This window comes from Musca autumnalis, unplaced genomic scaffold (assembly GCF_047663935.1).
Source record: "Musca autumnalis isolate F117 unplaced genomic scaffold, ASM4766393v1 scaffold_3, whole genome shotgun sequence".
NCBI lineage: Eukaryota > Metazoa > Arthropoda > Insecta > Diptera > Muscidae > Musca > Musca autumnalis.
In genome coordinates, this window is record NW_027411866.1 from 71,441,962 (window position 1) to 71,586,140 (window position 144,179).

Below are 144,179 nucleotides of genomic sequence, written 5' to 3' on the forward strand. Positions count from 1 at the left end.
CAAAGTTAATTCAGATGAAACTGATGATGATGATATTATGTATCCTTCTAAAGTTTGGTGGATTACAGTAACAAATTTAATAAAAATTGCAGATTTTCATATTATTGTATAATACTATGCCATTTTAATTTAAATATATGTTCAAAAACTGCCTAAAAGCATTGCCTCCATTATCCGGAAAAATCGATTATCCGTAATGCCTCTGGTCCCGACCACCACGGATAATCGAGGTCCGACTGTACTTGAACAAATAGGAACTCTAAATGCCAGATTACAGCTATTTTGGTCTAATTCGGCCAGGAAATGTAGGTGAAATCCGGCGGTACCGTTATATGAGGGCTATAACAAAACGTTTACCTATGTTCTTCATTTTTGGTGCAGAAGTTTCTATATTACTGGGAATGCTGAATACCAATTCGGTCTGAAAATGTAGTTAAAAGGTCAAAATACCTGGAATCAGGCAGTACCGTTACATGAGGACTATACTGAAACGTGTACCGATGCATCCCATCTTCGAACGTGATCTAAGCACAGACCCAATACACATGTTACAAAATGTCAGCCCTTTATCTCAAATCATTCGGAAAATAACGTGATTACAACAAAGGGACGGACATAGCTAAATCTGCTTTTATTGTCGCAAATGCGTTTCAAACGGAAGAACAAGCTATGGTGGAGGGTATAAAAAATTAGACACTCAAACTCAAAACAACGCAACATCGAAAATCGAACGACGCATAGTGAAAATAGGTATTAACTAAGCAACGGCGCAACTTCGAAAACAACGCAAAGTGAAACGACGCAAAGCGAGGTCTTGGTGTATTGGCAATTCCATTTGAAACTGAATTTAGTTAAAGTAGTGTTCATTATTTTAGCAAAGTGGGTGCTCATGGCTTGGTTTAAAGACATTTTATGTACCGAAGGTTCATATATTGTAAAAAATTCAGCGAAACTTATGAAAATAAAACATATCTTGAGGCAACATTTTATGAAGAATGTATGTGCACAAAGTTAAATGTTTTTGCAAGAAACGACCCAGACGAGCTTTTTCTACAAAACAAGAATTTTGTTCAAATAATATCGAATTTTAATTAGTTTTCTTTCGTTCTTGAATTTCTTTGTGTCCCTTCAATAAAACTACTCTTTAAATTTTCCGAACTGAAGAAGAAGAACTATATGTGATGTGATTTTAATAAACCTTAAAATATGAAAAACGATAGAACTCGACCAGATTATTCAATCGATCAACACCAACACATAAATTTCTGAAGGTGAAATTTCAAAATTATACTATTGAAAGAAGCGAATCAAAACAGCGAAGTATAGAAACCCATTCGCTTATCACAACTAAAATGTAATTTAACAAATAAATTACAGTGTTTTATCTATAAATACATTTTTGGAAGACGGAGAACCACATAACCAAATTACAGCCAATTCAGGCCAAAAATGTAGATAAAAAAAACTCAATATACCTCAAATCGGTTGCTACCGTGATATGGGGCATGTACCAAAACCTGGACCTATGTTCAAAATTTTTGATGTGGAGGTTTCCTTACCAAATTACATGTTACAGCCAATTCAGGCTACACGTGAATATAAAATCTTCAAAATACCTGAAATTGGGAGGTACCGCTATATAGGGGCTATAGGAAAAAATGGACCCATATTGGTTTTGGTTTCCTATTCATGTAATGCCATCCAAATATGAAAAGTGTGAAAGTGTAAGTTCGATTGGTCAACTGCAATTGTGTAAAAACTTAATTACTACATTTGAACTAAACAGACAGGCAACAATGCAAGTTATATAAAAACCAGTAAGGAAAGGATCAAAGTCGGGCGGGGCCGACTATATAATACCCTAAAGCAATGTGAACATGTAAAATATATATTGGAGCTAAATCCAAATCAGAACAGATTTTGATATAATTTTTCACATTTATTTGTAGACCAAATTCCGTCACATAGTCCAAATTTCATCAAAATTGGACATATATAGCGTGTTTCGTGCATCAAATACCTCAAATAGGTCGAAAATATATATGAGAGCTATATCCACATCCGAACCGATTTCGAGATAATTTGGCACACTTATTTCTAGGCCAAATCTCGGCAAACATTCCAAATTTCATTGAAATCGGACATATATAGCGTGTTTCGTGCACCAAATGCCTTAAATCGGGCGAAAATATATATGGGGGCTATATCCAAATCTGAGCCGATTTCTATATAACTTGGCAAACTTATGTCTAGACTAAATTCCGTGGCACATTCCAAATTTTATTGAAATCGGACATATATAGCGTGTTTCGTGCACCAAATGCCTTAAATCGAGCGAAGATATATATGGGGGCTATATCCATATCTGAGCCGATTTCTATATAATTTGGCACTCTTATTTCTAGACTAAATACCGTCGCACATTCCAAATTTAATTGACATCGGACATATATAGCGTGTTTCGTGCACCAAATTCCTTAAATCGGGCGAAAAAATATATGGGGGCTATATCCAAATCTGAACCGATTTCTATATAATTTGGCAAACTTATTTCTAGACTAAATTCCGTGGCACATTCCAAATTTCATTGAAATCAGACATATATAGCGTGTTTCATGCATATATATGGTCGCTATATCCAAATCTGAACCGATTTTTACCAAAATAAATACCGTTCGCCATTTGGCCAAAAAAACTATCTTCCCCAATTTTCATGCGAATCGGACAATAAATGCGACCTGTACTTTGTTTACAAAACAACATGGACAGACGGACATGCGTAAATCGACTCAGAAAGTGATTCTATGTACATCCCTTAAAGGAACTATGGGTCTATCTCGTTTCCTTTTGCATGTTACAAACTAATGCACAAAGACATAATACCCCTTACCACAAGGTGGTGTAGGGTATAAACACTGTAAAAAGGGGAGGAATTTGGAACTTTCTTGAACGAAACAGTCAATGACAAAAAAAGTTTTCAAAAAACAAACAAAAAAATCGCCGGTTTCAAGTTGACATTTTTAGGGGTTTTTTGGTTTTCACGATTTTGCTTGGAAACAGCAAGTTCTATCGCAATGGGACTAGGTATGAAAATGTTCTACAAGATTGCCCATTGTGATATTTTCGTAGGTCTTACCGTTATTGAGAAATTGAAGATCAAATTAGGACAATGCATTGACAGTATCGTCTACTTATAAAACAATGTCATGACTGCAATTTCACAACTTAAACATATATATCTCAAAAATGGTATAACCTAGGAAATAATTACAAAAGCCAATCTTGTAGAAATTTTCCCAGCTATAAGATTTCTGGTCATATTTCGATAAGACTAACCGTTTTCAACCAAATCGTGGAAACCTAACAAAAAACTTACAAGTGTGACCTGAACTTCTATATCTCAAAAATGGTAAATCCTGGAAACAAATCATAACGGCCAGTCTTCTAGAGAATTTTCACAGCTACAAAATAAACCTAACAAGTAAGAACGGCGTTAAGTTCGGCCGGGCCGAACTTGTTATACCCTCCACCACAAGTTGTATTGAAGTAAAATGGAATAATTAGTTTCCTTTCGTGTATGAAAATTTCAGCAATTTCGGTAAAACAATGTGAGGCACCATTCTATGGGGGCTATTTCAAAACGTCGATATATACCGACAAATTTCTGACGGACAGTTTTTAGGCTCAAAGAAGACTAAATACCAAATTTCCTATATTTGGGTAAGAGAATGTGGCTAATCGAAACGTGGACCTATACCGACGAATTTTAGTCAGAAATGGGGCAATATTAAAGCGTGGACCTGTACAGACATATTTCTGGCGAACAGTTTTATATCATATTGAAGACTAAATACCAAATTTCAGCCATTTTGGTAGGATAATGAGGCTAAAACCTTAAAAATACCGAAAATCGGGAGGTACCGTTCTATGGGGGATATATGAAGGTGTGGACCGATACCGACAAAATTCTGGAAGAAAGTTTTATACCCCTAAAGAAGACTACGTACCAAATTTCAGCCATTTTGGTATGATAATGAAGCTAAAACCTTAAACATACCGAAAATCGGGAGGTACCGTTCTATGGGGGCTATATGAAGGTGTGGACCGATAGCGACAAAATTCTGGGGGAAAGTTTAATACCCCTAAAGAAGACTACGTGGGGCCACCGTGGTGCAATGGTTAGCACGTCCGCCTTGTACTCAGAAGGTCTGCGGTTCGAATCCCAGGCCAAGCAACATCAAATTTTCAACGGTGGCAAAAATTCCCCCTCTGTAATGCCGGCGACATTTCCTGAGTATTTAAGCCATGAAAAACTTCTCTACAAGTGGTGTCGTAAGACACGCCGTTCGGACTCGGCAATAAAAAGTAGGTCCCATATCATTGAGCCAATATGAATCGGCGTGCACTCATTGATATGAGATAAGTCTCCCTTGTCCCTTCAGGGATGTTGTGGGAACATATGTATGTATGTATGTAAAGAAGACTACGTACCAAATTTCAGCCATTTCGGTGGAATATTGAGGCCACAACGTTCAAAATACCGAAAATCGGGAGGTACCGTTCTATGGGGGCTATATATGAAGGCATGGACCGATACCGACAAAGTTCTGGGGGAAAGTTTTATACCACCAACGTAGACTAAGTACCATTTAGGTGTGATAATGAATCTAAAACCTTCAAAATACCGAAAATCGGGAGGTACCGTTCTATGGGGGCAATATGAAGGTGTGAACCGATACCGACAAAATTCTGGGGCAAATTTGTATACCCCTAAAGAAGACTACGTACCAAATTTCAGCCATTTTGATAGGATAAAGAAGCTAAAACCTTCAAAATACCGAAAATCGGGAGGTACCGTTCTATGGGGGCTATATGAAGGTGTGAACCGATACCGACAAAATGCTGGGGGAAAGTTTTATACCCCTAAAGAAGACTACGTACCAAATTTCAGCCATTTTGGTAGGATAATGAAGCTAAAACCTTAAAAATACCGAAAATTGGGAGGTACCGTTCTATGGGGGCTATATCAAAACGTAGACCGATATATCCCATTTTCAATACCAACCAACCTGCAAGTAATAAAAACTTCTGTACCAAATTTTGACTCTCTATCTTTAAAATTGCGAGCTGTATCTTGATTTCAACAGACAGACAGACGGACGGACATGGACATGGTCAAATCGACATAGAATTTTATGCTGATCAATAATATATATACGTTATAGGGTCTCCGACGAATATTTCGATGTGTTACAAACGGAATGACAAATTTAATTATACCCTCCATATGGTGGAAGGTATAAAAATGTGAATTTTTACCGCGATTTATTTAAAAATCCTCCACCGATTTTTTCTTGTTTTTTGGATTTTTTCATCTACGAACATTACTGTTTTCAAATCCTCAAAAACTTCCCAGGTGTAAGCGGGTTTCCCATAAAGTTTTTATATAAGGAAGCGATACAGTCAATGGATTGTTCCGATTTGAACTTCTATATCTCAATAACGGTAAAACCTACGAAAATGTCATAAAGGGCAATCTTGTAGAGAATTTTCATAGCTACAACATTGTTTTTGTCCCATTTCGATAGGTCGGTGGTTTCCAAGCATAATCGTGAAGACCTAAAAACCCCTAAAAATGTCAACTTGAATCACAATTTATTTAAAAAGCGCTCTGGCGATTTTTTTGATTTTTTTTTTATTTTTCTCATCTATGAACATTATAGTTTCAGAATCCGCAAAAACTTCCTAGGTGTAAGCACCTTCCATTTAAAATTGGTTCAAGAGCTCAGTGAATATGGGGGTATAATTAAACTTGTCATTCTGTTTGTAACACATCTAAATATTTGTCGGAGTCCCTATTAGGTATATATGTATATACATATATAAACATGTCGGGCCGTCCGTCTGCTTGTTAAAATCAATATAGAACTCGCAATATTTAAGATAGAGCTTTATAATTTAATACAGAAGTTTTTATTAATTGTAGGTTGTTTGGAATTGAATATAATGGTTCACGTTTTGATATAGTCCCCATATTTGAAGGTTGTGGCCTCAATATCCAATCAAAAAACTGAAAATTGGCATTAAGTCTTCGGCGGGGGTATAAAACTTTCCACCAGAAATATGTCGGCATAGGTCCATGCCTTCGGAATTTTGAAAGATTTAGCCACATTAATTTACCGAAGTGACTGAAATTTGGCATTTAGTCTTCGTTGGAGTTACAAAACTCTCTTACTTCCTATTTTCGCTATTTTGAAAGTTTTATCCACATTAATTAACAAAATAACTGGAATTTGTTACTGGGGAAATAGAAATGTTCACGGCGTAGGCAATACGCTGTGTTGCTAGACGCCGTTTGACATTTTTTTGGAAAGTTTGATAGTTATTGCCTAAATGTACTCAGGACAGTTTGGCATACGATCATGTGTTGTGTCGTTTACAGTGACTTAAAAACTACTTTGCAAAAAATGACGTACAGAAATTTAAAAACAAAAAATTAACTTAAAATTTGCAAGGGCTAAAAAACAGCTAAAACATAAAAAGGCTCATTACTCAAATATCTCCGGTACAATCGTCAAATGGAAGCTGGGCAAAAACAAACTCTGAAAGGCTGATTTATTCTCTTGTCATCTTGGAAAAAACTAAATGGGTTAATTGGATGAAAATCTAAATTGTCAGTTGAAAATAAACTTGCAATATACATTCAAATGCTAAAACCTATATGGACTTTTGGTTCACAATTGTGGGGATGCACAAGCAAGAAAAATTTAAATGTTATACAACGCTTTCAAAATAAAGCACTCACCACATACCGACTGGTCGAATACCCAATTTCCCAGCAGACGCGACTGGACTAGACAAATTAGCGTGATGAGCTTTGCCATATGAATTCTGAAGACACAAGAGTAGGTTAAATGTATACGTAGCTGTCTAAGTTCCGTTATTCTATTATATGAAATTATCCGACGCAAGATCCCTTGCCTCGCCAAATGGACGGATAAAATGGGGCTTGCTCTGAATATATTGATCGATGGTGTCCTCGTTCCGACCACAAAATATCCGAAAAGATTGAGTGTAACGTTCGTTTGAAGTGTCCGCACAAGCCACCGCTATTTGTTATAAGACCAGAAGTAGGAATAAGATCCTCAAGTCGGTGAAAGGCAGCACTTGGGGTGCGGACAAAGAAACCTTGTTGACCGGACTCACTGTAGGTATGCAAATATGAGCTTTAGGCAGTGAACGAATATTGCATACTGCCAAAATTCCACCTTGAGGACTGGAACAGGGTGCCTTCCCATGACGCCATTCGAACATCTTCATGAGGAGACGAAGATTTTACGGGTGCATCAGAACAAAAAGGTGTTGTCGATGCAGTACTTGCTTGGGTGTTATCTTGTTAGGCTTCCCCATCCAATCACATCAGGAGAGATCTTTATGATCAAGAAGAAGAGACATAAGCAAGAACTTTTAAATAAAAGAACCTATCAGCCAGGCTTGAATAGCACACACACTGGTGTAGTTGCGCTGGCAGTACAAATTTACAGTGTGAATGCCGTACTCGGAGACCACTCCCATCCATCGCATCAGAAAACGGCAGCATTTATGGCAAAAACGGGTTTTTTTTTAGCTCAGTTGGAATTCGAACGATGCAGCCGCCTCAATTCGTGTTTGGATCGAATTGATGGCATGATACCTAAAACATGCCCTGCATATGGATTTTGAACGCACGGCATTTGTTTATCTTCCAAGCTAACCACACTCATCTGTCTTCTGGTTTCTTATGGACTTAGCCAGTCCAAGTCGCAATTTTTTTTTAATTTGGATGGTCAACATAAACCTGCGGACAAAAATCCAATTTGGAAACTTTGCATACATCGGAAAACCTTCTGGCACCTCCCTCATAATACACTGTGCGCCCGAACTAACTTTAAATGAAAGGAGCTTACACCTGGGAAGTTTTTGCGGATTCTGAGACTAAAATGTTCATCGGTGAGGAAAATAAAAAACAAATTCCGGCCTGCGAGTAGGATCCAAGTTGATTAGTTTCTAACGAAATATAATTTTTGGGATCGTTGGGGCCCTTTAAAAATGGGGCCTTTTAAAAATGTCAAACCTACTTTGAGGGAGTACGTGAGGGAGATGTACGATATGCGATGTTTGGACAGAATTAGGTATCCACTTTGATATATCTCGTGCTCACCAAAATTTATGGACTTACAGCGAAGGAATTATATGTATATTTGCGATTAGGACCACAAGAACTGCCCTCCGCCTCCAAACTGTACTATCCGAAAACATTTGAACTTCCAAAACAAAAACATTACGATGTCCTAGGTTTCATTTCGTTTATTTCACAGCGTATTTCTTTCGACTGGATATGGTAAAATCTTCTAAAACAGATTCGGTCTTAAAATATATCAAGCGCAGTATAATCAGTCGAACCAGATTCCAGATTCTCTTCGATGGATGAAAGGCTGGAACCAATTTGGATTAGAGGTAGATTCTTCAATTCCAGTCTTATCTGCTCTAACACCCCTACCGAAGACAAGGACGAGAAAACCAAAAAATATATTTCATAGTCAGGAGTGTCGTGCTGATGCTAAAGAATTGGGCTACTCCACAGTCAATAGCAACAAAAGAGGTATTGTTGGAAGAGGATGAAGTGAAAAACCAAATATTGAGAAATCATAATCTTGAAATATTACTATAATTTCAAACACAACTGTACGGTGATTGCCTACATAAAGATCTCATCATTAAGATCAGCATCATCGATCATTCGAATGAAATCCCTTTCAATGAAATGCAAGTATTTTGACCAAGTTAAGCATTTATTAATGCGTAACGTAGTGATTGTCTGTTTTGTGCTTGGACTTTATGTTAAAAGTTGCATTTACGTGTATGTTGATTTCTTATTCTTCTATGCCTTGGCAACGTTTATGATCTTCTTTAAAGGTCCATTTACAATGGTAACAAACAGAAACGACGAAACCATACACTACCGCAGCAGCAGCGATAACTTCAGACAATGACCGACTGAATGAAAATTGAGTCATGAATATTTTTGTCTTTTGTTATATCATGGAAGATTTTTTATTGGAAATGGAATGGTTTTGAATACCATGGATGAGAAATTTTCGAAATGAATTTATACTTTTAATTGTAATTTAAATACTTGTGGAGATTTATTCTCAGGATTGCTTGGGAATTGCTTGTTGGTTTTGTTTGAGACATTTTTCAATTAAATAGACGATCAATATTTTGCTTGAGTTTTTTCTGAGCTATTTTAGAAAACGTGAAATGGGTGTTGTTTTCGCAAAATTGTATGCCGCCTTTTTTTTACTCTGAATCGATATAGCCATGTCCGTCTGTTGTAATCACTCTAACGCCCGCAATAATTGAGCTAGGAAGCTATATTTTTGCACCCGGTATTTTTGATATTTTGGAGATTTTTGCTACATTTTTGGACCGAACTACTTGCAGTTAAACATTTGGGTTCTAAGTGGTCACGAAACATTTTCACCAAAAATTTTTAACATATTTCCATGTTTTGGTGTAGCCCCCATATAACGATACCTCCGATATTCCGTATTTTGACGATTTTAGCTACATTTTTGACCGAACAACCTGTAATTTCACGTTTGAGGTTCCCATTGGTCACAAAACATTTTCACCAAAAATTCTTAACGTAGGTCCATGCTTTGGTATAGCCCCTATATAACGGTACCTCCCGATTTTCATTATTTTGAAGATTTTAGCTACCTTTTTTGACCGAACTTCCCGAAATTTGACGTTTGAAGTTTGAGGTTCCCAATTGTCAACAAATATATCCACCAACAACTGTCGACATAGGTCCATGTTTTGGTTTAGCCCCCATATTAGGGTACCTCCCGATTTTCGGTATTTTGAGTGCTTTAGCAACATTTTTGACAGAATTACCTGTAATTTGACGTTTGAGGTTCCCAGAGGTCAGAAAATATTTCCATCAGCAATTATCAACGTAGGTCCCTGTTTCGATATTGTCCCCATATACCGGAACCTCCCGATTTTCGGTATTTTGAGGGTTTAAGCAACATTTTCTGACCGAACTACCTGTAATTTGACGTTTTAGATTCCAGATGTCACACAATATCTCCACCAATTATTGTCAACATATGTAGGTCCATGCTTGGTTGCCACTCTGGTGCAATGGTGTGCAGCCTTGCACGCAGAAGATCGTGGGTTCGATTCCCCGGCTAGGCAACATCAAATTTTCAGCGGTGAAAAAAAAACCCTCAGTAATGTTGGCGATATTTCCTGAGTATTTTAGTCATGCAAAACTTCTCTACAAGGGGTGTCTTAGAACACGCCGTTCGGACACGGCGATCAACTGTAAGGCCCATATCATTGAGCTAATATTAAATGGAGTGCATTTATTGATATGAGAGAAGTCTCTCTTGGACCGCCAGTGGTGTGTGTGTAACAATTAGTATTTTAGGTTCATGTTTTGGTATACCCCCATATAACGGTACCTCCCAATTTTCGGTATGTTGACCGAACTACCTGAAATTTGAAGTTTGAGGTTACCAGTTGTCACAAAACTATTTAAAAAAAGTTCAGCATAGGCACACGTTTTGTTATAGCCCCCATATAACGGTACCCCCGATTTCGGTATTTTGAGGGTTTTAGCAACATTTTTGGACGAACTACCTGTGGTTTAACATTTGATGTTCCCAGATGTCCAAAAATATCTCCACCAAAAATTGTTGACATAGGTCCATTTTTTGGCATAGCCCCCATATTAGGGTACCTTTCGATTTTCGGTATTTTAGGGTTTTAGCAACATTTTTTGACCGAACTACCTGTTATTTGACGTTTGAGGTTCCCAGATGTCAGAAAATATATCCACCAAAAATTGTCGACATAGGTCCATGTTTTGGTATATCCCCTATATTAGGGTACCACCCGATGTTCGGTATTTTGAGGGCTTTAGCAACATTTTTGACCGAAATACCTGTAATTTGACATTTGAGGTTCTTAGAGGTCAGATAATATCTCCATCAGCATTTATCAGCATAGGCCCATGTTTTGATATATATAACGGTACCTCCCGATTTTCGGTATTTTGAGGATTTTAGCTAAATTTTTAGACCGAACTACCTGTAGTTTGAGGTTCCCAGAGGTCACGAAATATCTCTTAAAATATTGCCAACATAGGCCCATGTCACGTTATAGTCCACATATACCGGAATCTCCTGATTTTCGGTATTTTGAGAGTTTTAGCAACATTTTCTAACCAAACTACCTGTAAATTGACGTTTTTGGTCCCCGGATGTCACACAAAAACCTCCACCAAAAATGGTCAGGGCCATGTTTGGGTGCCACCGTGGAGCAATGGTGTGCAGCGGGGTGCGCAGCCTTACACGCAACATCAAATTTTCAACGGTGGCAAAATACCCTCAGTAATGCTGGCGAAATTTTCTGAGTATTTCAGCCAGGTAAAACTTCTCTACAAGTAGGCGATAAATAGTAGGTCCCATATCATTGAGCTAATATGAATCGGGGTGCACTGATTGATATGAGAGAAGTCTCCCTTGTCCCGCCTGGGATGTTTGTCGAACAATTATTATCATTTTCACAAAATCACTCTACAGACCACATTTATTGTCCAATCAATGAAAACAGTTTACCAGTTCTTTGTAGTGGCTAAACAAGTAATCCTACAAAAAAATTTGAAAATCGGGTCATATTTTAATATTAGCTATATAAACGGCCCATGGAAACTTTGAGGCCCCAGTGGCACATGTAAACATATTGCGATTGAGCTCAAACTTTGGCAATCTTAATTTTTAACAAAACTTAACATTTTAGGCGGGTGCCGCATAAAAAAAATCCGACATTGATTTTTTAAAGCAACTCTATTGAACATAGATAGGTCCAGGTTTTTGTATAGCCGCCGATTTTCGGTATTTTTGAGGATATTAGCTACATTTTTGATTCGATCAAAAACTGTTAACATAGGTCTATGTGTCGGTATAGCCACCATATAACGGTACCTCCCGATTTTCGGTATTTTAAGGATTTTAGCTACATTTTGGGACCTCTGGAAACCTCAAAAATGAAATTACTGGTAGCTCGGTCAACCTGTAATTTGATTTTTGAGGTTTCCAGAGGTCCCAAAATATCTCAACCTAAAATTGTCAACATAGGTCCGTGGTTTGGTATATCCACGATATAACGGTACCTCCCGATTGTTGGTATTTTTTAGGTTTATATCTACATTCTTTGGCCGAGCTACCTGTAATTTAACATTTGTGGTTCAAAGCGGTCAAAAAATATAACCACCAAACCTCGTTAACATAGGTCCATATTTCTGTATAGTCCCAATATAACGGAACCTCCGGAATTTCGGTATTTTGAGAATTTATCTAAATTTTTTGTCCGAATTCTCTGTTATTTGACGTTTGAGGTGTCCAAAGGTCAAAAAATATCTCCATCAAAAATTTTCAGCCTAGATCCATGTTTTGGTGTAGGCCCCATATAACAGTACCTCCATATTTTCGGTATTTTGACGATTTTAGCTACAGTTTTTGACCGAACTTCCAGTAGTTTGACGTTTGAAGTTCCTGGTGGTCACAAAACATCTCCAAACAAAAATTGTAAAGATAGGTCTATGTTTTTGTATAGCCACACATACCTACCGATTTTCGGTATTGTGGGGATTTTAGCTACTTTTTTGACAGAAGTAACTGCAATTTGACGTTTGAGGCTACCAGTTGTCACAAAACTACTCTACCAATAATGTTCAACATAGCTCCACGTTTAGCCCCCATATAACGGTACCTCCCGATTTTCGGTATTTTGAAGCTTTTAGCTGCATTTTTGGCCGAACTACCTGTAATTTAACATTTCAGGTTTCCAAAGGTCACAATATATCTCGACCAAAAATGTTTAACATAGGTTTAAAGATTTCTCCTCTTCTCTCCTTAGAAATAATCTTACTAAGAAGAACAACAAGAATGCAAATTCCATTTCTATATTCATGCCCCACATAAAGTATAAAGTGCGAAATCGAAGCTAAATTTAAACATTCTATAAAAAAAAATCAAAATTATAGGTATTCATCTATTGATGCCAAACATCGTTGGTGGCTTCTTTTATAACATTCTCTTCGAAAGCAACCGCCTACAGCAATTTAAAAGCAAATCATTTGTCACAGCTAGACAAAAGTCAAAAGCCACCGTCCACAGCTAATAATATTATGGTCCATAGGCAAATGGACAACATATAAAACAAATATAAACACACACACTCTCATAGGTATTTACCTTTGGCTCGGTATGAATCTTTTTGTATAGCAATATTTTATTTATTCTATATATACATTCTTTATTTGTGGGGGTGCTGGCCCAAATGGCTACCGAAAGAATTTCACTTCAATATTTGAAAAGTAGCCATAAATTGTTGGTTTGCCTAAATCGAATAAAGGGTAATACTTTAATTATTGACGCCTGAAAATTCTTTCCACTGAATTGATACAACATGTTTGCACTTTGAAAAATACAATATTGAGACTAAATGTTTTATAGAAGTTTTTATATAGAATCCAAACTAAACGCAGAAAATATCTTCAAACCCTTGCATTTTTCAATTTTACAAAAATATATATTCTTTCTTCCCTTAATAGGTACAGATTATTTTTCATAGCGTAATTACATTCCATATTCAAAATTCCAAGCATCATAATAGATTACACTCTCATGATTGCCAGACGTCATCCCTTTCATCATCACCACCACCACAACTACCTATCACCCAATATCCGTCACAACTTCATCGTCATTCATTAATGAAATTTAATCGATTTCATTCATTAATCATTGACGCCATATTAAAACGTAATTATTTGTCGGTTAGACTTCCGTTTAACTCTTTTTCCCATCCAACAACAGTAGTCATTGATGACGATCATGGTCTAATTCTATACATATTACGTTATTTCAGGATGAGTGCTTACTTACACAACAGTTGCCGTTTATGATGTCTTTTCAAATTTTTGATTGTGTGAATTCTTTTGGCTGTTGCCTCTTACAGTTAGTTGAAAAAAAACCGCTCAAACTCAAGTTTCTTCATTAAAGAACATTTGTTCTGGTCTATTACCTTTTCAATCGATTATAGAAATAGTCCATTATGTGGCGGTAGTACTTCAAACCCCTTTCCTTTTTCTTAAATATGGCTAATCAATTTTGTCGATGCCAAGTGTGAATTTTTGTGTTACAAGAGAATTGTATTTGCGGCCAACTTGAATAAAATTATGAAAATAGTTGATCTAAAGTTACTTTCTCAATTAGGGTTAGGTATTAGACTTTGTTTAAATAAGAGCATAAGGTGTAATTTGGTTAGGTGTTTGTGGAAGTCTAATTACGGGCGAAAGTAATGAATGTCTTCTCCGGTCGCTATTTCAATCGTAATAAGAACGGTGTTAAGTTCAGCCGAACCGAACTTGTTATACCCTCCACCACAAGTTGTATTGAAGTAAAAAGGTACAATTAGTTGGCTTTTGTTTTGAAGAAGACTAAACACCAAATTTCTGCACCTTCGGTAAAACAATGTGGCTAACCTTCAAAATACCGAAAATCAGGAGGTACGCTTCCATGGGGGATAAAAGTAGACGTGGACATATACTGATAATTCTCTTCTGGAATATTCAATAACCCAATGGAAGACAAAGCAAAAAAGTTCAGCCACTTCGGAGGAATATTGAGAGCCACAATCTTCAAAATACCGAAAATCGGGAAGTACCGTTCTTTGGGGTCTATATAAAGGCTTGGACTTGTACCTACAAATTTCACATGTAAAGTTTTACACACCAAATGAAGACAAAATACCAAATTTCAGCCCTTTCGGTGGAATATTGAGGCCACAACCTTCAAAATACCGGAAATCGGGAGGTGCCGTTCTATGGGGTTTAAATGAAGGAAAGGACCTATACCGACAAATTTCATATGAAATTTTTTATACCACAAATGAAGGTTAAATACCAAATTTCAGCCATTTCGGTAGATTATTGTGGTCACAAACTTCAAAATATGGAAATTCGGGAGGTACCGTTCTATGGGGGCTATATAAAGTCATAGACCTATACCGACCAAATTATGGGGAAAAGTTTAATACCTTCAAAGAAGACTAAGTACCAAATTTCAACAATTTTGGAGTGATAATGAAGCTAAAACCTTCAAAATACCTAAAATCGGGTGATACCGTTCTATGGGGGCTGTATCAAAACGGGGACCGATATAGCCCATGTGCAATACTAAACATCCCAGGAGTAATAGAAACTTCTATACCAACTTACAAAGCTCTACCTTAAAAATTGCGAGCTGTATCTTGATTTCAAGAGACGGACGGACAGACTGACATGGCTATATTGACCTAGAATTTTACCCTGATCAATAATATTGTTTTCTCAAAATAGTCTGGCTTAATCCCATTGTTGTTGATTTTAAAATTTTAAAACAACTAGTTTATTAGTGGAAAAGATTTGGCATTGTTCGCCAAGGGGTAATGCAGGGAATACTATAGTTTCGATTCTCGCCACAGAATCTCATCAGTTCCCTTGTTTTTAGTTTGTGGATATTCTCCACCGAAGTTATTTTTCAATAACTTCTTCAACAAAAAAACTTCTTATACCCAAACATCAATCGTCTTATACCCAAACAACTCCGACGAAAGTGTCTGCGAAAACAATTCAAACCTTTTCCATTAGTATGTGTCGTCGAATTTCGACGAATGCACACACCAAAATTTGGTTGGTCTGCTTTACAGCAAAAACAACACACGTCGTGCCAGTGTCTTCAATTAGAAACATTGTGGCGTTTTTTGGGATAGCGTTTGCAATTCTGTTTTTCAACATAGTCTGGCTTAATCCCATTGTTGTTGTTTTAATATTTAAAAAAAAAAAAAACAAGTATTAGTGGAAAAGATTTGGCATTGTTCGCCAAGGGGTAATGCAGGGAATACTATAGTTTCGATTCTCGCCACAGAATCTCATCAGTTCCCTTGTTTTTTGTTTGTGGATATTCTCCACCGAAGTTATTCTTTAATAACTTCTTCAACAAAAAAAAACTTCTTATACCCAAACATCAATCGTCAGCTCGAAGTATAAAGGTAAGCAAAGAAAAAAGTTCAATGAGAAATTTTTCCTTGGCAACCTCTCACAACTCCGACGAAAGTGTCTGCGAAAACAATTCAAACCTTTTCCATTAGTATGTGTCGTCGAATTTCGACGAATGCACACACCAAAATTTGGTTGGTCTGCTTTACAGCAAAAACAACACACGTCGTGCCAGTGTCTTCAATTAGAAACATTGTGGCATTTTTTTGGGATAGCGTTTGCAATTTTGTTTTTTCTAAATAGTCTGGCTTAATCCCATTGTTGTTGTTTTAATATTTTAAAACAACTAGTTTATTAGTGGAAAAGATTTGGCATTGTTCGCCAAGGGGTAAGGCAGGGAATACTATAGTTTCGATTCTCGCCACAGAATCTCATCAGGTCCTTGTTTTTTGTTTGTGGATATTCTCCACCGAAGTTATTTTTCAATAACTTCTTCAACAAAAAAAAAACTTCTTATACCCAAACATCAATCGTCAGCTCGAAGTATAAAGGTAAGCAAAGAAAAAAGTTCAATGAGAAGTTTTTCCTTGGCAACCTCACACAACTCCTAATAAACTAGTTGTTTTAAAATATTAAAAGAACAACAATGGGATTAAGCCAGACTATTTTGAAAAAACAAAATTGCAAACGCTATCCCAAAAAAACGCCACAATGTTTCTAACTGATCAATAATATATATACAAACTTTATAGGGTCTCCGATGAATATTTCGATGTGACAAAATTAATTATACCCTCCATATACATATATGTATATACAAAAAACAAAACAAAACCCTCGGTTGCGGTCTGCCAACTCTTCCGAGACTGACCACGTAACATGTGCAGTCAGCAATCGAAACAGTTCTGACACTTTTTATCAGCAAATTACTGAAACAGCAACGACTCTGCTTTGTTTGTTTACCCAGAATAGAATGCGATGGCCCAATGTTGCTAAAAGGTGTGGCGAAGATGAACCAGGATGTTCCAAAGGGCGAGTGGTTCGTAATCGCCACAAAGCCACTCAATAACAACAGCATAGGCTGAGGGTATATCTCTGTCGGCAAAGCCGGCTAATACTTTTCTACTTGTTCTTTCCTTAGAATAAAACGGAGTTTTAACAACAAACTGTTGTTTTATGAACGCAAGACCCCGCAGGCTTGTTCTTACTTGGATACCAGGTGATGAGGGTACTGTTGGTAACGAAAAAAGCAGACGAACTAGCCATTGTAGGATCAGCCTCAGTCACCAGTGGAAGTAGTTAAAGAGGTACATATTTTAGATAGAACTTTGTAATTTGGTTCAGAAGTCTCTATTACACCTAGAATGTTTGGTACTAAGAAAGGGCCATATTTTCGGTATTTTTAATCTTTTATCCTCATTATCCTACCAAAATGACTAAATTTGGTCTTCATTTGGGGCGTGAAACGTTCCCGTTGTGAGGGAGGGAGGTACCCATAAGGTGCTGTTCGAAAGGACCTTCTTGGTACTTGGTGTATGTTTGGAGGACATTTTACGATGTTTAAAGTTTTTGTCAAATTGGATACTCCATTCGCAAGTAATGTTGCTCACTAGTGAGTTGAGATGGTGTCAGCAAGGTTTGAGTGGTATCGGAATAGTGACCCATCTTCGAACTTGATTCAAGTTTGGACAAAATCATATGACGACGAAATTTTGGATCGGATACTCCGGTTGAGAGTTATCGTGCGCTCCAGGAAGCCAGACAGACGGACGCACGCCTAAATGTGTGGGGTCTAAAACATATTTTCGGTGAGGCACATTTTTGATCCTATCAAAGTTTATTTATCTTCGCTAGCCTAAAGGCTGAATGACTTTCTTAATATTTGTGACCTAATTTTTATTCTTTTTCACAACATGCTCTAAAATTTAACATAATTAGTGGAAAATGTATAATTTTCTCATAAATGAAATCTGATGTCATTCCCACTAATAAACTCTCTACTTAAGCGCTTCCTTAAAGAATCAGCTTGCATGGGGAACTAATTAAAAACAATATATGAAATTTGTGAATTTTAACGCCTCAGTCACCGGTGGATCAGCCTCAGTCACCAGTGGAAGTAGTTAAAGAGGTACATATTTTAGATAGAGCTTTGTAATTTGGTTCAAAAGTCTCTATTACACCTAGAATATTTGGTACTAAGAAAGGGCCATATTTTCGGTATTTTTAATCTTTTATCCTCATTATCCTACCAAAATGACTAAATTTGGTCTTCATTTGGGACATGAAACGTTCCCGTTGTGAGGGAGGGAGGTACCCATAAGGTGCTCTTCGAAAGGACCTTCTTGGTACTTGGTGTATGTTTGGAGGAAATTTTACGATGTTTAAAGTTTTTGTCAAATTGGATACTCCATTCGCAAGTAATGTTGCTCACTAGTGAGTTGAGATGGTGTCAGCAAGCTTTGAGTGGTATCGGAATAGTGACCCATCTTCGAACTTGATTTAAGTTTGGACAAAATCTTATGACGACGAAATTTTGGACCAAATCGGATACTCCGGTTGAGAGTTATCGTGCGCTCCAGGAAGCCAGACAGACGGACGCACGTCTACATGTGTGGGGTCTAAAACATTTTTTCGGTGAGGCACATTTTTGATCGTATCAAAGTTTATTTATCCTCGCTAGCCTAAAGGCTGAATGACTTTCTTAATATTTGTGACCTAATTTTTATTCTTTTTCACAACATGCTCTAAAATTTAACATAATTAGTGGAAAAATGTATAGTTTTCTCGTAAATGAAATCTAATGTCATTCCCACTAATAAACTCTCTACCTTAGCGCTTCCTTAAAGAATCACCTTTCATGGGGAACTAATTAAAAACAATATATGAAATTTGTGAATTTTAACGCCTTCTTGAGCAGCCAAATGGAAAACAGCCATCATAACCTAAGTCAATAACAAAAACATAAATATGCCATAAATAAGGAGAGAAAAACATAAAACTGTAAAAAGTGACATGTGTATTTTGGAACAATAAAAATACAAAAACACGATCTTTTGGATTCAAACTACAACACCAATAGCTAGCCATTCCTTGTCGTTAAATGTAATATTAAGGTCAAGTGTTTAAGCATGACTTGACAACAAAAGTGTCCGCCACTATTACTGCCACTAGTACTCGGGACACAAGGTGAGGACAAATGTGAACAAGTGCACAAACATTGTCAGTTAGGGGTTTGCCACAAAATGAATAACAGTGGGAAAACACCTTTCCAAGTATATTTTGAGAAATGAAGAAATATTGAATGTCCTCCCAGTACAATATATGGAGGGTGGAAGTCTTTGTGTTAAGAATGATGTTCACACAATAATTCACAAAAAAATTATAGTTAAACAAGCGAAGGGTGACACAATAACAACGTTGACTTGCTATAAAGCTTTATGTAGAGCATATGCTGTATGAGATTGAGGTAAGCCGGAAAGGACATTTTCACTGAAAGAATCAATAAACAATAAGTGAAACAATAATTGCTTTTCCAATAGAAATACGCCTTTCCCAAAAATAAATATTTGAGATTAGGTTTAGGTAAATCGACTTTAAGATATAAGTCAACTTTTTGCGTTGCAAAGTTTAAAATTCGAAGGTGATCTTGTCTTTCGTGGCCATGATCTTCAAATTGTTATAGACTTTTAGAGTGATTATAGTGACCATAATGGGAAGGAGAGAATATCCGAATGTTGGAGATATTGCACCAAAATGACATATCTGCTAAGGATACGCAAGTCGATTTTCAAGTAATCGATTCCTCGATTCTGACTTGACTTGACTTCATAGAGAATCGAAGGATCGATTTTCTATTATGATTCTTCGATTCTTGCAGAGGGAATCGAAAGATCAATTCTGTTTTGACTTTTTGATGTACCACGAAAATGAAATATACAGATTACATTGGTAAGAGCAAGACAACAATATTACATTATGTGTTGTACTGATGAACAAAGTTAATCTATCGGTACGGCAGTGTTAAACGCGAAGCATTGTACACTTAAACGTTCACATTTTCAACTAAGGAGTCATCTCGACCGAACGATTCTTTTATCCAAGTGAGTTCTAAGTAAGAATCAAAGGATCGAAAGATCGATTTTTGATTTCTACGTAAGAATCGAAAAATCGATTTTTGAGTTCTAATTAAGAATCAAAAGATCGAAAGATCGATTCTTGAGTTCTAAGTAAGAATCAAAAGATCGATTTTTGCTTCGTAATACGTATCCCTAATATCTGCCTGTCAGCAATTACGACAGATCGCTACATTATACTCAACTCAATTGACAGTATATCAACAGTTTTTCAACAATAAACTGAAGAAATTTATACGCGATTCGATTGTGAATTGAAGAAATACACTATATACAGAAAAACGTATGTAATTTGTTAAATATGACGATGACATTAATTAGAATTTGTGGAATTAATTGGACAATAATATGACAGTTCTGACACTATTCATCAGAAAAATACAAAAAAGCAATGACTCTGTTCGTCCCGAATGGTAGGCATCATATGGATGGCAAAAGCAAAGCAAAGTCCGAACGAAATTTCGGAAGCCCTGTATCAAAAGGCAAAGTTCATCATTGGAAAAATCGCCAAGAATGCTGCAAATGGTACAGTGCACGACAGGATGAGGGGGTCAAGCTCACTTGTACTAAAATTGTCGATGATTACGCGGCGTAAAATATATCAACACGACGATCGTCCACCTGGCTCCAAGCGTGTACATTCCCGGAAAGTGGACATAAAGCCCACTAGGAGGAAGAAACTAAAGCACAACTCAACTGCCACAACAAATAAGAAAGTAACGTCAGCTGTGCTGACGGAGATACACTCTCAGCCTCTGACAAAAAAGAAACAAACACAATAATTGTAGTATATAAAATATATTCATTTTGTATCATGAGTTTGCTTCAAAATACTTGGAGTCTGTATATACCAAATCCTTCACATATACCAAGAATTTTTAGTAGACATACTTCTGATTCATAGAGAACTCGAAATATTAACTCGAGTTAAACTATGTTTGGAACACATTTTAGTAAAAGATTGAGAGCTATTTTGCACACTAGCCATTTTAGTATGTGCCAGCTGTGTTCTTTGGAGCTTCTAGGCCATTATCTCAGTAAAATTGTACCGTTGTAAAGAGGGTCTCTACGACAACATACTGAAACAAGTAAGAACGGCGTTAAGTTCGGCCGCGCCGAACTTTTTATACCCTCCACCACGAACTGTACTGAAGTGGTAGGAAAGTTTACGAAAGTATTAAACTCTTCCTCTTATTGCAGGAGTAGTACAATATCCCAACTGATAATACATACTCCCTTCAAAACAGGTCATATGGGGAGTCATCGTTGTTCTCCCAAAACATGGACCAATATTTACAAGTTAACGAATTTAGCGAAATACATAAAATTGGGTAATATGGACTAGACCAAAACCTGGATATTCTGGATTTGGATAAAACGGTGATATGCACCGATAAATTTCTGGAGGAAAGTTTTGTAACTCCAGCGAAGACTAAAGCTTTAAAATACCGAAAATTGGTAGGGGCAATACTGTAAATTTTCAGGTGGAATTTTTATACCACCAACGGAGACTAAATATTAAATTTCAGCCGGTTCGATGGTATATTGATGGCACAACTTTCAAAATACCGGAAATCGGAAAGTACGCTTCTATGGGGGCTATTTGAAGACATGGACTTATACTGATAATTCTTTTCTGCAATATTTTATACCCCCATGGAAGTCTAAATACCAAATTTCAGTCATATCGGTGAAATATTAAGGCCACAATTTTTAAAATATCGAAAACCGGTAGGTACGGTTCTATGGGGGCTATGTGAGGCTACAACTTTCAAAATACCGAAAATCGGGAGGTACCGTTCTATGTGGGCTATATGAGAACGTCGACCTATACAGACAAATTTCAGATGGAAAGTTGTAAACCCCCAGATTTAATTTTCTATGGAAAGTTTTATACCCTCATTGAAGACTAAGCACTAAATTTCAGCCTTTTCGGTAGAATATTAAGTGGGCAACCTTCAAAATACGAAAATCGGGAGGTACTGTACTATGGTAGCTATATGAAGGCGAGTAACTATACCGACAAATTTAAAGTCGAAAATCGGGAGCTGCCGTTTTATGGGGGCTGTATGAAGGCGTAGTAGACCTATATCAACAAATTTCAGGTGGAAAGTTTTATACCCTCATTGAAGACTAAGCTCTAAATTTCAGCCATTTCGGTAGAATATTAAGGGGACAACCTTCAAAATACGAAAATCGGGAGGTACTGTACTATGGTAGCTATATGAAGGCGAGGAACTATACCGACAAATTTAAAGTGGAAAGTTTTGTAACCCAACGAAGACTAACTACCAAATGTCAGTCATTTCGATGGGATATTGAGGACACAACATACAGAAAATCTGGTAAAGGCCTTGACCTATACTGACCAATTTCAGGTGAAAAGTTTTAAAAATTCAACGAAGACTAAGTACCAAATTTCAGTCATTTCGGTGTTATAATGAGGCTAAAACTTCAAAATACCGAAAATTCGGATGTCCCGTTCTATGGGAGACACATCAAAAGGTGGACCGATACCGCTAAATTTCTGGGAGAAGGTTTTATATCCCAAAGGAGGGATAAATACCAAATGTCTGTCCGTCCGTCCGCCCGTCTGTTGAAATCAAGATACAGCTACAATTTTTAAGATAGAGCTTTGTAAATTGGTATAGAAGTTTTAATTACTCCTAGGATGTTTTGTATTGCAAATGGGTTATATCGGTACACGTTTTAATAAAGCCCCCATAGAACGGTACCTACCATTTAGTCTTCGTTGGGGGTATAAAACATTCCCACAGAAATTTGTCGGTCAATATTCCACCGAAATGTCTGAAATTTGGTATTTAGTCTTCATTTGGGGTATAAAAGTTTAAATATGAAATTTGTCGGTTTAGTACCGCGTCTTCATATAGGACCATAGAACGGTACCTCCCGATTTTCAGTATTTTGAAGGTTATGGCCAAATAATGCATCGAAATGGCTGAAATTTGGTATTAAGTCTTCGTTGGAGTATTCAACTTTCTCCCCTAAATTTGTTGATATAGGTCCATGCCTTCATATAGCCCCAATAAAACGGTACAACCCTGTTTCCACCGAAATGGCTGAAATTTGAAATTTGGTATCACCAAACCGAATTCAGTCACACATTCCAAATTTCATCGTAATCTGTCATATATGTACATATCATCGTAATCGGCATGTTTGAAATCGCCCAAAAATATATATTGGAACTACATATATCCAAATCTGAATTGATTTTCACCGAAAGCAAAACCGTTTTTCCATGGCTAAACAAACGATATTCCCACAGTCAGAGTTTAAAACATCGCCTTATAAAGAAATGTGATATCGGTCCACTACAGTCTCAATATAGGGTTACCACCCACTAGGATTTAACCAACTTTTTCAGCAAAATCGACTGTAATATTGTTCGTTCTCAGTGTAGGATACTCCTCCTTAAATTGTTCAATACAGATCCAAGTTTCAGCGAGGTCTAACAAGAGGGTGTCCCAAAAAATACTATTTATTAAAGTAAATATTTATGATTTGTAGATTGGCCTAGTTACCACGACCAACGAGATCGCTAGTAATATCAATAATAGTCTTATATCAACGTATAAGCACTGAAAAAACATTTATTGAACATACCTATAAGAAAAGATAACAATACTTTAAAATATTACAAAAAATATAAATTCAGCACCTAAAAACCGAGTTAAACTTTTGGCCATAACTTCTAAAACCGTAAATGCCCGCAAAAAGTCTAAACAGTTTTAAAATCTACCGAACCTTAGCTTTAATTTGGTACTGGCTTTAAGAAAATCCATACATCTATATAAAATATTTAAATTTTGCCCAATATTATAACCAACATATTTGGCAACCCTTCCCATTTAGAGGAATTGTTATAAGTAGAAAAAAGCTCAGGAAATATACTACAAGATTCAACTTAAGTTAAGGCGTGAATAATAGTCTTTTGTTTCAGAAACACGCTTTAAAAATATCATTTTTTTATACCCTACACCACTATGTGGTAAGGGGTATTATGTGTTAGTGCATTTGTATGTAACATACAAAAGGAAGCGAGATAGACCCATAGTCCCTTCTAGGGATATACATAGAATCACTTTCTGAGTCGATTTATGCATGTCCGTCCGTCCGTCCGTTCGCAACGTACAGGTCGCATTTGTTGACCGATTTCGCTGAAAATTGGGGAATACCATTTTTTTAGCCGTCGGAAGATCAAGTTCGAAGATGGGATATATTGGTCCACGTTTTGGTATAGCCCCCATATAACGGTACCCCCCGATTTACGGTATTTTGACGTTTTCAGCTACATTTTCAGACCGATTTGGCTATAATTTGACATTTAGGGTTCTTAAGTGTCAATAAACATATATAACAAAACTTGTGGACATAGGTCCACGTTTTGGTATAGCCCCCATATAACGGTACCCCCCGATTTGCGGTATTTTGACGGTTTTAGCTACATTTTCAGACCGATTTAGCTATAACTTGACATTTAGGGTTCTTATGTATCAATAAACTTATATAACAAAAGTTGTGGACATAGGTCCCCGTTTTGGTATAGCCCCCATATAACGGTGCCCCCCGATTTACGGTGTTTTGATGTTTTTAGCTACATTTTCAGACCGATATAGCTATAATTTGACATTTAGGGTTCCTAAGTGTCAATAAACATATATAACAAAAGTTGTGGACATAGGTCTACGTTTTGGTATAGCCCCCATATAACGGTACCCTCCGATTTGCGGTATTTTGACGTTTTTAGCTAAATTTTCAGACCGATGTAGCTATAATTTGACATTTAGGGTTCTTAAATGTCAATAAACTTATATAACAAAAGTTGTGGACATAGGTCCACGTTTCGGTATAGCTCCCATATAACGGTACCCCCCGATTTACGGTACTTTGACAGTTTTAGCTACATTTTCAGAGCGATTTAGCTATAATTTGACATTTAAAGTTCTCAAATGTCAATAAACTTATATGACAAAACTTGTGGACATAGGTCCAAGTTTTGGTATAGCCCCCATATAACGGTTCATTTAAGTTCATATTTTCGTATAGCCCAGATACCTCCGAACTAGCTGTTAATGACATTTGAAGTTCCCACGTTATGTACCGATTTTCGACATTTTGAAGATTCTAGCTAAATTTTTTAACCGAATTAGGTGTTATTTGACATTAAAGGCTCCCATCAAAAACTGTCAGTATAGGCCCATGTTTTATTATAACCCCTATATAACAGTACCTCCCAATTTCTAGCCCACCAAAAATTGTCAACATACATAGTTAGATATAGGCACCATCTGACATTTTAACGTACCCACTTAAAGTTGGGGACAGGAATGAAAAGTAATTATTCCATTTTAGTTCAGAATATTTTATGGTGGAGGGTATGAAAAGTTCGGCCCGGCCGAACTTAATGCTTTTTTACTTGTTTTTACCTATTTTTGTACAAAACTGTTTTCTAAAACTGTGTACACGATAGTAACTTTGCACATCATAAAATTTCTACTATACATAGATGAGGTTCGAATATAGACTACAACAGTCCACTCCTTCGGGTACCTCCCACCCAAAGTATCGGAAAAGTGCATTTTAAGACCTACTCTCCAATCTTATTTATTCTGTTTGCAACGACTTGTATTCGCTGTCCATATTACAGTACACGTTTTTTTCAGGGGCAATTCCATACTTCCTGAGAAAATGACCCGGAAGTTGTACAAAACCCATAGGTGCAATGTGTAGTGGCTGGAGAGCACGACAACTCTTCGTATTATTTTGTCCATATGTAGTTTAACTTCGAAAACGGTCCATACAGGTCTTCTCCTTAGTAGGATCCGTTCGAAGATTCTTTGGAAAATTATACCGGATGACGAAACGTTGGAACACTACCTCTGTCATTGCCAGGCATTCACGAATCTGAAACCTTACTATTAGGGAACCCAATAATACAAGGACTTAATCTAACCTAACCATTATAATTAATATTCGGATGGCGCTCGATTATCTGGATTTGAAAAATTTGACATTCTGCATTCCCATGAAACTTGTTTAATTAAATAAAACGCTTTCTTATTAATTCGATTGAATATTATCTGTCAAATAAATGACTTATTGTTTTAGGTGCCAGTGTAAATTGAATTTAATTTTTTCATAGTGTAATTCCAAAACAAAATTCCTCCAATATGCCAAATTAACCTCCAATATGCCAAAAATAATATAATAATTAGCCCTATTTAAAATTTCAATTCTATTTAAAATTTCAGTTTTTGTTTTTGCCGTTATGTAAATTAATTAAATTAATGTTGTTCCACCTAAAATTGTAAAGGACCCTAATTATTCCATTTTAATTAAGACTATTTTATGGTGGAGGGTATAAAAAGTTCGGCCCGGCCGAACTTAACGACTTTTTACTTGTTTTATTTTTAAATACTGTTTTTTCTCCAAAATTGGTCAAGTTTGTAAGGCTTTTTCTCCTTAAGAACCGCGAAAAATGGAAAAACAAAATTGAGTTTTACACAATTTGGTGTATTCGGCTACAAATCAGAAGTACGCATGATGAAATCCAGCAGAAAGCAAAATAAAATAAAACTAAAATATGAAGTGTGTTGAAATTGAAAACAACTTCCTTGTTCTAAAAATAGAACATATGTTTTTGGCGTCTGCAACATCGATCATCATAAATTGTGGTGGTACTTCCTCGACTGAGAACGCTTTTACAAGTCGTAACACACTCTTCTTCGCTCTACTCTTGGGCTGCTCTATAAACTGCCGAATTTTTAGAACTTCCTTGTTCTAAAAATAGAACATATGTTTTTGGCGTCTGCAACATCGATCATCATAAATTGTGGTGGTACTTCCTCGACTGAGAACGGTTTTACAAGTCGTAACACACTCTTCTTCGCTCTACTCTTGGGCTGCTCTATAAACTGCCGATTAAAATAACACGTGCATTCCTTCGATCCTGTCATTGTAGTTCTATCTTCACCTTTCTCGGATTCTGGAGTTATTATTTCGTTTTCCACAATTTAGTTAATCCTGTACCAATGTTGCATTGCACTTATTCCGCTTAAGTTCACCTACTAGCTTGTTGACTTGAAGAGCTGAAGTTCTAAAACACGTGGGTCTGCATGGTTCGTACGACGAAGCTCACCACGCTGATTTGCTAGCCCCATCGTATTTGCTTTAAATTTAGTCTAATTTCGGGTATTCAATCAACCAGCATGTATGTAGCTTGAGGCTGCAGCTGTAATGGTGTCCCTTAAAATTCTCTCTGCTACAAGAGGATTTCAGGTCTCTGAAACGGTGATTCGTAAATAATGAGTTGTAACAACACGTCATTTATCAGAAAGACAATCTCCTCTTATCCTTTAGGATCGTCTTCGTTCACCGTGTAAAATGTGGAGTTATTGGTTTTCTCTGCCTCCGCTGCATGTGCATATTTTCTGTATTTTTGGCTATGTCCGTCCGACGATCTGTCCTCACTATAGTTTCCAAAATAATTGAGCTAGATCGCTATATTGCGTATTTTTTTTTTCGTTCCCAGCGATCATATACTATCTGCTCCCAAAATAGTGGGCATTAAGCGAAACTAATTATTCAATATTAAAATTAATATAAATTGTCTCCGTCCTTTTTTGCGGCATTTACAGCTTCCAAAAGTCAAATGTTGAACACATTCTTCTAACAGTGCTCGCCAAGGTACGTATGTACATATGTACCAACGCACATTTATCGACATACATCAAAAGTGCTCTCCTTAAATGACATTTGTTATAGAGCATGTACAAATATTACTATGTCTTTGTTGTAATTTCATGTGTCATTTAAATTACTTACAATGCCTGACTCGAACCACATACAATCGAAACTTATGGCCAAATACAAATTGGACAGGTACAGGATACTGGCATAAGTTTACAATACTAAATGCGCGCGCATTTATTAGGACATTGAAGGCATAGAAAGAAATGCGCAACGAATTGAATAAGACCCCGACGATAAAGGTCAAACTAAAATAAATACCAAAACAACGAATATACCAGCACAGACACACACAACACTGGCCACTACAATCATTCGGCCATTTGATCCTGCCACGTTTTAATGGAATAATTCGTTTTTTTTTTACGACTATGATTTTTAGGGGCTGATTTAATATGGAATTTGTATTGTATTTGTATTGTTATGTGGTGTGGTGTAGCATGTGTAGAAGCTAAAATAGCAGCAGCCACAATAACTGCCACACAAAACAATGATAATTAAATTACACCTGCTCACCTGTGCCCAATAAAGTGAAACATTATAACAAACAATGTAAAATAATGTGAATATGTGAACAGTTTTTTATAGGCGAACACAGGGTATGGAGATAATAAGTGATAGAAATTTTAAATGAAACCAACCCAATATCTTGTGACCTAGGTATAAATTGTAACCAGACATAATTATGTAATTGTATTTATACACCCTAAATTATTTGTTGGAAATTGCAATAAAAAACACTGTGATTTTTTGTTGATTATTTAGGGGGTGCCTTATAATTAACAAATTGTAGTGTAATTTATTTAAATGCGCAATTTCAAACACAAATGATTACAAAAACAGTAGTTTCAACAGAACATGCTCGAAATTAAACACAAACTGCTTGAATTTAAACATTAAGTGTTGCAAAAACTGTATTTGTAGCAGAATGTGATTGAAATTAAACACAAACAGTAGTAAATTAATTTTTGCACAATAAAAAAATGTGTATTATTCAAGAAAAAGAAGAACAAAACTCAAAAACACGTGTTAGTTACTCGCGGTTCTTTGTTCGAAGCGGACAGCTTTTGCAACATTTTATGTTTGAAATTATGCAGTTTGTGTTTAATTTTAAGCATACTCTGTTGAAACTTTTGCTTTTGCAATAATTTATGTTTGAAGTTACGCATTTGTATAAATTGCACTATAATTTGTTAATTATTACGCACCTCCTACAAAATCAAAAAAAAAATCACAGTGATTTTCATTGGAATTTTCAACAAATAATTAAGAGTGCTTTTGCATACATTTGCATAAAAAAGTGCATAAAATTATAATAAATTTTGTCTAAAACCCCAACTCCAAATGTGTAAATTTTAAACACATTTTGTGTGAAATCTTACAACAACAAAGCTGTTGAAAATTACACATTTTTGTGTCGCATCTTGTTGCCTATCATTATCATTGTGAAATTCAACAGAAAGAGTTTAGAGTGTAGATCAGGTTAAATTCTCAACCGATCTATCCATATCCGCCTAAGGTAATTCTAGCGTCCGCCACGGGGGGCCAACCTTGACCAACATCCATGAAAGTTAAAAATTGGGTGTAGCGTTACGTAAAGCTATTTTAAAAGTTTTTTAGTCGCGTTTATATGCAATATTGACATAAATTGAATTCAATATATTAGTCCTTGTATGTTTAGAATTGAAAACCATATCATACAAAAGTTTCGCCCGGTATTTTGAAGTTTTTAACCAAATTCTCCACAGAAACCAAAAACTCTTTCAAATGAATATTACCCATATAGGTTTAAGGTGTATCCCAGAATTTTCAACCATATTAGTTCTTATTTGTCATTTTGGGTTCCCTCAGAAAATTGCTGATATAGGTCTACGTTGTCGTTATCGAAAGATTTTCAGCATTTCAAAGTTCTTTGCCTAATTTTTGAAAATATTATGTAATGTAAATTTTGGAAATCCTCTTATTGCGAGAACCTCCATGCAGAAAGTAGTCAAAATAGATCAACGTTTGAATACAGTGATTGTATTCGCGAATATGTTGAATAAAAAATTCTCAAAAATTTTCCGCGGGTCTTTTGTCAAAACTGGTTTTATATCCAGTTGTATTGGACTAAACCAACCAACTATGTTTGAACAAAATGTTATGAACGCCAAATTTTAGACCGAATCGGCAGATCCGTTCGAGAGTTATCTTGCGCTCCAACCACTACTCATGGTGCTATATGGCGTTTTTAAACCTTTCGGACTATTTTCGCAGGAAGTATGGACTTGCCCCTGATAAAACTTGTACCGTCGTAATGGGGGTAGCGAATACAAGTTGCTGGCTCACCTTCGAACTTAAACTATTACTCACGCCAAATTTTGGACGAAATCGGTTCATCCGTTCGAGAGTTATTGTGCGAACCAGCCAGACAGACAGGAGGATTTTAGATACACTTTTTTACTGAACTACCTGTAGTTTAACATTTGAGGTTCACAGTGGTCACAAACCATCACCACCAAATATTGTCAACATATGTCCATGTTTTTGTATAGCCCCAATATAACTGTACCTCCCAATATTCGTTATTTTGGGCATTTTATCTACACTTTTTGACCGAACTGCCTGCAATGACCTTATTTAAATATCTCCACCTAAAATTGTGGACAGAAAATAATACTAATTATTCCTTTTTAGTTCAGAATATTTTATGGTGGATTGTATTAAAAGTTCGGCCTGGCCGAACTTAACGACTTTTTACTTGTTTTAAGTAGTTGTGGCTACCAAAATGAAAGACTTTTTTTCTGTGAATCTATGTACACTCCGGTTCATCTGAATAGAATCAACTAATTTTGCCGACAAATACCGTTATATATAACGATAGAAGAGGAATTGTAAATTATATTTTTGTGGACATTTAGAGTATATAATAGTCGATATTTTCAATATCTAACAAATTTCACATATACGTTATAACGGTACTTTATAGCATGTTGTAATGGTTCACCAGGATAGAACCACCATAAGAATTTACCTAAATCACTTACCAGATGTGGTAAACTTTTACAGATGAACCGGATTGTAGTGTAGAGTTAGCTGTTATAATTTGATGTCGGAATATACATAAACTTAAGCTCTAATCATTTTACCTCATATTACTGATCAACAATTTCTATCACTCCACCATTGTTCATCCTTTATTAAAAATAGTTTCTGATCTAAGGGAGAAACTGTTTTACAACCCAAATTGTTATCTTGTCTCTCTCATTCTTGCTGTATCATAAAAATTAATGAATTGCTGTTAAAATACTTGAAAACCTAATTTAAACTGTTTCCAAGTTCTATATCTGTTCCTTCTGTATAATTACTTACGCTATTTAATTGGGGGTAAACGATCCTGTGAATATGTAAACTCGTCGTATTGAAATTATAAGATAACAATTGTCATATGTAAAGGAAAGAAGGACACGTTTTACATTGACATAGACTATCTGGAAATTAATGTGATGTTGAAAGTAATATGATGTTCAATATAAATACTTCCAACATACAATCGTACGAATGAAGGTGTGCGGAGGAGTTTTTAACTTATACTTTCAAAAATAAACGTACTTATATGGTTTTATATTCCAAATAGTACGTTATGTTCCCCAAGCCGAACTGAGAATAGATTTCCAAACGCCCCGATCTTCTACTTTACTTTTCCAGGTTAGGATGCCATTTTTTGATATATCAGCTTCAACTTGGTCTTTCCATCGAAGTTTTAGCTTTCCATCGGAGTGTATGCCGTAATGTTGCTTTTATTCATATAAAAATATGATATTTATTCAGCGGTTTAGACGTCCGATCGATCCAAATTGAACATTGAACTTTTTTAGCGACGTAATAATAGGCTATTTAACTCAATTATATTTGTCTAGTTTATATATAATATAATATAATTGTTCCACAAACATCCCAGATGGGACAAGGGAGACTTCTCTCATATCAATGAGTGCACGCCGATTCATATTGGCTCAATGATATAGGACCTACTTTTTATTGCCGAGTCCGAACGGCGTGTCTTACGACACCACTTGTAGAGAAGTTTTTCATGGCTTAAATACTCAGGAAATGTCGCCAGCATTACTGGAAATTGAAAATTTGATGTTGCTTGGCCTGGGATTCGAACCGCAGACCTTCTGAGTGCAAGGCGGACGTGCTAACCATTGCACCACGGTGGCCCCATTTATTTGTCTAGTTTACAAATTAAATTTTGTATTACAACTTGCAAAACACTTTATGTTGTTGCCTGTTATAATTTGTCACAATTTAAAAATACCAAAAATGAAAATGTTGTTGCATTTTCCTGCGAATTTCCACAGTTAAAATATTCGCCACCATTACTGGTAAATTAGCAAGAAGAAAAATGCAAAAAGGGAATACATTTACCGAAAATTTGTTGGAGAACATTTCACAAAAACAAAAAAAGGAAAAAGAATACATAAAACACATAAAACAAGGACGAAACAACATCAGAAGTCTTTGGGTAAAGTGCTCGTGTATTCGCTATTTAAATATGCAAAAAGACAGCAATTTACATAAATTTTCGCCAAATTTAGAGCAATTTTGGCTCATCACAGAAACCTCATGCTGTCTTTCCTCAACTTGCAAACGGCAAGGCAACACAACAAACACTTAACCATTAGCGCCATCAACTTTTACATCCCACAATCACCACCCACCCACCTTCTCAAAAAACATGTTGTTCTTGGATGTTGAGATTTTATCGTAAATAAAGTTTTTGGAATTTTGACGTTTTTTTTGTCATTTTCTTCGTTGAGATACATTTGTTAACTTGTATAATGGAACCGGTGTTTAAGGGTGTGCCCTATAAATGGTATTTACACCCTACACCCCATGGTGGTCTGTAGATAGATAGTTCCTTTTACGGATATTCACATAATCACATTCTGAGTAGATGTCTGCACGTCTGTACGCCCGTCGCTTTAATTACCTGTAAAACCTTAATTTCCTCATGAAGATGGTTCACTGGTGCCATGAGCAGGCACCGGAATCAGTACACCATCGACTACTATGTTCAGGGAGGGCTTCATTCCAGCTGCCCAAGTGTTAAAATTTGTAACAGAGGATTTAGCGACGAATATTTTCATATTACTCAGATGGAAGAACTGCACGAGGTCAGCTATTTAGACACATAACCTATCATATATAATCGACGATAGAACACTACTCTAAGATCGCACTGTCATCCACATACATTACAATCTCTTCTATTCCGCCTGGGGCTGTGGAATTTCAGAAAGGTAGAGGTTAAACAGTTCCGAAGATATCACCCCGCCTTGGAGTATTCCCTGTTGCACTTAACGGGTTTTGGACGACTGATTATCCGACGTTTCAAACACAGCTGGAGAGTGGTCTTCTCTATATCCTCAAACAGCTTGAGATGGTTGACGGTATCGAATACCTTCGTTAGGTCGAGTGCCACAATGACTGTTCGGTCGTACGGCCTGTTCTGGTTCAGTCCTCTACTGATATGTGTGGATATGGCGTGTAATACTGTTGTAGAGCTATAAATTTTCCAGAATCCATGTTGATGTTGGGCGGAGTAGAGGGAGAAGTAGTGCCTCTAGAATATTTCATCCAGCTGCTTAAGCATTACCAACGCTTTGGATGATTTCACGTTTCGGATGACGTCTGCAACATCGTCCATCGTAAATCACACTATCACTTTAAGGGTGCTGTATAACTACCGGTTAAAATAACACGTGCGCCTCTTTGGGTCAGTTACTGTCACGCCGTAGAAAGTAGCTGCCGTTCTACATCCTTCTTTCTCGGATTCGAGAGTGATTATTTAACTGTTGCGCCCAATTTACTTAATTCTGTACCAATGTTGCATTGCTTCATGTGGTCTAGTCATATTTCCAGCTTATGTTCGCCTACTAGCTATTTGACTTCAAGAGAAAGTTATCTAACAGGGTTTTTACGAAGCTTATCACTGGGAAATTTGGTCTGATTTCGGGTATTCGACCAGCAGATATGTAGAGAGTGGCTGCTACAGTGATGATGTCCCGGAAAGTTCTCTCAGCTACTCGAGGATCTGAGGGAACGGGCAGCTCTCTGAACCGGTGATTGGTAAACTATTTGAACTCTTGCCGATCAGCATTCAAAACACCTTAAATCGGGGGCTATTCCAAAACGTGGGCAGGCCTATGTCCATAATTTTTGGTGCAGAAGTTGTTTGCTCACTTCCAACCCTGAATGCCAAATATCATCCAATTTGGGCCGAAAACGCCGATAAAAACATCAAACAACCTGAAATCGGGCGGTACCGCTTTATGAGGGCTATTCCAAAACGTGGGCATTTGTGAATAATTTTTGATGGAAAAGTTTTCTGTCCACATCGAACCCTAAGTGACAAATAACATCCAAACTGGGCCGAAAGTGTAGATAGAAACCTGAAATAGAGTGGAACCATTATTTTGGGAACTATTCCAAAACGTGGACCGTCCACAAGTCTTTTGATCACTTCGATCGCCAAATGTCAAATTACATCCAAAAACAACGATAATAATTTCTAACTTCGATAAAAACTTGGAAATACCTGAAATCAGGCGGCAACCCTATATTGGGGCTATTCCAAAACTTGGACTTATATCCAGCATTTTTGGTCTAAAAGTTTTCTGACCACTTCAAACCCTAAATGCCGAATTAAATTCAAAAACGTTAATAAAACTTATAAGCAACCGTATATGTGAGCTATTCCAAAATGTGGACATATGTATGTCCGTAAGTTTGTCCGTAAGAAGTTTTTTTCGTAGTACCCTAAATGCCCATCGACATTTATTTTTGGCTGAAAATTTTGATAAAAACTTCAAAATACCTAAAATTTGAGGGATTCCTTATATGAGAATATATTTCAACCGTGGACTTATATCCACAATATTTGGTGCAGAAATTTTTTGACCACTTCGAATTACAAACTACATACATCCAATTTGGGCCAAAAACTACGATTAAACTTCAAAATATCTGAAATCAGGAGGTACCGTTGTAGGGATCTATGCTAAACGTGGTCCGATATAACTTGACTGCTTGCAAACGCAAATGATTCATTTGTGCCCAGTTTTAGCGTCCTATCTCAATTATCCTGGGTTCTAAGTGAAGTAACTTTTTTAAAATTCTGTTCTTTCTATGCTGAATCCTCATTCTTGCTTTTCTTAACAATTGCCCGCAATTAAGCCTCGACAAAACACATGTAGTACCCCCTCGAGGGGGACCACTTCAGTCATGAAATAAATTAACAAATTCACACCAAACACTGTCACACACACAATATGACTCATGCGTATACACCAACGACATGACTTTCGAGCATTTACTTAATGGGCTCTTTATGGCTGTGAGTGGAGGAATGAAGAATACAGCGAATGGTGGTCAAACTGGTGGTTTGGATGGGTGGGTGTATGATGTCCTTATTTTACGTTTCATGGTTCCATGTTCGTTTTTTTGGGGGTTTTCATTGAAATGTTTATGAAATGGCATCATCATTCAACAACAACAACCCAATAATCTCCACCCTCTCCACCTCCCCCACAAGAGTAAGTACCCTTAATGGTTTTTGTCAAAGCTTAAAAATGTTCATGTTTATTTCCATGTACTTCATTTTTTTCCTTTTGCAGTAGTCCTGTGTGACAAGACTCTTTCACTCATACTCATGTTTAATTTACCAAAAGCAAAAAAAAAAAAAGAAAAAAAAATAAATAAAAATGGAATGGAGAAATTCTCGTACCATTGCCAATTTAAAAGACAAACTTTACACTTGTTGGTCTTCAGGTGAGTGATGATGGTTGGTTGAGTCTGTTGATGGGAGGTAATTTTTGAGCCGTTAATGGGTGGGTGGCACGTTTGAATTTCGTTGTATGCTACCGTTCAGTGGTGCGAGTTGTGATAATTTAAGTTGTTTTTTATTTGTTGGTTTGCTTATTTTCTGTTTTTGTTTCGTTTGTATCCTTGGCTGTGTGAAGAAAATTAAATATTCTGACACCATTAAGTGTTAAAAGTGTTCACTTCTGAAAAAATTTTTCGTATACTTTTACATTATTTTTTAATAAACTCCCTTGTTAACATACAAAAATCCTTATTTATGTCGCCTATGTCGTTTTAGAGGGATGGAGGTAATTAATTGTGAAAAATCTGTTTGGTTTTGTGAAAACTGTTTTAAAATTCAGCAGCATAATTTTAGATGAAAACATTTTATTGGACTTGAATCACAGATGCATGAATATGTTGAACACACAGAATATAATTATGGTATGTGGAAAGAAATATTGTTCATATGTATGTGGTGTAGGTGCTAACAGTATCCTAGTAAAGTTTCTAGTTGATGACATGAACCCCAGAGTGATATAAGGGATTACAAATTTCACGTGGCGATCTTTTTGGCCTTAACATGGCTAACACCAGAAATATGGCCAATATTTTATCTCAAACACCAACATTCCATTGAATCACTATTCGAATCAATTCCTCTTCCAAAATAAAGTATAGTTTCGATAATCTGGACACTTAAACTATATACACTGTAGACTCTGTAATCCGGTCACAACACTACTAGCCTGACTTAAGCCTAAAAAAGTGGTTCCAATTTTTTCGGTAAATATGTCAAGGCTTTTTTAAAAGAATAATAGAAAATAGTCTTTTTTAATAACACAGTCCGCCGTAACTATCTTTAAATGAAAAGTGCTAACACCAGAAAAGTGTTTTAAATAAATCACGATCAAAGCTCATATTTTTTAGGGTTTTTTAAGTTTTTCAGGATCTTGCTTAGAAACTGCAAGCCCTATGGAAATGGGACTAAAGAAAGTGTTGTAGAGAATTTTTATCTTTAGTTCCATTTCGACTAAACTTCAGGCGCACCGTGTATCCTGGGAGGTCTCTAAGGAACTTTATGTGTTTAGGTGATCTTGATCATGATAAAACTACCTGTAATTTTACATTTGAGATTTCCAGTTGTCACAAAACTTTTTCACCATACAACGGTACCTCACAATTTTCGTTATTTTGAGATGTTTGTATATATTTTTTAACCACACTAGCTGTAATTTGACATTCGAGGTTCCTAGTCGTTACAAAACTTCTCCATCTAGGTCCATGTTTTGGTGTAGACGGAACTACGCGTAAACTGACATTTGAGATTCCCAGTGGACACAAATCAGTAAAACTTGATTTTTCATTTTTTAAACAAACTCAAATTAAATAAATAATTTTGGGGCTTAAATTTTAAATTTTTATTGAAATGCAATTACGCCACAATTTTTTTTGGTGCAAAAATACACCAAAAAAATTTTAAAAATTTCCCCAAATTGCGTGTTGTTGTAATGTACACATTTTGGGGTCATTTTGCACTTTGGCTTTGGGGTTTTTATTTTTCGCTGAGCCAATGGCATTACAAACCTTACTGTGATTTTCTTAAGAGACATACATACATCATCGCTTGTGTTGATAACTTCGTATCCCGTTTTCCGTGGTTGACAAAATAATATGGAGGGTATAATTAAACTTGTCATTCCGTTTGTAACACATCAAAATATTTGTCGGATGCCCTATAAAGTATATTTATCTTGATCATCACAAAATTCTACGTCGATATAACCATATCCGTTTGTCCGTCCGTCTGTTGAAATCAAGATACAGGTCGCAATTCTAAAGATAGAGTTTTATAATTTAACTAGCTGAACCCGGTGCGCTTCGCAACCCCGACTAAGATGAAGTATATATGAGGTGCGCAGCGCCAAAACGGCATAACCCACATGGCAAAAAAAAACCAAACAGACTATAAAGATTTTACTGAAACCTTTTGAAATAAATTCAAAAATTTCAATTTGCATTATTTTAGAAGGTAGTATTACCTGGTGTCATTCAATGCAATATGGAATTTTTTTAGTAGTTATTTCAAAAGGTTCTTGTTAGATGTTTATTGTCTGCTTGATTTTTTTGGGCATGTGATATTAAGTAAGAGTGATATTAATTTACATAAATTCTTAATATTACCAGTTATTGTGAAAGTGAAGTCGTTTATGTATGTTGAATGAGCGGCACTTCTCCCTGTCTATCCTTAAGTATGTAAGACACATATGTGTAGCCTCGGTTTATTATTTTTCTACTATAACTTATAACACTCCAATGAATCAAAAATGCAATACTGGGGATATTTCTCTTTAATGTCCTTCCGGTTTATATATTCCTAACAATTGCTAAAAGTGCAAACTCATATAACTTTAAATGATTCCATTGAAATTAAATTCTACTTATTAACAAATAGAATTTGTGTGTCCTTGCAGTACTTTTTGAGGGTTATCGCTTCTCCTGAATCTGACCACCTTTTTGGGTACTCTATACATTGATATTAGGTTCAAATTTCTAATACAGATAGTAAGACTTATTGATATACAATATATTTATTGTATGAATCTATTAGACGACCCTCACATATGACTATCCGCTTACCCTACCCTGTTAGGACATTTTGCACCATTATGTGATGATAACGCAGTTTGTAGATTTCCAAACCAATAATAAATTGGAAATATTAAATTTTAAGTTGTCTACCCGCATTTTAAACTCCTGAAAATTTCGGAAAATTCACAGAAATAACTTGTGATGAAAATAGGATATTTATTTTTTAAAAACTTACCAACTTATCGGGTTGAAAATTAATTTGCGAGGCAATGGTGGTTGTTTCTCCGACCCTAGGTCTTTATGTGGGACCCAAAGATCCGACCACGCCCACTTTTTAAAATATGCAGTGAATACAACTTGTTACAACAAACATCAAAGCGATTTGAGAGCAGTTCCTAAACTGAACTTATCCGAAATTTTGTGTGGGAGGTACCCTAAGGAGTGGACCGATTGAATCCATATTGGAACGTCATCTAAGCCTGGTAGACATTTCACGATGTGCAAAGTATAGACCAAATCGATTACTTCCTTCAAGAGTTATCGTACGCGGGAGGTACCGGAAGGAGTGGAGCGATATAACCCATCTTAAACTAAGTTTGGACAAAATTTTAAGAAATCAAAATTTTGGACCGAATCGGTTGATCCGTTCGAGAGTTGTCGTGCGCTCCAGACAGACAGACATGACTAAATCAACTCCAAATTGTTTGAAACGGATTTCGTCAAAATATACCTGGGGCCTAAAACCATTATTTCGATGAGGCACATTATGCCCGTATGAAAGTGTATATCACCAATATTTTTGAAAATTTAACATAGCTGAAGCCAAGGTTTACCCTTTTAGAACACGCGACTTGTGATTGTATATTAAACAAATTAAATGTTTATGGATAAAATGATATGTTTTTGGACGTGGCAAAAAATATTGGCCTCAAAAGTTAATTTGCGTGGAAGCTGTGGCTATATTTATGTTAGAAAATGGGTAAAAATGGGTTGAAGCCAACGTGTCTTTTTTTGTTTTCTCTCGATTTGTGAGTAAACCACACTTCTCACGATTTTCCTGTCAACGTAAAAGTAGAAGCCAACTAAATAAGGATCATCTCACTTACGTATTACTTTTCAAAATTTGAACTACTTCTACCATTAAATGATGCTGACATTTTGAAGCCAAATTTACAGTGTTTTTTGACATTTTCTTCTAGTCGCGTTCCGCAAACAGATTTTCCAAAAAAGCTTTAATAGGATTATAGTACTTGCGATTCTGAGTTTTTTGATACGTATATCGTGAATGTAGCCTCCACAGCTTCACAGAAATATGTATCGAAATGACGAAATTTTGTGTGAATATTTGTCTAAAAATCATATTATTCGGGTCTAATATTTACAATTGTCATTCGATCACCTCGTACTCTAGTGCACATTTTAGGTTTTTACGTTCCGGATGTAATAAATCATTCCCCGTGAAAATCCATCTACTAAATCGCGAGTTACGAGAAAATCCAACATAGCAAAATCACCTAAAATTGTTTTTGATAATATCGCGTATTTCATCGCGTTTTCTGTGTGTCATTCCCACGGCAATGAAACAGTTGATACAGCCTTTTCGCTTTTGCGGAAACAGAGATTTGAAAACTTCACTGATAAGGGAGCTGTATTCACTTTATCCCAAAAAATTGTGTGTGATGCTACATCCACGGTTCTTAATTGATCGCCTTGAAATAGATATATATCGATGTAGATTTTCATGGTGGACATTGAAATCGGATGCGGACAAAAATTGTATGCACTTTGCGCAAATTAGCGATATTTTATAGGTATTTTAATGCTAAGATGCAGCTGATGCTACATCTTAGCCTCCAAATTAAATTTCGAAAAATATATACAAATTAACAGATATGGTCTTCCGGTACATGAAAATCACATGCGGACAAAATGATTTTGATAATTACGCGATTTACACGAATTTTAAAATGCATATAAATAAAAATGGGTTATTTGACCTCTATTTCCATTTCAGAAGCTTTGACATATATCCTCATCAACCCAATTAGCTTCCCTAATGGGAAAACTTTAATATGAATGTCAATAAAACAAAATCCGTCTATTTTGTTGGGAGATTTAAGCAAAATGAAGGAAGTATTCCTATAAATTTTTTCAATATTTTCTACTACATAATGCATGTGAAAAAAATATTTTTTCAAACAAAAAATAATTTTTTGGCCAAAATATGTGCTTATTTTGGCTGTAACATCCAAACTATAACACCAATCTGTATGATTGCAGTCTCATTTGATTCGCCGTGAAGTTTGGATCCCCAAAATTTTTTTATGTAATTATATGACCACTAAATGGGCCTTAATTTTGAAAAAAGTTGACTTATATTCAATAATTTATCAATTTTATGTACATTCCGCGAATTCTGTGTAACATTCCGCAGGTATTATGCAATCTACTCGCTGAAGTCACTTCGAGAGAACTTTTTTGTAACAATTGTGCTCATTAAAATAATTAGCGTTTTTATAATATTTTTTTCTTAAAAAGCGAAATAAAAGCGCCATAACTTTTGTCCGCAACAACTAAAAATTGGCTCGCGACCAGATTCGTACTAGAAATCTTTTTCTTAACCTACATATCAAAAATCGTTGATGTAGAGCGAAAAAAAATATCCTTTTTTTCTGAAATGGAATATGAAATAATTGACAATATTCCTGATATACCCTCGTTAGCATAAATGTTAAGGGTATAAAAAACAAAACGACGGGCCAGCAACACGGACCCGGGTGTGCTAGTTTTATAATATTTTTAAAAATGCCATAATTTGTATATATTTCGCAGCGTATCTCAAAAATTGTTTAAATTTTTCTTAATGTTATCTTTGAGAAAAATATTTGCTGGAATGCAATACACAACTCTTCAGAACATTTCATTGTTGCTAAATGTCTCTATCCCGTTGTTTATAGTATATTTTTGACGACAATTTGATAAATATGTCAAGAATGCATTGAAATCCAAAATTTGAATTAAACCACCTGTGAACATTGTTTGAAATATATTTAGTATAAAGTATTATATGAAATACCGCCTAAAAAATATGTAATAAGTATTTTAGAGTTTAGAGTTTAAGAATATTCTGAAGAACTGCTGAGCACATATCTTGGAAAAATTGTTTAAATTTTTCTTAATGTTATCTTTGAGAAAAATATTTGCTGGAATGCAATACACAACTCTTCAGAACATTTCATTGTTGCTAAATGTCTCTATCCCGTTGTTTATAGTATTTTTTTGACGACAATTTGATAAATATGTCAAGAATGCATTGAAATCCAAAATTTGAATTAAACCACCTGTGAACATTGTTTGAAATATATTTAGTATAAAGTATTATATGAAATACCGCCTAAAAAATATGTAATAAGTATTTTAGAGTTTAGAGTTTAAGAATATTCTGAAGAACTGCTGAGCACATATCTTGGAAAAGTTTACATGGGTAGACTCCCTGTAGACTCCCAACCTGATTGGATTTAGAAATACCGTTATATCTAACGGTAAGAGAGGAACTGTTAGTTATATTTTTGTGGACATTTAGAGTATATAGTAGCTGAAATTTTCAATAACTAACATGTTTCACACATATATATGCATTTTTTAGCATATAATAAAAAGTGACGTTGTAACGCATGTTAGCTATTGAAAATTTCAGCTTTTATATACTCTACATGACCACAAAAATATAATTAACAATTCCTCTCATATGGTTAGATACACTGCCGCTAACTTGAATAGAACCTCCATACAAAATTTTTTTGAACTTAAATTTTTTCTCGATTTATGCAAGATATTAAGTGTTGAAGTTTTATTATATTTTGTTTCATGTGTTTGGAGTAAACTTAGTCATTCATTCGTATTCAAATCCAATTTATATAAGAATTATGCAATAAAAGCAAAATAAAGTCAAAAATGTAAGTAAAAAATTTGGCTCATTTGAATAGAACCTCCCTTTAAAACTTGGGTATACAGAAAGACTGTATTAGAATATCGATGCATAGTCACTCTATATTGAAAACAAAGTACTTTCAGTAATATTCAGTTAAAGTATATACCTACTGCTTAAGGATACACCCGTATATCCTGCTTTGGCAAGGATTCTTGTTATAATCAAATTTAATGCTTTACAAGGCTTGATTTTTTCTTTCAACAAGTTTAGTTTTAGAAGCGAAGACATTCCCATACATTTTAATTAATATTTACCACTGTAAAATATGGCTGCCCCTAAAGGATATCCGTATTTCTTCTGAAAATTTTAAGTTTTAACGACTCGAAGTGTACAAAAGTTTATAAAATCATGATCAATTTTCCACTCGGGACTTCCGAAAAGGTTTGTCACTACTGAAAATTTCTGTTTTGGAACTCCTTTGTAATTTGTCGTGATTTGTCACATTTAGGATGAAGTAAATTGACGTTCATGTCAAAAATTCATCATGATTTTATAAAGTTTTGTACACTTCGAGTCGTCAAAACTTACAATTTTCAGGAGAAATGCATACTCGTATATCGTTTAGGTGCAGCCATATTATACAGTGGTAAATATTATCTAAAATGTATGGGAAAGTCTTGACAGTACGCTTCTAAACCAAACTTGTTGAAAGAAAAAATTAAGCTTTGTGAGGCATTAAACTTGATTATAACAAGAATCCTTGCCAAAGCAGGATATACGGGTGTATCCTTAAGGAGGGATATACTTTAACTGAATGTTACTGAAAGTACTTCGTTTTCAATACAGAGTGACTATGCATCGATATTCTAACACAGGCTTTCTGTATCTCCAATTTTTTAGGGGGGTTCTATTCAAATGAGCCAAATTTTTTACATACATTTTTGACTTTATTTTGATTATGTTGCATAATTCTTATGTAAATTGGATTTGAATACGAATAAATGACTAAGTTTACTCCAAACACATGAAACAAAATATAATGCGTGTTCCCGTACTTTTTGAATGGTAAAAGTAGTAAAAGAGCGAAATGTGAAAATGAGATACACATACAACGTTATTAAATAAATACGGGAACAGAAAAATGAAAAAACCTCAAAAAACTGGGATAATCCTGCAGTTACATATGCCAGTAAATTGGTTCCAGTTGCATACATGTAATATACTCGAAAAAAGTGTTCAACTGGCATGCAGTTTTCTTGTGTGTTTACATATGCCAGTGCAAGTTCAATTTCAAAATTATTTTAAGCCGCATATAACACACAAAATTGCATTATTATATTTCAGATATATTAAAAAGGTTGTTTTCAATTATAAACATAATGAATCTGGTATTCTCGTCTTTTCAATATTGTATAATCCCAGAGGGGAAATTATATGTCAATCTATATTTTCATGAAAAACATCAAAATTATGTCTTTATTTACGACTAATACATTGCAGTTACCGAGATGTATTATTTGTATTTCATAACCTTTTTAAAAATATGCATTAAATCTTTGCATTCTTAAAAGAAACAAAAATGTACATGGATTAAAAAATAGTCTCGGCAACTCTTTTTTCATTTTCGACATATGTATCACTAGCAGCCAGTTCAAAATTTTACTGGCATGAAAAATCTAGTGCCAGTGGTGTCGACGATTCAAGTGTGATAGTAAAATATTGTATATGTATTGAATTTTTCGAACTGTCACTGGCATGTGTAAACGCTGGGTAAATGTCAAAGTCGGCCTAGCAGCCACTACTATTTTTTACACGCTCAAATTTGTCGCGTAAAATGTTGTCATTCAGCGCCTTTTTGCTTTAAAGAGAAGTGAACAATATTGCTGAAGAATGCAAAGCTAAATTCTTATTTGTTTCTAAGATAAAGGACCGATCAGTGGAAAAACGCTCGTTTTAGCCCAGTTTAGATGAGGCCAAAAAATCCAAACCCTACAATACAAAACCAACTAAGATTTTTGTTCCACAGTGTAACTTAATATTTTGTGTTGCCAGAGGATACAAAAGCTAAATTCGGAAATTGTAAACGCCCCATATGAGCTCCTTTAAAGGGAGTTTTATCAGATAATATATTCTGCACCTGCAAGGAATTGGAGAAAGAGTTTGATACATACTTTCATAAACGAAAGGAAACTAATTGCTTCTTTTTTACTTCAGTTCGTGGTGTAGTGTACTTTCGTACTTGTTATGACTTAAAAAATAATAATGTTTTTAGAATGAATCATTAGCATCATTTTAGGCCATTAGAAAGTGAAGAGAAGTCAACACAACAGCCGCTTCTTTAAATGATTACCTATCAATCGTTAAAAAGAAAAAGTTGATTAAAATTAAATGAAAAATAAATTTCCTAATGACTTGTTGACAGACATAAAACAATGACCAATCTAAAAGAGGCGTAAAAATTTAGCTTAACAGAACAGCTGCAATGTAATGTTTTGTAATTATTGGTGACCCTCATTGTTTTTAACAACCACAAAATTATAATGATATTTTTACTTCCATATAAACAAATGTATTTTGAATTGTACCCTGTATCTATTTATTGCATGTGCCGGGGGTCATAACATTTGTTATGCTCCCTTTGAGAAACCCACAAATATAACATTTTAATGATCAATTTCTTGCATTTTGCTAAATTTGTTTTCAATAAAATTACACACATTACTCTAGACTGGTTGACCATAGTTTGTAATGAAATATTTGCTTGAAGGAATTAGTTGAATTGTATTCCATGTCCTGGTATTGAACCAGTTGTCAGGCAGCATTTAAGCTGTACTTACTTCATAGTCTGAGGCATTCATTACAGGTTTTGTTTTCATTCTTTCATCATTGCTTGAAAAGAACGTCACACTCGTCGTAATATAGAGTATGGACAGCTGTTTTTTATTCTTTCCTTCGTTCGGGTGGGTATGTTTCTTGTATGCGTGTGAGTGTGCGTAAGACTGAGTGTATGTTATGGATTGCATTGTCCACTAAACTGTAGGTGTGAAGAATTCTTATGTCTTGCTATGTCTTATCTAAATGGTTTTTTGAGTATCAATATTTTTACTTAAGTGTAATTTACGACTATATCTCTGTAGGTTGGTTGCTTGGTACGTCTGTCCCTCCATAGGCCATTTCCTTGTCTGTCCGGTCGTTTATTTATCCAGAGCAAGACAAAAATTTTGTGAACAGGCAAAGATACGGCTGGTCCAGCTTGAATTGAGAACTGTTGTTGTTTTTCTTTTATTTTGAATGTAGTTTACTTACATGCATATTTGTATCGGCTAACCTGTGTGTATACAAAATCTTAACGCATGCATTCGCTTTAGTATTTGTTTTAACTGATCTGTTTCTTTTTGTTAGGGGGGAATAATTTACTATAGCTTTGGGCTATTTACACGAATACATGTGTATTGCGATACACTCACATTATTCATTCAACATTACATGCAATTTATATCAATGAGCTAATAATTTATAATTTTTTCTTCAATGGTGATATTAGTTGAAGAAGATGGAGGTTAAAGAAGATTTATTAAAATAATGAGTATTATAGAATTTCATATAAAAGAAACTTTTGGGAAGAAATTTGTTGTATAGAGGAAACATGATCCCCAATATATATTCACAGACAATACTCTTGGAATAATGGTGGAAATTATATAATATTGATATAGAATATAATTCTTATTATGAAAATAATTGAGAGACTTCGGAAGGTAATCCTGTATCTATATTTGCCCTTCTATCAACTCCGGAGGCCACCGACACCAAAGTGATGTCTTCCGGGAGTTGCATTTAACATCCGGTAAAGACATTGAACTAAAAGTCTGGCGCCAATGATTTCCTTACTATAAAACTAGTAAAATAGTATCAGTCGGCTGTGTCGACAGAAATTTACCCTCGACCTGTGTGAATTGAAACTTTCATGTATTAACAATATCGAATCTAATACCGGTTACGCAGATTTTCTGGCCCTTTTTGGAAGTATGAACTTGGCGACTTGTTTGTCGGTCGGCTTTGCCGACAGAGATATTCCCTTAGCCTTAGTGAAGTGAAACACTATTTTCCCAAATAATTTAGAGCTTTTGGACCATTATATCAGGAAAGATGGACTTACCCACGAAAAACATAATTTCGCTGTAAACAGTGCTACATGGAGTACCTTCGGTAAAAATTTCCAAAGTATCCTCGAACAGACTCTTAACCGCACAAAAATGTGGGACATTTGTGTAGGCAGTACCCCATGGAGTGGACCGATAGGGCCACTTTTGAACATAAACTAAGTTTGGACAATGTATTTCGAAATTTAAAGTTCGGACTAAATCGGTTGCTCCGTTTATGAGATATCGCGCGTACCATTTTAGCGAATAGTTTCGAAATGTGTGGGGGAGATACCAGAAGGTGTGGACCTATAAGCCACCTTATTGGAAGAAATATTACGATATGCAAAGTATGGATCATTTTACTGGAGTCGTAAAAAAGCTCGACTCCGACTCCGAATGCATTCCCAATTTTTGAGATAATTATCTCTAATCTTTTTTTTTTTTTTTTTTTGATATATTGATGCAGAACAAAATGTTGGGCAACATTTACCTTTTTATTTGATAGATCAGTGGTAACTCTTCTAGTTAAGTGCATACATCAATGTATAGGTTGTGAGCATAAGGGAGGCCCTGCCTTATATTAGCATACATACATACCTCTCTGTAAACAGTTTACATGTACTGAAGGAGACAAGTAAAAAATCTAAACAAATACAAAACACACATTCTGGGTTTACGAACCACAGAGTAAAAACATTTATTTACCTATAAATAATCCTTTAACAGATCGAGAGGGATCCCATATTCAGAAATCCTTTTACTGCAGTTTTTGTCTTTTTCGGAGTCGACTCCGGAGTCTGAGTCGAAGTCGGCCAAATTTTACCTCGACTCCAAAGCCCTGGTGTGGACCAACGCAGTACACAATTCGGGAGTTGAAGTGCGCGTGGCTTGCGGTAAAATTCGAAGGTGGTGCCTTGGTTCGAGTATGGACTTGCCGCTCAAAAAATTGTGCCATCGTAGTAGGAGCCTTGAGTGCAACCTGTTACAAGAAAAATCAAAACGATTCGGTAGGAGGTCCTTTTCCGAAATTTTTGAAGGAGTTGTATGTATATAGTCCATATTCCAACTGGATATATGTCTCGGATCAAATCGGTTACTTCCTTCGAGAGTTTTCATGCGCAATTTTAGCGAAAAGTTTTGAACTTTTGTGGGGCAGGTATCCGAAGGAGTGGACCGATATGGCCCATCTTAGAACTTGTTTTAATTTTTCCACAATTTGCCACATTTGGATCGAATTTGTTTATCCGTTAGAGAGTTATCGTGCGCTGTCTCCATTACACATGACACCTTAGCCGGTTTTTACAGCATTCGGGACATATTCTCAGGAAGAATGGACTTCCCTTGAAAGAACTTGTACCGTCGACGAATACAAGTTGCTGCAAGAAAAAATTAAAACGATTTGAGAGGAGGCCTCAAACTGCACATTTTTTCCAAATTTTGTGTGGGAGTGGAGCGATATAGCCATATTCGAACTTTATCTATGTCTGTTAGAAATATTACGATGTGCAAAGTATGGATGGAATTGATAGGTCCTTTTGGGAGAAATTGTGCGCATAATTTTTGCGAAAATTGTTGAACTTTTGTGAAGGATGTACCCGAGGGAGTGGACCGATATGGCCCATCTTCGAACTTAAACTAAGTTTGGAAAAAATATTACGAAAGCAAAATTTTGGGCCAAATCGATTAATGAGTTCGAGAGTTATTGTGCTCTCCAGCCACTACATATGCTGTCATAGGGACTTTTAATTATTGATTTGCCCCTGAAAAAAATTGTACTGTCGTAAAAGGACAGTGAATTCAAGTTGTTACAAACTGCGATTTTCCGAAAAATGTTATGGGAGGTGCCTGAAGGAGTGGTCCGATAGATTCCATATTGGAACCTCATCTATGTCTGCTAGGAATTTCACGATGCGCAAAGTATGGACAAAATTGGTTAATCTTTTCAAGAGTTATCGTGCGCACAAATTTTCCGAACATTTTCGAACTATTGCGGGGTATCTTCGAACTTAAACTATGTTTGGACAAATATTACGAAGGCCAAATTTTGGACAAAATCGGCTTATCGGTTTGAGAGTTATCGTGCGCTCAAGCCAGCCAGAGAGACAGACTGGTTGGCATTGCTAAATCGACTCCAAATTGTCTGAAACGGATTTCGTCCAATCATACTATGGGTCTAAAACCATTATTTCGATGAAGCACATTTTGTCCGTATGAAAGTGTATATTAGCATAAATGCTGAGGGTATAAAAACAGAGAAAAAGACAAAGACAAGTTTTACTCTCTTTCACATGTACTCCCCATTTGCTTTCCCTTCACAAAAACCTTGCGAACCAGCTAGGAAGAATATGAGTTGAGAGAAACAGTAGTGCGACGGAAAGTTCCGGATGGCCTAAGAGTGGCCCGAGTCACGTTGCAAATCGAGGGTTATCTTAGAGACGTCCTCATCTTAGACGAGGTGGATCGAAGTCGATCCTCAAGGTTATTTGTTGTGAAAATTAGGAGACTGTTGATTTCCTTAAGGCCACGATTACGTGTGGGAAGCTCACTTTAGTATGGGTTGCTGCTCTATCTATGGGACTGGAAAAAATACTGAAGTTAGTCGACAAGAAGAACGTAGTTCTTCGGATGGAAAACTGGAGAATTCTTAGTTCCTTTCCGAAGTGCGGCGGTCTGGTCACAAAATTTCCAACCTATAATAGTGGAGAGGCATATCTCCGCAGTTGAGAGGAGCTTAATTATGAATTGGAAAGTATATGCTTCAAAATTCCTCCAAAGCACCAGTAGAAGGTAAGCAGCAGCTAAGTGGGGTGCAGATTAATCTGCATCATTGAGCCGCTACAAAATCGAATAAAAAATTTGTTTATGGTCAATTTCATCCCCTAAATATTTCACGATCATCGCCCATAGGTGTCTATCTCCATACAAAATTTCGTGACGATCGATCCATAATTTTGGCCTGTAGTTTGATTACAAATTACACACATCTCAAAATCGCTTAATCTCGTCGAGGTATGAATTTTGGTATACCACATGAGGGGTCTACGATGAATATTTCGCGGTGTTACATGAATTTTTCGAAAAACCTATAAATATCGTTATATCTACCCAGTAAAATCTTCGATGAAAAATCATGAGTTGAATCATGGGTGCAAGTGATCTGGTATGTCATCTTTTTGTCATTTTCACTCATGAATTTTATATGAGCGTGACCCCCAAAAGATGACGTTCTTTTTTGGATCCTAAGCATGTCATTTTAACCAATACATTGACATATCATTTTCACCAATGCTTTGGCATGTCATTTTAACCAGTGCATTGACACGTCATTTTCACCCATTCTTTGACATGTCATTTTAACCAATGCTTTGACATGTCATTTTCACCAACCCCTTGGCATGACATTTTCATGTCTTGTTTGGAAAATGGAAATGCTCTATTGAAATATGGACAAACAAAACTCTTTATTAATTCAAACGAATTCACGAAATAACTACAATTAATTGATCAGCAAAAAATTTACATCCAAAATTGCAATGTAATCACCACCTCTGCAACGCAAAAGATTACTTCCTCCTTTCTCCGCAACTGATATTCTTTCATCTTACAAATGGTTTTTTCTATTATCTTCCCATGACCAGTTCAGATTTCGACATGGACTCCTTTAAGTATTTTTATTTTATTTCGTAAATTACTTTTATTTTATAATTTTATTATTATATAACAACATTTTGGAAATTTATACTCTTTTGTTTAGTGACGAAAATATGTAGGGATCTACAACCCGGCTTGCTTTAGGGATCTCTAAGAACAAAATGTAACGAACGGGGAGGAGAGACTTTTTCTGGAAAATACCATTTATGCTTAATTGTTTTATTTTTAATTGATTCTTTCCAAAAATCGTTTCTTCTTTATTTTCAGATTCTTGTTCCTTTTCGTTTCGGACTTTTTTTTCAAATTCCAAGAAGCGAGATTTGATTGATTTCGTTCTATGTCAGATTTAGAACAGACAAGGGAATTTTTGAAATAGCAATGTACGATTCTATTTTTAGCCCGATGATTTGGACTTCATTTTTATTGCAGACATTTCGAGCTTCATACAATACCAATTGTTTAGAAGTTTTAGTTGTCTGATATGCAGGAAATGTAAGACAACATCACGACGACAGTTCTGACAACTTTGGTCTGTTCCAGAACATGCAAGAATCTACTAATTTTTACTACGATAACAATTTTTCCTTTATGTTATCGGAAAAAATAGTAAAAATTAGTAGATTTTTGCAGTACTGGAACATACCAAAATGAAAATAAACAGGTGTGTAAATAAAAACACAAACATCATCTCTATTGGATCGATGGAATGGGTACAAATGCTGATGAAACGATCGGATCTTTCACGACTTCCTTTGCATTTGTTCAAATCCTAATGAAAAGATCGGATCTTTCACGACTTCCTTTGAACCAATGCAAAAGATGACATGAAATCACGTCATCGCAAAGAACCCCTTCCTTCAAATTTTGCTGGGTAACGATAGGGTGACGTAGGGGATGAAAGATACCAAGGAACGGTCCTGACCGGCTTTAACATGGCAAAGCCCAGGATTTATCTTGGTCCCTCTTTCATCTCAAGTGGGCACTGACCTCCCCGTGGTGTCACAAGGGGAACTGCCTTTGAGACCCGTTAAAGGTAGTGAGCTAACATGTGCCGTGCGTTCACCCACAAAAACGTTAAAAACTTGGGTTTGGGCGTCGGGTTAGTAACCCTCCCCTAGGAAAAAACAGCCTACTATGAAAAAAACGAAAGAAAAGAAAAACAAACCCCTCTAAAGTTGACGAACCCCGCAAACGTTTTTAAGAACCATGATCTGAGAATCTGCACCCGGAATGTTCGCACTCTTTATAGAGAAGGTGCAGTTTACGCATTGGCAGATGTACTTGAAAAGTACAAGGCCGACATTACTGCCATACAGGAAATACGATGGAACGGGAAAGGCGTCACAACAATACCTAAAGGTGACGCACTGTATTATAGCTGCCATGACACAAAGCATGAGTTTGGTTGCGGATTTGTTGTTGGTCGGAGGTTAAAACATCTGGTATCAAGCTTCACCCCACTGAATGAAAGACTTGCTGCAATTCGATCAAAAGCAAAATTCTTCAACATCAGCTTTATTCGCGCTCATGCTCCCACTGAAGACAAGGACGAACAGACCAAAGATATATTTTACGAGCGCCTAGAAGAAACTTATGATTAAAATAATATTAGGTGATTTTAATGCCAAATTAGAAAGGAGAATATCATTGGCCCAACACTCGGGAAATTCAGTCTCCGCAGTGAAACATCTGACAATGGTATGAGGCTGGTGGACTTTGCAGCTGCAAGAAACATGGTTGTTAGCAGTACCAGATTTAAGCATCTCGATATTCATAAGGGCACCTGGCTGTCGCAAACATAGACTCGGACCACTACCTTGTTGCAACAAAGGTACGTACCAGATTAAACGTAGCAAACAAAGGGCGAACAGACACAACACGGAAGTTGGACATCGGTAAGCTGCATTCACAACAGATAGCCACAGCATATTCCACTCAACTGGCCCAACTGCTTAATCAAAGAACTCCTCGTCCCGATAACAAATCTGGACAATGGCAAAACATTGCTCACTCCATGTAAACAGCTGCAAAATCAGTACCAGAGACCTCCACCAAGGAATCCATGGTATGACCAGGAGTGTCGTGCTGCTACCGAAGAGAAAAATGCGGCATATAGGGCTACTTTACAATCAGTAGCTACTCGTAGCGCACGAGAGAGGTATCGGGAGAAAAGGAGAGAGGAGAAACGTCTTTTCCGCGGGAAAAAGAGAGAGATGGAAAAGCAGGAGTGTGAAAAAATCGAGATGTACAGGAGACAGGAAGAAGTCCGAAAATTCTACCAAAGAGTGAAACATCAAACTGCTGGCTTTGGAACTGGCACATACTCTTGTAGAGACCAGCACGGTAATCTGGTAACTGATACAGATAGTGTGCTAAGGATATGGAAGAAGCATTTTTCAAACTGTTGGTATCCAAAAGTAGCGAAGTCAACAAAGTTACCACAGATCCAATCCCAGAGGATGGTATTGAATATATACCACCCGGCCAAGTTGAGGTAAAGACAGCAATAAACCGGCTGAAGAATAATAAGACAGCAGGAGCTGATAGCCTACCAGCCGAGCTGTTTAAAACCGGAGCCGACACGCTGATAAGGTGTATGCATCAGCTAGTTAGCTCCATCTGGCAAAAAGAACGCGTACCCGACGATTGGAACCTGATCATCCTGTGTCCCGTCCATAAGAAAGGAGATAAGACTTCATGCATCAACTATAGGGGCATAAGTCTTTTCCCTATCGCCTACAAGAGAGTGTCAGGGATATTGTGCGAACGACTAAAGCCCATGATCAACGAAATAATTGGACCATACCTATGCGGCTTTAGACCTGGCAAGTCCACCATTGATATTTACCCTGCGGCAAATCCTGGAGAAGACCCTTGAGATGCACATCGACACCTACCACCTTTTTGTCGATTATAAAGCAGCCTTCTACAGCCCGCTACGTTCAAAGGTATTCAAAGCAATGTCTGAATTTGGTATCCCCGCAAAGCTCATTCGGCTTTGTAAACTGAATCTAACTGACACAAGATCTTCAGTTAAAATAGGAAAGAACCTCTCCGAAGAGTTTTGTACCAAAAGAGGTTTCAAGCAAGGAGACAGCCTTTCGTGTGATCTTTTCAACATCCTGCTAGAAAAGGTTATACGAGTGGCAAACGTCAAAAGAAGTGGCACAATCTACACCAATAGTCACATGTTACTTGCTTATGCTGATGATATAGACATCATGGACCGATCAGTAAAAGAAGTAACCGATACCTTTATGATGGTCGAAGAAGAATCTGCTAAAGTGGGTCTGGCGGTAAACGGCGAGAAGATCAAGCTGATGCTTTCGACGCGCAATGCGTCCGTTGAGATCGGACCAACTGTTGAAGTTGGTTCCTATAATTTTGAGGTAGTAAAAGACTTTGTGTACCTCGGCACCGCTGTAAACACAACAAACGACATCAGTTGTGAAATAAAAAGAAGAATTGTATTGGCCAACAGATGCTACTATGGCTTAAGTAAGCACTTTAAAAACAAAGCCACAACTCGTCAAACAAAAATAACGATTTACAAAACACTGATACTACCCGTGCTAATGTATGGGTCCGAAGCCTGGGTACTTTCGGAAGCAGATAAGGCAGTGCTTGGCGTGTTTGGTGGAAAAATTCTTCGAAAGATCTACAGACCAATCGGCGTTGACGGTGAATATCGACGTCGCAAAGTGTCACGACCGTGGCCAAAAATGGTAAAAACTAAATGATTCGTTGAACAAATTTATTGATGGGGAGTGATAGAAAACATATTAATTAAGAAGAATCTGAATTTTTGTACTAATAGGTGAAGTAGTTTTTGCTATATGAGGATTTAAATCCGACAATTTTAGTTAATACGTATTTTTGTGTTTTTTTTTTCTAAAAGTAGTAAATTATATTATACGTTAATATTTAAAATGTAAAAGTAACGGTCGCTGCAAAAATGGTTCCTAAGTTCTCCTGGGATGTAATAAACTTGGCTATACTTTTGTTTGCATGTAAATATTAATCATATGGTGTTTACATTTACCCAAACATTTATTACTAAGTTTATTATTTTCTGAAGCAAATTTTAAATTGAGTGGAGTGGGAAAAAATTGTATAAAAGTGTATATCGATATTTTTTGCTGAATGAAAAAGTGAGTACTTCAAATATATAAAGGTCCCAGCTGCAGAGGTTTGCAGACGAATGTGTCATTTCTCTTTTTCAGCGAAAACCTCACTGAGAGGATACCCCCTTTTTAACAAATCGTTTTGCCGTGTTGGCTATAGCGCGAAAACGAATGAACCGATCATCATATATTTTTGTGGGCTTGTTAGGTACCTAATAATCTTGCTTTCAAACGAGAGAATTAAAAAAAAAACCAATTTTTAAAAAAATTGTTAGAAGCTAATATCAAAATTCGAATTTTTACAAAAAATTGCCTGTCTTTGACCACTAATCGGTCAAAAAAATTTTTTAAAGGAAATTTCTCATATATAAAGGCAAGAGTTTGATATATTCAATATGCTCACAAACAATATGAAGACTAAACACCAAATTTCAGTCATATCGGGTGGATATTGAGGCCAAAACACTCAAAATACCGAAAATGAGGAGGCACGGTTCTATGGGGCTATAGGAAGACGAGGACCTATACCGACATATTTCTGGCGTAAGGTTATAAGTCCCCCAACGGAGACCTTATACCAATTTTCATCCATTTCGGTGTGATAATCAGGCTAAAACCTCCAAAATAACGAAAATCGGGAGGTACCGTCCTATGGGGGCTATATGAAGGCGTGGACCTATGCAGACAAATTTCAAGATGAAGGTATAATGCCCACTACGAAGACTAAATACCAAATGTCGGCAATTTCGGTGTAATAATGAGGCTAAAATCTTCAAAATACCGATAATCGGGAGGTACCGTTGTATGGGGGCTATATCAAAACGTGGACCTAAGCCCACAATTCTCTGTTGGAATGTTTGATACCTCTGCCGAAGGCTAACCACAAAATTTGAATACTTTCGGTTGGTCATTGTGTCTAAAAAATTCAAAATACCGAAAATCGGGAGGTACGGTTCTATGGGGGCTATATCAAAACGTGGACCGACCAACCCAATTTTTTGTCCTGAAGATTGCAAGTCAATAATAGGTACGTGTACCAAAATTGATGCACCTACGACAACTCTTTCTATTTTTGGCCACAGTTAATATGAACTCGCGACATTGTGCGTCGTATGAACCACGAGCTGTATCTGCTATACAACGACATCAATATAGTTAAACGTATCGAGATGCAGCGATTGCGTTGGCTAGGCCATATAATAAGAATGAGCGATAATGAACCCGCTAAAAAGGCGTATAAATTCGAGCCACATGGCGGTGCAAGCAGAATTGGCAGGCCAAAGAATAGATGGCGCAAATAAGTGGATGAAGAGATGACAAGGCGCGGTATTCCTAAAAGCGAAGCACTAAACAGAGAGAATGCGAGATCTTTTCTCTGTTCGGTCTATGGAGCAAATGTTATGTAATGGGCCAGCTAAGTAAGTAATATCTAACGATAAGAGAGAAATTGTAAATTTTATTTTTGTGGACATTACTCTTTATAGTAGCCGATATTTTAAATATTTTTTCTTCTTCTTTGTAATTTTGGTGTGGTTTTGAAAATTTTGAACAAATTTTAAAATTTTGACTTCATACATTGTTTCTGTCTATTTCTTCGTAAAAATATTTTTGGAGCTCTAAACATCGATTTTCATCATATTTCACGACCCTAATACACATTTTCGTCATATATTTGTTGTCAATGGACACTCTCGGCCTATATTTTTAGTTATAAGTAGTCCATTGTAAAAGTTTATCACATCTGATATATGATTTCTGTAAATTCTTCGATTCTTAAAACATGCTAATATTTTGATATTTTTCATAAAGCGAGTAAAAATACCGTTATAACGCATATGTATGTGAAACATTTTAGTTATGGAAAATATCGGGCACTTTATACTATACGTGTCCACAAAAATAAAATTTACAATTCCTCTCCTCTCGTTAGATATAACGGTATTTGTAGGCAAAATTGCTTGATTTTATTCAGATGAACCGGAGTGTATATATAATGATATGGCTTTAAAATTGGTGAGAAACAAAAGCTTATGTCATTGGCTTTAAAGCTTGCTTTGAAGTATAAATCTGCTTAAAGTGACTCCAAAATGTTTTCAAAAAAGCTCATATAGGTATAACAACTTTAATAGATTTTTCTGCGTAAGCTTATTTATCGAATAACCTTGTAATTATGGTTTTATCTAATCTTAAAATAAGATATAGGGATACGAGGTTGAAAAAAGTCCAAACCCTTTTGTTGGTATATGTAAATGTTGTTATTTAACACCTATATTATGGTACCGCCCGGTATTTTCCAGGTTTTTTAACCACATTATTCAACAGAAATGCATTTGAATCACAAAAATGTTCGACCAGAGTTTTACGTCAATTTTTGCAGACATTTTTTGTGGCGTTTAAACGACCAGTGGCTTTATCTGGGTTAACCTTTTCGACCCCAACGTTGCTTATAAGCAACTTCGATTTTTAGCATGGTTTAATTTGAAACTGACGGGATTTTCTCATCAAAACTCGATTGACCTATTTATTATGCATTATTCACTGTGAAGTCTAGCAAATCTCTCGTACTAAAAAAATAGTATATAAAGTTTAAATAAAAATATTTATAATAATTTTAAAAAACAAATGCGCGTTGTTATTACTTACAGGTATATATATATAAAACAAAAACAAATTTTTGAAAAAAAGTGGCATTGTTCCTTCACAAAATTTTTTACTTTTTTTAAGTTGCTTTAAGCAACTTTGGTCCACGGTGATATTAAAAACCATTGAAATCGAAAATATGAACAAACCACGCAAAGGGCTTTGTCAAACAGATATACAAGCCATTCTGGAGTTCGACTGAAACAAGTCTTCTGATGAAGAGTGCGAAGATGACGAGTTTGTATAGAATGGTTTGAACGAAATTTTGGAGAGAGGTGAAGAAATAGAGATCAATTTGCTGAAGATAGCACCATTGAATAACGTGTTAAAAAGTATCCAGAGAGAGTCCAGTTCCAAGCGCCGTAAAGTTACTTATAATCCGCCAAATTCGGGTGGTAAGGGGAAAAAAGGTCGATGTCGTTTTTGCAAGACAGGAACACCTGTGTCAAAATGTTTGAAATATGGTCTTCATCTATGTTCAAATACAAGTAAAAATTCTTTTCTTGCCTATCATACATATGAATTACTGATATAATATATTATATCCAAACAGATCCTTAAAGAATAAATAACAAGCAATTTGTATGTTCTTATAAAATTATTTTAAGCATCTTCCAATATCTGGTTCCCCAATAACTCCCGAAGTTTGAAATCTTCAAAAATACTTAATTTGGAACTAGAAAGCATTGCTATCACGAAAAAATTATTTTAAGACATCCGGTTCAGGAGCGGACCGAAAAAGTTAAATTGCAGTGATTGTAATTTGAGGTTTCGAATTCTCACTGAGTAGAATACATCGAGGTTTCATTGATGACAATCAATGTCATTGTATCACATAACATATTCAACTCTCTACACATCAATACAATTCGAGGTGGAGGGTATAACAAGATCGGTCCGCTGAATTTATCCCGTTCTTATTTGTTTATATTAATAGGTATGTAGAATCTATAACCATCTTTTTGTATAAAGTCCTCTTTATTAATGAAATTACAACCTCATAAATGTATACTTTATTTTTTTCCAATTTTTTCCTGAAAATGTTGACATCAGTAACAGAATGTCCACCACAATTTATTTTATAACATAATTTCCGTTTTACTTTTTCAGAATAAAACTATATTTTCGAGCATCTTTAGGTTGATTATATTCATGATGTCATGCGAAATAATCGAAAAAAGTAAAATGAAACACAAAGAAGAACTAAAACAGCTTTAAACGCCATAAAATAACTTGTAAAATGTTTTTTACTTAACATCCTGCATGAAAAGAGACAGACCCAGACAGCGGAAGTAAATGCTGACTGAGCAATTGGGGGCGACTTGCAAAACAACATCTCCCCCAATCATAAAGACAAAGAGAACACGCTTTAGGGAAAGTATTTTTCTCCCAGGGTGAAACAAAAATTGGCTGTCTATGTAAAGGGCAAATTTCCTTGTTAAAATAACCATTTGAGTTTTTGTGTATACCCCCTATGTACCTTTGGTAAGTAAGACTAAATCTTCAGAGAGGAATAATGTTAATAAACATAAATAATGACAATTATATTTCTGCAAAAAGCCAAGTAAAAAGCATTTAATTAATAATTTACTTTGAAATTTATCAAAATGACACAGAAAGGACAACAACGGAGAGTAGCAGAACAATTCTCATTTGACTGGGAGGTTAAAAAAGGGAATTTTCATCCAAACGTGCCAGAAAGAAACAACAAAACTATGGTGAAAGCAAGACAAGAAGATGAACGCGCAAGTCGTTTTCTCTCGTTACTCAATGTGTTGTGATGCTGTTGCTGCAGCTGGACCACAATAACAACAATTTGAGAAACTCACTTAATCAATGCCAAAATAAATTAAAGGGGCGGAGTTTTTAACTGTGGTGAATTTTGTCTGCCATTGTTTGAGCAGACTTTACCACTTAGTAAAGTGTGAAAAAGAGAACGAGAGTTAAATGAAACAATGAACGAGTACTTTCAATTGTTGAGTTGTATACGAAGCAGAGATGTTGGGTTGAGTGTGTATCATCGCTAAATTTGCAAAATAAATACAGTTTCTGTTGTTTTAATAACATGCCGGATTTGTGTCGTTTTATCTGCTAAAAAAATTTAGCAACATTTAAGTTCTAATGACAAAATATCCATATTTGAACTTTTATTGACGCTCTTAGTATTGGGTAATAAGAAAAACAAAAGCCACAGACCCATTTATTTTGTTTGTCTTTTATTAACCATTCTAAAACATTGGTATTTTTTCAAATACAATATGATTTTTTGGGGTACAAATTCAAACGTTTTAATCTAATAAGCTTAATCTAATAAGCTTGAAATTTTAATCTGATTTGCAGGTGGATTGTAGAAATAAATAATGTTGGGCAGACATTTTTTATAGACATGTATGTAGATGCAAGTAAGAACTGCTAAAATCGCCATGAACTACCTAGCAGTCTTTTAAAAATTACTGTAACAAAATATGAAATAAACCTTAAGTAAACTTCAATAATATTTATTCTCAGCTAACTGTTTGCAAATTTTTATTGAGCAATGAATATTTAATATGTCTCAAATTAATTCGTTGTCTGTGAGGGGCATTCAAAACGACCGACAGTGCATATCTCTCCCGAAAAAAAAAACTGTTTCGTAATCACATTAAAACAAAGTAAAATGTAACCAGATTTTTTCTAAAGAACACCATAGGGTAAGTGCTCCTAATTCCGGCATGTACCAGTAGTCAAATAACTCATAATTACTATAACAAAATATAAAAATTATCTTAAAAATGTTTCGACAATATTGTCAGCTAACTCTGTGTAAAATTTCATTGAGCTTAGACCATTATATCGGAATTTAACTTTTTGGTAGTGAGTGTTTTTCACCACAACCGAAAATGCATATCTCTAAAGAAAAAAATAGTGGAGACGTCAACATAATAATGTCTGTAATTATATTACAATTAAAAAAATTTACAAAATTGTATTTGTGTTCGTAGAGAATAGTCAAAAGAACACTTTAGAAAAATTATTAAAAAATTATTTTAATTCTTACTATTTGTATGTAAGTCAAGCTTAATCTCATATTTGTTGTTTTCAAATTTAAAAACAAGTTTAAAGTGGGATGTAGTTAACATTGATTACTTTAGGGGATGGCAGAGAAAACTAGTTTCGTCCAACGACACTTGGACTCATCAGTTCTCTTAGTTCTTTGTATTGAAACAAAGAGCCCTTCCCCAATTTTATGACGACTCGAGCTCAAGAATAAGTGTGACTGATGAATTCGTTTAAATGCTTTTAAACCAAATTAGCTATTCTACTTAAGTCTGGCATTTTTGCCGATGCACAGTGGCTAATTTTACGAACAACCTGGCCAAAACTCTAAAAATGAATAGATTTTTTTCGGGTCGCTTGTTTCATTTTTCATACTTTTTAACTTTCGGACGGTCATTAAAGGGGACTTTTTGGACCCTTCTCCTATAAAATGTGATCGTATCAGATCAAAATATTCTAAACTCCAGAAATGTGCAAAATTATGAACACATTTTACGGTTAAGGGCGTACTTCATGTGAGTTTTGGCAAAATTGTCATACAAAGCACCATTTTAGAAGAATGGCGTCAAAGACACAAATGTTCTCCGCGAAAATTCACTGTAAGTTACCAAAGAAATTTAATCTCTATTTGCATTACATACCAGGGAAATATCGGTATCAATTTTGCCTAAAAAAAAAACCAAGAAAATAAAATGGGGTTGTAAACTTCTACCAATTCTACAGTTTTGAAAATATTTGAGTTGAGATCATTTGGAATCCTTGCACTTTAGGTGTATAATGTATTTGTCAACTTTACTGACAAGAATGTGAGGAATATTTTTCTTAAAAAAATTAACCCTCGTGCGAGTCAAGGGGTCTTTTTGGTCCCTTTTTCACAAATCTCTAAAATCTCCTATAAAATGTGATGGAATCAGATCAAAATATTCCAGAAATTTGATCGCCATAAAATTTTACTATATGTCCTAGAATATATCAAAACTCTAAATTATACCCAAACGCCAGAAAGTGACACTATACTGTATTCTGACATTCTGGATCAAAGAAAATCTGTACATGTCTGCAAGACAAAATGCCACCTAAAAACGAAAAGTGCAAATATGTGCAGGATGTTTTGAAGGAAATTGGTAAAAAACTCTTCCCTTTTTATGAAATGATAAGATACACAGCCCAACTCCATCTTACACACAACTGTTTTCTTAATTTATTGTGAAAATTTACCTTGAAAAAATCAAAAAGTACGGACATCAATTTAAAAAAAAAACGCGCACTTCATACGTTTCACATACCTTTCATTACAATTACAAAAAAATATTTAAAATTCGCTGTTTATTCGGATATTATCATAGTTTTATAAACAACTTAAAAATTGAGTCAAAAAAAAATCCAAATAGGGTCACTTTAACCTGGTTTTATGTCCACTTACTAAACAAAAAACGTATATATTTTTTTTCATAACTACACGCAGTGAGATCCTATAAATAATATTTGACACTATTTAGTGTAAACTTATGAATTTATTTCATCGATTTTTGGCCAGGTTTTTCTGAAAATTGGCCACTGTGCGATGCCGACTTTAGGGACAACAAAATGTAAAGTTTTCCAGAAGTCGACATGGGTGAAAACACGCGATATGTCCGTTATTATTAGCTCAAAATTTTACAAAAATGTTAAATAAATAACGAACATTGGTGGCGTCGTTTTTTATTGGGATAGCTAATACAATTTTGTTTTTCAAAATAGTCTGGCTTAATCCCATTGTTGTTATTTTATTATTTTAAAACAACTAATTTATTAGTGGAAAAAGGTTGACATTGTTCGCCAAGGGGTAAGGCAAGGAAGACTAGTTTCGATCCACGCCACTGGTTCTCATCAGTTCCCTTGTTTCTTGTTTGTGGATATTCTCCACCGAAATTATTTTTCAATAACTTCTTCAACAAGAAACTTTTTATACCCAAACATCAATCGTCACATCGAAGTATAAAGGTGAACAAAGAAAAAACTTCAATGAGAAGTTTTTCTTTGGCAGCCTAACACAACTACGACGAAAGTGTTTGCGAAACACACCAAACCTTTTCCCACTGCTATGTGTCGTCAAATTTTGACGAATGCACATAACAAAATGTAGTTGGTAGCTTGTCGCAGCCAACCATACAAACGGTGCCAGTGTTTCTCAAATCGAACATTGGTGGCGGCGCACAGAGGGGAAACATATGCCTAAAGTTGCTCAAAACTCAAAATATGAAAATCGTTTTTTTATGAAAAAAATTTGATAAACGGCAACCAGACTCTTTTCTACATTTGCTATAACCATCCTCGACTTTGTAAGATTAACCAATCCAATGCAGCAGTCGATTGAACTCAGCCATACTGAAAACAAAAAGTAAAATTTCGAAAACTAAGAAATTAGGTGAACATTAAAATGACAAAATTTTCGCGAAAATTTATATTTTTCAAGATTTATTGTTTTTGTACAGTCTCCGAACAAGATTAGCATTTAAAATTTTCAGAATGATTATACATCTTTGCTCTTTAATAATGGTGACACATATCCTCTTTATGAACATTTTTAATGACAATTTTTAAGATTACTAAAATTTCAATAGTGAAAAAGTCTATTTCCCCGTCGTTTCCCGACCATAGTTTCTTCTAAAGTTTTTTTCGCTTGAGTCTCAAATATCAGATTCAATCATAAAAAATTGCGCATATTTGCGCCATTCCGAAAAAATCTAATTTTTCTCAACTAAAATATGAAATATTTTTATATGGAATTGCAAGGTTTACTCACACTAAATTTTGCTCCGCCTTATAACCGGGGCTCGTATTTATCAGACTAAACCAACATCTATCAAATATGTTTGCATTATTTAGAAACATTCACGGCTTTTCTCACGTGAATGAGAAAAATTTAATTTAAGTAAGTTTCAAAAAATAAAATTTGGAATGAAATATATGTATATGGGACTACATATACATCTGTACCGATTTGTTTGAAAATTGGCTCAATGTTTTTTTTAGGCTACTTCAGGTTTCATGTGTCAAATTTCAGTGATTTTGGTGCATTTTTATCTCATATCAGATGGGAATATATATGGAAGCTGCATCCAAATCTGGACCGATTTTCATTATTTTCTATAGGATTAATCCTTGTACAGAAGATATGCTTTGTGCAAAATTTTATATCAATCGGACTTTAAATGACCTTTCTAGGGCTTTTGATCAACTTTTAACACACATTTCCCCTCTGTGCGGCGTTTTTTATTGGGATAGCTAATACAATTTTGTCTGGCTTAATCCCATTGTTGTTGTTTTATTATTTTAAAACAACTAATTTATTAGTGGAAAAAGGTTGGCATTGTTCGCCAAGGGGTAAGGCAAGGAAGAATAGTTTCTATCCACGCCACTGAATCTCATCAGTTATGTCATCGGAAAGTAAACTAAATTTCGAAGCAAATGCAATTGGCCAAATTGTCTCGGAATGACGAAGGATTGAAGGCAAACTCTTAAAGTACCGACTATTGGTGCACTTACCCTATATAATGAAAATTAATATAGGATAAGTGCTCCTAAGTCCGGCATGTACCAGTAGTCGACATCATTTGTATTTGAACACAAATAACTAAAAACAAGTTAAAACGGCGTTAAGTTCGGCCAGGCCGAACTTGTAATCCCCTTCACCTCGAGTTGTATTAAAGTAAAATGGAACAATTAATTTCCTTTTGTTTATATAGAAGACTAAATACCAAATTTCAGCAGGTTCGCCAAAACAATGTGGCTAACCTTCAATATACCGAAATTCGGGAGGTTCCGTTCCACGGTGGCTACATCAAAACGTCGATCTTTACCTACAAATTTCTGTCGGAAAGTTTTTAGACTCAACGAAGACTAAATAACAAATTTCCGATATTTCGGTAAAACCTTCAAAATACGGAAACTCAAGAGGTACACTTCTATAGGGGATATAGGAACCCACGGACCTATACTGATAATTCTCTTCTGGAATATTTTATAACAAATTTCAGTCTTTCGCTGGGATATTGACGTAACAACCTTCAGAACTACGAAAATCGGGAGGCATCCTTCTATGGGGGATATGATTCACTGAAATCGTAGGCTAATCCATTCGATATATGATAAAATTTGGATCCCGATCCAGCATTTATGTTTTTCTGTAAGGAGATCTACACCGCTCTAAAAGCTCTCAAATATCAAAAATTATGCTGTCACAATATACATATGAGAGATTTACCAAAATATGGACCGTATCCACGAAGTGGGAAACACTAAACATTTTGTTGTACTAATACTTATTTTACTTGATATTTAATTTCATTTAAATTCTGTTCATACCACTTTACTTCGAATTTCCACACCGAAACCCCGTTTCCATGTTTTATTAATTTTTTTATTTTAATTTTTTTTCCACATTTCCAACCGAATTAGTTGCAATTTCGGAATTTGTGATATCAAAGTGTAGAAAAATTTTATTAAAAAAAATGTTACTAAATGTGCTCTCTTTGACATGGCCCTATATAAAAAAAAAAAATTGGTTAGGCCTTTTTGTTCGTGTAAAACAATTGTCGAATAGATATACGTTTTCAAATGAATTTATTAAAACGTTCGGAATACAAATTTTGTTCCCGTTGGCGTAATAAAAATAGTACACTATTCAGTACATTTTTTTCAAACCCAGGACTTTAGCTCAAAATTTACAGTTGTAGCATGTAGAAACTTTTCATTCATTTTTAAGACCGATTTTCATAAACATTTCATTTATCGGTTCACTCAATACAAGTGCTACAATGTTTATTATTATTTAATACTTCTAGTACACTTATTGTACAATCACCTCTAACAGCGAAACTGACAAATAAATAAATAATGAGAATTCCACCTCTATTCTTTAGCCCAATACCAAATTTATTACACTTTAGTACTTTTCACACACTAATTATATAATTCCAGCTTCATTCCTACACACAACAACCAATTTAGGACCATCACCAACACTGATTCTAATACAAAAATTCGAAATTTTATATATATATATATATATATATATATATATATATATATATATATATATATATATATATATATATATATTTATATATATATACATATATATATATATATATATATATATATATTGTACTTATAATATGTACAAGTTTCAAAAATTATATTCCAATAACCACACTACGTCCACACTCAACTACTCATTTACAGCTCTATCTGTTCACCCAAAAACAATTATAGTAGTATTTAGTACTTATCTCCTCTCTAAATACCAACTACCGAATTTCACAATTTTCTTCTCTACCCTTACCTCTGCCTCGTACATATAAACACTAATTTCGGGAATCTTTTTATTTCCTTTCTACACGCCAAGCTAATACTAAAATTTTCCAGTTTTAGCAAATACCAAAATGTACCACATTTTGTACATTTAAAGTGTTAAACAGATGTAAGAATTTCTTCATTTATTACTTTTCGTACAAATAAGTAATGAATTGTTTCAATTCAAAAAACTCATATTAACTCATTCCTCAACTCCAACAGATATCTTCATAAAAAAAAAATCAGGATTACAGCTCCTTCCGTTCACCCAAGTACAATTTGTATCACATTTACATTTAGTACTATTCGTACACATTCCTAATTTGAAATTCCAGGATTCTGACTCTATCAATCCACCCAACTTGTAGTAAATTTAGTACTTTTCGTACAAAAGCAAAAAATATCTCAATCATACACTCCAACAGTAATCCTAGATCCAAATTTCATGATTCAAGCTTTATCTATTCAACCAAATCTAAATTTACCAAATTTTGTATCATTTAGTACTTTTCGTACATATAAGTATGAATTTCCAAAACTACCTCCATATCCCAATCCTACAAACCAACAGTAATCTTAATTCCAAATTTCAGGGTTCCAGATTTATCCGTTCACCCAAATCCAAATTGTACCAAATTTAGTACCACTTTGTATTTTTCGTACACATAAGTACGAATTTCCAAAAATACCTCGATTCTCCACTGCAACAGTAATCTTCATTCCAAATTTCAGGATTCTAGCCCTAGCCGTTTACTAACGTTGGTAAGTTTCGTACACATAGGTATAAATTTCCAAGCCTATCTCAATCTCATTCCTCCACTCCAACAGACATCTTAATTGCATATTTCAGGGTTCCGCTCTTTCCGTTCAACCAAGTCCAATTTGTACCACATTTACATTTAGTACTTTTCCAAAACTACCTCCATATCTCAATCCTACAATCCAACAGTTATCTCAATTTTAAATTTCAGGATTCTTACTCTATCAGTTCACCCAAATCTAAATTGTACCAAATTTTGTACCATTTAGTATTTTTCATACACATAAATAGGAATTTCCAAAACTATCTCAATACTCCTCTCCAAGAGTAATTTTAATTCCAAATTTCAGGATTCTAGGTATATATGTACGTTCACCCTACACCAAATTGTAACAAATTTAGTACCATTTAGTAATTTTTGCACAAAAAAAAAAAAAAAAACTATTTCAATTATACATTCCAACAATAACCATATTCAAGACTTTATGATTCCAGTAGGCCTATTCTGTAACATTTATCGATTGAACAGTTCTTAAAATTTCTTTTGTTTTTGTAACAACTACAAAAAAAAAACAAATGAAATTGTTGTAGAATAAACAATGAGTAAAGTTGTTAAAAAGTTACAGAATAGGCCTACAGCTCTATCCGTTCACCCAAATCCAAATTTAGTATCATTTAGCACTTTTTATACAAATGAGAACTACCTCAACCCTCCACTCCAACAGTAATCTTAATTCCAAAATCCAGGAGGATTTGTTCACCCAAATCCAATTTTTACTAAATTTAGTACCATTTAGTACTTTTCGAGCACATAAGTATGAACTTCTTAAAGTACTTCCATATCTAAATCCTTCCAATCTTTATTCCAAATTTCAGGATTCCAGCTCTATCGGTCCACCCAATACCAAATGGTACCAAATATAGTACTATATAATACTTTTTGTACACATAAGTAGAAATTTCCAAAACTCCCTCCATATCTCAACCCTACTCTCCAACAGTAGTCTTAATTCCAAATTTCAAGTTTCCAGTTCACGCAAAAACCAAATTTAGTACTTTTCGTACACATATGTATATAAGTACGAATTTCCAAAACTATCGCCATATCTCAACCCCACTCTCTAACAGTAATCTTAATAACATATTTCAAGATTCCAGCTCTATCCGATCACCCAAATCCAAATTGTACCAAATTTAGTACCATTTAGGAATTTTCATACACACAAGTACGCATTTCCAAGCCCACTATATCGACAACACTTCCCAATCTTGATTACCATACCAAATTTCAAGGTTCTAGCTATATCCGTTCAAACTATACAATTGGTACCAAATTTAGTATCTTTTAGTATACAGTATATTTGTAGTTCCAAATTTCCAAAAACCGTTTGGTACATCTTTCTAACTCTGCATCAGTGACCGTCATTCCAAATATCAGAATTCTACCTCTTCCCGTTTTACCTATACAAAGGGTACCATATTTAGTACCTTTTAGTACCCTTCTAGTTCGAAATTCTAAAAACCCAGCCTTATCTCATCCCTACACGCAGAGAAAAAATATTTTTCGCTTTTGTTGGAACAAAAATATATGTTTTGGTTCCAAAAATGTATTTGTTTTGTTCAAACATTGTAATCCAAATCCAAAAATACCCTCTTTTGTTCCAAACATAGAAAACAAAAACAACTTTCGAATTTTCGCAATATTGTTAAAATCGTTAACAATACCGATTTTAGGAACTATCATAATCTAATTTTGTTTACAAAAAGTATTGTCAATACAGAAAACCAGCCCAGAAATTTTTGATTTGAGTGCATATACTTCTCATATACACTTTTCGCATAACTTGGATATAAATGTCGCGTATAATATTGCAATCATTGATGAACACAATACATGGTTTGCTGCATTGGCTGACAACAAAGACAAACAAAAAGCCACAAGAACCCACCACAACATAAGGAATAATTAAACACCATAACAAACATGAAAAGGAAAGAAGAATGAAACAAAACAGAAACAAATAAAAACAAGAGTCTCACAAGTACACATACACACAAAAACAAAGGTAAAGGCAGCATGTCATACAAACACACCACAACTCACCAAAATTGTTTTTTCAACACGGCATCGAATTGCGAGAGAAGAGAAACAAATTTTCGAAGAAAAGAGAGAAATATTGTTCAGTTGACACAAACTATTTTTGGATTTACAATACTACATGAGGAATCCAACAATATGTTAACAATACATATTTTGCTCTTGGAATATTGTTGGATCAAACATATTTTTTTCTCTGCGTGTACACACCAACACCAACCAGCACTCAAAATGTTGAGTTTCTAGCTTCAGCCGTTTCGCCCGTGCGTTGATGAATCAGTCAGTCACTCAGTCAGTGAGTCACTCACCTCTCAGCTCTTTTATATTTATAGATTAGGTCAGAAATTGTAGATAAAAACTTAAAATTACCGAATATCGGGCTGTACCGTTTTAACTTTTTAAATTGTCCGCAGTTTTCCACCATAGGTAACCCCAAACACCACCCTTTAAGCCATCTAAGGCAGAAAAAGTGGATAATTCCATAAATGTATCTGAAATTGGGTGGTAACGTTTTATGGTGTTTATACCAAAACGTGGACATATGCCAAAAATGTTAGCTGGAAATGTTTTTTGGGAACCCTAAATGCCAATTTACAGACAATTCATGATTAAAATATAGATAAAAACTTCAAATTACTTTAGGGGTCGTCCCAAAAAAAAACCATGTTTTATGATTTTTTAGCAGTTTTTTTTTTCATCTGAAAAGACACACCTTGATCTACTTTCAGCAATTTTTCGGGCACATATAGCATATCGTCCTTCATCTTTTCATAAATATGTCAATACTCGCAGAAAAAAACATTATGACCTAAGATTTTCTGTAGTACCACCACCAGAAGATCGATAGTGAAGACTATTTCAGAGTCTTCACTATCGATCTTCTTGAATTACTAAAATTAAAAAATCGCCTACATGAAAATTCATTGAACTCCAATTATGGTTAAACAAAAACAACCAAAAAAACAATAATAACACCAACATTAACATGTCAACGCCATCTCAAATTAGTAAAGATCTCGTTAATAATAAACCACACAAAACAAATGATGGAAACCAAACAAAAATTATTATTGAGATTTATTCTATTTATGGTTACAATAATAACACCATTTCCAATAGTGATGAATAATTAGAAGATGTTATATTCTTATTATACTCGAAAAGTTACTTTGAACTGGGCAATGGTGCTTCACACGCTAAACTTCAAATTTACTTAACAAGAGAATCAAATTAAAATGTTTAGATTGTCCATCACCAAGAAAAACAAGAGGGGTGAGACTTATTTCTGATCGTTCTCCACCTTTGACGCTTTTGTTGTGTCATTATTTTAGAACACACAGAAATGACAATTTTGAACAAGTCATTGACACATCAACAACAGCCGACCATAACATACTCAAATATCAAATGGTCAATCAATGTGACACAGTCACAGTCAGCGTCATCGTCACTCTGTCTGGTTTGTTGTTCTTCGATAGGATTCTAACATATTCGGAAAATGTTTGAAACTTCATACACCCAGAATCCATCCATTCCGCAACCAAACAAACGACCAAGAAACAGCAACAACCAATCATCCATTCATCTCCATCACACCACACCACAGCATAGAGGGCAAAGTATCAGATTACCCAAAAGACTAGAATCAAATACAACGATCGATGTGGAATTGATTGATTTCAATGGATATCAAACATAACAACAAAATCCATACATACATACATATATGTCAAAAAGAAGTATTCACTCAATCTTGGGACCGCCATGAATGAAAATGAATGAATCGCCAGTCCAGTCCGTTGGCTGGCTAGCAGAATGGATAAATGAAAAGTGAAATTTCAATGTTTGTTCTATGACTTTTAGAAAAGTAACAACAATCGACACAGAGTATCTGAATTTCAAGTAAAATAAAAACATAAGTTAGGCCCCCCCCCTTCCCCATGTATATTTTGTTATGTACGTACAATATGTATCGATGTGTTTGGGAGCAATACGGTGGCGGGATTTGTTTTGAATGAAATCAAATAAATATTTTTTTTAAAAAATTGTTACAATTCTTAATTTGAAATCGTATCTTTGGGGCATTTAACATGATTCCCTTTTTTTGTTGGTGTTATTGTTTTGGATTCTTCAAAGAAGCGTGGGACTTTTTTCCATTTCTTTTCAAATCCAAGTGTAGTAACTGAAAGTTTGCTGTGGTGGAAACCGATATGAGGCAATAGCGGATTATAATTGACTTTCGTTCTGATTGAAATTGTATTGTAAGCGTTGATTTCGTTATTGGTAAACGGAAATAAAGATCAGTATCTCCGGGTATTACGACGCACATCTATTTAAGATGTATGAAAAATAAATAGGTTTCAATGTTAAAAATGAAATTTCTTCGACTAATTGGATACAGTTTTGACACATAATGTGTATTCTGAAAGTACTGATCAATCAATGTGGTCGGACGTTATACATTGAACATGCCCTGCCGCTCACTTAAACAGAACCCCCTACCAAATTTGTCCAAATTATTCAATTTATATAATCAAATGTAATGTTTGACAAGGGGCTCCTTATTCCTTCAACAAATTAACTTTTTAAATCGTACTATCTACCAGAGTCGTAGATTTTACGCACACGCCATTCCCATACATACATTTTAGAATATTTCGGTGCGACATATTCAGCGGGCCATAGCAGGCGTAATCCCCCATTAATGTGGTGGAAACCCCATTCTTCCAAAGAATATTCGGATTTTGTTTTCATGGATGTAGTTTTGTGTCCACTCTTTTGAGAAGTGGTTCTGCCCACACATTTCGGGTTGAAATTTTTGAAACTGTTAAAGACGCTATTCAAGTTGTTGTTGTAACAGGGTTTTTATTTTGTACATTTGAATGTTCATTATACCCTCAACTATAATATGGAGGGTATAATTAAATTTGTCGTTTGTAACACATCAAAATATTCAGATCCTGAAAACTATATATTCTTGATCATAGTAAAATTCTAAGTCGACATAACCATGTCCGTCTGTTCATACGTCCGTCCGTCTGTTGAAATCAAGATACACCTAGCAATTTTTAAGATAGAGCTTTATAAGTTGGTATAGAAGTTTCTTTTATTCCCAGGATGTTTGTTATTGCAAATGGGCTATATCGGTCCACGTTTTGATATGGCCCCCATAAAACGGTGCATTTTGAAGGTCTTTGCTTTATTATAACACCGAAATGACTGAAATTTGGTACTTAGTCTTCGTTAGGGGTACAAACCTTTCCTTCAGAAATTTGTAGGGATATGTCCACGCCATCATATGGCCCCCATAGAACGGTACCCCCCGATTTTTAGTATTTTGAAGTTTGTGGCCACAATAATCCACCGATATGGCTGAAATTTGGTATTTGGTCTTCATTTGGGGTATTAATCGTAACATATGAAATTTTTCGGTATAGGTCCACGCCTTAATATAGTACCCATAGAACGTACCTCCCGACTTTCGGTGTTTTGTAGGTTGTGGGCGCAATATTTCACACAAATGGCTGAAATTTGGTATTTAGTCTTCATTGGTGGTATAAAACTTTCCCCAAGAAATGTGTCGGTACACGTCCACGCCTTAATATAGCCACCTCCCGTTTTTCGGTATTTTGAAGGTTTTGGCCTCAATATTCCACCGAAATGGCAGAAATTTGGTATTTAATAGTATTTAGTATTTAGTCTTCATTAGGGGTATTCAATATAGTCCAATTTTCGGTATTTTGAAGGTTGTGGCCTCAATATTCCACCGAAATGACAGATATTTGGTATTTAGTCTTCGTTGTGGGTGTAAAAATTTCCACCTGAAATTTGTAGGTATAGGTTTAAGTCTTCATGTTGCCCCCATAGAACTGTACCTCCCGATTTTCGTTATTTTTAAGGTTGTGGGTTCAATATTTCACGAATTTGCTGAAATTAGGTATTTACTCTTCGTTGAGGGTGCAAAACTTTCAACCTGAAATTTTTAGGTATAGTATTACGTCTTCATATTGCTCCCATAGAACTGTACCTTCCGATTTTCGATACTTTGAAGGTTGTGGCTTCAATATTTCACCGAAATGGCTAAAATTTGGGGGTACAAAAATTTCCAGCTGAATTTTTTAAATATAGGTCCACGACTTCATATTGCCCTTATAGAACGGTACATCTCGATTTTCGGTATTTTGAAGGTTTGTGGCCAAAACTTTAAAAATACCGAAAATCAACCACCGAAATGGCTGAAATTTGGAGGTTAAAACCGGCGTACTGAAATAAGGCCCTATGCAATAACAACCCAAACGGAAATGAAAATGGACCCAATACAAAAAGTCCCCAAACTAGGAGATTTGGCGCCAAAAAATATTACATTTATGCCCCAAAATTTCCTTGGGGCTAAAATGCATTTTTGAAATCTGGGTGCATTTGCAGATGCAAAATCACTGCAAAAACATAAAATACAATTAGGCCCCAAACTATCCATTTACGCCCCAAAATATTGATTAACTTCAATTTGGAGTGTAAATGAAGCAACAAATTTGGAGCGTATTTGCAAAAAGGATTGTTAAAGATATTCATACAATAGTTTGTAATAACTAACTAATTGATGGCTATACTTCACTCCATTTTTTCTAATTCTGGTTGAATTGATTTGGAGAGTAGCAGAGGAAAAATATATATTAAAAATTTGTAGGGAGTACAAAGTTTTTGTAAGAATATGCAATATTTTTTAAACCGAAAGTGCCGCAGGAGAAAATATTTTTGAAAAATTGCGGAATTTTGTACAAAAATATTTTCACAATTTTTGAAAATACAAAGTTTTTCTAAAAAATTGCAAATAATTTTATAAAACCAAAAAGCGCCAAAGGCGAAAATATTTTTGAAAAAAAAATTTTTGGGGTTTTTTACAAAAATATTTTCACAGTTTTACTAAATACAAAGTTTTTCTAAAAAATTGCAAATAATTTTATAAAACAGAAAAACGCCGCAGACGAAAATATTTTTGAAAAAATTAGACCCCAACTTGATTTTCAAATTACTTGTTGTGAAGACAAATTGGCCCCAACAACTGAATGAAAAAAGGTCTCAAAAAGACGAAAATAGGCCCCAAAAGTTTTTTTGTTGTTTTCCGTATATCTGTTTGGGACCTATTTTCATTTTCAATTTGGGGTGTTATTTCATGGGACCTTATTTCTGTACGCCGTTAAAACCTTTCCGACTGAAATTCGTCGGTATAGGTCCACGTTTCGATATATGCCCCATAGAACTGTACCTCCCGCTTTCGGTATTCGGCTCGGCCGAGTTTAACGCCGTTCTTACTTGTCTGACATAATTTAATCGGTGGTCGAAAATTTTCTCCAACTAAAATTGTGGACAGGAAAGGAAACTAATTACATATTCCATTTTAGTTCAGAATATTTTATGTGGGTGGGATAAAAAGTTTGGTCCGACCAAACTTACCGATTTTGTTACTTGTTCGATCATCATACAAAAGTTTGTAAACTCTATTGAAACTTCGTCCTGATCGGACTAAAATTGCGATCTGTAGATCTGCAGCATTAACAAGTTCTGAGTTAAGAACAAAGTTAAACAAGAAAACAGGTATATTGCATGCCCTACATAAATCTGCTAATATCTTTCATACTCCACATAACTCTACTTCATGCCGAACATAACACTGTTGAGCTCCCTTCTCTATGTTATATTCTAGCTGCACGTGTTTGTTTGTGTTTGTGTTTTTTGGTAATGAATTGTTTTTCTGAACCAAAACATAATTTGAAATATCACAATTCCCACCGGGAATCGCCTAAATACTTCGAATGTAGTTTTTACAGAATAATATAAGAAATCGCCGTTACTAATGTGTCACAGCAGACCTCCGAATTGTCTTCCATGAACATACTACAATTCTTATGCTGACAATCAATGCAAGAAATATAAGCCCAACTAATGACAATAATTAAAGTAATTTGGTAGAAAATATTAAGCCAATTAAAAAGCCAAATACACAATAAACGTTCAACACAATGAAAAATCATTTACGTCGAGCACAAAATAAAATGTCAAAAATTTTAAAGCATAAATCATAAAATTGGTTATGCTCCAAAAAAACTAAAGCAATGGTCTGTCTAAAGAGAAAAAAAGAAAAAAAAAAAAAAAACACAACGAAACAAATAGTTTTATATTATAAATGCCATTTAAAATGATATGTTGACTATGTTCAGAGACAATTCTTTTTGTTGTCTCTGGTCGGGTAATTGTAATTGAACAATTAAGTCTAACGTTCAGGGAGTCCGATTGGAGTGAGTTCACAACACCTAGTTTTTTTTTCTCAAAACAAAAAAAATGTTTTATATCAATTATATATTCCGTCATGGAGTTTAATTTGATATTGTATTTTTGGTGACCGGAAAAGTTAAGCGGATATCAACTTGGCGCCAGCCAAAAATTATGTAAGTAGATGGCAAATGCTGTGGCCAGACAGATAATGCCGGCATAATGGCCATTGATTTGGAAGATATAAACGTGTTTAAATACATATGTGCAAATATTAGTTGTTAACTTGAATGAATAGTGCAATGTATTTGATGGATGCTTTAGCAGTGTGTATCATTAGTTTTGAAGGCAATTGCATATATTTTTAATCTCTGGATATATGATGGAATTTTCCTAAAATTGCAATAAAACTAAGGCCTTGTTCCACTGCAAGACCAAAATCTTTTACAGCTAAAAAGCAAAGTTTGCACCCAATCGTGCAGTTCAATCAAACAATGCCTGCGCCACTGCACTTCATCTTTGCCAAATGATTCCAAATTTATTTTTTAATTAATTAATTGAACTAATCAAGCTAACATGGCCTAAGGAATTTGTATTGAAAAATGAATTCTAGCGAAGTACCACACACCCAACCACTATGCTACGATCGTTTCGCTTGTGGTTTAAGCCAGCTCATCAGGCATACTTTGAATGTAAATGGCTAGAAGACAAAGGCTGATTTTGATAACTTATATTTATACAACCATTTTTACAAATTTTTAGATACTATATCAAGTCACCCTAGTGTCTTGTCTAGGAATCATTTTCTCAATACATACACATGTACAATCGAAGGGTGGTTTCCTTCATGAATTGTAATGCCCTCCATTTCAGAAGTTTTTGTTGATATCATATCAAGAAGTGTTCATATGATAGACCTCGACAACATTGTCTGTTTGTTGGAGAAGACCCAGGTTCAAACCTCAGCCGGGCAGCCGGCTCTGCTGTGAGTTTTTACTTATTATTGTTTTTTAGGACGAATGCCATTATTTATGAAAGTTTGTTTTAATTAATTAATTGAATTAATCGAGCTAACATGGCCTAATTTAGTTTTTAACTTTACTTATACGCTCCACCATAGTATGGAGGGTATATTAAGTTTGTTTTTCTGTTTGTAACGCATGGAAATAATCATTATCCACCATATGTCAACAATGGTGAGATATAATGGATGTGGGGAAAGGATGCACTTGCGTGGGTGCTTATTACTGCAATAGGTATGTTGCTGCTTGCTGTGCCAGAACATCTGCCAGTGTGTCTCCAACTTCGTCGTCCGATTCCTTGATATCGTCGGAATACGAGACGCCCCCGCAGTCTCCTAATACACAACAAACGCAGCATCTAACACCATAAGATTTTTTTCTGCGGCCCGGAATTGCATCGGTGCAGAAATTCAATTGCAACGGTCTCCACAATAAACTCAGCGAAATTGTGAACTTTCCCAGCAAAAAAAGTCATTACTAAATAATGACATTATTCAGTAAAATTTGGCAGTAGTAACTACTTACAAATATACCGTAAAAGTCATTATTTTTACATGGGGATGTCATAGGAAGGAAGTACTTCCTTAAATATGTTTTTTAAGTACATACTTAACCACATACCGGCAGTCGAAAAGAAGCTAAAAAGCATAGTTCTATTTTTAGAAAAAATTAAGGTGAAATTATATTCAAATTCAACACTACACATTTTTTGTTTTTTTCTTTTTCTTTCTACCTGCTAGTCTTGAACACACGAACTTCTGACTTGTAGCCAAACACACTACATACTAGGCCACTCGCACAAACAACAAGGGTTGGTTTAACTCATCCATGTACATCAACATGTTTTTGTAATTTTGTAAACAAAAAACGCCCATGCCGACGCTGAGCTTTGAACACACAACTCTAGAATTTGTAGTCGGACACACTAGCTCTGTGCCACCGTACTCATTACTTAGTAAGTAAGTAGTAAGTAAGGATGTAACTAGTTATAGTTATATATATATATGTACTGTCTGATAATGCGGATGGTAATGAGTACTCATTACCTGGTAATGCAGAAAGTAATGACATGTGCTTACCAAATTTTTGCTGGGTTATGAGTCGGAAAAACGTCATGGTCGTCGCGATGTAGAAAGCAAAGCTCAGTACCACCTGTAGCATGCAACGTTGCGATGGTTACAATGTTCTACGTAAGGATCGCACAAGAAGCGGAGCAGGAGGACTTCCTAATCCACCAGTGACCCATACATGGAGTGTGTGGGGTAGCAGTAAAGTGTAGCTCTGCCAAGGTACAGCTGCTTAATGTGTACACACCTCCGATAAATAGTTCTGCCCTGCGTTATATTCCCGACATGAGCTCGCTTTTGGATGACAATAAACGTCTAGTGCTAGGGAACTTCAATGCTCACCGTGAGCTTTGACATTCCGTCCTAGGCAATGACCAGAGGGATACAGCTGTGACCGAGCAAATTGGTAGCTCCACATCTTGCATGGTTAATGAAAACGTTCCTAACAGGATAACAGGAGATTGCCACAACTCGTCAGATATCACTTGTCAGATATCACTCGTCAGATATCTGATAAATGACGTATACTGGCAACGCTTAATTTGCCTTGGCTCAGACCACCCGACTTCATAACGCCGTACTTTTTGGAACCATGGTAAAGTCATTGGCGAGGGTTAGGAAAAATTAGCAATCATCGCTTCAGAGAGCTGCCCACTCCTTCAGATCCTCAAGTAGCTGAGAGAACTTCCCGGGACATCATAACTGCAGCAGCTGCTCCACAGTGGTTCAGAATCGTTTTTTCCTGGTCAAAACTCTGCAACCTTTGAACGGATAGATATATTTTCATATTTTATTTTTGTTTGACAGATAACATAATCAGCTTTCCGATGCATTAAAAAAATTAAAATTCGGTCTAGTAGTTGCAGATGAATTCAAGGTCAATGTTAAAAATTTGTGTGTTTTCATATTTTGCATCAAAATATGAGTGTTTTTATACCCTACACCTTTATGTGGACGGGGTATTATAAGTTTGTTTTGGGAAAAGTTCATGTAACGCCGCGAAATATCGGTCCTAGACCCCCAATGTGGTATACAAATCTTTATATCTCGACGAGATAAAGCGATTTTGAGATGTGGGTCCGTCCGTGTGTCCATTGTAAATTGTAATCAAACTCCAGGCGGTGCCCGGACATAACTCCCAAAATTCGTTGGGAATTATGTCCGTGAAGCAAAGCGGACATAACACCCAAAAAAATTGCGGACATAACTCCCAACGATTTGTTATTAATTTATAAATTATTTCTTTGCTTAATTTTGAAATGTATAGATATACATTTCTTTAAATTTTAGAATAGAAGTTAGAATGTAAGCGGAAGTATACATTTGAGAAGGCCTAAGTGCCAACCAATACCGAAGTATCCACAAAATCCTCCTGATTTCGTAAAATTAGTTAAAAACGAATATCAAGCTTTTTGTAGAAAATTAACTTATGTTGAAACTGAGGTATGGGGTATTGTAACTCGCGATTAGTTTTATTATACCATAACTTTTGACCGCATTTCGGTAAAATAAACTGTTTTAGCCCGATTCACCGAGGGGTTTATTAAAATAATAATTTGAGCGGAAGCTGTGGCCGTACTAATGCAAAAAAATCGGAAAAAATCGTTGAAGGAAACGAGTTTCAATATGTTATTTTCCAATTAGTGGTTTTACAACACAATGCAGAGCTTAATGCTCAAAGGAGAAGTTAAAGAGTACACTTCAGAGTTGAAGTTTCTAATGTATGATTTTTTACTATATCCACTGTATCTACTTCAAACGGATGCTGACATTTTGAAACCTGAAAAAATTGGGTTTTTTGAATTTTTGCTCTAATCGGGACGCGCTGGTGGATTTCCCTAATAGCTTATTACTTGATTGTAGTACTCGCGATTTCGCATTTTTTAATGTATAACATGAGGGTGTAGCCCTCACAGGATCGCAGTAATCTGCGCCCAAACACGAAATTTTTGTGCGTAAATTTTTCTCAAAAACCTATTTTTTTAGTTTAAAATTTACAGCCGTCATTCGATTTCCGTGGAAACCCGCGTAAATTTAGTTTTTTTATGTTCTGAATCTAACAAGCCACGACGCGTAAAAATCCACCAACTAGATCGGCGGATATGATACCCCTCAAATTTCGAAAATTTGCAAAAAAATATTTTGAAAATATCGCATACTAAAACGAGTTTTGGATGTGTCAGTTCTACTTAAATAAATAGATAGATACGCGTGTTTAAACTGCGCGAAAACAGATATTTAAAAACTCTCGTAAATCCAGAGATATAATAGATTTTTTCTAAAAATTAAGTGCGATGCTACATCCACGGTTCTTGATGGATCGATTGAAACGGCATAGAATGATGTATTTTTTAATGATGATTATTGAAATCGGATGCGCATAAAATGTAAATGAACTTCCCGGAAATTATGACAATTTTACTGTATTTTGCACCCTAATATGCAGCAGATGCTACATCGTGACCGCCAAATAGAATTTGACAAACTGTACATCAAATAAGAGGGATTGATTCGATGTGTTGGCAAATCGGATGTGCATCATGTCATTTTCATAATTACGCGGTTTATATGCGTCTCAAATGTTGTAATATTCAATATAACATTATTTTAACGTTATGCCACAATTGGAATTCCTTGTGATTTGATATAATGTTCGCCAATAGGAAAACTATAAGTGAAAAATTTGTTACAACTGAATATCATCATTATTGCGTGAAATTTTGACGAAAATGCCGAAGAACTCAAACATTTTTTCTCCAACTTTTCCTAAAAACCATAAAAAAAATAAAATTAGAATAATATGATTTTAATTTTTTTTGTAATATTTTCTTCGTATCTTTGCAAATAACATGAATACTATAGCTCTAACCTTGCTGTTATATTTTTTATATATTTTTCGTAAGTATGAGCGCTATTGTTTCAAAAATATGTTTGTAAATACGTGAAATTATTTAACAAATTTGATTTTTCACGAGTCTATTGAGACTTTGCGATTATTTTTTACATCACCGCAAAGGTTACAAATTCAGTTAACGATAATAGGATATAACAGCTAACTATATTAAGCCTCGATTTTTTTAGAATTTTTTTTCTAATTGTCATAATTAAAACGGTCATATCTTTTGCGCGAAACGATCAAAGTTTTTAACGAAAACAGATTTGGAATGCTGATTTTTTTCCTAATCTATGTACCAAAAATCATTGATTTAGCACCAACATTTTCTTTTTTGATTTTTTTGAAATGGAAAAGACAATTTTAGACATTTTTCCTGATATATGCCCGAAATTATGTAAGTAGCAGTTAGGAGAAGTTTTAAATTGTAAAAATATTTGTTAAGAAAATCACGCTATTTATTCAAAAATATTTTCGCTTTTCAGAAAGTATTTGAATATTTGTACAAACACTTTCTATCTTCTTAAATTGTGAACATATTTTTCTAAAAAATCGCCCGATTTTTTTCAAAAATATTTTCTATTTTTTATCTCCTTAAATTGTGAAAATATTTTTGAATACTTTTACAAATGCTTTTTATCTTCTTAAATTGCGCAAATATTTTTATAAAATCGCGCGATTTTTTTACTTTTTTTGCCTGCGCCGCTTTTCGTTTTTCAGAAAGTATTTGAAAATTTTTACAAAAAAAATTTTATTTTCTTAAATTTTGAAAATATTTTTGTAAAAAATCGCGCGATTTTTTCGTTTTTCAGAATGTGTTTGAATATTTTTACAAAAACTTTTTGTTTTCTTAAATTATGAAAATATTTTTGTAAAAAATCGCGCGATTTTTTTCGAAAATATTTTCGCCTGCGGCGCTTTTCGTTTTTCAGAATGTATTTGAATATTTTTTACAAAATCTTGTTATCTTCTTAAACTGTGAAAATATTTTTGTAAAAAATCGCGCAATTTTTTCAAAAATATTTTCGCCTGCGGCGCTTTTCGTTTTTCAGAAAGTATTCGAATATTTTTGCAAAAAAATTTTATATTCTTATGTTGTTAAAATATTTTTGTAAAAAATTGCGCAATTTTTTAAAAATATTTTCGCCAGCGGCGCTTATCTTTTTTCAGAAAGTATCTGCGAATTTTAACAAAAACTTTTTATTTTCTTGTAGGTAGCATTTTTCGTTTAGGTTTGAAGGCAAATTTTGAATATAGTTCGATTTGAGATGGCTACAACATATTTTGTACTTAATTTTCTTCAACAATTTTAAATCAATTATTAATTATTTTATGAAATGAAAAATGCATATGAACTTAAAGTTAATTTTTAATTTTTTTCTTATACATTTGAAATAAAAATTGTATTTAAATAAAAATCACTTAAATTTTAACAAGTAAAAAAGCATTAAGTTCGGCCGGGCCGAACTTTTCATACCCTCCACCATAAAATATTCATTCCTGTCGCCAACTTTAAGTGAGTACGTTAAAATGTCAGATAATGTACATAAAATGCTTCATTCGGGAGGTCCTTTTTTATGGTGCCTATATCTAACTGTTGACAATTTTTGGTGGGCTAGAAATTGGGAGGTACTGTTATATAGGGGTTATAATATGTTAACAGTTTTTGATGGGAGCCTTTAATGTCAAATAACTTCTAATTCGGTTAAAAAATTTAGCTAGAATCCTCAAAATATCGAAAATCTGTACATAACGTGGGAACTTCAAATGTCATTAACAGCTAGTTCGGAGGTATCTGGGCTATACGAAAATATGAACTTAAACTAACAATTTTTGTTGACTTTTAAATTTCAAATTACAGAAATTCGTCCAAAAAATAAAGCTAAGGTACGGAAAATCGGGAGGTTTGTTTTGGGGCTATACAAAAACATGGACCTACGTTCGGTTAAACATTTTAAGTAAAATCCTCAAAATACCGAAAATCGGGAAGTATCGTTATATTGGGGCTATGTTGAAAATTGTTGATGCAGATGTGTGGTGACCACTACAACCTTCAAATGTCAAATTACAGTTAGTTCTGTTAAAAATTGTAGCTAAAATAGCCAAATTACTGAAAATTGGGAGGTACTGTTACATGGGAGCTATACCCGAACATGCACCTATGTTGACAATTTTTGATGGAGAGGTGTTGTGATCACTAAGAACTTCAAATGTCAAATTACGTGGACCTATGTCCACAAGTTTTGTCACATAAGTTTATTGACATTTAAGAACTTCAAACGTCAAATTATAGCTTCATCGGTCTGAAAATGTAGCTAAAACCGTCAAAATACCGTAAATCGGGGGGTACCGTTATATAGGGGCTATACCAAAACGTGGACCTATGTCCACAACTTTTGTTATATAAGTTTATTGACATTTAAGAACCCCAAATGTCAAATTATAGCTACATCGGTCTGATAATGTAGCTAAAAACGTCAAAATACCGTATATCGGGGGGTACCGTTATATGGGGGCTATACCAACACGTGGACCTATGTCCACAAGTTTTGTTGTATATGTTTACTGACACTTAAGAACCCTAAATGTCAAATTATAGCCAAATCGGTCTGAAAATGTAGCTAAAAACGTCAAAATACCGTAAATCGGGGGGTACCGTTATATGGGGGCTATACCAAGACGTGGACCGATATAGCCCATCATCGAACTTGACCTGCCTGCAAACAAAAGACGCATTTTCCCAAAATTTCAGCGTCCTATCTCCATTTTTGTGGATGCTAGAGTGATTACCACAGACGGACGGACGGACGGACGTGCTCAGATCGACTTAGAATTTTACCCTGATCAAGAATATATATACTTTATAGGGTCGCAAATGAGTATTTCAATGCGTTACAAACGGAAAAACAAACTTAATATACCCTCCATACTATGGTGGAGGGTATAAAAACGGACATAACTCCCATTGGTACTTATGTCCGCTAAGGGGGGTCGGACATAGCTCCCAAAAAATTTGGGAGTTATGTCCGCAAACCAAGGCGGACTGTCCGTTGGGAGTTATGTCACGGCACCACTCCAGGCCGCAATTATGGACCGATCGTCACTAAATTTTGCATGGAGGTCGGGTTCAGACCAGAATAGACACCTATTGTTATTGGTGATAATCGTGAAATATTTAGCAGGTGAAATGGACCAAAAACTTAATTTTAATCCGATTTTGTAGCTGCTCTGTAGGTCGCAACAGATATGGCAAATTGCATTGTAATTGGGTATATTTACAGCGGCTTATATATTTATTTATATTAGGTGTATTTCAAAAAGGAAGCTGATATTCAAAGAAAATTTATGGATGTATCGGAAGGAGCTACAAATGTCAATTTTCCAATTTTTGAACTTTTATTAGAAATGTATAATTATATACGTAGTTGTTCCACAAATATCCCAGTAGGCACAAGGGAGGCTTCTCTCATATGAAGGAGTGCACCCCGATTCATGATAGCTCAATGATAAGGGACCTACTGTTTATCGCCGAGTCCGAACGACGTGCCCTAAGAGACAGCATGTAGAGAAGATTTTCATGGCTGAAATACTCAGAAAATGTCAACATCATTACTGAGGGGTATTTTCTCATCATTGAAAATTTCATGTGGCCTGGCCTAGGAATCTAGATATGTCAAATCATGGACATTTATTTTTTTTTTTTTGATTTTTGAAGAATAGGCTTCGGAGACATTTAATATGCTCAAAACAAAAAAGTCATTACTTATCTTCGTTTCTAATATTATTCCATATAGTGGAGCTATATTTCAACTTCACATCCGCCTTGTCGCAGAATGTCATGAGTTCGATTCCCCGTCGAGGTAACATCAAACTTTCAACGGTGGCAAAATACACCTCAGAAATGTTGCCGACATTTTCTGAGTATTTCAGCCATATAAAACATCTATAAAAGTGGTGTATTAGCACACATCGTTCGGACTCGGCGATAAACTGTAGGTCTCAAGCTTAATTTGATAAGGTGGCAGAATCGACAAAGTTTTTTCTTACAATAAGGTTATTTTGATTTGCTGAAAGCTAATTCCCAAGTGCAGTGGTGTAGGGTATCACATGGTCGGCCCCGTCCGACTATAACCTTTTTTACTTACTTGTTTTTAATTGTCATTATTTTCTGTTCTGTAAAATAAAAATATCTCTGAAAATATCTCTGAAAACTATAAAAATTTACAACGATCCTCGTATATCAAGGGGTTGCAAATAAACAACAAGTCGGTTTACTTATTGTATAACAACATATCATTTAATGGTTATTAGTATTAAGTCAAAACAAATTTGGTTCGCCTTCAGGATTTTTAATTCACTTGGCATTTTCCTTTTAACTTTAAAAGCGGCGACCGAACATTGCCGCAGCATGTCGGTTGATGATGATGATCTTCTTTTAGATTCGCACAGGTGCAAAAGCTTGGTTAGTCAAATTCAAATAGCGCGAATGGAAAAGTGACTCAACCGCTAATGCTATTTTGCTGCTCCGTAAACATGACATGAAAAATTCACAACGATGTTTTTGGATGTTTGCAAATTGTTGTTGTTGAAAATCGAGAGTGCATTTATAAAACATTTACCAGTTTATTGAGAAATTATGCAATTATGTAATTAATATATATGTGTTGTTTTTGTTCGTTTGTTTGTTATCGTCATAACAGCTATGCGTCGTTGTTGCTTTCGAAATCACCTTTTAATTTCAATTAAACGATTGCTGTTTAATTTGTTGTATTAACAATTTCACTAACACCATCATCATTGGCTAAGCAGCCGATCTCGCTGGGGCCGTTAAAACGCAGTTGAAATCCTGTTTTGTTTGAAATTTTAATTTCTATATTTCGCTGATGACTGAATGCAATGCAGGAGGTTTCGACCGAAGTCTTACATATCTTGCATTATTTTTTTTAGCAAATTTCTTTTAATCGGCTTAATCGGATTTTTAAAGCATCACTGCACAACTGGGTAATTATCAGATTCTCTTCAATTTGCTTTAAGTCGTTTAAAAAATACATTCGCGCTGGCAGTTTATCTAAGTTTCGTGGTATTTAATACATTATTAAATGTTAAGTAAATTATAAATAATAATAAGTTTAAATGCAAATTTGAATGTTGTTCATTTGTACGTTTAATTCCTAGTTTTCAAGGTATTGAAGAGAAGAAGCTACAGACATTAGTGTGTAGAAATCGTACGTATTTAGCAAGAACTTAAAATAATGCTAACTACCAACAAATTAATATTGCGGTAGAATCGTGTTGCAAACATCTTGCAGTCTGAGAAAGAATTCTAATCCGAATCTAAATGCAATGGCAATTTCTTATAATTAGATCTATAAGATTATTGCCATCGGAATAATATTCTTCTAACATTTTTTATACTCTCAGCTTTTAAGCTAACGTGTTTATATACACAAGGGCTGCCCAAAAAACGACAAAGTTTTTTTGAAACGCCCTAAATTTTTTTTCCATTTGATCAAAAACCCTTATATATGAAATTTTATTGCGACCGTTTAACGTTAACCCGTGCCAGTTCATTGTTGTGGCAAAAAAAAAAACCAATCCTACCAAAAATTGGGAAAATCGTGTCAGAGTCTGGTATATCTAAAATCTTCCTATGGGAGCCATACAAAAATCCGATCGTTTTAGCCACAAACATGAACAGGCAAAACATGTCCATCGATTAAAGAATTTTCGTGAGAAAGCACCTTTGGCCCCATACAAATTACTATGGAAACAAAGATCCCTCTCGTGGCGCTGCAAAATGTCGCGAGTTCATATTAACTGTGGCCAAAAATAGAAGGAGTTGTCGTAGGTGCATCAATTTTGGTACACGTACCTATTATTGACTTGCAATCTTCAGGACAAAAATTGGGTTGGTCGGTCCACGTTTTGATATAGCCCCATAGAACCGTACCTCCCGATTTTCGGTATTTTTAATGTTTTAGACACAATGACCAACCGAAAGTATTCAAATTTTGTGGTTAGTCTTCGGCAGAGGTATCAAACATTCCAAGAGAGAATTGTGGGCTTAGGCCCACGTTTTGATATAGCCCCCATACAACGGTACCTCCCGATTATCGGTATTTTGAAGATTTTAGCCTCATTATTAAACCGAAATTGCTGAAATTTGGTATTTAGTCTTGGTAGTGGGCATTATACCTTCACCTTGAAATTTGTCTACATAGGTCCACGCCTTCATGTAGCCCCCATAGGACGGTACCTCCCGATTTTCGGTATTTTGGAGGTTTTAGCCTGATTATCACACCGAAATGGCTGAAAATTGGTACTAAGTCTCCGTTGGGGGACTTATAACCTTCCACCAGAAATATGTCGGTATAGGTCATCGTCTTCCTACAGCCCCATAGAACCGTGCCTCCTCATTTTCGGTATTTTGAGTGTTTTGGCCTCAATATCCACCCGATATGACTGAAATTTGGTGTTTAGTCGTCATATTATTTGTGAGCATATTGAATATATCAAACACTTGTGTTTATACATGAGAAATTTCCTTTAAAAAAGATTAGTGGTCAAAAGACTGTCAATTTTTTGTAAAAAATCGAATGTTGATTTTCGCTGTTCACAATTTTTTTTTTAAATTGATATTTTTAAAATTCTCTCGTTTTAAGGCAAGATTATTACGTACTTAATAAGCCCACAAAAATATATGATGATCGGTTCATTCGTTTTCGCGCTATAGCCAACACCGCAAAACGATTTGTTAAAAAAGGGGGTATCCTCTCAGTGAGGTGGTCGCTGAAAAAGAGAAATGACACATTCGTCTGCAAACCTCTGCAGCTGGGACCTTTATATATTTGAATTACTCACTTTTTACTACTTATACAGCAAAAAATATTGATATACACTTTTATACAATTTTTTCCCCACTCCACTCAATTTAAAATTTGCTTCAGAAAATTAATAAACTTAGTAATACATGTTTGGGTAAATGTAAACACCATATGATTAATATTTACATGCAAACAAAAGTATAGCCAAGTTTATTACATCCCAGGAGAACTTAGGAACAATTTTTGCAGCGACCGTTACTTTTAAATTTTAAATATTAACGCATAATATAATTTATTAATTTTAGAAAAAAAAAACACAAAAATGCGTATTAACTAAAAAACTACTTCACGTATTAGTACCAAAATTCAGATTCTTCTTAATTAATATGTTTTCTATCACTCCGCATCAATAAATTTGTTCAACGAAGTATTTAGTTTTTACCATTTTTGGCCACGGTCGTGACACTGTGCGCTGGTTGAGGTCGCCATAAACCTTTTTATATAAGGTTTTAAGATCAAATGGAAAAAATGTAGTGGTTGGGCGTTTCAAAATTTCCGATATTTCGGTCAGCGTTCCTAAAACCTTAAGAATATCGAAAATCAAGAGGTACGCTTTTATGAGGGATATAGGAAGACATGGACCTATACTGATAAAAAATTCAGTCATTTCGGTGGGTTGATGATACCAAAAATCGTGAGGTACCGTTCTATGGGGGCTGATATAACCGCTACACAGTGGATCCACTTGGATGGAGAAAGTGGCCAAAAATATTTAGAGTGTAAAAAGCAAGCCAATGCGCCGGTTACAACTTTTGCGCTGCTGCGAAGAGTGTTTTAAGAAACCACGAGCGTAATATTCTCCTCCTTTCCCCTCTGTATGGGGTATACGGTAAAATTGTTTTATGCTGTTAATACAAAAAGACATTATCATAGGTCCTTATTATCTTATGATGCAAAAATAGGCTTGTGGAAAGAAAACAATGTCCAAAACAACATAAAATCCAACCAATTTAGCGGATTAAAAAAATCAAGATTTTTTTCTGAAAATTTTTAATATAGATCTTATACCGTTCTTTCTGGAAGGCACGTTCCGCCAACGTAAGACTAAGTTGTAAGAAGATTTCTTCATCTTGCGACTGATGCCAATTATATTAATGTACGTGTTCAGATAACAGAGTTATACGCTAATATATCCATAGAAACCATATTTTAGGGCATCTTTAGTCAGCGACCCACCAGTTATAGTCTGGCACTAGATGGCAGCTGATTTTAATACCGAATAATCTTAAACCCATGACCTACTTTGGAAAATTATTCCCGAGGTGGGCACTGGTGGGCATCATGACTAAAACCTTAAGTCAAATTGGCATTACAAAATACAGTAAGAAAATATGCCGCTACTAGAATTCCACAACACGCTAAAACACTATTTTTAATGAAAATTAAGCTATTACCACCTCCTTCAAAATCCACAATAACATTTTGCTATACGTATTAGTTTCGCGATATTTTGAATATATTTACTAGCACTTAAGATATAGGTTGTACTCACAACAAAAAATATTAGTCAAATCTTCCGACTTTTGAAGCTATTCTTAAGAAGATCGCGTTCGAATGAAACAAAAACTAATATATTTGTAAAAAGGTACATGTCATAGCTGTCAGAGTTGCCAGAGGTTGTACCAAAATTTTGACATTCATTTTTTTATTTTTGACCAATGGGTGGATCCACTGTGCGCTATATCGAAACGTGTACCTATACTGATGAATTTCATTCAGAAAGGTTTTTACCTCCAACGTAGACTAAATACCAAATTTCAGCCATTTCGGTGGGTTGTTGTAAAGTGCCGTTCTATGGGGTCTAGATGAAGGCGTGGACCTTTACCGGCAAATTTAGAGGGGAAAGTTGAATAACCCCAACAACGACTAAATACCAAACTTCAGTCATTTCGATGGGTTATTGTGGCCAAACCCTTCCAAATTCCGAAAAACGGGAGGTACCGTTCTATTGGGGGCTATATTAAGGAGTGGACCTGTGCCGAAAACCATTTGGGGGAAGTTTTATACCCACAACGAAGACTAAATACCAAATTTCAGCCATTTTAATGTCTGGTGGTACCGTTCTACGGGAGCTACGAGGGCGGTTCGGAAACTTCTTAGCCTATCAATGAAAGAGAATAGTTAGTTTTTCAAAAATATTTTTATTTTTCAATATAATCTCCTGAAACTTCAATACACTTAGTCCAACGCTTTTCTAGCAATTCTATCCCTTGATTAAAATAGTTTTCCTCAATGTCTTCAAAATAGTGGTTTACAACTGTAATTGCATTTTCATTTGAGGTAAAACGCTTGGAAGCAAGGATTTTTTTTAGATTTGGGAACAAGTAAAAGTCACTGGGAGCTAAATCAGGAGAATAAGGTGGGTGGTCAAACAACTCGTACTTTAATTCGTTGATTTTAGCCATTGTTAAAACACTCTTGTGTTGTAAGCCAGGACGTTTTTCTCGAATTTTACATTTAGTTGATCCAAAAGATTGCAATAGTACTCTGAATTTATTGTTTTACCCTTTTGCAGATAGTCAATCAATAAAATACCTTTGAAGTCCCAAAAAACCGTTGCCATAACCTTACCTGCCGATTGAATTGTTTTTGCCTTCTTTGGGGCACTTCCTCCAGCTTCAGTCCATTGTTTGGATTGTTATTTTGTCTCTGGAGTATAGTGGTGGATCCATGTCTCATCAACAGTTATAAAACGACGCTTAACATCCATGTTACTTCGCTCAAAACGATCCAAACAAGCTTGAGAAATGTTCTTTCTTATGCGTTTTTGATCGACTGTTAACAAATGCGGCACCCATCTTGCAGAAAGCTTTTTCATCTGTAGTTCTTCATGCAAAATTAAATGGACTCGATCATTTGAGATGCCCATGATATTAGCAATTTCACGCACTTTCATTCGTCGATCATTTAATACCATATCATGCACTTTGGCTATAATTTCTGTTGTTGTTGCTGTTTTTGGACGTCCACTACGTGGTTCATCTTCAATGCTTGTACGACCACGTTTAAATTCAGCAACCCAATTTTTTACCGTTGCATATGAAGGAGCACTTTCACCTAACACATTCACCATATCATTATGAATTTCTTGTCCCGATAAACCTTTTTTATGTAAATATTTAATGACAGCAGTTTCCGAACTGCCCTCGTATATCAAAACGTGGACCGATATAACCCATGTGCAATACCAAAAATCCAATCCCATTTGCAATATAAAGCTCTATCTTCAAAAGTTGTATCTTAATTTTAACAGATGGGCGGACAGACGGACATGTTATATCGACTTAGCATTTTATATATATATACTTTATTGGGTCTCCAATGAATATTTCGAACTGTTGCAAACGGAATGACATATTTAATTATACCCTGCATAATATGGTGGAGGATATAAAACAACATTGTCGTTTTTAAGCCACCCTAATATACACTTTAATACGATAAAAAGTCTGTATCATCGAAATAATGTTGTTAGATACCAAGAATGTTTTGACAAAATCCGTTTCAGATAATTTTGAGTCATCTCAGCCCCGCACGTCCGTCTGTCTGTCTGACTGGTATGCGCGTTAACTCTCATGTGCATTAACCGATTTTGTCCAGAATTTCGTCTTCGTAATATGTTGTCCAGCTTTAGATCAATTTCGAAGATTGGTCATATCGGTCTATTTATTCTGGTACGTCTCAGACAAAAATTCAAAGTTTTTTCGCTTAAATGTGGCGCACTATCATTCTCGAAGGTATCAACCGATTTGGTCATCTTAGTATTTCTTTCAAACATACATCAAGTTCGAATATGGACTATATCGGTCTACTCTTTCGGGTACCACACAACATTTCGGGGGTAAATCCATAGTTCCTGAGATAATAGCCCAATGGCTGCCCCAAAGGACTATTTCACGCAATAACTATAAAAAATAAGGACTATAAAACTATAACAAGTAAGCAAAGGCTATAGTCGGACGGGGCCGACCATGTGATACCCTACACCACAACCTGTAGGAATTAGCTATGTGCAATCGCCTTGCAGGGTGCCACCGTGGTGCAATGGTATGCACACCCGCCTTGCACGCTAAATGTCGTGGGATCGATTCGCCGGCCAGGCAACGTCAAAAATTCCGTTCGGACTCGGCAATAAACAGTAGGTTCCTTATCATTGAGATAATATGAATCGGGGTGCACTCATTGATACGAGATAAGTCTCCCTTGTCACGTATGGGATGTTTCAAATTATCAACGGTGGCAAAATACCCCTTAGTAATGTTGGCGATATTTCCTGAGTATTTCAGTCATGACAAACGTCTCTACAAGTGGCAACTTAGGACACGCTGTTCGGACTCGGCGATAAAAACTAGGCCACATATCAAAAACTTAATATGAATCCATTGATAAAGAGAAGCCTCCCTTGTCCTTACTGGGATGTTTGTGGAAAAATATATAAATTATACATTTCTAAAAATATTTGAAAATTGTAAAATTCACATTGATTAGCCCTTGTACCTCACATATGCTTCGAAAATAGTTCATTGTGGGCATATATTATGATATCAAAAATAAATTTTATACCGGTAGAAATAACTAACAATGAATAGAAATTAAAAAAAAAAATTGCATGCAAACAAATTTATAAATCCCAAAATTATTCATATTCAATTGCACACCATAGCATTTCCAAATTAAATGAAACCTTTTCCAAATTGAAAGAAACATTTTTCAAATTGAATGAAACCTTTTCCAAATTAAATGAAACATTTTCCAAATTAAATGAAACCTTTTCCAAATCAAATGAAACCTTTTCCAAATCAAATGAAACCTTTTCCAAATCAAATGAAACCTTTTCCAAATCAAATGAAACCTTTTCCAAATTGAATGAAACCTTTATTTTTATTGAAAGAAAAAAGTCACAATATTTCGAAAAGAGAGAGAGAAATAAAAAATTATATGGGTTTTTAACGATTTTTACTTAAATTATAATCTTAAGTAATGATATAAAAGTGTAACGCCCTGCATGTTTTGCTTCCTCGAACTTAAAAATTTCATCATTTTTGGGCATCAATTAAGGTTATAGCGAAATAATCCTAAAGAGAGAATTTAGGTTTATAAAATTCCTAATAACACTGTGACACAAAATGGTGGTGAAAATCTGGGGCAGAGATAATTCCTTTTAGGGATGAAAGCCCTTGGTGAGTATATTAAGTATTCCGAAGGACAGATCCGCCGTGAGTCGAAGTTCCGAGTTATAGCCTGATTAAATTTCTGCGGAAGACCATGTAAGGCATCTGAAATTAACATTATATCTTTGTTAACAGTTGTTTTAGCTTATTTATGAGATTACTTGTCTTCACTCAAATCGTATGAGGATTATTTTCGTAGAGCATTTCTACATTCTAACTCGCTTCCTTCAATGCCCTCTTCGTCCCTTATTTTAAGAACCGCTATAAAAGTACCACATGATGACGTTTTTCAGCTTCGAAAAGTTCTTCAAAAATGTCGCTCAGAAAATTTTAGGTACGACCCTCATTGACAACTAATCGATTTTGTCCCATATTCACCAAAAACTTAATCAGGCCATAACTCGGAAGTTCGAATCACGTCGGATCTGTCCTTCGGGATTCTTAATATACTCACCAAGGGCTTTCATCCCCAAAAAGGAATTATCTCTGCCCCAAAATTTAGATTCACAGTGTAATAACAGGGGCTAATTGTAGTACCTAATGAAGTGGTTCACGATTTGCTGCTTGGGGAATTCTCAATGAACATGGTCCTCACATAACTGGAGCAGCCCTGTTTATTGAGCTGTTCGATACGATGCTCAATCACGACAACGGTATTACGATCTATTGTCCGATCGCGTAGCACCACTTTGGCACACAATTTTATTTTTGAAAGTTTTTTTAGGATAATTTTTATGCAAAAACTTAATAAGTAAACGAATGCCATATTCAGCAATGTTGAACACAGTAAAGGTATTTTCAAAAATAGAATTGTGTACCAGAGTGGTACTACGCGATCAGACATCGTAATATCGTTGACGTGATTGAGCATAGTAACCAACAGCTCCATAAACAGTACTGCTCCAATTATGTAATGAGTATGTCCATTGAAAATTCCACAAGCAGCAAATCGTGAACCACTTCATTAGGTAATACAATTTGCCCCTGTTATTTTAGCAATTGTTTAACCCTTAATTCAGTCTTTAGCATTATTTCGCTATAACTTTAATTCATGCCCAAAAATTATAAAATATTTGAGTTCAAGGAAGCAAAATATGCACCGAGTTACACTTTTATGTCATTACTTAAGATTAAAATTTAAGTAAAAAATTGTATATAATTTTTTATTTCTTTCTCTTTTCAAAATATTCTGGTTTTTTTCTTTCAATAAAAATAAAGGTTTCATTCAATTTGGAAAAAGTTTCATTAGATTTGGAAAAGGTCTCATTTGATTTGGAAAAGGTTTTATTTAATTTGGAAAATGTTTCATTTAATTTGGAAAAGGTTTCATTTAATTTGGAAAAGGTTTCATTCAATTTGGAAAATGTTTCATTTAATTTGGAAATGCTATATACGCTCAGCCTCTGCTGTATAAAAATATATTTATTTTGTAACAGGAGTTTGCTTCAAAATACGTGGAATCTGTAAGTATCGTAATATGGGGCTATACCAAATCAATTTTAGTAAGCTAACTTCTGACTTTTGGAAAAGTTTGAGTATTATTTTTTCAGATTTATAATTTTAGTTGGAGCCGGCAGGGGTTTTTGGAACTTCTGGACTATTATCTCAGGAAGTATGACTTACCCCGGAAACCAGATAAGGGACCGCGAAAAGGACCTTCTTCACAAAAAAAAAAAAATCAAATAGATCCGATAAGTGTCCTCAAACCGCACTTTTCCCAAATTTTGTGAGGGGGGTACTCGAAGGACGGACCGATATAGTCCATATTCCAACCTGATACATGACTGGATGAAATAATACGATGTGTTAAGTTTCGATCAATCAGAAAATCCCCTAGAGAGTTATCTTGCGGATTTGCGGCGCAAGTAAAAATATTCAAAACGATTTGAGAGGACTCTTAAATTTCTCTTTTCCGAATTCTGTGTGGGAGGTACCCGAATGTGTGGACAGATATAGTCTTGCCAGATCTATATCTGGAAAGAATAATAATATGTGGAAAGTTTGAAGCAAATAGATTGCTTACTTCGCCAGTTATCGTTCACATAATTTTTCGAAAACAATTTTGAACTTTTTTGGGGGAGGTGTGGACCGACCTAGCCTACATTCGAACTTAAACAAAGTTTTGGCAAAATATTACGAAGTATAAAATTTGGTTCTGATCGGTAGATCCGTTCGAGAGTTATCGTGCGCACCAGTCAACTAGACATTAAGAGAGACAGATGAACGGACAGGGCTAAATAGACTCCAAATTGTCTGAAATGAATTTCGTCCAAACATACTTGGGGTTTAAAACCAATATTTCGATGAGAAACATCTTTGGTCGTATTTTGTTTGTATCCCCTTTACCATAAATCCTGAGGTATAAAATAGGTGGCGAGGCGACCACATGTTGCAATGTTTGGTATAAAAACTCCAATTTGACAACTGAACTGAAAATTTCTCTGTCATGATAGAGACAATTTGTAGCATGGGAGGAAATTGTGTTTCTCTACACAAAACCCATTATATATTAGGCAGTAGGCCTGTTATCTAGCAGACACATTATTGCAATTTGCATCAGAGGAAAGGTCAGTAGGTTTTATTCCATATGTCGGCTACTTTGCCTGTATATGCCCTCCAGGAATTAAAATATGGACCAAACATAAAATGTGTATATTTCTCATACAAAATTAATGGTCTATGTCACCCGCTAAATAATATCAGATCATCATGCTAAATTATAGGCATTTTCTTCTACCTAAACTCTTACCTCGTGCAAAATTTCGTGACTATTGAGGTATAATTGCGACCTCTGGAGTGTTAATTACAACACTACAAACAAAAAACTGGATTATTAGGCTGTATCTCTGTTATTTGATCACGTACATCAACGCAATCGACATCAGTGCCCAGGGTAAAAGATCTTCTTCCAAATATAACACACAAGGGAAGAATGCGTCTTTCAGGAACAAAGATATAAGCTGAATATTAAAATTTTTTACAATTTTCACACAAAAGTTCTGGTCCATTTAACCCTCTAAATATTATCTGATCACCATCTCAAATTGCAAGCTTCTTCTTAGTCATATTCTCTTAGCTTTTTTAAAATTTCGAGGCGATCGGACTATTATTGCTACCTACAGAGCAGCTACAAAATCAGATAAAAATTATGTTTTTGGTCCATTTCACCTGCTAAATATTTCACGATCATCACCAATTAAAATAGCGATCTATTCTGTTATGAAACCGATCTCCATACCAAATTTCGTGACGATCGGTCCATAATTGCGGCTTGGAGTTTGATTACAATTTATAATGGACAGACGGACACACGGACGGACGGAAGGACGGATGTGTGTCCGCATCTCAAAACCGCTTTATCTCGCCGAGATATGAAGATTGGTATACCACATTGGGGGTCTCCGACGAGTATTTCGCGGTGTTACATGAATTTTTACCAAAACAAACTTATAATACCCTTTCCACATAGTGGTGTAGGGTATAAAAAGAATGAAAAAAGAACAAGTAAAAAAGTATCAGTCGGCTTTGCCGACAGAGATATACCTTCAGTCTTTGTGAACTGAAACGTCCATCTATTGACAATATCGAATCTACGGATTACGGATTTTGTAGCCCTTTTTGAGATTTGCCAACTAAAAATATAATTGGTTTGAAGCTCAAATGTGTTGCGGAGGATGTACTTGAAGGAATGGACCGACATAGTCCATTTTGGAAGTAGATTGTAGTTTGGGATTCATTTTGATAGATTTGGTACCCACCAGTCATTTCAGTTGGTCACCGTATATCTTAGAGGTTTTGGGCCACGATGTCAGGAAGCTTGGACTTACCCACGAAAAATATAAAATGGCTTAAACAGAACCACAAAGAACAGCATTGGTATAATTTTCCAAAGGATCTAAACTGCGCTTAAACAAAAATGTTGAACTTTTTTGAACCCTGAGGAGAAGACCGATTTCTGAAGTAAAACTACATTCGGTCAAAGGTTTGGACGGTTGCTTTCTTCAGCAGACTATTTTAGTAAAATATTTAATTTGGGGTGAGCGAGGTAACGGAAGGTGCGCACCGACACTGCCAATTTTTAAACTTAAACTATATTTGGACCAAATATTACGATGCCCAAATTTTGGACGAAATCGGCTGATCCCTTCGAGAGTTATCGTACGCATAGAGGCACAGGGATTTTTACAGCTTTCGGTCTATTTCCTCAGAAAGTATGGACTTGCCCGAAAACTTGCTGCCCCGTCGCCATAGGAGCAGTATAGGGGAAGTTGTTACAACAAAGATAAAAGCGATTCGAAAGCTGGCTTTAAACTGCATTTTTTTCGAAATTTTGTGTGGGAGGTACCTAAAGGAGTTGACATATACATATAGTCCATCTTCAAGCCCGATCGATGTCTCGTAGAAATATTACGATGTGCAAAGTATGGACCAAATCCGTTACTGCCGTCAGGAGTTATCGTGGGCACAAATTTTCCGAATATTTTCGAACTTTTGTAGGAGATGTACCTAAAGGAATGGACCGATATGGCTCGCCTTCGGACTTAAACTAAGTTCAGACAAAATATTACGATGACTAAATTTTAGACCGAATTCGCAGATCCGTTCGAGAGTTATCGTGCGCTCCAACCACTACACATTGTGCCATAGGGGATTTTTATAACTTTATGGTTATTTTCTCAAGAAGTATGGACTTGCCCCTGATACAACTTGTAGCTTCGTAATGGGGGCAGCGAACACAAGATGCTACAACAAAAATCAAAACGAGAGCAGGTCCTAAACTGAACTTTTCCGAAATTTTGTGGGGGAGGTACTCGAAGGAGTGGACCGATAGAGCCCATGTTGAAATTTTATCTATGTCTGGTAGAAATTTCACGACGTGAAAAGTGTGGACCAAATCGGTTACTCCCTTCAAGAGTTATCGTGTGCAAATTTTTCCGAACATTTTTGAACTTTTGTGGGAGAGGTGTCCAAGGGAGCGGGTCGATATGGTCCATCTTAAACTAACGAACTTATACTAAGTTTGGACAAAATATTACGAAAGCCAAATTTTGGACCAAATCGGTTCATCCGTTCGCCAGACAGACGGACGGACATTGTTAAATCGACTCAAAATTATCTGTAACGGATTTCGTTCAAACATACTTGTGGTTAAAACCATTATTTCGATGAGGCACATTTTGCCCGTATGAAAGTTTGTATACCCTCGTTAGTATAAATGCCGAGGGTATAAAAATGGTTAAATGGAATTTGCGCCATCCTATTTTGCATCATAATAAAGGTGATATTTTCCTCATCCATTGACGGGCTTTCCTTTTGGGATACGACTGCTAAAAGCGGAGATATTCGCAGGCTTAACTCTAGTTTAGTAAAAACTCTCAGATTTTTTAAATTTTTTATATACGGACCCGTTTATTGGACCCGAAAGTCTGGATACAAAACACGGGGTAGACCCGGCTCCACTGAACCGATAGCTACATATCATTGGAAAGCTTATGGAAATACTTATCCTACAAGTGGTCATATGATGGGGCTATTTTCAGGTGTTTAGTTGATATAGCCTAAAAACCAATTTTTGGACCCGGATTTTTCATAAAAACTCTCAAAAAGTCGAAAATGGGCCCATTATGGGGGCTCATTTAATGTAAGCTAGATTGTTGATCGCAGCTTAACCTTTCCAGAATGGCTCTATATGTTGTAATACCATTTCTGGATCCAGAATCTTAACAATCCGTGATCAAATTATACATTACTGTGATCAGCGCAACAATATCTACCTCTGGAAAAATTCATCAGATTTTTGCCCATTACGACTCTTGAATATTATCAGACCATCACCAAACTCTCTGGGAGCTCTATTAACCACTAAAATTTCATGACGTGACGATTATAAAAACTGCAATCTGTAGCGTGATTTCAAAAAATGGAATGGAAAATGGGATGCATTACCGACTTTTGCGATATCTCCGTTGTTTGACCACCTACGCCGAACTACTTTACAACAATGTAAAGAATATTTTATCTTTTTCCATTTGGAATACACCTACTAGAAGCGGATATATTCGCATATGAATAAAACGTTGGATGTTCTCCACATAATTTATTTGCCCATTTCGACCCCTGAATATTATCCGACCATAACCAAAATCAATACGGTTCGTCCTCCATGAGACCCTCATTAACCATAAAAAATTTGTGAAGATCCGATCAAAATTTCGACCCATAACGTGATTTCAAAAAATGGGATGTATTACTGACTTTTGCGATATTTACGTTATTTGGCCACCTACCTACGCCAACCTATTTTCCATCATTGTAAAGGTGAGATTTTCTACCTTCACAGACAATGTTGTGTATGAAATAGGGTGCAAAGGAGATAAGTCCAACTCATGTAAAAAAGTATACGTTGGCACTACCAAAACAAAACTTAAAACCAGGCTTAGTGGTCACAAGTCGGACCAAAAAGCTAAAAACAAACCCATAGAACAAAAAACAGCTCTCGCCGCACACTGCGCTCTATCGGGTCATACTCCAAACTTCAAAGAAGTAAAGATTCTTGCCCAAAAAACAATTATAAACGTCGGTATATGCTCGAAATGCTGCACATTATCAATGTTCCTACGGAAAAAAGGATGAATTTCAAAACTGACACGGAACACTGTGCACAGATTTACAGGAATGTAATACAAAACATCAAAAGAGAAAAGAAAAATTTAGTTGGAAATCACCTGTCATGAAGGACAGAACATAAAGTTGCAATCCACGTAATACTTAAAAATAATTATAAATTGTTAATTTTTGTTTATATTTATTTAAAATGTTTGTTTTTGTTTTACTTAAAGACAAAAAATCCCTGATGATGATCGTCGGAGACGATCGTAATATCGGAAAATAAATAAAGATATAAAACAAAATCACCATTTGTTTTATTGAAATGACCTAGAGCCGAACAAAAAACTTAAGAAAAAATTTAAAGATCAAAGGTCAACTAAAAATCATACAACAATCAAGAAAACAAAAAAATCGCCGGAGGAATTTTCAAATAAATCGTGGTCAAAATTCAAATTTTTAGGGATTTTTTAAGTTTTCACGATTTTGCTTGGAAACCGCAAGGGGTATCGTAATGTGACTAAAAAAATGTTGTAGCAGTGAAAATTCTCTACAAAAAAATTTCTTTCTATACAAATTTGTACAAACTTTTGGGTTATCGTACAGACCTACTGTTTTTACGAAAAAACATATTCATAATTGGTCTGTTCCAGAACTGCAAGAATCTACTAATTTTTACTATTTTTTCCGATAAAAAAAAGGAAAAAATTTTATCGTAGTAAAAAATAGTAGCTTCTTGCAGGTTCTGGAACAGAGCAAATATGTACGTTGTCTGACTTCCCTAAAAATAAATTCTTTGGAAATTACTTTGTCTGGTATTTTTATATCATTACTATTAGTTTATGTTGAGTTATACTAATATTGTGAGTGTTTGTGAGTCTCTATGTTTTTTTACAGGGCAAAATCTCTACTTTAAGGCTGCACCCATCCTATGCCCGACAAGTTATTCCCCTTATAGTAAAATTGTCAAAATTTCGAAAATCGGGAAGGACGTTTATATGGAAGTTGTACCTGAACTTGGACTTATATTGAAGGTATTTTGTTTACTGAAAACTCAAAATGCAAAATTACAGCAAAATTGGTTGGATAGTTTGGCAAAAATAGTTCTAAATATCTAAACTCGGGCGGTATCTTTATACAGGGGCTATACCTAAACGTAAACCTATATTGAACATTTTGTGTAAAAAAGGTGTTTTGTTCACTCAGAACTCAAAATGCAAAATTACAACCAAATCGGTAGGAAAATTTAGCTAAAATCAGCAAGATATTAAAAATCGGGCGGTACCTTTATATGGGACTATACCTAAACGTGGACCTATAATATATAATTTTTCCACAAACATCCCATACGGGACAAGGGAGACTTCTCTCATATCAATGAGTGCGCCCCGATTCATATTAGCTCAATGATATGGGACCTACTGTTTATCGCCGAGTCCAAACGGCGTGTCTTAAGACACCACTTTGTAGAGAAGTTTTACATGGCTGAAATACTCAGGAAATGTCGCCAACATTACTTTGGGGTATTTTGCCTCCGATGAACATTTTTATGTTGACTTTCCGGGCAATCGAACCCACGACCTTCAGCGTGCAAGGCGAGTGTGCATACCATTGCACCACGGTGGCACCCAAACGTGGACCTATATTGAACATTTTTTGCAAGGTGATATTTTGTTCACTCAAAAACTCAAGATGGAAAATTTCAACCATATCAGTTGGAAAATTTGGCTAAATTCGTCAAAATATCAAAAATCGGGCGTTACCTTCATGGGGGCTATACCCAAATGTGGACCTACATCCACTAAAAGTTTTTTCTATATTTAAGCCTCGGTACAAACCTATGATTAAAATTTGGAGGCGGTAGATCGATTAGTACTGTTTTTTTTTTTGACACTGCTTTCCATACTAGTGGGACTATTGTGCATTGCCAGTATCTTGGAGTTACCTCCGGTTCCGGTGTAACACCCCTAAAACGTCACCTCCCAATTTAGGACATAAACACTGTACCCTGTGACTCATGCATGCGTCAAACAATCTCTGTTATTGGCAAAAACATATTAAACGATTCGCTTTCATTTCTCTTCCACTTCATTTTTTCTGCATTGTCACTCTCAAATACGGAACTGAATTAAAAAAGACAACGAAAAAATACAGTAATACAGTTTAATAATATTCAAATAACCGTCATTGTCATGCTCTCAGCAATCATTTAAGAGATATGCCAACAACATTTTAAAATTAATGAAATGGAAACACCACCACTGAATGTTCCATATTTTGTTTGTCATACTGCTTCACGCCAAATAAAGGCCCATTAAAACAAAAACTCCGAACACCGAATTCACAGCGAAGCATTATTTTAGAGTGGCTATATATCCGTCTGTTTGGCTGTCTGTCCGGCCGTTCATTCATTGATCCAGGCGTCTGTCTGCTTTTAGTTTTTTCTTATTTTTTAAATAACACATTAAAAAATAACAACGGAAAAATAAAGGAAATGAGATGGGGGCAAAATAGTGCAAAATCATGCAGTAGCAAATAATTAACAAAACAATCATAAATAATTCATTCATTCATTCCTTCATATGGAGTTTTGTGCCTGTGAATAGGCGGCGGCTGGTTCAATGAAAGAAGAAATCGATTAAAATTGTTTTGTTACCAACATTTAATAATGTTTTCATTACTTTTGTTAAATTTTGAAATGAAAGCATTCACATTTAGTAACAATTCAATGAAAGTTCTGGACTCCAAGTAAACATATTTGCTATTGCATAATTTTATTTGTGGCTGTTTTATAATTTTTATGACAAAAAATGAATAATTACATTAATGACAGTTTAACATCGCATGAACTGAATAATGATGGTTAGAATAATTAGTACCGCTTAAAAAATCCACAGAGTTTTTCCATAATGCATTATTTTGTGTTGTGTTGCTGCAACTAGGGTCACTGGAACCATATTTTTAAAGAATATTAAGTATGATATATGGCTGCTATTATGGTGTTTGACACACAGATATGGCACAAAGAAAAAACTCACTTTTTATACCCCAGTCTTTAAGTCAGGTACGACTTCTTTGCAAAGACTGTATAGTGAGGGCGCCCTCTGAGTTTGTTTTTGCATTTGCTTCTCTCTCTCACTTACACTGTAAATGAATGAAAACAAACAACAAACATCATGCGGTTGTTGCTTTCTTCACTCATACATACACACATACTAAAACATTGATGGAAATTCTTGGGCGACGCTGCTTTAGGTTAACAAGGGCATAAAAATGTAGCTAGACCCAACGAATATTTGGACGAAATCTATTTCAATGGCATAGAAACCGATTTTCCTGGCCAAACCCCAAATTTTTTCTCTTCGCCGATTTTTATTTAAACGCCACGTGTCCATAAAAACGAAAATTTCCCAATATATTGATTTTTTTTTAATTTCTGAAGTAAGAACTAAGTATCTATTTCTGGGTATCAAACTGTATATGACTCATGTAATTTCCTATAGACATTTTGTATAAACGTGTCATTCGAAAGTCAGTAGTGACGTTGGAACTAGTATGTCAGTAGTTGCTGAGGGACCATGTGTGACATTGGAGGTAGTGAGTCAGTACAGAGATTGGAAGTAGTGGGTCAATAATTCATAAAGGGTCATATGGAGACATTGGTACCAAATTTTCACTACTAAGTTTTTTTGCCTATTTGGCAATTGTTATAGATTAAAAAGCTAAATAGTACGTTTAATTAGACGACGAACTTAAATAGTAAATTTATTAAAGAAAAAATATAATATTAAAAGGACAAAAGGGCTAAGCCCAAGATTCCACATTTTTTAACATTTAAATAATAACAAAATCCTTTTCATTGTCAGAAATATCATCGCCTCTTTGACATAAGACTTGGTGCGACTTGTCTGCTTAAAATATTTCTTTTTCTGGTGCAATCAACGTTTTATCAGTACGTGTTGACATTGGAGGTAGTGAGTCAGTAGAGACATTGGAAGTAGTGGGTCAATAATTCATATGAAGACATTGGTACCAAATTTTCACTACTAAGTTTTTTGCCTATTTGGAAATTGTTATAGATTAAAAAGCAAAATAGTACGTTTAATAAGACGACGAACTTAAATAGTAAATTTATTAAAGAAAATATATAACATTAAAAGGACAAAAGGGCTAAGTCCAAGATTCCACATAAGCACAAAATTAGTAAATAGAGCCAATGTTTTCAAGACCGGCTAAATATTTTAACATTTAAATAATAACAAAATCCTTTTCATTGACAGAAATATCATCGCCTCTTGGCCATAAGACTTGGTGCGACTTGTCTGCTTAAAATATTTCTTCTTCTGGTGCAATCAACGTTTTATCAGGCGATTCACTGAATGTTGATATAACATCTAGGAATTGAAAAGAATAAACTTGTATAAATAAACAAAATGTCCTTATTTTATTGATTTTTCAAAAAAAAATTTTTTTTTCACGAACCGCCAAAATTATTTTACCCTAAACAATTAAGAAAATGAAGACAAAATAAGAAGACGATTCGTTGGGCTATCAACTGTCAATATGAACAATGTGTCTTGTTATTTAGGTACAATTGTTGACTTTGTCACCGTAATAGTAGACAAAGTGGTGATGTGTCGACACTTGACCCCATGCTTCCTACAGGGAAATTACTGTAGCGTTTGGACAAAGTGATCTTTTTTATATCCTCCACTACCATATAAATGCTATAATTAAATTTTGTCATTCCGTTTGTAACACATCGACATATTCGGCGGAGACCCTATAATGTATGTATGTATGTATATCAAGCTTTTTGTATAAAATTAACTTATTTGAAACTGTGGTATGGGATATTGTAACTCGCGAACCGTTGTAATATACCATGACATTTGGATGTATTTAGCTAAAATGAAGTGTTTTAGCTCGATTCACCGATGGATTTTTAAAAATAACAATTTAAGCGGAATTTGTGGTCGTATTAATGTAAAAAAAATCGATAAAAATCGTTGAAGGAAACGAGTTTTTTATGTTAATTTCCAATTAGTGGTTTTACAACAAAATCTTAAGCCTAATGCTTACAGGAGAGGTTAAAGATAAAGAATACACTTCAGAGTTGAAGTTTCTAATGTATGATTTTTTAATATATCCACTGTATCTACCTGAAACGGATGCTGACATTTTGAAGATCGTATAACGGTATCCGTATGTCCGTCCGTCAGTCTGTCTGCTGAAATCAAGATACAGCTCTCCATTTTTAAGATATAGCCTTATAATTTGGTACGGAAGTTTCTATTACTACTAGGAAGTCTGACATTTAAAATGGGCTATATCGGTCTACGTTGTGATATAGCCCTCATAGAACGGCACCTCCCGATTTTCGGTATTTTGAAAATTGTGGTTTTAATATCCCACCGAGAAGATCCCCAATATAACGGTATCTCCCGATTTTCGGTATTTTGAAGGTTGTGTCTTTAATATTCCACCGAAAAGGCTGGCATTTGGTATTTAGCACTCTTTAGGGGTATAAACATTCCACATGAAATTTGTCGGTATAGGCCCATGTCTTCATATAGCTACCATAGAACGATAGCTCTCATTTTCGGCATTTTGCAGGTTGTGGCCTCAATATCCAACCGAAATGGCTGAAATTTGGTATGGGTTTTCCATGGTGGTATACACTATTACGAAGACAATTTTTAGTATAGGTTACCTCCCGATTTTCGGCATTTTGCAGGGTGTGGCCTCAATATCCCATAGAAATGGCTGAAATTGGGTACTTAGTCTTCGTTGCAGGTATGAAACTTTCCATCTGAAACTTGTGGGTATAGGTCCCCGTCTTTATGTAGCGCCCATAGAACGTAACCTCCCGATTTTCGGTATTTTGAAAGTTGTGGCCTCCATATCCCACCGAAATGGCTGAAATTTTATATTGTGTCTTCCATAAGGGTATAAAATATTTCAGAAGAGAATTATCTGTTTAAGTATTTGCCTCCATATAGCGGTGCCTCCCTATATTAGGTATTTTGAAGGTTATGGCATCCATATCCCACCGAAAAAAGTTAAAATTTGTTATTTGGTCTTCGTTGGGGATATAAAATGTTATACCTGAAATTTGTCAGTACAGATCCACGTCTGCACATAGCCCCCATATAACGGAACCTCTCGATGTCTGTATCTTCCAGGTTGTGGCCTCCATATCCCACCGAATTTGCTGAAAGTCTTCGTTGGAGGTATACAATTTTCCACTTGAAATTTTGTCGTTATAGGTCCACGCCTTCATATGGCCCCCATATAACAGTACCTCCCGATTTTCCGTGTTTTTCAGGTTGTGGCCTCAGAACTCATTAAAATTGCTGGAATTTTGTATTTGATTTTCCACGTCTTTATATAGCCACCTTTTAACGGTCCTCCCACTTTTCGTTGATATTGAAGCTTCACCGTTCTATGGGGGCTATATGAAGGCCAGAACTTTTACCGACAAATTTCAGGAGGAAAATTTTGTACACCCAACGAAGATTAGGTACCAAATTTAAGTCATTTCGGTGTGATAATGAAGCTAAAACTTCAAAATATCGAAAATCTGGTGGTACCGTTCTATGGGAGCTATATTAAAACGTGGACCGATATAGCCCATTATTAAACATCCTAGGATTAATGGAAGCTACAGTACTAAATTACAAAGCTCTATCTTAAATATTGCGAGCTGTGTCTTGATTTCAACGTACAGACGGACATGGTTATATCGGCTTAGAATTTTACCCTGATCAAGAATATGTATATTTTATAGGGTATCCGATAAATATTTCCATGTGTTACATGATAAATTAAATTACGAGGTCTGCACGAAAACTATTTGGCCTAGGCAACACCGCTTGTTGCCAGCCGCCATTTGATTTTTTTTTTGGAAAGTTTGACAGTTTTTAGCCTATACGTACTCAGGACAGTTTGTTATTCGACCTTGTGTTGTGTTGTTACCAGTGACTGTTGTTACCAGTCAATTTGCAAAAAAAATGGAATTTACTTGTGAACATTTTCGTCCGATAATTATTCACAACTTTAGATGCAGATAATCACGATCGCCATGTTATATACCGTGACATAGAGGCATCCTTGGTCATTTCTCTCACAGATTGGCATTAGATATTGCATGAACACCTGGCCGCGAAAACGGCTCTTGTGGATTGGTGCAAAGAAATTGTGAATAAAAGCGATCGCGGTGCTTCAAACGACGTTTATAAGATCGTCACAGACGAATCTTGGACCTATGCTTAGGAGCCCGAAACAAAACAGGAATCTATCGTTTAGGTCTTCGAAAGCGAGCCAAATCCAACGAAAGTTGTTCATGAAAGAAGCAATTCGAAGCAAATCGTCTCCTGTTTCTTCTGCAAAACTGAGCGTGTGTCGACTATACAGCTTGAAAAATGTAGAACGGTTAGTTTGTTTGCCTGAAGTTTCCTGAGAAATTCGAAAAACGAAGAAGAGAAGACGAATCATTCTGCATCATAACAATGCGAGCTCTAACGCATCGATTCAAACCAGTGCCTGATTGACCGTACAAAACGTGGAATTGATAGGTCATCCGCCGTACATCCCTGACTGGGGATTTAATGACTTCATTTAATTCCAGCATATCAAGAAAAAAAATCATGGCCACCGATTTTCGTCGCTAGAAAATGCTGTAAAAGCGTTCAAAACCCACATTTTGGAGATGCCTAAATCGGAGTGGGAAAAGTGTTCAATAATTGGTTTGAGTGCAAGAAAAATCATATAAATCATACTGGAGACTACTTAAGAAAACAATAAAACTATTTTTGATGGTAAATCTTCGCGTTTTCATTGTTTGACCAGCTAATATTCGTTTAGCAATCGTATACCATCCATATTATGGTGGAGGGTATAAAAAGGATTTATTCGAACCGTCCAAAATCGTTAAGATAAATACCAGAAAAGTTTCAGTATTTTTGCCGGCAAATTCATACGTTCAAGGTGGGCCACAAATTTCTAAACCTTTTGGGGAAAGGATTTTGGTTTAGTAGTCTCTTTTCGATCTGTTCGGAGATGAGACATTCAATTCACACAAACTGATACTATTTTAGATGTTTTTAAATTCAAAAGTGTTTGTAACAGCTTGCAATGCTATACATATTCCTAACTTAAAATTGAATACAAATTCAATTGCAAATTAGGGAAACATTCCTTACATTTTGTAACTCGTTAAGAAAGTTTACCATTTGTTCAAAAAACAATTTATTTCCATTGCTTGCCAACGGAAATACTCCATTTATAACATACACATACATACACACACTTTAATTTGAAAATATTGCGATAAATTCAAAGACCCGGACACGACTTGACTCATTCCTATTAACTTAACCAAATGTCAGCAATTACCATAATCAGTGCAGAATTCATTAAATACTTGTCACTTACTCAGTCGCTTAGTGTTGTTTACCCACAACCAAAAGGTATGTTCGCTGGAAAAGATCACCAACCAGCCACGATCGTCATCATCATTATTAAAAGCAAAAAAGAAGCCCTCTCCCCAAAAAAGAAATTAAATAAAAATTTAAATTATTCTTTCCTGTTAAATGGAGGAGTAATGCATGATGTTGTTGTATTATTTTTCTGAATTTAAACCACAATCACTCTTGCAGAGTGACTTGGTTTTAACACCTGCAGTGAAAATGTTGTTTTATATTTAAAAGTTGTAAGTGTGTAATAGAGTGGGTTGCGCTGAATTTTGGCTGGTAATATCAAACCAAGAGAGATTTATACTTTAGAAGATGGGAATATATCTGTGCAAAGCTTAAAGGTTATTGACAGTGCTTCATTTATTCAAAAAGTCCCGTCTATATTTTTAGAACTGTGGATAACGTTTTCGGTGTCATTTAATGTGGTTTCATTGATCGATACCGGCTTATCCAGCTGTCTAATAACTCAACTCTCCTCAATATATTGATTTAGCTCTGCGTTTAGGTTTTTGCAACATTCTCTTTTAGAATTCCAAAAAATGACACCCACCTTAATGTCCAACCAGCCGTCTCTTAATTTGTAATCTACTTTACATACCTACCTTTGTTTGTATGTATATTTAACAATGCAGAACATCGGAACAAACAATTAAATAGGAACTCAATCGTGACAACGTTCCATGTGGACATTGTTCTTTTTTTGGTTTGGTTAATGTTGAGGCCATTGGTGTTGGTCTTCATGTTCGTAGTGCGATTTTGGACTAAAAGTAAATACACTTTATTTTAGCTGCTAGTTTCAATGACCAGCCAACCAACAATTTTGATCATTTGGACATTGTTAATCAACATCAGTGTTTTATATGCCTGACGGGGGCAGTTCTTAAGATAAAAATGTGGTTTGTATGTAAATTTGTTATTCGCATCTACGAAAAGAGTGAGAGTGAAATACATGGACATAGGGAACATATGGTAATTGTCATATATCAACGGCGGAAAACGCTGCTGATATATTCTTGGTAAAATGTTTACACAATTTAATTTTATAATTTTCACAAAATTAGTGAGAATTAATGGGGGTTTGTTTTTTTAGGAAACTATTTCATGAAACCTTTCCCTTCTATTTTATGAAACCTTCCCATAAAGCATTGCGTTTAATTTGATTTTATAAATTTGTACAGATGTATGTGTAGGTATAAAGATTGAATGCAAGTTGTTAAATATTGCCGTTAGATTATATGTTAACACATTAAATAGTCTTATTTCGCAGCCTTGTTTAATATAAGTGGATGGGACCGGGATGTGAGGGTAAATTAAACATACATAAGTTGGTGTTTCCTACGAAAATTCAAGAAGGGACAAAGAAATACTCCTCCGATATCTCGGAGAAAGAACAACGAAAAAATATTAGCTGTGTTCCTTTACTTACCTCAGGTTACCATTTTTACCATTTCTTATAATTTTAACATGCAAAGCTTTCCTTAACCCCAAAAACTGGTAAAAATGGTAGCAAATTTTAAGAGAGAGAGATAAAGAAAGAGAACAAAAATCGCAGGCTACCAGACGAATTTCTTCAGGTAAAAAATGGTAAAACTAATTTTTTGACATTTGTTTGAAGTTTATTTGGCAATGATGAAAAAATACCAAAAACAAAAGAAACAAGTAAAAAACGTTAAGTTCGGCCGGGTCGTACATTTTATACCCTCCACCATAAAATAGTATTAATTTAAATGGAAAAATTAGTATCCTTTCACAATTTAAGGTGCAAACATTTTTCGACATTGGATTGGATACTCCAAATGCCGAAATTATCTAATCTAATCTAAAAAATTTGTTCAGCCAGGTGAAAAGTACCACCTACGGGGCTATATCAAAGTGTCTACCTACTTTTACAATTTTTGGTGGAAAGTTTTAGAACTGCATTACGGGTAGTTCCATCAAACAATGTAGCCAAGACGCTCAAAATACCGAAAATCGGGGGTACCGTTCTATGGAAGGTATAGCAAAACACGGTCCCATGTTGACGATTTTTAGTGAAGAAGTTTCGTGACCACAGAGAACCCTTCAATCTCAAATTACAGCTAGTTCGGTTAACAATTGTAGCTAAAATCCTCAAAATACCGAAAATCGGGAGGTAACGTTTTATGGGAGCTATACCAAAACATGGTCCCATGTTGACGATTTTTGATGGAGAAGTTTCGCGACCACTGAAAACCTCAAATGTCAAATTACAGCTAGTTCGGTTAAAAATTGTAGCTAAAATCTTGAAAATACCGAAAATAGGGAGGTATTTTTGTGGATGCTAGAGTGATTATCACAGACGGACGGATGGACATACATAGATCGACTCTGATCAAGAATATATATACTTTATAGGATCGTAAATGAGTATTTCAATGCGTTACAAACGGAAAAACATACTTAATATACCCTTCGTACTGTGGTGGAGGCTATAAAATAATGCAGATTTTAAGATGAATTTTTAAATAAAACAACAAAACAAATTCGACTTTATATTTTTGGTTAAAAAACAAGCTTTGCACAGTGGTATATGGAAAAAATGTCTAAAATGGAGTTTTTTATTAAAAAAATATTTTTTTATTCTACATCAATAATTTTTGGTACATACACGCCACAAAAAACGGCCTCTCTAACATATGTCCCAAACATATTTTGCAGCAAACATATATATGTTTGCAACAGTCCCAAACATACTATGTTTGGGTCTGCAAACAAATATATGTTTGGGTGCAAAGATATTTATGTTTGGGTGCAAAGATATATATATTTGGGGCAAACAAAGATATGTTTGGGTGGAAACAATTTTATGTTTGGGTGCAAACATTTTATATGTTTGGGTGCAAAAAAAATACAAACCCAAAAGGCACAAAAAAAAAACAAACACATGCACCAATGGGAGCTTACTGTGAGCAAGGGAGCGTAAAATTCAATGTAAAACACTTTAAAATGTGTGCTCACTTGCTCTCAGTAGGAACTCACTGGCTATCTCTATAGTATACACACAAATGTTGAGGTTTTTTATTGAAAGGCAAAAGAACAACAAACACATAGGTACATACAAAATTCCAAAGAAATACATAACACACTTTAATAAAAGAAAAACTGACTGAAAAGGAAAAATATATAGAAACGTAGTTGAACGCTTCTCCTTAGTTGTGAAATAAAACAAATTGTCCTCATAGTTGAAATCATCAGCGGGGAATCGGCATCTAGAATCAAACGATTATATAATGTACATATTAAATAAATATGGATATGCCATATTTCAAATATACATAAGTATGTATGTAATTTTCAATATTAAATGTGATTTCTTCCTTGTCCAATAAAATAATTCCATTTAACTTTCCGATTCAATTATAAATTGTATTGTGCATTTAATTTGCTAAAAAGCACAATTTCTTTAAGAAAACACAAAACACTGATTTATTCACTCACTTTACCGTCTTGACTTTACAAAGGCATCTAAAACACTGAAGAAAGAAAAAAATATAATTCATATCATTTCTTCTTCGCCTGATGGTTAACAACAACAAAACTAGAAACACACGTGTTTGTCGCATACATGCCACCAAAGCCCCCTTCTTCGCTTCTACGTCTTCTATTATACAATACACACAACTCTTCATTATAAAACAGCATTCCACAGCCGCGAGAGCACTGTTGTTACTCTCGATGACAAACATCCTCTCTCCACCCATGAAAAAAATGTTCTAACATAAAAAATATGTTTTACCCAAACATATCGAATTGAAATATGTTACAAAATGTTGCAAACATATATTTGTTTGGACCCAAACATATTATGTTTGGATCCAAACATATATTTGTTTGCAACAGGTCCCAAGCATATATTTGTTTGGATCCAAACATATTTCTAACATAAATTTTTCTGCGTGTAGATAAAGAACAAAATCGTTATTCCAAATAAGTTTTTGTAACTAACCCTAACCGTTGCGCGCAAAATATATGACTGTTTTAATTTTAATATTTAGAAATATACTTGATATAATAAGCTGTTATCGCCGATAAGTGTGTTGTACCCTTTGCGATTATGTCTAAGTACTTCTGAAGAATCTCAATGGTTTCGCGAAAAATCAAATTTATTACAAAGTTGTAGATATTTGCAAATATGTTTTTGAAATAATAGCGGTTACGCTTACAAAAAAATATGTAAAAAAATTACAACAGCATCCAATAAAATGAAATTTATGGCGTGAAGGTCGTTTTATGGTTATAAAGGAAAAGCTGAAGAACAATATGCTAGAGTTTTTTCACTTTTTCGTATAAATTTCTTGCAATAATGAAGATATTCCATTGTAATAAATTTTTACCTAAGAGTTTATCTATTTTTGAACATTTTGAGATAATAATATTAAACCGCAAGGACTTTCAATTGTGGCATAAAATAAAGTTAAAATAAATATTTAACACTTGAAACGCATAGAAACCGCGTAATAGTAGAAATGAGATCCGATTCTCCAACACAGCGAATCAATCCCTTTTACGATATACATTTTGTGAAATTCCATTTGGCGACCAGGAGTAGCATCAGTTGCATTATAGGTAGGAAAAAAACAACAGTAAAATGCCCATAATTTCCAGGAAGTACATAAACATGATTTCAATTATCACCATTAAAATATACATCATTCTCTATCGTTTCAGTGCGATCCATCAAGAACCGTGGATGTAACATCGCACTCATTTTTTAGAAAATATATATTATATTTTCGGATTCGAGATAGCTTTATAAATAAAACACTGTAACTTAATTTTTTAATATTTTTTATTTAGTCTTCAAAAAGTGAGTAATCATTTTAGGTACATACATTGGATATATTAAAAAATCATAACCTCATTTCTGAAGTGTATCTTTGATTTGATTTAATTTAAATTTAATTTGTACATTTTCTTTGGTTTTGCATTTTTTCGGTTGATTTTCGAGTTAACTCTCTCCCACAAGTTCCATTCGAGCTAAGATCAGAGCTAAGATCAATGGAGAACTTCCACGCAGAGAAAAAAATATGTTTGATCCAACAATATTCCAAGAGCAAAATATGTATTGTTAACATATTGTTGGATTCCTCATGTAGTATTGTAAATCCAAAAATAGTTTGTGTCAACTGAACAATATTTCTCTCTTTTCTTCGAAAATTTGTTTCTCTTCTCTCGCTATTCGATGCCGTGTTGAAAAAAACAATTTTGGTGAGTTGTGGTGTGTTTGTATGACATGCTGTCTTTACCCGCTTGTTCGAGAAGTAGCAAATGCCCCCATGTTTATAGTTACATAGCCCGAGAAAAGTAGAAATTGTCACTTATTGGATACTGGTAATGCACATGGTAATGAATTGGCTACCTTCCGCATTACCGATCGCCAGTAAAGTATCCAGTAAGTTTCTCTCACATGTTTTTATTCTCTTTTAAACTCTCAACATAAAAACAAAAACAAAAATTGTCCCGTTATTCCTCTTACATTCTTCTAATTTCATCAGTCGTTTCGCGAAGTTTGGTGAAATACATTGGAAGTTGAAGTGATTTTTAAAAGTGTTTAATTGAAATAAAAAGGTAAAATGATAAGCAAAAGACATCTGAAAAGACTTGTAAAAAAGGAAAAAGATAAATATTTAAACCAATTTAAAAAAGTTGAACAGGAATGTATGGAAAGCGAAGAAAATATTGTTTTTCAAACAAAAAATGTGAAAACTGCAGAAAAAATAAATGTGGACGATTCGGAAGAAATGGGTTGTGAAATAACCAACAGTGAGAACTGTCTAGAACGCTCATGTTCTAATCTAAGCCAGAAATTAAAAGAGTGGAGTATTAAACATAGAGTTTCTCGGAATTGTTCCAAAGATTTAATTAATATTTTTCGAAGTGAAGATTTAGTTGTAACACCATTCTACAAATTTCTTCATCCTATAACCCCTGTTATAGAAAATATTTGTGGAGGATTTTACATGCATTTGGGCATACTATCCCATTTAAAGAAACTTTCTCAAGTAATTGAACTTCCCCAAAAGATTGTTATTGACGTAAATACCGACGGTTTACCCCTTTTTAAAAGTTCAAAGATACAACTTTGGCCGATTTTATTAAGAGCAATTAATATTAAAAGTCAGCCAATTATTCCAGTGGGATTTTTTTTGGGCAAAAGTAAACCAACCTGTAGTGACACGTTTTTACAAAAATTAGTTGATGAGTTATCATTTTATTTGAAAAATGGAATACAAATTGATGAGAAGTTTCATTCCGTCGAAATTAGGGCAATTCTCTGTGACGCTCCAGCACGAGCTTTTATTACAGGAACTCCATCACATACCTCCCGCCACGGTTGCGCCAAATGCACACAAATTGCAAAAAAAAGAATGGTGTTCTCACTTATAGCGTTACGCCTGGAACACTTATTACAGATAAGGATTTCCGAGTGCGTAAATATCCAAACCATCATGCTGAGTTATATTTAGGAAGACCCACAGCATTAGAAAATCTTAATATCTCAATGGTAACTCAGGTACCTCTGGACTGTATGCATTTGGTTGACCTAGGTGTCACCCGAAAATTTTTATTGAGACTTATAAATAAAAAAAAATTGTTTTAATTAATTTAATTAATCGAGCTTTTTTATGACCTATGGAGATTACATTGAAAAATTGATATCTAGCGAAGTCCTACACACACACACATCAACCACTATGCGACGATCGTTTCGTTAGCTGGTTAGGCTAACATCATCAGGCATATTAATGTGTTGTTGTTGCTAGACAATTTTCGCCATTTGGAGCTCCTATTTATACATCCAAGATTGCAAATTTTGCATTTGTGAAGTTCAAATTGCAGCTTTTTATTTCCAAAGACGACTCATTTGTCCCCCTTCTATTCCAGAAATCAATTTTTTCAATGTTACATTCATATTACAGTCGATAGCTTTTTTCCATCGTAGACTGTATATATGTCTTTCAAATCGAAAGATTTTTTAAGTGGATTGTGGTTTAGAACGCTAAGACGTCAGCAACATTGTCTGTTAGTTGGCGACGACCCAGGTTCGAATCCCAGCCGGGCTCAGCTGAATGTTTTATTTTAAAGTTTTTGCCTTTTTAGGGGCGAAGGCCATTATTTGTGAGATTTAATTAATTTAATTAATCGAGCTTTTTTATGACCTATGGAGATTACATTGAAAAATTGATATCTAGCGAAGTCCTACACACACACACATCAACCACTATGCGACGATCGTTTCGTTAGCTGGTTAGGCTAACATCATCAGGCATATTAATGTGTTGTTGTTGCTAGAAAATTTTCGCCATTTGGAGCTCCTATTTATACATCCAAGATTGCAAATTTTGCATTTGTGAAGTTCAAATTGCAGCTTTTTATTTCCAAAGACGACTCATTTGTCCCCCTTCTATTCCAGAAATCAATTTTTTCAATGTTACATTCATATTACAGTCGATAGCTTTTTTCCATCGTAGACTGTATATATGTCTTTCAAATCGAAAGATTTTTTAAGTGGATTGTGGTTTAGAACGCTAAGACGTCAGCAACATTGTCTGTTAGTTGGCGACGACCCAGGTTCGAATCCCAGCCGGGCTCAGCTGAATGTTTTATTTTAAAGTTTTTGCCTTTTTAGGGGCGAAGGCCATTATTTGTGAGATTTAATTAATTTAATTAATCGAGCTTTTTTATGACCTATGGAGATTACATTGAAAAATTGATATCTAGCGAAGTCCTACACACACACACATCAACCACTATGCGACGATCGTTTCGTTAGCTGGTTAGGCTAACATCATCAGGCATATTAATGTGTTGTTGTTGCTAGACAATTTTCGCCATTTGGAGCTCCTATTTATACATCCAAGATTGCAAATTTTGCATTTGTGAAGTTCAAATTGCAGCTTTTTATTTCCAAAGACGACTCATTTGTCCCCCTTCTATTCCAGAAATCAATTTTTTCAATGTTACATTCATATTACAGTCGATAGCTTTTTTCCATCGTAGACTGTATATATGTCTTTCAAATCGAAAGATTTTTTAAGTGGATTGTGGTTTAGAACGCTAAGACGTCAGCAACATTGTCTGTTAGTTGGCGACGACCCAGGTTCGTTTATTTCCAAAGACGACTCATTTGTCCCCCTTCTATTCCAGAAATCAATTTTTTCAATGTTACATTCATATTACAGTCGATAGCTTTTTTCCATCGTAGACTGTATATATGTCTTTCAAATCGAAAGATTTTTTAAGTGGATTGTGGTTTAGAACGCTAAGACGTCAGCAACATTGTCTGTTAGTTGGCGACGACCCAGGTTCGAATCCCAGCCGGGCTCAGCTGAATGTTTTATTTTAAAGTTTTTGCCTTTTTAGGGGCGAAGGCCATTATTTGTGAGATTTAATTAATTTAATTAATCGAGCTTTTTTATGACCTATGGAGATTTCATTGAAAAATTGATATCTTTGGAAATAAAAAGCTGCAATTTGAACTTCACAAATGCAAAATTTGCAATCTTGGATGTATAAATAGGAGCTCCAAATGGCGAAAATTGTCTAGCAACAACAACACATTAATATGCCTGATGATGTTAGCCTAACCAGCTAACGAAACGATCGTCGCATAGTGGTTGATGTGTGTGTGTGTAGGACTTCGCTAGATATCAATTTTTCAATGTAATCTCGATAGGTCATAAAAAAGCTCGATTAATTAAATTAATTAAATCTCACAAATAATGGCCTTCGCCCCTAAAAAGGCAAAAACTTTAAAATAAAACATTCAGCTGAGCCCGGCTGGGATTCGAACCTGGGTCGTCGCCAACTAACAGACAATGTTGCTGACGTCTTAGCGTTCTAAACCACAATCCACTTAAAAAATCTTTCGATTTGAAAGACATATATACAGTCTACGATGGAAAAAAGCTATCGACTGTAATATGAATGTAACATTGAAAAAATTGATTTCTGGAATAGAAGGGGGACAAATGAGTCGTCTTTGGAAATAAAAAGCTGCAATTTGAACTTCACAAATGCAAAATTTGCAATCTTGGATGTATAAATAGGAGCTCCAAATGGCGAAAATTGTCTAGCAACAACAACACATTAATATGCCTGATGATGTTAGCCTAACCAGCTAACGAAACGATCGTCGCATAGTGGTTGATGTGTGTGTGTGTAGGACTTCGCTAGATATCAATTTTTCAATGTAATCTCCATAGGTCATAAAAAAGCTCGATTAATTAAATTAATTAAATCTCACAAATAATGGCCTTCGCCCCTAAAAAGGCAAAAACTTTAAAATAAAAAAAAAAATTGTTTCTGAGGACAATATAAAGAATATATCATGCCGACTTACAGAATTACGTGGTCGTATTACAAAGATTTTGTACGTAAGCCCCGTTCATTATCGGAAATTTCCTGTTGGAAAGCGACGGAACTACGTCAATTTCTGTTATATACTGGATTAATTGTTCTTAAGGATGAGGTTACGGAAGATATTTACTACGAATTTTTATTGTTACACTGCTCCTATAGAATATTGTGTTGCCCAAAACAATGTATGTCAAATTTGAAATCGGCTCAAATATTACTAAATACTTTTGTAGAAAATTTTCCTATAATATTCGGCGAAAATAGTGTGTCGTATAATGTACACGGCTTACTACATATCGAAGATACTATCAAACAAATTGGTTGTCCTACACAAAACTCATGTTATGGGTTTGAAAATTATTTGCAGGGTATTAAAAAGTCAGTAAAAAGGCCCTCTAAAATACTCCAACAAATTTACAGAAGAGTTGTTGAGGAAAAGGTCTTGGAGCCAGAAAGTGTAGACGGGTTGGACGCGTCATGTGAAAGGTATACATTTCAAAACAGTTTATTAACAAAACGAGTCCCTAATAACATTTGCTATGTAAAGAACGCAATACCTGTGCAGATTCAACGATTTTCCCATAGCAACGGAGGATTTCTTGTTGGTAGACGGTTTCAAAATATACATAGTTTTTTCAATGAACCGTGTAACTCAATATCTTTAGGCATTTTCCTTGTAGATTCCGAACCATCAGAAGTAGACGAAATATTTTCTTTAAAAGATATTGAATGCAAAATTATAGCATTTCCATACAATAATGAGTTGTTACTTCTTCCTCTTTTACATGGATGTCAATAAATTTCTTTCATATTTTCAATTACCTTGTTTCTTATTTTCTACTCAATACAGCTATACTTATATAACAAACATGTCGGGTTTGAAGCCAGAAATTATTCCCCAATCGAAACAAAAATCTGGTAGTCCACTAAAAAAAATAAGACGAGTTGATGCATCAATTGACACGGAAAGTAAGTATAGGTTTTATATATAGAAGTTCCTCAATAAATGTAATAACATTTTTACATATATTTCAGATCAACCTCCAACATCTGTTAATATTTCAAAAGCTACAGAATCTTCCTTCATTTCCATAGCTGAAAATATTCAGAAACAGCTGAACGTTATTCAAGGTATTTCAAATCACCAATTTTCCAAAATCAACCTTTTTATGATATACATATCGAGCCCTTCCCGCGAAAAAGATGTAAGCGACATTTTTTCGATTTTCGTTTTTTTACGGAAATCTATGAAGAATATTCCAACACACCATCTCCCAAATTTTTAGAACTCAGCCATGTACCGTTACGAAATTAGAGCAAAAACAATTTTGATGTAAGCGCCATTTTTGCTTTTTGTGTACATTTGTTTGTGACAGCGAATTGTCGCTTACATCAAATTGCACATTTACATACCATGTCGTTATTCAAGTATATTACAAGAAATGCGTTTTAATCTTATAATTCTTCGAATAAATACTTGCTATAAAATTAGTGTGCTTTGTTTTTAAATTGTAGATAAGAATTACACTAAAAATGATTTGTTTCAAATAATTTTTTTTGATGTAACCGCCACTTCTCAAAGTAAAAGCCTGATTGCGTGACAGCGAAAAAGATGTAAGCGACACAAACTACCGTTATATTGAATATATTCCACATTTTTTTTATTTTTTCAGTAAATAGGATTTAATAACAGAACTATACCAAATTTGAATAAACAATTTTGGTTATATCAAAAGTTATTCAATAAAAACCGTCTCCTGTAAAATTAGCTTTTTGTCGCTTACACCTTTTTCGCGGGAAGGGCTCGATATATTCTTATATTCCTATAGGCCAGCTAAAAATCATAGTCGAAGCCGTTGCAACAAATCAAGTCATGATCGAAAATCTTGTACGTCAAAAATGTAATGAAAATCCAATTTCCAACAAATTTCCAATAACAACAGAGGAAGATTTAATACAATTAAATACTGAAATCAACACCGAAAATAAAGCACAATATGTAAGTACATTTTTTCCTATATGTAATATAATAATGTTCCATGCTAAATCATATTTTTTAAATCATAATTAACAGGTCAATATTGTGGCAAAGATTTTGGAAAGGGGAGGAGTTTTAAAAAATTTTAAACACATAATAGATGACAACGTATCCATGGACTATAATGTCGATGGGATACATGGCAAAAAAAGTTTAAAACAACTAAAAAACATTTACGATGTTATATTAGGTAAGTTCATATCATTGAAATTCAATATATACTACATAATAAAAAATCTTTTAATGTTTACATATTCCATTTCAGAAGCTGTTTTGCGACATGAAAACACCAGTGGTTCAGGGGAAGACCTAATACGCAAATCAATGCAGAGGCAAAAGAAGCGAGTATTCAAAAGAAATAGTGTTCAAAAATCAGCAAATAAAAATTAAAATATTTGTCAATCCTTTCTTTCAAAATGAATTAATATTTTTTAAGTTACCAAACTATTATAAATTTAAAAAATGGACTATAAATTTCACTACATACACGTAAGTAGTTATTTTACTGGATACTGGTCGCTAGTTATTTAGAATGATACTTCGGACTAGATATTTCACCTATCACAAAATTCTAGTTATGTGATATGCTACGTCGGACTATCGAAATAGGTGGCTATTGGTAATGCAGAGAGTAGACAATTGTCTACCTCCAATGACATCCCCATGTTAAATTCTACAGTTCAAAGCATTGCGAGTAGATTTGAGGGTAACTAGTGGTGGTTACCAAAAGACCAGAGAAATAGCTAGTTCGTAACTAGTCATTGGAACAAGCGGGTACCTTTGTTTTTGTGTGTATGTACTTGTGAGACTCTTGTTTTTATTTGTTTCTGTTTTGTTTCATTCTTCTTTCCTTTTCATGTTTGTTATGGGGTTTAATTATTCCTTATGTCGTGGTGGGTTCTTGTGGCTTTTTGGTTGTCTTTGTTGTCAGCCAATGCAGCAAACCATGTATTTTGTTCATCAATGATTGCAATATTATACGCCACATTTATATCAAAGTTATGCGAAAAGTGTATATGAGAAGTATATGCACTCAAATCAAAAATTTCTGGGCTGGTTTTCTGTATTGACAATACTTTTTGTAAACAAAATTAGATTATGATAGTTCCTACAATCGGTATTGTTAACGATTTTAACAATATTGAGGAAATTCGAAAGTTGTTTTTGTTTTCTATGTTTGGAACAAAAGATGGTATTTTTGGATTTGGATTACAATGTTTGAACAAAACAAATACATTTTTGGAACCAAAACATATATTTTTGTTCCAACAAAAGCGAAAAATATTTTTTCTCTGCGTGTCTGTCGAAGTGCTTTGGAACCACTCCTTAACCATTTTCGATACTTGTTTTGGCTCGTTATTTTCCTGGAATGTCCATCGAAGTGGCATCTCTTCTTCAGCATAAGGCAACATCACGACTTTTAATATGTTACGATACTTGAAACGATCCACAATTCAATTCATTCGGTCAAAGCCCTTGTCCCGAGAAAAAATCCCATACCATTATGTTCCGCCTCCATATTTTAAAGTGCCTTTGTAATATTTACGATTTAACCTTTGCCCATTTGGTCCACGCCTCATGCCATCTGAATCGTTTAAATTACATTTAGATTCATCAGAAAACAGCACAGTTCTCCATTTTTGGACACTCCAGTTCAGATCGGTCTTTTTTCATTTTATGTCGACACGAAAGGTATTTTTTTGCTGGCTTTCGGTACTTTGAGGTTTTATCCACATTTTCCTAGTAAATTAGCTGTAATTTGGTACTTAGGGTTCCTAGTGATCACAAAACTTTTCCACAAAAAATCGTGGACATGAAACACGTTTGGGTATAGCCCCCATATAACAGTACCTCCATATTTTCCGTATTTTAGGATTTAAGATACATTTTCCGAAAATTAATTATTTCGCCTGAAATAATTAATAATATAATATCCTCTATTATTTAATACCCTCTATCTATGAATACAAGATGTGCGTGTGTCACCCAGAATAAAGGATACGCCACGAAATAATGATTTCACTCGTTTTTTTGTTCCTTCAATCAGAAGATGCTTCGGTTTTGTCCACTTGTATTTGCGACTTAAAATGTTTTTTTTTTTAAAGTTACCTTTTTTATGAAGTTTTGAATTCCGTAAGTTAGTTAGAAGATATATTTAAATAAAAAGAAAAATAAAAAATATATTTATAAATTTGTTTTTTAAAAAAATATAATTTAAAAAAATTTACTGAGGGGGTGATTAAGTTTTGGTCGTGACTAAAATCATAAATTTTAGCGATTTAAAATTTAAAATCAATTTTTATCAATGATTGTAATCTTCGATTTTCTTGAAATTTTTTGTATTACACTATGCAACACTAAAAATGCAAGCAACTTCTGTTATGCATTTTTTGAAAGTACATATTTAGACCAATGTCGTGCTTTGATATTGTTAAAGTTACGAAGTTTTTCGGCAATTCACACACACGCGACCCGAACGCAACGAAAGAGCACACAAATGTTTTGATTTGTTTTTGTTTTGCAGCATGCGTGCATACAACGTTACTAACACACTGTCAGAAGTTGCAAATATTGAGAATTTTGTGTGCCCTCTTCTTGGTCGGCTGTGATTTAGACTATAAACACCCTAGTAGGGTTTTGTCCAGTCATATCCAGTTCGGATTTTATGGCCTCATCTAAACCGGGCTAAATCTAAACTTTTTTGCATTTATCAGGCCTTTATCTCAGAAACGAATAGGAATTTGGCCTTGCTGTCTTCAACAATATTGTAGCCCTAAACTAGTAGAATTTATCTTTTGAAAAAACCACATAAGAGAAACTCCATCTAGGGCATCAAAATCTATAAAATATAGAAAATTTTACATAATTGCTGAAATTCTGGTCAGTATCGGCTAAACTATTGGGAGTTGAACCAAGTAACCTTTTGCAACCATCTTCCAAATAAAGTTCTCAACAATTCTTTAGAGCATTCTGAAACTTTAAAATGCTTACTTCATGTTGTTTCAGCGATATTTTGCATCATATCTTTTACAACACGTATTTTAAACACAGTTCACACCAACAGTTTATTCTCGCATTTCGGATTTCACTACATTATTGACATTTTTATTAAATCGTTGTTGAAAAATTTACTAAAAAAAAAACAGGATAGAGACATTTTACAACAACGACATGTTCTGAAGAGTTGTGTATTTTTCCAAAAGAAAATATTCAGAAAAAATTAACGGTTTTGGAGATACGGTGCGAAATGTATAAAAAATGTGACATTTTTGCATATATTTTGAAATTTGAGGCAATAAATGTAGTTTTAGGTATTTTGACGTTTATAGTCACATTTTCGAACCGAATTAGCTATAATTTGACTTTCAGGATTCCTAGTGATCAATAAACTTATATTCTAGAAATTATGGGCATAGATCCATGTTTTGGTATAGCCCCCATATAACAGTACCTCCCGATTTTCGGTATTTTGAAGATTTTAGCTACAATTTTTTACCGAACTACCTGTAATTTGATATTTGAGGTTCTCAGTGGCCATGAAACTTCTCCACCAAAAATTGTCTATATAGGTTCATGTTATGTACCTCCCGATTTTCAGTAATTTTGAGGATTTTAGGTACAATTTTTAACCGAGCTAGCTGTAATTTGACATTTAATGTTCTCAGTGGTCACGTAACTTCCCCTCCAAAAATTGTCTATATAGGCCCATGTTTTGGTATAGCCCCATATAACTGTACCACCCGATTTTTGGTATTTTGAGAATTTACCACCACCACCAAAAATTGTCTATATAGGTTCATGTTATGTACCTCCCGATTTTCAGTAATTTTGAGGATTTTAGGTACAATTTTTAACCGAGCTAGCTGTAATTTGACATTTAATGTTCTCAGTGGTCACGTAACTTCCCCTCCAAAAATTGTCTATATAGGCCCATGTTTTGGTATAGCCCCATATAACTGTACCACCCGATTTTTGGTATTTTGAGAATTTAAGATACAATTTTTAACCGAACTAGCTGTAGTTCGACATTTAAGGTTCTCAGTGGTCACGAAACTTCTTCACTTAAAATCGTCAACATAGAACCATGTATTGGTTTAGCGCCCATATAACGGTACCTCCCGATTTTCGGTATTATTAGGATTTTATCTACAATTTTTAGCCGTAGCTGTAATTTGGCATTTGAGGTTCTCAGTGGCCAATATACTTTTCTACTACAAATCGTCAGCATAGGTTTTTATTTCGTTATAGTTTCCTTATAACGGTACCTCCCGATTATCGGTATTTCGAGGAGTGTACCTACAATTTTTAACCGAACTAGTTGTAATTTGACATTTAAGAATCTCAGTTGCCACGAAACTTTTTCACTAAAATTCGTCAACATAGGTTCTTGTTTTGTTATAGTCCCCATAAAACGATACCTCCTGATTATAGGTATATCGAGAATTTTAGCTACAATTTTAACCGAACATTTTTTTTTTATTTTTTTTTTTTTTTTTTGATATTTGAAGTTCTCAGTGGATATGAAATTTCTTCACTAAAACTCGTCAACATAGTTCCAAGTTATGGTATAGCTCCCATATAACAGTACCTCCCAATTTTCAGTATTTTGAGGGTCTACGCTACATTGTTTGACGGAACTATCCACAATATGACTTTTGAGGTCGTCTGCAGTTATAAAACTTTTCCATCAAAAATTGTAAGGGACATATCCTTACAATTAATTATCCTTACACTTTAATATATCCCCGTATGTGGTACCTTTTACCTGGCTGAACACTTAGATTATATAATTTGCGCATTTGTAAAAGCAAACTAATTGTGAAAGCAAACTAATTATTACATTTTAATTAATACTATTTTATGATGGAGGGTATAAAAAGTTCGGCCAGGCCGAACTTAACAACTTTTTACTTGTTCACATATTAATATTGTCCAAAAAAATCTGAAGTTGGCCTATTGTTAATTTGCTTTTCCAATGAATATTTTTTTCAGATAGTCATCACTTCCGCTTCGTTCCGCAAACCAAAAATTAACACTTAAAACTTTGATTCAATTCCATTCATATGTTAAATATATAAAATATTTAAATGCGACTGATGAGATAGGTGTAGTTTGCTTTGTGTAAACAGCGTTAATGATTATGGATTCAGTAACAAGTCAGGTGGATCAAATACGGTCACTAGCACCTGCAAGAAGGCAGGCAGAATTTAAACAAAAATCATGTTTGGAAAACCAAATTTACAGTGGGCCTAACAAAATGTTTTATGTGGATCACGATGTTATAAATGACGTATATACATAACTTCAACTACATTGTTATCAGCATAATTAAAACGAAACACACGAGTATTGAAAATCAAGGAAAGATTTTGGTCAACAGATGCTTCTTTCCATGGTGTAAGAGAGGAAATCAAGAACAATTCTTAAAAACGATTTTCTAGTGAACACACTTTCCTATTTCTTGTACCAAAAGATTTCGTAATTAGTTATCCAATCCCATTACACACCTGCTGTACCCACTGTGGCAGGGATACTTGATTGTCCCGCTTTAAAAAATACCACATTCACCCCAAATTATGCAGCGAAGCGTATAAACCAAATTAAATGCGTCGCCAAAAGACACTCGATTTTGTTTCCTTCTCCCACTCTTCACTTTGTTTTTCAACAGTGCAAATAAGCGGATTTTAATAAAACCTCAAGAGACGTCCGTCGTCTGTCTCAAGTCACTTTAATTTCGTAAATTTGACAACTATCTAGAAGAAGCAGAAAAAGAGGAAAACAACTTATGCGGAATTGCCTTTTAATTTGTTTTTAACAAAACTAGAAAAACTGGCAAACCAACAAAAAAGTAACGAAAACTTGTCATTAATTTCTCATATTTTGTTGAGCCATTAACGGCTACAATAACAACAGCAGCAGCGACCGCGCTATGTACGACAATTACGGCTGTTTTAAATTGTTGTTTGCTTTTGCCATCAGTGATGTGTTGCGTGAAAAGTGTTGACAGTTTATAATATTTTGCTGTTGTAAGTGTTGCTGTTGTTAATTTCATCATCCCCCCACGCCACTTTGTTATAATTACAGCTGGTGGTACAGTGAAATAGTTACTGATTATTGGTAGCAAATATTTGAAAATATATATGTGAAGGTTAAATTTTTGGTTGAAAATGTGAAAGTGAAGGCACATAGCTATCATTAAAACTAAGTATATTTAGGACCGGGTGTATGTAATAAAACTGGGGCCAATATTTCTACATGTTGCAATGTGTTTGGCCAAAATCAACTAATATTAGCCACATTGAAAAAGTTTTTCATTGGCTTTGGATGCTTCTCTCCAAAATTCACATGAATTTATTTTTCTATTTTTAGAAATTTTTACCGAGGAAAATAATACGCCGAACCACTGTTCAACAAATTTCAAACAAAAATTCTACATGTACAAACTAGACACTGGTAATTTCACCAAATGTTAAATGCATTTTAGTTTGTATTTTAACAGTCGGTTTATTCAGTTAAATAACGACATTCAAGCTGAAAGTGAACAGTGACAACAGCACCTACATTAGCAGCAGCAACAACAACGAGAAAAAACTACCAACAAAACAACAAAACTTAACTGACAAAATAATGACACTTAAATGTTGGTTGTTGTCATTGTTGGCCCATTATCTAGTTTTGTCGCTGATGTTATTTTTTGTCGATTTTTAATTTTTTCTAGTAAAATGTATCTCTCACCTGATGATTATCATCATCATCAACATCGTTACCTACCATCCATCCGTCCACCCATCAACCGGAAATGCATAATTTGATAAATAAGTGTATATAATTTGAATTGTGTTTTTTTTCTATAAATACACAATAAATATTTGTACTTTCTCTCTGGAGAACATTTTGATTTGTTAGATTGAAATTTGTTTTTTTTATACGAATGAGTAACCTGTAAACGGAAATTGCTTTATAATTGCCAATTAATATTTTTTATGTATAAACGTTTATTAAATCTAAATATATATTGTTAATTATTATTATAAAATATTGATAGGTGATTATTGATAAAAGTGATTTGATTCATTGTGGTATTTTAAGTTACTTAAGTTATAAGAAAATAAATTCTTTTCATAGTCGATAATGAAATACACATTTGTCCTCCCTTAAAAAGTATTTCCCAATCACAACTCCGCCAAACACTGTCTCAAGTCCAAGGAGGTGGACTGACTAATCCACAGTACACATTTCAAACACCAAGTTGGCGAAATAGTTTTTTCCGAGAATCTGAATGGTCGACAAATGTCAAAAACATTTAGTTGTTAGCAACTACTCCTCGATGCTACAGAACAGCGGTGAGCACAAATTGTGAAATCGTACTCTTAGTTTGTTGTGAACCATAAACCATAAAAGTTTATGCAATTTTTTATTTATATTTTTTAATAATTTGCATTGTGGACGATTTGAGACAACATTAATGTTAAAAAAATTTTGAAATAAGTAATGAAACATTAAGAAAAATTAAATATTATTTCTCCCTTAAATTTGCCTCTCTCTCGTTTTTGCTCAGCTCTGCTATAGAAGTAGTCCGGGGTACTTACAAGTAGCCTGCGTACGACGTGCCAAGAGCTGTCGGCATGCCAACTAAGTGTAGTCAGTACTAGAAATAGTTCTGACACACTTCATCATCAATGTACTACAAAAGAAACAAAGATAGACAACGGAAGATGTACAAAAAGGAATAAAAAAGCACTAAGTTATTTTATATCCTACATCATGAAATATTTTGAACTTATATTGAATAATTAGTTTTCTTTCTGTTAGGAAAGTATTAATGCCCACAATTTAAAGTACCCCAAATACCTAATTTTAAATAATTCGTTCAGCTTAAAACTTCGAAATACCGGAGATAGGTCTGTGCCGTTATATGGGGGCCATACTACAGCATAGGTCTATGACCACAATTTTTGATGGAGAAGTTTTTAACCACATGACATCCCATTTAGTAGCTTTTAGTAGCTCTTTCGAAAAAAACGTTTCTCTGAATAAAATCCACTTCCAAAATGGACTATGCTGATGCATTCCTGCAGGTACCTCCTCCGCAGCACTTTTGAAAAAAATGTTTTTGTCTCTACAAACTCTGAAACCCCCCAATACATAATTTTTGGGGAAAAGGATTTCGGATTCGTAGCCAGTATTTAATTATATATTCGCAATAAATGAATGAGGGTATATCTCTTTCGGCAGAGCCGACGGATACTACTTTTTTATCTGTTCTGCTTAATCTGGCTTTGGGTCTATCTCCAGTTCTGCTTCGATGGGTTGTAGTCACTGGAGTTAGGACAGTCAGGGCAGTTTAGAAGGTGCAGGATGTCCTGCGGCTCTGTGTCGCATGCTGGGCAGATGTTTTCCGCGGTATCATCGATCCTTATCCTATAGGATTTTAGACGGCTGCACTACCTCAAGTTTAGTTGAGCCAAAACTATTCTGGTCTGGTCATGGCAGCTGACTCTCTTCAACTGCGATAGGTGCGGGATGTTCTCCGAGGACCTCGGTGCCCGGACATAACTCCCAAAATGATTTTGGGCGTTATGTCCGCAGCGCTTTGCGGACATAACTCCAAAAATTCGTTGGGAGTTATGTCCGTGAAACAAAGCGGACATAACACCCAAAAAAATCGCGGACATAACTCCCAACGATTTAACGAATTAAGAAAACTTAATTTATAAATTATTTTTTGCTTAATTTTGAATTTTATAGCTGTACATTTTTTTTTTAAATTTTAGAGTAGAAGGCCTATGTGCCAACTAATACCGAAGTATCCACAAAATCCTCCTGATTTCATTAAATTATTTAAAAACGAAATTATGCCCGAAATTATGTAAGTAGCAGTTAGGAGAAGTTTTAAATTTTAAAAATATTTGTTAAGAAAATCGCGCTATGTTTTCAAAAATATTTTCGTTTTTAAGAAAGTATTTGAAATTTTTTTATTTTCTTATAATTTTGTAAAAAATCGCGCAATTTTTTTTTTTCTTCAAAAATATTTTCGACTTTTTATCTCCGAAAAATGTGAAAATATTTTTGAATACTTTTACAAAAACTTTTTATTTTCTTAAATTATGAAAATATTTTTGTAAAAAATCGCGCTATTTTTTCAAAAATATTTTATCCTGCGGCGCTTTTCGTTTTTCAGAAAGTATTTGAATATTTTTACAAAAATTTTATATCTTCTTAAATTGTGAAAAAAATTTGTAAAAAATCGCGCGATTTTGTTACAAATATTTTCGCCTGTAGCGCTTATGTTTTTTCAGAAAGTATTTGCGAATTTTAACAACAACTTTTAATTTTCCTGTAGGCATCATTTTTCGTTTAAAATAGGTTTGAAGGTAAATTTTGAATATAGTTCGATTTGAGGTGGCTACTACTTATTTTGTACTTAATTTTCTTAAAAATTTTAAATCAATTATAAGTTATTTTATGAAATGAAAAAGGCATATGAACTTAAAGTTAATTTTTAATTGTTTTCTTATACATTTGAAATAAAAATTGTATTTAAATAAAAATCACTTTAATTTTAAAAACGGACATAACTCCCATTGGGACTTATTTCCTGAAAACCTAAAAAAACCCAAAAATGTGAACTTTGACCGCAATTTATTTAAAAAGCAACTTATTAAAAAGCAGGTGTAAGCATCTTTTATTTAAAGTTTGTTTAGTCGCACCGTGCGAATTGCTCGTTGCAAAAAACAATAACTCGAGGTATTACATTACTTTTTACTAAAGGTACCACAAAAATTTTAAATCCTCGTACAGCATTGCGATTTGCACAATTTAAAAAATTGAAATTTCTCTATCATGATTGCAACATTTTTTAGCTTGGAACATAATGTCCCAACATACCAAATAAAAATAAAAAGTAATAGGACTTGAGAATAATATTATAATAATAGAAAATTAACAATAAATTTTCAACAATGCTTGGAAAACTATTACATGCACAAACTTTTCTAAAGTCTACCTGAAAAATATTTTGTTGATTGACATTTGTTGATAATTTAATTTTCGTAGAAACTTTTTTGTGATTTTTAGTTTTTTTGTGATTTAATGTATATCCGCGTTGTGTTAAGAAATAAATATCCGTGTTGTGCTAAAATATAATTGCAAATACCTAAAAGACAAAAAAGTCATTGAAAAAGATTCAGTTGAATTCTAAAAAAAAACAAAAAATTACGAATTAGAAGAAGTTTTCAGGATTGGTGACATAAATAGCGGTTGTGAGAAGTGAATGCGAACAAAGTGAAAGTGATGAAACTTTGAATAATTATATAATTGACATTCATACATATGTTCCCATACACATCCCCTAAAGGACACGGGAGATTTATCTCATATTAATCAGTGCACGCCGCTTCATATTGACTTAATTATATGGGACCTACTTGTCATCGCTGAATCCGAACGGAGTGTTTTACGACACAACTTGTATAAAAGTTTTTCATGGTTGATCAGGAAATGTCGCTGAGGGATATTTTGTCATCGTTGGAGAGTATGATGTTTTTGCCCGACCTTAGAGTGGGCTTACTATTGCTGTGACACTCATTATCATGAATTGAAGAAATCATTATTGAAGATGAGATGGCTTAGTGGAGTGTTGGTTGAAGAGCTCAATTGAAAAGGAACGGAAAGGAAGTGTTTGAAATTTAAGCACAGCAAACGCTATACAAAGTAAGTTCAATTTACAAAATTAACTGAAAAAATTATCACTAATTTCTACTTTTCATAGATCACGAAGAACCAACGACACATTCTTTAAAGACGGTTCGCTAAAAATCATATAAAGATGCTAAAAATCGTATAAAAACAAAAAACGTAACTGTAAATATAATTATTTTAATTATACCATGTATTGAAAACATAAATAACTAATAAAATTTTAATAAAAATTAAAAAATATATGTAAGCTTGTTTTACTATTACAAGGGTAAGCTTAAGATAATATTAATTGCATAAGCTTGTTCTACAATTACAAGGGTAAGCTTATAAACAAGGGTTCCGTTTCGATTTTTCTACAATTATGACATAAGCTTTTAACAACAAAATTCTCAAGTCTTTTATAAGCTTAAGGCTTATGTTGGTAAGCTTATTATAATATAATTATCAAGCTTTTTTGGTATGTTGGGGTAGTTCTTTAAACACAAACCAAAACCATACTTATGTATATGTTAGGCTGTAGATCCGTTATCTAACCGTTATATTGATATAATTTTCATTAATAGGGAGGTCAAGAGTTAGTTTTCCAGTTTCACGTTCCAAATTTTTCGGAATACGCCCCAGAGAACTTAAAATGTGCACAAAAAAATATATTTAGATATTTTTTCGACACCAAATTATGGTCAATTTCGCCCGCTAAATACTATTCAATAATTATCCAAAGTTATTGGCATTTTCCTTAACCAAACCTTCTACCTCGTGTACCTCAAAAAGTTGTCAGTATTCCACTATAACTGCGACATCTAACTTGATTATGTTTACACTTCCCACAATTAAAGCTGTGGGATCTTTGTATATATTAGGCTGTAACTCTGTTATCTGAGCATTTATATCAGCAAAATTGGCTTGAATGGAAAAGTCAAGAGTTCCTCTTCTCAAAATATCTTATATGTGTGGAACATATCTCCCAGGAGTAAAGTTATAACCATTATTTTTAGATTCACTTTGGCAGTTTTGTTGAGATGTGTGTTTTACTTACTATTTGTATGTAGTCAAGCTTAATCTCATATTTGTAGTTTTCAAATGTAAAAACAACAAGTTTAAAGTGGGATGTAGTTAAAATTGATTACTTTTGGGGATGGCAGAGAATACTAGTTTCGTCCAACGCCACTTGGACTCATCAGTTCTCTTAGTTCTTTGTATTGAAACAAAGAACCCGTCCCCAATTTTATGATGACTCGAGCTCAAGAATAAGTGTGACTGATGAATTCGTTTAAATGCGAATTCAACCGAAAACACCTAAAAACTCTCGTAGCCGCATATGTAAACCAAATTAACTACTCCCACTGTCATGTGTCTCCTCATTGCAGAGAATGCAAGGGGAAGGGTTCTTTGTTTCAATACAAAGAACTAAGAGAACTGATGAGTCCAAGTGGCGTTGGACGAAACTAGTATTCTCTGCCATCCCCAAAAGTAATCAATTTTAACTACATCCCACTTTAAACTTGTTGTTTTTACATTTGAAAACAACAAATATGAGATTAAGCTTGACTACAAACAAATAGTAAGTATAACCATTATACTAAAGATGTTACCAATTTTCCATTTAACCCGCTAAATATAATCTGATCATCACGTTAAATTGAAATCTACTTGTTTGTCATAAACCCAAACCTTACATACAATTTCGCGCCGATCGGGCTACCATCGCGACCTACAGAGCAGCTACAAATAAATATTTCACGATCATCGCTAAAAATTATATGGGGGTCTTTTCTGGTCTAAACCCGACCTCCATACAAAATTTCGTGAAGGTTGTGCCGTAATTGCGGCCTGTAGCGTGCGTACAATTTTTAATGGACGGACAGACGGACGGACGGTATTTGGTATACCACATGGGTGATCTACGACGAATATTTCGCGGTGTTACATGTATTTTTCGAAAAACAAACTTATAATACCCTTTCCACATTGTTGTGTAGGGTATAAAAAATAGTAATTATTCGAATCCCACTACCAAATAGAACTTACAATTTTCGTAATTAATCGTAATTTAATGCAAAACATTCAAGAAAATCGAAAAGTACACTCATTGTTAAAAATGGATTTTTAATATTAAATAGCGAAAATTTCATACAACCCCACTGTTTAAAATTTTTTATATTTTTTATTAGACAGCTGATAAAAAAATACAAAAAAAAAAACTAGTAAGAAAACGTTAAGTTCGTTCGGACATAACTTTTTATACCCTCCACCAAAATTAAATTGAAAGATAATGGAATAATTAATTTCCTTTCATCTACGAAAGTACTTAGCTCCGCAGCCGCGCCAATGCTTATTCCTTGGAGGAGTAGAATTTGTTAACTGTAACAAAGGCAAAATGCCAAATTTCAGTCATTTCGGTTTCATATTGGGGCCAAAACCTTCACAATACCGAAAATGTGGAAGTACCTTTCTATGGGGGCTATATGAACACGTAAACTTATACCAACAAAATTCAGCTGGAATGTTTTATATCCTTAACGAAGACTAATTAACAAATTTCAACCAATTTGGTGGGATAATAAGGCTAAAACCTTCAAAATACCGAATATCGGAAGGTACCGTTTTATGGGGGCTATATGAAGGCGTGGACCTATACCAACACATTTCAGGTGGAACGTTTTATATCCTCAACGAAGACGAATTACCAAATTTCAACCATTTTGGTGGGATAAAGCAGCTAAAACCTTCAAAATATCGAATATCGCTATATGTAGGCGTGGACCTATACCAACAAATTTTAGGTGGAATATCTTATATTCTCAACGAAGACTTATTACCAAATTGTACCCATTATGATGGGATAATGAAGCTAAAACCTTCAAAATACCGAATATCGGGAGTTACCGTTCTATGGGGGCTATATGAAGGCGTGAACCTATACCAACAAATTTCAGGTGGAAAGTTATATACACCCAACGATAACTTAATACCAAATTTCAGCCATTTTGGTGGGATAATGAAGCTAAAACCTCCAAAATACCGAATATCGGAAGGTACCGTTCTAAGGGGGCTATATGAATGCGTGGACTTATACCAACAAATTTCAGGTGGAACGTTTTATACACCCTTAGTTATCGTTGGGTGTATAAAACTTTCCACCTTTCAGCCATTTTGGTAGGATAATGAAGCTAAAACCTTAAAAATACCAAAAATCGGGAGGTACCATTCTATGGGGGCTATATCAAAACGTTGATCGATATCCCATTTTCAATACCAACCATCCTGCAAGTAATAAAAGCTTCTGTAAAATTGCGAACTGTATCTTGATTTCAACAGACAGACGGACGGACGGACAGACGGACATGGTTATATAAGTTATATATATACTTTATAGGGTCTCCGACGAATATTTCGATGTGTTACAAACGGAATGACAAATTTAATTATACCCTCCATATGGTGGAGGGTATAAAAAAGATTTTTTCCATTTGGACCAATATAAAACAAGTTATGAGTATTTCTTTGTATATAGTTTTCACAGAATGAAATGTTTTGCTGATGACTCAACTTATTTTTTCATTTTCGCGGTTCTTAAAGAGAAAAAGGCGTACAAATAAAAGAATTGTGATATAAGCGAGTTTCTGAAATAAAAGGAAACAAACAAAAGTCTTAACATAAGTTGAATTATTTAGTAAATATCCAAAGCTTCGTTTTCCTAATTATTGATTTGGTTTGGTTTTAGGACGCGCAGCTACCGTTGTTGGCAGCTACTTCACTCGGAGACCTTGAGGTCCATTGTGATCATCCTTAGAGAAACTGTGTGTTGAGGTTGGGCTATATGTGATGATGATGGATGCTGGACTATTGCGGATTTGTTGTGAAGTTGAGTATGTAGGTGATGCTGTGATGATGGGTGTGAGTTTATAGGTTGTTGCTGAGGTTGTGATGGTGGATGTAAGTTTATAATTGTAGAGTGGTTTTGATGGGTTGGACATGATAATGAAGGATGCTGATTTATAAGATGGGTGTTGAAGGTGGTGCCTGTATTGTTCTGAAGTAATATGTGTTGGTTGGTTTATTTCCGGTTTGTTGATGTAAAGTGGTTTGGTGTGATGGGTGCGATGAGCAATGTATATGGATGCGCGGCTGCTGTGATTTGTGACAAAGATGGTGATGTAGTGGATGTGATGTGGGTGTGTTGCCGCTGAGGGTGTTGTTCAGTGTTGAGCCGATTTCTATCCCCCTGTGTGAAGGAGAAAGAAAAAGAAAAAACAATGATTAATTAGTTTTGTTTGCCAGCCATGTGAGGTTTTTGGCAAATTGGTACAAGTAGATGGGGTCTATGTCGGAGAAGAAAGTCAGAGTATTTATCTCATATCTACCGAAGAATCGATGTCTCCTCGTGAGTAACGAGGGGCACCTACATAGTAGATGTTCGACCGTCTCTGTTTCTTCTGGATCTTGACATAGCCTACAGTAGTCTACACTGCTGTTGTCCCATCTAGAAGTTAGAGACCTGACCATGTTGTGTCCGGTAATGAGACCTACAGTGATCTTTATCCCTAACTTATTTGGTGAGAAAAGAGAGTTGGTTCTATGCTGAGAATAGCTGGGCCAGATTGCCTTGGATACCTTACAGCCAGTTTCCATTTGCCATCTTTGCCCCGCCTTCTCATGGAAGTAACCTCGAAGTTTCCGGATGTAGTAGCACTTTGGTGGTCTAATAGATGACTCGACTGGTAAGTCAGTCGACTGAGAGCCACCCCGTGCTAGTTCATCCGCCTCTTCGTTTCCCTTTATATCACTGTGTCCTGGAACCCAGCAAAGATCAACGACGTCGCGTACTTCAAGCAGAGCGTTTTTGCAATCGAGGATAGCTTTTGAGTTTATGGTCCATGACTTGAGAGCCTTAAGGGCCGCTTGACTATCGACAAAAATAGTCACCGGTCCTTTCAGGACACTCCCAAGTTCTTTGATCATCTCTGCTGCTTTCCTAATTGCAAAAATCTCTGCCTGAAAGACGCTGCAGTTATCGTTGAGTTTGAAGGATTGCTTAATTTGTGGGTTTTCGCAGAAGACCCCGGCACCTGTGCCATCCTCCATCTTTGAACCGTCTGTGTAGATGGCCAGACCGCCAAGAGGAGGGCTACCACTAGACCAGGCATCTCTGCTTGGGATTAGACGTTAATTTGGTTGAAATTGAGTGCAGTGGGTATATAATCACTGATGTAATCGGGTCCACTGGACTCAAGTAAATCGGTGAAGGGGAAGAGGACCTTTGCATGTCCAAATCGTGAACACTGCCACATACCTGCCTCTCTAAGCCTGAAAGCCGTTCTCGCCGCCTGAAAGTTGATAGTGATGTCCAGAGGTTGGAGATCCAGTATCACATTCAGGGCGGCGGCTTGAGGTGTACTTCTAATGGCACCAGAGATTAGCAGAGATGCGGCTCTTTGAACACTAGATAATTTGGACAGAAGTGCACTGTTCCCGAGTGCATGCCACCAGACAAGCCCTCCATAGGTAAGGATTGGGAGAAGCACGGTATCATACAACCAGTGTATGATCTTTGGTTTGAGACCCCAACTTTTACCAATGGAGTTCTTACAGGAATAGAGTGCCATAAAACCCCTCTTAACCCTCTCCTCAGTATTCCTTTTCCAATTTAGGCGTTGGTCCAGGATAACACCGAGGTATTTGGCTTCCGATGAGAGTTTTAGGGCAACACCATCCAGCTCTGGTAGCGGGAAATCGGGAATTTTGCGCTTCTTCGTGTAGAGTACGAGCTCGGTCTTCGTTGGATTCACACCAAGTCCATTGGTGCGAGCCCAGCGAGACAGCTGCACTAAAGCACGTCGCATAAGGTCTGATATAGTCGACAAGAATTTGCCGCTTATGAGGATAACAACATCGTCAGCATAGGCTACCACCTTTGTCTTTAGTTGGTTGAAATTCACAAGAATTTCGTTTATTACAAGGAGCCAGAGAAGGGGTGATAAAACTCCTCCTTGAGGCGTACCCCTGCAAACCTTTTTCCTTACGGAACTCTCTCCTAGATGGGAGTTGATGATTCTACTCTTCAGCATTTCATTAACCCACCTAACAAGGATAGAGGAAACTCCTGCGTTAGTGAGCGAATTATGAATGGATTCCAGCTTCACATTGTTGAAGGCTCCCTCTATGTCGAGGAAGGCTGCAAGTGTGAAGCACGAACCCTCCATATTCCTCTCAATATATCCAGCCACCTCATGTAAGGCGGTGTCCACCGACTTGCATTTAATATAGGCGTGCTGCGAGTAGCTTATAGTATTGAAATCTAGATGAAACCGTATGACGTGGTCGAGTAGTCTCTCTAGAGTTTTGAGGAGGAAGGAAGAAAGACTAATAGGTCTATAGTCTTTAGGTAGTGTGTGACTAGGCTTCCCAGCTTTGGGAATGTAAGTTACCGTTACCTCCTTCCATGAGTTAGGTATGTACGACAGACGCAGGCAGGCCCTGTAAATTTCCTTTATGGTTGCCAGTACCGAGTCAGCTGCATTCTGCAGCATGGCCGGGATAATGCCATCCGGTCCAGGAGACTTATAGGGTTGGAAGCTGTCTATCGCCCATTTTGTTCTTGGGATGCTAGTTAAGCTGTCAATAAGTTGCTCGTCCTGTGCCGTACAGCCCTGATTGTGACTCGTTCGTTGTCACTCTCTAGGTCAGTACAGCCTGGAAAATGCACTTCAGACAGCAGATTTAGAGTCTCTAGACCAGAGTTAGTCCACGTGCCGTTTTCTCGTTTGATACTACCCATGGGTTTGGGATCCTTGGATAGAATCTTACGAAACCTGGCAGCTTCGTTTACTCCTTCTACAGACTCAGCGAAGCAAGCCCAAGATCTCTGTTTAGCCTTTTTAATTTCACTCTTGTACTTATTGAAATTAACCCTGTAGGTATCCCAATCTGTACTGAGAGAAGATTTGTTGGCTTTGTTGTATGATTTCCTGGCCGCCTTGCGAAGACTGGCCAGGTCTTTATTCCACCATACCGGCTGAGATTTCTTCCCAGGGTAGGTTATTGGGCAGGAATCCTCGAAACACCTCAGGAGGGACTTACGTAGATCGTTTACAGCAACCTCGACTTCCTTTGATGTAGACAGCCTTTGAGTATTGCCTAACACCGAAGTCGTTTGTAAGCTGTAATTGTTCCAATCTGTCCTCCTGGGATTCCTGTATGGTTTTTGTTTCTCCGAACTTATAGGGACTTTGAAGAGTATCATCTTGTGATCTGAAAAAGAGCACTTTTCAGATACCTTCCAGTCCATAGCTTCGGAGTCTTCCAAATTAGTTAGGGTGATGTCAATTACTTCGCCTCTAACTCTATTTTGGAAAGTGGGTGTGGTACCCCTATTACAAATTCTTAAATTGTTTTGCAGAATGAATTTGAAAATTGACTCACCCCTAGTGTTGGTATCGCTGCTTCCCCAATGGAAGTGATGAGCATTTGCATCGCATCCCAGAATGATGTGGCCTGTGCTCCCCATTTCGTCCATTAGATTATTTACGATACCGCCGGGTGGGTCGGGGTCTTCATAGGGCATATAGACAGAGGCCATTATAAGGGGTTTTCCATGCCCTCTGTCCATCCTTATGGTGGTGATGTCTCCTCTACTGAAATTAGAGAGAAGCATTAATTTTAGGTTCTTTTTTGCGACTACACATGTTCTCACCTTGTCTCCGTTCGAGGCAGCGAGGACAGTGTAGTTGTTATTACTCAGTCCAGCAACCTTATTATTGTATAAATAAGGCTCCTGGACTAGAGCAATATCAATCTTGGAAGTCGAGAGAGTAAGTAGGAGTTCGGTAGCAGCAGCTTTACAATGATGCAGATTAATCTGCACCACACTGAGCTGCTGTCGCCTACCTCCTACTGTTGCTTTGTTGGGATTTTGAAGCATAACCTTCCCAATCCAAAGTTAAGCAACCCCTCTCGACTACGTAAGTAGGCTTCCCCGCTAACATCCGTTGCAAAACGAATGACAAGACCGCCGTTCTTCGGATAGGAGCTGAGAATTCTCCAGTTCTCCATCTGAAGACCGACGTTCTGCCTCTCGACTAACTTCAGTATTTTGTCCAGCTCCATAGATGGAGGGGGGACCCATACTGAAGTCACCATCCCACACGGAATCTCAGCAATGCTGACAGCAGCCAAATCACTCCCCTCCCAAAGAGGATCAAGGTTGTTAACCGTAGATCTAAGGAAATATGCAGATTCCTTATTCTCGCAGTTAACAACCATGACCCCCTTATAGGGGGCAGACTGACCGAGTCTCACTTTACTGCGATGCACCTCGTCTGAGATGAGGACGTCTCTAAGATGACCCTCGATTTGCAACCAATGACTTGTGCTGATCCTTCCATTGCGGTCAGCCTTGTCAATGATGGCCACTCTCAGGTCATCCGGTACTGTCCGTCGCAACGCACTGTCACCCTGCTTGGATGTGCAAGGTTTCTCTTGAGACCCGCTGGCTGGTTCACAAGGTTTTTGTGAAGGGACAACGATTGTGGAAGTATTACTCTTCCCTGTGTTGTCCTTCACACTCTCCTTGATCACCTTCGGCTCGCAAGGTTTGATTACCGGTGCAGCAGAGGTCTGCGAGATGATCGGTCGTGACAGCGATGACTTCTTCGCAGCCGGTGGTTGTTCCTCAGAGGACCTCATCCTCTTCACCACTACGGGTTCGGTGGAGTTTGTCCTTGAGGTACCACTAGTCTTTGAAGAAGTCTTCACTGGCACTGACTTCTCGAGCTTCCCCCTGCCCATCAGCCGACCCACCTCCATCACCTTGTTTATGGGCTTAGAAGAAGGGGCAGCAGAGGGGTTTGGGGAGGCAACGGTTTTTTTGGGCCTGGTTTTTGACCTTGTTGGCTTCTTCACAGTCTGTATGGACTGTCATTTTGCCAGGTTCCCGGCGGGTATAGTAGTAGGAGGGTGGTCTGTCGTCACATCCGTACGGGTTACGGCAGAATACCCTCCCTCACTCGACGTGGGAATTTTATTGATTTGGAAATCCTTACTCGTTAGGTGAGGATATTTCCTTTCGAATCTCCTCACAAACTTTATGTTTTTCCTAATCAATTTAAATTCCCTTTCGGTGATGGTCTTGGGGTCCTTATCGACAAATCGCCCACCATACGAGATTGCGAAACGATAGTCTTTCCTATCCATAGCCTCTTTGCTTGCTCGTTTTGAGGTTGAGGGTTTTTGCGACACATCCATGACCTCCATGGCTGCGTCGCACTCTCCGACAACTTCATCAACGGCAGTTTGTCTAAGAAGCTGTGAGGGTTTTTCTCCTGAACAAATTGGAGGAGCGATTTTGTCGGACAGAGGTGACGACCCAGCTTGACCTGTGGAGGGAATAATGGTGGTTTCCATTATTTCTTCCTCGTTGGTTAAGGTTGAGTCATTTACCTTGTCGACCTGTTCGTCATCCAAATTTGTTGATGTGAGAAAGCTCTCATCTATCTTGGATCTCATCTATCTATTTAGACTGTCGTTTATGACGTCCAGCGTAGGGCTGTCGACCTTACCCCTGGTTGGGGTACCACGCGAAGTGGAGGGGGAGATTAATTGAGAGTTGTCCGTGTCCATATTCCTAATCGTCAACGAGAGAGAGGTACTTGCGCTTGTGGAAGTGAAGACTGAGGGTGCCAAGGCATCCACACCAACATCAGTCGGGGGTTTTTGTTTTTTTGAAACACCGATAGGCACGAGTATTACGCATAACACCCCGGTGTTGGGGGATCTCTGATGGGTAGGAGATCACTACCTGGATAACCTTTGGTCAGCCGCACTTTCTCGCTCTCAAAAAGTCAAGTAAAACGGAGCTCTGTTAGTCCGTTTAAGATGCCATGTCGAGTACCGAGATATTGCGACCTAAGCCCCTGTATCGCGTCAAGATTGTTACCCCTGTTACTTATAATAATTCCTCTAATTAACAAATGTTACCAAATATTGAGATATGGACAGTAGGTAAATACACAGAAAAAATAATTACTGCATTTCAGGAATAGTGTTCATAAAGTCTTGCCAAGGTTCAAATTTCTGCATTTCATGAACGCCTTTCATAAAGCACAAAAAATACTGTTTTTTCTGAGAGATTGAAAAAAAATTATTTTGAAGAGATGTTGTTTTTGTTATTATTGGACTAACAACCACCGCACACCAAGAACCAAACCAGAGACAAATTTTGCTACTTTTATTTATTCTTTTATTATGTGTTATTGTAACTTACCGTTTCTTCTAATGATTTTCACTGTAGTTTTTCGTCTTGTGAGCATAGCAGAACGAATGTACCCTGCAAACCAAATGTCGGATGTCCGACACGTCCGAACAATTTCGGAAGCAATATCGTTTAGATTTCGTTCCGATTTCAAAACGATTTTTCGGAGGCGAAATTGTTCAGATTTCGTACCGATTTCGGAGCGAATGTCGCAAATAAATTTCCCCTCCGAATTTCAGAAGGATTTTCTTCAGATTTCGTTCCGCAATTGAACCGAAATCGATCCGATTTCGCTCCGAAATTATCTCAACCACTTCATACAACTTTTGTTAAGATATCGTTACGATTTCGGATCCCACATCGGACGTAGCTTCCGAATTTTGTTCCGATTTCGATACGATCCCTGTAGTGACTGACGCTGATTTAAAGTTAACTTAAAACTAGCTTTTTTGTAAACATAAGTGACTTTTTATCGATTATTTTCCCTTATGCCAACTAACTACTTTTACAAGGCGATGAGCGCCTAAGTAGTCAGTACTGTCCATCGCTAGATTACTTTTCGACTGATTAGAAACTAACTTTTTTTGCCTATTTGTAGTCAGTTTAAATAATAATGTGAAAAAAAAACAAGTTTTGTTTTTGTGTGTTTTTTAACTTTGCCTTTTCATATTCTCTCCCTCCCTCTTTATATGTATCTCTCTCTGTTATGTGTTGTTACCCGCTTGCGACGAAAATTCCAATTGTCGCAATTTAAGTAGTCCAGAACTAGTTCTAATCAGTACTAGTACAAATATTGGCCCCTAAGTAATGCGAAGGGAACCAATTGACACCTTTTTATCCCCAAGTAAACGAGGTGGCGCCAGTTGCGACTAAATTAACTTAACTTAAACGACGAGTTGTATAAATAATTCACATTTACATTTTCTTAATAACTTAAATATTATTGCAGCATCCAATAACAGAATCTAGTGTTGGTGGACTGAACATATTCGTACAGATTATTCATATTGTTTTAGTATAAAAAGGAATACGAAGGAAATATGCAAATTACCCTCTTCTTCTCTCTACCCGCTAGAAATTCCAATTGTCGCAATTTAAATAGCCCTACACTAGAGTTAAGTGGTACTAGTACAAAACAGACCCCTAAATAATGCGAAGAGTAAACGACGAGGCGCCAGTTGCGACTATTTACTCTTAAATAAAATCTACCACTTTTTTAATGGTAGTGTTATATGACTGTAAACTTGGAACTAGTACAATACCACCAACGGGTAATGCATAGAGGGTCAATTGGTTACCTCCTATGAGAGAGAGAAGAAGAGGCAAATTGTAATCTCCTTTGTGTTCCATTTTATACCAGAACAATATGAATAATATGCACGAATATGTTCAGTCCATCAACACCGTCTTCAATTATTGGATGCTGCATTTATACGAAAAATATTAAGAAAAAGCAAATGTGAATTATTTATACACATTTTTTCGACATACACAAATACATTGCAGAAGGTATGTACATGTTTTTTCAGAGTGGTTGATCTCTAGATGACTTTTCAACCAATTTAGAGTTTGTTGAAAAGTAGTGCAGTAATGGACAATTGTCGAAATTTTTTTGTGTTCAAAGTGGCTGATCTCCAGGTGACTCTTAAGCCACTTTATAGTGAGTCTACAAATAATCGATTTATTATCAAGCATTTTATCAACTGGTTGATAAAAGTTCGACAGGGATGTCGGTACGATTGGTTTGTGGGTACATACATGTTGAGACTATATATTAAAGAAATTAAAAATTTGTAGTTGCGAACTATACAGCTAAACAGTTTGTTTTTTTCGACACCGAACGCCCTGTAGTCGTTTGGTTTGACAATGTGATGGTGAGACGATGGTGGGGACTGTGTTGTGGTTTGTTGATACCCTGCGGGGCAATAAATTAGTTTAAAAGTAGTTTATAACTAGTTTAAAAATAACCACAAGTTGTTATTTTTCGATTATTTTCCATTACGCCAACTAACATGCGGATGAGCTGGGCAGGGGGCAATTGTCCATCTCTGCATTACTTTTAACTAGTTATAAATCAGCTATTCTAACTAATTATATCTAACTATTTTTTGACTTTTTATAGTCAGTTTGTTTATGTATTAAAGAGAGTGAAAAAGGCATTTTTTTATTATTATTATTATTAAAGTGTTTTATTTAACTTGCCTTGGTGTGTGTTTAGTTCAAATCTGGTAACTCATTTTTAACACGGTTGCAGTTGACCAATCGAACTAAAACTTTGCACACTTCTCAGATTTGGATGACAATACACGAATATGAAATCAAAACCAATATTGGTCCATTTTTACACTGTTTTACAGTGTTTTATCTAACTTGCTTTTCAAATCTGGTAACTCATTTTTCACATAGTTGCAGTTTACCAATCGAACTTAAGATTTGCACACTTTTTAGATTTGGATGACAATACATGAATATGAAATCAAAACTAATATTGGTCCATTCTTACAGTGTTTTTACGGTGTCTAACTTGACTCCCTTTTCAAATTTGGTAACTGATTTTTAACACGGTTGCAGTTGACCAATCGAACTAAAACTTTGCACACTTTTCAGATTTAGATGACAATACATGAATATGAAATCAAAACAAATATGGGTCCATTGTTTCGTATAGCCCCCATATAACGGTACCACCCGATTTCCGGTATTTTGCTTTTCAAATTTGGTAACTCGTTTTTCACGCAGTTGCAGGTGACCAATCGTACTTAAACTTTGCACACTTTTCAGATTTGGATGACAATACATGAATATGAAATCAAAACTAATATTGGTCCATTCTTACAGTGTTTTTACAGTGTCTAACTTGACCCCCTTTTAAAATCTGGTGACTGATTTTTAGTACGGTTGCAGTTGACCAATCGAACTAACACTTTGCACATTTTTCAGATTTAGATGACAATACATGAATACGAAACAAAAACCAATATGGGTCCATTTTTTCCTATAGCCTCCATATAACGGTACCACCCGACTTCTGGTATTTTGAGGATTTTGTCTTCATTTTTAGCCCGAATTTGCTGTAACTTGGCATTTGGAGTTCTCAATAGTCCAGGAACTTCACCACTAAAAATTGTGGACGCAGGTCAAGGTTTAATATAGCATCCATATAACTGTACCACCCAATTTCAAGCATTTTAATCTACATTTCTGCTCAAATGGACCGTAATTCGGCATTTGGGGATCTCAGTGGTCAAAAAATGTATTTACTAAAAAGTTAAAAATAATTTAAAAAAATTAAGTTTCAGTGTTTTATTTAGAAATGCACTTAAAACTAAAAAATAATTTGTCGCTTAGCCTCAATATATATATTCTTTCTCATGATAGAATCTCTCAAATAAAACGCTTGCCGTTTAATTTTGCCACCATTCATAATTTAGATGCAAGCGTTTTATTTGAGAGATTCTATCATGAGAAAGAATATATATATTGAGGCTAAGCTACAAATTATTTTTTAGTTTTAAGTGCATTTCTAAACAAAACACTGAAACTTAATTTTTTTTTAAATTATTTTTTATTTTTATTTATTATATTTTATTTATTTTTACTTTTAATTCTCTCTTCTGCTTTTATCTTTGCCTTTTTTTGGCACCAGTTGTTGTTTCTCAGTTATGTTTCCTTGTTGTTCCCCTTTTGGTATGCCGAGTCTCTCAAAACTAGCTTTTATAATTGTAGGTTGCATTTATATCGAAATGATTACGAAAGTGTATATGAGAATTATTTGCGTCGAAAACACACTATTGAACATTCAACGTTTTCAACTGCATGATCTCTAGATGACTTTTCAACTAATTTATAGTTGGTTGTAAAAATTGCTTTGTAACCGACTATTTTCAAACTGATTAATAACTAGTTGAAAAGTAATGAGATATAGTCAGTTATCCTTTTTTTAGTTTTCAAACTGGTTGATCTATAGATGACTTATCAACTAATTTGTAGTTAGTTGTAGAATAATGCATTTATAACTTACTATTTTGTAAACCGGTTGCGAAAAGTTCCGTACATTATCAATACGATGGTGAGACGACGAGACCATTCAAAGGAAAACGAGAACAAAGTTGAGAGCATTTATCAACCAAAGAGGAAATATGAGAGCAAATGGTGGAATATAGGAAAAAAATAGGAAAGTGATTTTGTATTTCATGAAATATTACATATTTTTGAAAAAATAGTGGCTTTCGGATGGAAATACGAAACTGCACATGTATCTTATGTGAGGTGCCCGTACAGTAAGAAAAACCCTTATCACGAACGAAAATATGTAAAAATTCTTGAAACATTTTTTTCTGTGTACCCGGTATATTTGGTAAATACCCATTTGTGGGTGCCAACATTTGGCTGAAATCCTTTTTATATGAACTGAACTTCTGGCATTGAAAATGGGGTATCTGGGTCCATGTTTTGACATAGTCCCCATATAACCGTACCTCCCGACTTAAGGTGTTTTTTATCTATTAGCCCCATTTTACAATCTTATTGGCTGTAATTTGGCACGGTGAGTTCTCAATGTGTAAAAAATATCCTTGCAAAAATTTGTCAACGAAGGTCCACGTTTTTTGTAGCCCCCATATAAGGTACCCCGATATCAAGTATTTACCTAAGTATTGGGTAAAAACTATTAATCTGCCAAACCAATTGACACAGGGTGCCAAAATTTAACTCAAATCTTTCTTATATCAACAAAATTGATGGGGTCTCTGGGTCCATGTTTTGATAGAGCACCCATATAACCGTACCTCCCGGTTTAAGGTGTTTTTCTCCAATTATCCACATTTCACAATCATATTTGCTGTAATTTGGCACAATGAGTTCTCAATGTGTAAAAAATATCCTTGCAAAAATTTGACAACGCAGGTCCACGTTTTCTTTTAGCTCCCATATTAGGGTACCCCGATTTCGAGTATTACCCAAGTATTGGGTAAAAAGTATTTATCTGCCGAACCAATTGACGTTTTGTGATAATTTGGCTCAACTCCTTTCTATATCAACAGAACTTCTGGTACTGAAAATGGACCCAGTTCTGATATAGCCCCCATATAACCGTACCTCTCGATTTAAGGTGTTTTTTATCTATCAGCCACATTTTACAATCATATTGGGTGTAACACACAGAGAGTTTTCATATTCTTGTCAAAATTTGTCAATGTTTTTCCCTGGTTTGGGGGTTGCTCCCATATAATGATATCTCTTGATGGGGGCTAGCTACATTTA

General features: G+C 35.3%; 1 protein-coding gene and 1 long non-coding RNA gene across 2 annotated transcripts; both read left to right on the top strand.

Annotated features, from left to right (window-relative positions):
• The first annotated feature begins 58,966 nt into the window (after positions 1-58,966).
• LOC141398220 (uncharacterized) lies at positions 58,967-118,357 on the top strand. Its single transcript, XM_073975457.1, has 6 exons — positions 58,967-59,099; positions 116,780-116,898; positions 116,965-117,060; positions 117,759-117,928; positions 118,004-118,157; positions 118,233-118,357. The coding sequence occupies exons 2-6, from the start codon at positions 116,799-116,801 to the stop codon at positions 118,355-118,357; spliced, it is 645 nt and encodes a 214-aa protein (XP_073831558.1). The 5' UTR covers positions 58,967-59,099; positions 116,780-116,798.
• A 6,150-nt stretch (positions 118,358-124,507) lies between these two features.
• On the top strand, positions 124,508-124,872 carry LOC141399642 (uncharacterized). Its single transcript, XR_012411892.1, has 2 exons — positions 124,508-124,607; positions 124,686-124,872. It is a non-coding gene; the product is annotated as an uncharacterized lncRNA (long non-coding RNA).
• Positions 124,873-144,179: the final 19,307 nt, after the last annotated feature.

Bases quoted from the DNA above. Each gene is read 5' to 3' on its own strand.
- LOC141398220 (XM_073975457.1), top strand. From the start codon at position 116,799: ATGTCGGGTTTGAAGCCAGAAATTATTCCCCAATCGAAACAAAAATCT. The intron at 116,899-116,964 runs GTAAGTATAGGT...CATATATTTCAG, and splicing joins TGCATCAATTGACACGGAAA to ATCAACCTCCAACATCTGTT. The intron at 118,158-118,232 runs GTAAGTTCATAT...ATTCCATTTCAG, and splicing joins CATTTACGATGTTATATTAG to AAGCTGTTTTGCGACATGAA.